At 40.1% G+C, this 144179-nt stretch overlaps 1 protein-coding gene across 1 annotated transcript; it reads right to left on the minus strand.

Annotated features, from left to right (window-relative positions):
* Positions 1–5344: 5344 nt before the first annotated feature.
* hook2 (hook microtubule-tethering protein 2) lies at positions 5345–54281 on the minus strand. The gene is made up of 22 exons (XM_061973536.2): positions 54064–54281; positions 48287–48369; positions 47999–48071; positions 47882–47932; positions 43270–43402; positions 42917–42984; positions 38433–38498; positions 38265–38345; positions 37061–37227; positions 36711–36851; positions 34427–34628; positions 34172–34282; positions 31363–31450; positions 24620–24686; positions 19287–19424; positions 18663–18750; positions 16782–16816; positions 16628–16710; positions 16430–16533; positions 16263–16370; positions 9237–9308; positions 5345–6869 (listed from the first exon to the last, which is right to left on the minus strand). The coding sequence occupies exons 1-22, from the start codon at positions 54106–54108 to the stop codon at positions 6741–6743; spliced, it is 2133 nt and encodes a 710-aa protein (XP_061829520.1). The 5' UTR covers positions 54109–54281; the 3' UTR covers positions 5345–6740.
* Between the last annotated feature and the right edge of the window lie 89898 nt (positions 54282–144179).

Consider the following 144179-nt stretch of genomic DNA (forward strand, 5'->3'; position numbering starts at 1 on the left):
AATCAGTCAAATTCAAGCCAGTCCGCAACCCACTCCTCACCAAGCTGAAAAATGACAAGGAGCGCATCAAGAAAGTAAACAACCTCATCATAGCTGCCGATAAAACCACAAACTTCTACAGAATGGACATACCAGAACATAACACCTTACTGGACAGAAGCATCACCAAATCATACAAAAAAGCACAACCCAACACTTTACAGAACATCCACCTGGAAAATAAAAGGATCGCGGCTGAACTGGACATTGAGGACAGGGTGGACGCCACAGCCAACAAGGAAGCCTTCATCACATTGAAGGACCACAAACCCAACTTCGCAAATAACCCAACATGCCGACTAATAAACCCAACTAAATCTGAAAAAGGAAAAATCAGCAAAATAATCCTGGACAGAGTCAACACAAAAATCAAGGACAATACACCACTCAACCAATGGAGAAATACAGCAGCAGTAATCAAATGGTTTATCTCCTTCGATATCGAAGAATTTTACCCTTCCATCACGCAAGACCTACTGACTCAAGCACTAGACTTCGCCTCAGACTACGACTCAATCACAGGCAACGAAAGAAACATCATCATCCACGCAAAAAACTCCATACTCATCCACAACAGTACACCATGGCAAAAAAAGAACAATTCAACATTTGACGTCACTATGGGAAGTTTTGACGGAGCAGAAACGTGTGAACTCGTTGGGAGTTTCCTCCTCTCCCAGCTTGCTAGCCTCAACCTGAACCTTGGTATTTACCGTGATGACGGACTGGCAGTGTGTCGCGCCTCGCCAAGGAGCAGCGAGAATACCAAGAAGCGCATATGCCAAATTTTCAAAGAGAACGGCCTACGGATCACGATTGAAGCCAACCAGCAAACCGTCAACTTCCTCGACGTCACTTTCAACCTGAGAAATAACAGCTACCAACCATTCACAAAATCCAACACAACACTCCAATACGTGCACCATGACAGCAACCACCACCACGAAAAGAATACCTACCGGAATTAATAAAAGGCTATCGATGCTGTCATCTAGCAAAGCTGAATTTGACCAAGCAACTCCCCCGTACCAAAAAGCCCTTGAGGAAAGCTGATACAATTTCACCCTCACCTATGAACCCACGCCAGGAAACCAACCAAAAAAGAACAGAAAACGAAACAACATCATCTGGTACAACCCCCCATACAGCAAAAACGTCTCAACTAACATTGGCCACAAATTCCTCACTCTGATTAACAAACACTTTCCCAAAGGCAACACCCTAAGAAAAGTATTCAACAAGAACAACATTAAATTGAGCTACAGCTGTATGAACAATATACGACAAATTATCTCAAACCACAACAAAACAATTGCAAATGAGCCGTCTACCCCCGGACAGAGCGACCCCAAAACCAACAAAGGCTGCAACTGCCGCAAGAAACCTGATTGCCCTCTCAACGGGGGGTGCTTACAAACATCAGTTGTTTACCAATCTAAGGTAACACGCAAGGACATTAACACATCCGACACATATGTAGGATTAACTGAGGGAGAGTTTAAAACCAGATGGAACAATCACAAGGCTTCTTTCAGGAACCAAAACCTGCGGAATACCACAGAACTCAGCAAACACATTTGGGACCTCAAAGACAATAATGTTGAATATTCAATAACATGGCAAATTCTTGCATCCAGCACACCTTACAATAGTGGTAATAAAAGATGCAACCTATGCTTGAAAGAGAAACTGTTTATTATATACCGTCCAGACCTGTCATCCCTCAACAAGCGCAGCGAAATTGTATCAGCATGCCGCCACAGACGGAAACACCTCCTAGGTAACACATGAGCCAATCACCACGCCCCTACGCCAGCCTGTACCCACCCACTCTGTACACTATATAAACCATGGTATGTGAATGCTCCCATTAAAATCTCCTGATGATTGAGGGAACCCCTCATGAAACAGGCCTGTAGAGATGAAGTAGTCTTGTGATTTTTTTTCCCACACATACATACATATATATATATATATATATATGTGTGTATATGTATATATATGTATGTATGTGTATATATATATATGTATGTGTATATATATGTATGTGTATATATATGTATATATATATATATATATGTATATATACATATATACACACATATATATATATATATATACATATATATATATATATATATATATATATACATACATATATATATATACATATATATATACACATATATATACACATATACACATATATACACATACATATACACACATATATATATACATATACACATTATATATATACATATACACATTATATATATACATATATATATATATATATATATATATATATATATATATATATATATATATATATATATATATATTTATTTATTCCTCACGCACTAATTGACTAAAAGAGTGCACTCGGACTAAAAGAGTGCGCACTTGCCGAGCGCGATGTCACGTTATAGATGGGAAAATGCATTTTTAGACAATAGGATTTGCCTGAGCGGTTAGGAGAATCCAAGAGTAACAAGCAGTAGAAAATAGATTATAAAGGACACATTTTTAAAAATAACTTGAGACAGGATGCAGTGCGTCTCCCATAATAATGTGACATCGGACTATGTTAAGGTAACGTGTGGAGTTCCCCAGGGTTCGGTTCTTGGCCCTGCACTCTTTATAAATTACATGCTGCCGCTAGGCGACATCATACGCAAATACGGTGTTAGCTTTCACTGTTATGCTGATGACACCCAACTCTACATGCCCCTAAAGCTGACCAACACACCGGATTGTAGTCAGCTGGAGGCGTGTCTGAATGTAGTTGAACAATGGATGTCCGCTAACTTTTTGCAACTCAATGCCAAGAAAACAGAAATGCTGATTATCGGTCCTACTAGACACCGACATTGATATGGCGTAGTTGGTAGAGCGGCCGTGCCAGAAACCTGAGGGTGGCAAGTTCGCTCCCCGCCTCTTGACATCCAAATCGCTGCTGTTGTGTCCTTGGGCAGGACACTTCACCCTTGTCCCCGGTGCCCGTCACACTGGTGAATGAATGATGAATGAATGATAGGTGGTTGTAGGTGCAAACTGGCAGCCTCGCTTCCGTCAGTCTACCCCATACTTGCCAACCTTGAGAGTGTTCATTTATTTACGCATATACACACACATAACACTCATCTACTCATTGTTGAGTTAAGGGTTGAATTGTCCATCCTTGTTCTATTCTCTGTCACTTTTTTTTAACCATGTTGAACACCCTCTCTGATGATGCATTGCTGTGTGGCACGCACAAAAGTGCTTTCATCAAATGCGCTAAAGTCTGGAATCTTCCATCTCTCCCTAGCATGGCCCAAAACCGGTCAATCTTTGCTTCCTGAATAAGATCTTCACTGCCAAGCACTTGGTAGTCCACTACTTCTTCCCGGAGGCTATCCAGGTCCAATCGCAGCTGCGGCTTGGAATTTACAACCGTATTTCTTCATCTTACTCGTCGTTGGCGTCGCTATGGCTGTATCTTCCTCATTCTTCTGCTTTGTCTCCTTGTTGTGTGCGCAGTTGTGCACTGCACTCTCTAAAAGCCCTAGATCAGTGGTTCTTAACCTGGGTTCGATCGAACCCTAGGGGTTCGGTGAGTCGGCCTCAGGGGTTTGGCAGAGCCTCCGCCGCGGAGGTCAAGACACGCCCGACTCATCCTTTAAATAAAAACTTCTCCCTGTCGGCGTATTATGGATACCCCCAAACAATGTTCCTTCTAATTTTCCATGTGAGCAAACGCAAAAACTCCTTGAGCATTCGGTGGAGCACATGTGAGCGACGTCAGACGTGCACAAGCACTGTGGTCACACCTGCAGCACACCTGTCCCAAACTTGACTAAATAACAATTTCAATGTTTTATTATTGTAATCAAATGACAGCAGTCATTTCCATGATATTATTTTCTAATATACCGTAAGTGTTTTGGCCCACTTATCATGAGCTGTGTACAAGTATTATATGTCTGGGTGGGGGTCCTACTTTGGAAATAATGTGTACCCCTTTCAGATATTGCATTTAGTTCCCACCAAAACATTCACATGTTGCACAATGATATGTAAACATGGGATCATGTGTACATTTCTGTAACTTTCCGTTTGTAAAATATATCTTTATTAGTATTTCTTTAATATTATAACATAATTTTGTGATTACGGTTCGGGTTTGGTGAATGCGCATATGAAACTGGTGGGGTTCGGTACCTCCAACAAGGTTAAGAACCACTGCCCTAGATGTTATTGTCACATATGCATGTACAGTAGATGGCAGGATTGTCCTGTTTAAGAGTATCACAACATTGCTGTTTACGGCAGACAAACTGCTTTACGGTAGAAGAAAACGTGACTGCTGTTGTTGTGTGTTGTTGCCCCGCTGGGAGGACGTTAATGAAACTGCCTAACAATAAACCCACATAAGAAACCGAGAACTCGCCCTCGATCATTCTACAGTTATAACGTGATTGGGCAGGCACGCTGTTTATATTGTGGGAAAGCGGACGTGAAAACAGGCTGTCGACACGTCACTCAGGTCCGCCTGAAATTTCGGGAGAAAATTTGTCCCGGGAGGTTTTCGGGAGAGGCGCTGAATTTCGGGAGTCTCCCGGAAAATCCGGGAGGGTTGGCAAGTATGCCTTATGTGGGCTCAGTATCGAAGATGTCGTTGTGGCTTGTGCAGCCCTTTGAGACACTTGTGATTTAGGGCTATATAAATAAACATTGATTGATTGATTGACTTTCCCCGGGCCGGATTTTGGACGCTGGCGGCTGTATTTGGCCTGTGGGCCGTAATTAGGGGACCACTAATCTAAACTTTAACAAACAGAATGTGTTGTTCTATTTTTGGCCAAAAAAACCAATCTGAAGTTGTCTTTATTTTTTAATTTTAATGCCATGATTTTAATAGGCCGGCCAACGTGTGCGCAGACTTCCCTCCATGCGGCCCCTGAGCTCAAATGAGTTGGACACCCCTGATGTACAGTATTACAGTATGTAACAGCTGCAGCCCAAAAAAAAGGGCAGCATAAAATAGAGAGTAGATCCAGCAGAAAATAGACATTATAAACAAAGAGAGGTGCTAACATTGAAGCGGTCGGACAAATAAAAAAACAAAACTTGAGATTTCGCGCGGGCCGGATTTTGGACGCTGGCGGGCCGCATTTAGCCCGCGGGCCGTAGCTTGGGGACCCCTGCATTAGGGGAATAACTGAACCAATACAGTGGGTCATGAAAAAGCACAAAATAAAACCAACTAGGTAGACTTAACAGGTGTGCCTGAAGAACAGCTGATAGGCAACACGTCACACGTCACAATGGTCAGGTCCAAACATGTCAGGTAAAGATTCCATCTAATATACCGAAAATATGGTCTGATTACAAGAACATTTGAAAAAGTATAGCTAATAAGGGTTCAAAATACTATGTTACCTTTTCACTTTTATTTGATGTCATTCCTTACAAAAAGTTGTGTCTATTCTTCTCTTTGCAAATGGAATTCACGCACCATATAATAAGCACAAATATGTATTAAAACATCACCATCTTGTGTTTTAAGATCCCATTTATTTGTCGTGCTCCAGTGGAAATTGTGAACGTCCTTGTGTGAAGTACAGTGTGCTATAATCTATTAGACCAATATACAGCAAAACAAAGTCAACACTGCAAACAAAACACCAACTTAATCATGACGTGAATCCAAAAAGTAAAAACTGTGCACACAAATTTCGGTCTGTATAGACTACAGCACACGTAGTCAGGGAAGGACGACAAGACACGGGATCTAATGAATATTACAGGCTTGCAGCAGCTCGTCTGTACAAAAATAGTAGTGAATAAAAGGCATCTCTTAAAACAAAACCTTTATATACACTTAAGTTCATGAGAACAGACAAACTCCATGTGAGCATTCAATAACACTTCCTCCCAGTTCTAATCAGCATTTAGTGTTTCTTCCCCTTGATCACATATTTGTGATCCGAGAGGAGGCTGTCAGTTGGTTTGGAAGTTCCTACATTCACATTTGTGTCCTCTAAAGTGGTGAGTGCATTTAGGTTCAACCCACACCGTTTCACATAGCGAGAGAAAAATAATTCGCAGTGAAATTCATTTAAAAAACTCAAATAATTGAACATGTTAAATAATATGACTGAACATATCCCATACATCCTTTCCAACCACACAGGAAGCATTTTGTGTCTCTTACGAGGCACTAAACACAGCTACTGTTAAGGGAAAGTGCTTCTTAAGAGAATAATATTATTCAAGTGAAGACTAGACTTATAGAGTCCAAAAAGGCAGTTTACATGATCTGAGGAAGCAACAACAACAACAAAAAATAATCCATGTATACAGTGTGTATCTGGAGGTATTGGGGCAACGTTCGTATATTTTAATGAGGCGTTTTGTTTCATTTTAAAGGTCCTCTAAGAACCAAATAATGTTAAAAAAAAACAACTAAACTTGTATTAAGAGTGGGTTAAAAATTAAAAGATGAAATAAAAACAGTGTACATTTCACCTTAAAAAAGGTGAGACAGCCTTTTTTCATACTCCAGTTGAAATTCGCCACAGTACCTTGTGTAGCCACTAGGGGGCATCAGCAGCTAGTGCACCCCCCAAAAAAAAGGTAGAAAAAGAGGAGTTCAAATGATGAGAAATCACCTCATTCTCTCTCTGGTTCCTTCCTCAAGCATGTGAAGGTTTTTATCTGGGGTGAGGTCGAGTCAGGCCTCTCCTGATGTTGGTCGCCAGCCTCTGCTGGGCCAGGAAGGACATAGATTGGTTGGAGGGGCTCAGCCTCTCGCCAGCCACGCGATGTTGCAAGGCCATTCCCTGAGTAAAGAAAACAACTAAATGTGACCGTGGAAAAAGTCTTTAGTTCAGGGAGGTCATAAGAAGGAGAGGATATGCTTCACATTTGTCCTTAGAAAACACAATGTAGGTCAAAATATGCTAAGCAGCTAAATATACTTCACTACAAACAAAATAGGACAACATATTTTTGTCCATTATTTTTCTCAGAGAAGGTGTTTAGGGCAATTCCACGGGGAACACCCGGAACACGTTGGGGAGACTTTGTCTACAGGCTGGCCAGGGAACACCTCGGGATGAGTTGGACAAAGTAGCCGGTGAGAGGGAAGTCTCTGCTTAGGCTGCTTCCCCCGCGACTCCACCAGCGGATATTTTTTTTATCTAAAATTTGAATTATACCAACACTAAAAAAAAAAGCCTATATATTATCTCAGGTTTTTTTGTGGACCAATTTAAAGGAGAATTGTACTAGTTTATCTCCTATCCATAAAACAACCTTTTATTCATAGCAATTAAAATCATACAATCTCCCTATTTATCTAATTGATGTACATTTGAAAGGAGAGTACCGTATTTTCCGCACTATAAGGCGTACCTAAAAACCTCCAATTTTGTCAAAAACTGACAGTGCGCCTTATAATCCGGTGCGCCTTATATATGGACCAATATCTAAGTCTAAGTCTAATATTGAGCCTCCAACAGGTAAAAGTTTCAATCAATCAATCAATCGCAACTACGGTAAGCAGCCGCCGACTTCATTTTCCCCCGTAGAAGAAGAAGCGCGCGGTGCATGCTGGGATATGACTGCGCGAGGCGTGCCGTTTCATTTCCATTTGTTTGTTTATGTAAAGACCCCAAAATGGCTCCTATTAAGAGACACGCTTACGACGCAGAGTTTAAACTTAAGACGATCAGTCACGCAGTAGAACACGGGAATAGAGAAGCGGCGACACTGACTCGATTAATGACGACTTCGACAAGACGTATTCGCCCCAACTGTTTAATTCGGACACTGAAGAAGAAGAATTCGAGGGATTCGTGGATGAGGAATAACTTCATAAAGTGAGCTTTACATGTTTATTTTGTGTGTTGTGTTACATTAACGTTTGAGCAACGTTGAGTTATTGATATATTGTTATTGCTCTGCACTATTTCAAGTGTTACTATATTGTGATTGCACTAACGTTTAATTTACCGTAACAGTATCACTGTTTTTTACGTGTTTATTGAATCAGGGAAAAGTTGCCCTCCACTTTGTGATATATATGTTGCACTACATGTTATACCTTGCTGTTGTTAAAAGATAAAACACCACGTCACTGACTTTACCTCAGGGAAAATAATAAAACAGCTGTTTATTCATTTTGGGAGTGAACACAGTTGTCAGAATGCTGGTTTGTAATCTATTAATAAAGTTTGACTGACTTATCTGACTGTTTTGTTGACATTCCCTTTAGCGCTGCTCCATCGAATGGATGCATAACGTAACCCCAGCCTCTACTGTAGCGTCTATTCTATGCGCCTTATAATGCGGTGCGCCTTATATATGAACAAAGTTTTAAAATATGCCATTCATTGAAGGTGCGCCTTATAGTGCGGAAAATACGGTAAAAGGTAACAATAGGTCATTATTAGGTGTGCTCAAAAAATCAATTTACATCCAAATCACGATTTTTATTCATTGCGATTCTAAATTGATTTATAATTTTCCAGAACAGTCGATAAAAGAAAAAAAACAAAACATTTTGGATTAAAAACAAACATTGATTTTAATATTGAGTTGTTCTTTTAATTTATTTCTATTTTTTTCAGTATTGTATCTCTAGCCTAAGTTTTGATTGGGTTGGAGTGAGGGTTGCTCCATTTTCTTTTATCAGGTTTGATTAACATCCTGTGATTTTTGTAAGTAATAATAATGAAAAAAACATTCATAAAATAAGTTTTTTAGGCCAACAGTGCACATATAAGTTGTACGTCAGCAGCCAAGAGAAGCTTTTTTAACCTGTTTTGAAAATGTTTTACTACAATTTATATACGAGAATTGTGTTGGATTCTGAATCGAATCGTAAGGTGCCCAGAGATTCTCAGCTCTATTAAAATAGTGAACTATATTATTACATTATTTCACACAACTATTGTGTTGTTTTTCAAACAATAAAAGTTAGTTGTTCTTGTTAAAAGGCATGTTTCATGTTAAAAAGTGCTGCTTTTAGAGCACAGATGAAGTTGATTTTGATGGTGATGATTTGAGATACGAGTGTTTTGAGTTAAGAGCCCAGTCGTGGAACCAATTGAGTTCACAAACTGCATATGCAGCGGGCCAACGACAACAACAAAAACTTTTAGACGGCACAGTTAGTGTTTGTGTGAAGAGCTGAGCTGACTTACCATGTTGTACCAAGCACTGATGATGAGCTTCTCTTCCTGGTCATGTCTGGATCTGCTCTTTTCATAATCATGCTGAAAATAACACACGTGAGCTGCAAGACTATTGTACATGTATCATTTACAATTAGGAATTGAAGCTAAATATTAAAAACGACCCTTAACTCTGAAGTTCAAATGAGGTCACGACATATTAGCATATTGTGCAAGTACTAGTACTCACACATTTTTTAATACTATTTGAAAAGAAACTGCTGTCAGAGACCTCACTTCATTCCAACCAACTCAATCTGCTCATGTTCCACTATTTCTTCGGCCTTCACCACACATACAGTATTCTACTAGTAAGGCCAAGCAAGATGAAAAAAACATTCCTACAAATCAGTATACTATAATGTATATACATGTACCATGGCTAATTAAGGTGGTGTTTGGATGGTCTAACTTGTGTGACTCCACCTGTAAAGTGATGCAACAAAGTTTGTGTTTTTTAGTAACTTTTACGCCCACTTTTGACTTTCTGTACATTCGAGGTTTTATTACGGCAACAGTTTGACTGTCAAATAATATTTTTGCTAATATGGGAAGAACTGCTTTAAAATGAAAACTTGTTGACTTTATATTTAAGGAGTATGATACTTGGGTGGAAAGTGTCACTTGTTGTCAAGTAATTATAATTGACTTGACACAATCAGGATTTTGGAGGCCGATCGCATATTAGGTTGCAGTATGTATATTTAAAACAACTTCTTCACAGCATATACAGTAAATTCCGGACTTAAGTAGCTACTTTTTCCCTACGCTTTGAACCCTACGGTTTATAAAACGGTGCGACTAATTTATGGAATTTTCATCGCTGACGGCCATAATGCAAATAGTTTTCATAAAACACAAACGTTAATGTTTGTGCTATGGCGCCATCTTTTGGACGAGTTTTCTCGCTGCAGTTGCTGCTGGGTGAATGGTTACAGTGTTTCCTGCTATTTAAAAGCTTTTAACCGGAAGTATAAGTGCCTTTTCATTTTCTAATCGCTCATAGCGCTTCTACTTGTACGGATTCTTCGTTCATAACTGCAAGCAACGTTTGTAAGTTTTACAATATAACTAAAACAATTGTTACTTACTACATTGCCCCATGTGTGATGTCGGTAGAGTGTTTTCATGCATATTTGTATGGGTTTCAGTTTTGTAAATTCACCAAAAAGTTATTGAGTCCGTTTAGCCCAGTCCCAAACAAATAGTGGGGCGGGCCCTCCTGGAGGGGCGCGTTCCATGGCCAGGGAGGCGTGTGTGTCCTTGGAGAACATGCTTTATTCCCGTGCCAGAATATCACAAATCGTATGTAGCACTTGGCTTCACTGTAACCACGATGGGAGAGCAGGAAAGACCGGTGTGTTTCCTTTAATGATAAGCGTATAATGTTATAACAATTTTATAGACAAATTATCTATAGTCACGGCGGAGAGTGGAGGGGCGCAAAATATTTTCTTTATTCTAGGGGGCGTAACAGCAAAGATTGAGAGCTAGCTTCTATAGCTAGTGGATCCATGACGGTACTTATTTAATTATCAACAAAAGTAAAAACCAAGGCTGACTGATTGTGGAAAAACAACCTAATTAGGATTGTTTTTGTAACCCCAAAATGCAGTAGCAATGTGATATTTTGTAATACCCCATAAAATAAAATATTTTCATATGATCAACTATATTAGAAAAAAGGGGACCAACTCAACATTTGAATATCACTATTACTGGAGGAAAAGGAATGGCTAAGCATGCGAGACACACACACACACACACACACACACACACACACACACACACACACACACACACACACACACACACACACACACACACACACACACACACACACACACACACACACACACACACACACACACACACACACACACACACACACACACACACACACACACACACACACACACACACACACACACACACACACACACACACACACACACACACACACACACACACACACACACACACACACACACACACACACACACACACACACACACACACACACACACACACACACACACACACACACACACACACACACACACACACACACACACACACACACACACACACACACACACACACACACACACACACACACACACACACACACACACACACACACACACACACACAGCTAAAGTAGGGGTGATCGATCCAGATGTAGATACTATCAATATCGTGTGTAGTATCAGTATGTAAACTATACAAGTAATTAGATTTATATTTTTCTTGTTATTAACACAAAATGTTTTTTTGCTATTTTTATTATTGTTTACAAAGTCAAGCAGTACGTATTTGGATACAGGAAGGCTTTGAGGGCAAAACTCAAATGATTAAAATGGGAGCCAATAAAAAAGAAATGTATGTAGCATTCAATACCACAAATTAATACATCATCAGATTTATATCAATGATTTCTAAACGTAACATCATAAGCTTTATAGACATGCATGATTGTGTTTAATTTAGTTACTTGCTATAAAACATTTTTAGGTCTATAATCGGGTTTGAGGCGAGAAAAATTGGATTGGATGCCAAAATGTTCATGGTGACATTCCTAGTGCTATTCCTAGTGGAACCAAGAATTACCAACCCCCTTTTGCTAACTTTTTGATTGATGAACTATTTGGCATGCCTCCGTGTACAAACACTTCATTTATTTATTTCCTGTCCCGCGGGCAGCCATTTTGTGCTCTTTCGTCAGCTGCTGAAGTTTGTTACCAATCAACCTATCCCCAGGTGCATGTTTTGGAGGTGGGAGGAAGCCGGAGTACCCAGAGGGAACCAACGCAGTCACGGGGCGAACATGCAAACTCCACACAGAAAGATCCCGAGCCCAGGATCGAATCCAGGACCTTCGTAATCACAAAGATTACTATCTATTTAGTACCGGTACAACATTTTAGGCTTAGGCCAGGCTGATTAGAAAAAGTAAGTACTAACCAAACATACTGCAAAAGAAGGGACTACTGACAAAAAATACATTTTCATGCAATTATGTTGCGATAAATAAATAAATAATAATGAATATGTGTGTGAATGTGAGTGCGAATGTTATCTGTCTATCTGTGTTGGTCCTGTGATGAGGTCCAGGGTGTACCCCGCCTTCCGCCCGAATGCAGCTGAGATGGGCTCCAGCACCCCCCGCGACCCCAAAAAAGGGACAAGCGGTAGAAAATGGATGAAAATACGGCTTCACAATTTAGTCATCATTTTTGCGCTTTAAGAAACTTCTCTATGACTCGCTCCAGACTTCTTCTGTTTGTTTGATATTGTCAAGTGGTGAAAACGTGTAATACAACTGAGTAACACTGCGGCCCATATGGACCACAGCTGAGAAACAAATATTTTGTTGGTGGCCCAACATTGGTTAAGAAACACTCCTGTAAAAGCACTTTACATTGTGTTCAAAGGGCTGGGCGATTATATGATCGTGATCGTTGATATCATTCTATCATGCGGATCAACTGATAGCATTTTTACGTCGATCAAACATGGCGGAAATGTCTGTTAGAAGACACCGCAATAGTAAACAGAAGAGAAGCAACATTGCGTGGTATTATCCTGCATGGACAATCTGCCTTTATTGACCGTGATCTTGTGTGTGTCTGTGATTTTCTGTGAATGTTTGTGCGCGCAACCTCCCGTTCCACCGTCGCAAAAATCAGGCTCGCCACGGCGTGATTAATGTTCAATCAGCGTTGTGCCTCTTCACCTTACACAGCTGGAAGTGCAGCCCAGGAAAACTAAATAAAAGAAATATGACTAACACTAGTCGCCCTTTAAGAATGGGAACCGGTGAGTGTGTTCCAACTATCGTGGGATCACACTCCTCAGTCTTCCCGGTAAGGTCTATTCTGGTGTACTGGAGAGGAGGCTACGCCGGGTAGTCAAACCTCGGATTCAGGAGGAACAGTGTGGTTTTCGTCCTGGTTGTGGAACTGTGGACCAGCTCTATATTCTCGGCTGGATCCTTGAGGGTGCATGGGAGTTTGCTCAACCAGTCAAATTTGTGGACTTGGAGAAGGCATTCGACCGTGTCCCCTGGGAAGTTGTCGGGAGTGCTAAGAGAGTATGATTGTGGCGGTCCGCTCCCTGTATGATCAGTGTCAGAGCTTGGTCCGTATTGCCGGCAGTAAGTCGGACCCGTTTCCAGTGAGGGTTGGACTCTGCCAAGACTGCCCTTTGTTACCGATTCTGTTCAGAACTTTTATGGACAGAATTTGTCAGCGCAGTCAGGGCGTTGAGGGGATCCAGTTTGGTGGCTACAGGATTAGGTCTCTGCTTTTTGCATATGATGTAATCCTGATGGCTTCTTCTGACCAGCATCTTCAGCTCTCACTGGATCGGTTCGCAGAGTGTGAAGTGACTGGAATGAGAATCAGCACCTCCAAGTCTGAGTCCATGGTTCTCGCCCGGAAAAAGGTGGAGTGCCATCTCCGGGTTGGGGTAGAGATCTTGCCCCAAGTGGAGGAGTTCAAGTACCTCGGAGTCTTGTTCACGAGTGAGGGAAGAATGGATCGAGAGATCGTCAGGCGGCGTCTTTAGTAATGCGGACGCTGTATCGATCCGTTGGGGTGAAGAAGGAGCTCAGTCAGAAGGCAAAGCTCTCCATTTACCGGTCGGGTTGATCTATGTTCCTATCCTCACCTATGGTCATGAGCTTTGGGTTATGACCGAAAGGACAAGATCATGGCTACAGGCGGCCGAAATTAGTTTCCTCCGCCGGGTGGCAGGGCTCTCCTTTGGAGATAGGGAGAGAAGATCTGTCATCCGGGAGGAACTAAAAGTAAAGCAGCTGCTCCTCCACATTAAGAGGAGCCAGATGAGGTGGTTCGGGCATCTGGTCAGGATGCCACCCGAACGCCTCCCTAGGGAGGTGTTTAGGGCACGTCCGACCGGTAGGAGGCCACAGGGAAGACCCAGGACACGTTGGGAAGACTATGTCTCTCGGCTGGCCTGAGAACGCCTCGGGATCCCCCGGGAGAAGTTGGACGAAGTGGCTGGGGAGAGGGAAGTCTGGGCTTCCCTACTTAGGTCGCTGCCCCCGCGACCTGACCTCGGATAAGCGGAAGAAGATGGTTGGATGGATGGACTAACACCTGCATAGAAGTTGAAACGCAGCATTTAGAAGGAGCTGCGACTTAACTAACACATTTCAGTCTCACCGGTTGACTTTACATTGTGGTGTGCAGTAATCCTGCCCTGAATGCGGACTCGCAGGCACTCATGTCTTTGTGATTGTATTGTGTATATATATATATATATATATGAACAAAATGACAGTTGTCAGCTGTTCGTATACATCACCTCCATCAAACATGGCGGAAATGTTTGTTTCAAGATACTGCAGTAGTACACAGTAGGGATGCAACGGTACTCTATATAATCCGGCACGATACAATCCGCCTTTAATTTTAAAAAAATTGTGATATTAATCGAGATCGGATGGTATGCAAAAAATAATCTTGATCATTTTTTTGCCATATCGCCCTTCCATAGTTAAAAATGTACAAACCTTCATTCAAATATAGACTTTTGTTGAAGCTTTATTCATACAAATTTGCCTCACTATACACATTTTTCTATTTACAAACCCTGTTCAAGAACCATTGAAGTTCGTAAATCGAGGTTCCACTGTACTTCTGTCCAAATTGTGAAGCAGGAGCATAGATGTACTGTATGTTGGGATAGAATAATACCACGTGTACATGAACAACGTTTTTTAATCTGATCATTATTCAGATTAGAATGTTCCTGTGTACATGGACCCTGAAAATATTATCTGATTATGATGTGCATTTTCATGCCTCACACCTTAAATACTTTACTTTGACATGCGCAGAACCCTACATAAACAGAAAGGTGTGTTATTTGTGTTATTGCGCCATCTTTTGGACGAATTTGCTCACTGCAGGTGCTGACTAAGCAGTGACTTCCACTGTAAACAAACATGGCTTTGTGCATTTCTGCTTGTCCGACATGATCATGGTATTTATAATTGTTTTCTTCTGTTCGCTACTTTCGTTTGACCTCTATTTTGAAATGTTCTGTGCTTTTTATGTTGCGATTATGTACAGATTGCGGTGCTTCTCCATGTTACGACGTTCTTTGTATTTGTTTGAGGCTAGCAGTTAGCACTTGGAGTAGCTGTAATGTTGTGAATAAAACAGCTCGTTGAGACGACAACGGCATCCCTTCTTTTATAGTTACATGGACACATGACACTCCAGACCATACTTTTGTTTTTGCTAGTCTGGTTTTAAAGTAACAAACTCAACAGCATATAACATTACGTCTGTACATGTTGAATGGGGGGAGACAGCAGCAAGACAATCGCTTCATTCTGAGACTATTTTAGTCCCACCTCCACCACCAAAGTATATCTGACTTCAAAGGCATGCGCAGTAGGATCATTCCAACCCAAATTTTGGAAGATTAAGGGCTAATATAAATAAACATTTATTAAATGATAAATAAATAAATGGGTTGTACTTGTATAGCGCTTTTCTACCTTCAAGGTACTCAAAGCGCTTTGACACTACTTCCACATTTACCCATTCACACACACATTCACACACTGATGGAGGGAGCTGCCATGCAAGGCGCTAACCAGCACCCATCAGGAGCAAGGGTGAAGTGTCTTGCTCAGGACACAACGGACATGACGAGGTTGGTACTAGGTGGGGATTGAACCAGGGACCCTCGGGTCGCGCACGGCCATTCTTCCACTGCGCCACGCCGTCCCTTAATTAATTGAAGATGTGTTTTCATGCGCTACAATCCGAATGATCGGGATTAAATTTTGAACCGAACCTGTGTGATCGGGTCAAAAAATTCAGAAAAACGCGTATACATGAAGCATTTTTATTCTGGTTAATCTGATTAAATCTGTGCATGTGCACATAGGTAGTGTTGTTCCTGTTGGTGTTTTATACCCCACTGTTTGTTTTGTTAAAAAAATAAGCTTCATACCTCCAGGTGCTGGATTTTTCTCTCTTTCTCTGTCAGCTGGTTCTTCAGGGCCAGAATATCAGGACTCACAGTGACTGGCTGTTGTTGAGGACCAAGTGTCTTGATCACCTACACACACACATGTTGTTAGGGTAAAGTAATGCCAGTACCTATAAAAACAGACGGACCGTATTTGCCTTCTCCACATAACGCTTGCATCGCTCCTCCATCTGCTTCATGTCCTCATCCTTCTTCCGCAAGATCTCCTGGAGCTCATCTATCTTCTTTGCCACTGAGAGCCACACACAGGTCAAAAGGGGCTCAGCCAAGTACAAACAAAACATGTTTTCTGTACTGAAGCAGTAAAACATTTTCTAGGACTCAACTGTTGCTGTCCACTCTGGGCTCCAGCTCATCAATGACTTCTCTCTTCTTCTGGAGGTCAGTGTGGGCTTCATGGAGCTTCTCCCTAAAATTCCATACATTTATCTGGAAATGTGAGTGGATGATAATATCTGCAGTAAGTCACAGAGTACTCACAAATGCTCCTCAAGCTTCTTCTTCAGTAAAGAGGACTGTATGAACAACAAAACGGAAAAAACACGGTCACCTCATTTTAAGGGAAGGCACGCACACGCATGCACGCACAAAGTAAAAGTTGTGTGTTTGAAGCTGTCAAAGACAATCAATCACAGGCCAGTTGGACAGAGGGTGGGCCGTACTTACGATGGCCTGATTTTGGCAGAGTTGTTCGGCGGGGCAGGCGGGGAGAGACAGACAGAAGAGGGGAAGGCGTTAACAGTGAATCACCACAGCAAGTACGGCTTCCATTTCTACACGCTACATGTTTCAACGTACAGCAAGCACTTAAACTCATAAAGCAATCAGTTCTCTTGTGTTTGTAGAGCATGCTTGCTGAAATGTTATCAATCATGTGTATTTTAAATCAACACAATTCAGTTAGGGTGTTAAATATTGAAAAACAAGTCAGTACTGGAAAATGTTTTTTCAACTATGTTACTTTTGTGCACTCTTATTCTGCTGCCTTTGTGCACTCTTATTCTGCTGCCTGTGTTATGTTCTGACAAAAGCATCACATAGTGCTGCTATTATTAGCATACTTTATAGGTTGAACTCATGTCAAATGTGAATAATCAACACAGAATTTGGTACACACTTCTAAAGAACTGACAAGCATGTGTCAAGTTTGAGCAAAATAGGCTGAAAAAAAGGCTGCCATCAAGCACAAGGTCTTTGCAGGGACACTTAGCAACTCTTTGCCTATCATTTGTCTTATTGTTTTTTTATGGCATCTGTATTACATTTATATAGGGTATCATACAAAACCTTTAGAGGAGTGCTAGAATGTAATTTAGTCATGTGGGGGGAAATAAGAACACCATAGGATGTCAGATTTGAAGATTCAAAAAGCAATGAATACAATGAATGAAGTTTTTAAATTTTTTTTAAATAAAAATATATATGTTTCCATTTTCCTTTTATTCTGTTATGATTTAAATTGTGAATGTATCATCACAAGGTAGGGGCGCTGACAAAAAAAAAATCAATTCACATCCAATTTTAATTGATTCAACATTTTCAAAAATCTTTAAAAAAATTAAAAATTAAAATAACCACATTCTTTTTAAAGAACACATTTTCAAGTGAAGTGATTTATATTTATATAACACTTTTTTCTAGAGACTCAAAGCACTTTACATAGTGAAACCCATTATCTACATTTAAACCAGTGTGGGAGCAGGTGGGTAAAGTGTCTTGCCCAAGGACACAACAGCAGTGACTAGGATGGCGAAAGCTGGAATCACCCTCAAGTTGCTGGCATGGCAGCTCTACCAACTGAGCCCACCACCCCAGAAAAAAAATACTTTTTTTTTAAGCCATCTTCGTCAGCAGCCAAGAGGAGCTTTATTTATCTTCATTAATTGTATTTGTTTAATATTTATTTACGTTACATTTTCGCTTACAGAAATGAGAGCCCACGTTATTTTTTGGTTTATTTATTTAGGATCAAGTATTTACCTTCCAATGATAAAACATTCCATAGTAATGAGAAATAAATGTGTATTATCTTTTAAATGGTTACTTGCATTATTATTATTATTATTATATATGATGATTACATTACATTACACTGTATAGTTTTTAGCCAAGAAAAGTTTGTCTAAACTGCAACTGGTTTTGAAAATGTTTTATAAATTTTATACGAAAATAAATTTTTTGAGAATCGGTTCAAATTGAGAATCCGAAATTGAATCGTCAGTTATTATAAGACACACATCCCCATCACACAGTCTAACATATGTAAGCAAATACTACTCCAATAAAATCAGCACTTGATCTGTTTGGTGCAAGAAGAGGGACAGGAGAGAACGGAGGAGAAACAAGCTGACCGCAACTCACATCCTCAGCTTTGCTGTCTTGGTCCTGAAGTGCTTTCTGGAGCTCCTCCACCTGAGAACGCAGCTCCGAGATCTGCTGCTGTTGTAGCCTGAAGAGACAGAACAATTGTTGTAGAGGGAGGAGAGGAGGACTGAAAGTTAAAAGTGTGGGAGGAATACAAGTAGGGGGAAGTGTTGATCCTTGTGCATCTGTGTGTTGCCAGGCCATGCGGCGCTGCGCTTTACTGAGCATGCTCACTCCACTCCTCTCCTCCTGTTAGTGAGGATGCTTCCCACACCCTGGGCCTGGTGTTGCCTGGCCGCACACACACACACACACACACACACACACACACACACACACACACACACACACACACACTCAGTCCACCCACATGTCCACATGCCCGCAGGCATGTAAACACACTCAGATGCACGCTCAGAAACAAGAGACAATCTGGCTTTCTGCTGTCTGTCCTCCGGTCCAGCCCACACAGTCCAGAGGGTGAGTTGACATTTAGGCAAATAGCACTCCTACCCTCCGTATAACACCCATCTTAATGTCAAGGAACACACAATATGGCAGCATGGAGGGAGGAGGATTTGTTTTTCCCACTATGTAGGTTGATGGCAGGCTGTCACCTACCTGTTTTGGGTTTCTAGAGCATTCTTGCTGCGCTGAGCCCCCTCGAGCTCAGCCTGCACCTCCACTACTTTCTGCCTGTAAGTTTCCTCCTGGACACACAGCATCTTGTTTTCACTCTGAAGGCGCACCATTGTCTCCCTGGATTGGACATCAGAAAGGCAGCAGAAGATGAAGAAAGCTCTACAGAATGGTCCAGATCAGTGTTTCTTAACCATAAGGCAGGGCGAAGCCCAATGTTGGGCCGCGAGCCGCCAAAATATATCTGTTTCTTATGGAAGTAGAATTGTCTCACATCAACTTATATATATATATATATATACCGTATATATATATATATATATATATATATATATATATATATATATATATATATATATATATATATATATATATACCGTATATATATATATATATATACACATATGCATATTTTAATAAAAATAAAAATACAAATGTGATATACAAATAAATCATTTCTATAAATAAACGCGTATTTGTAAATATATTTTTGAGATTTGAAAATATATTACAATTCAGAAGAAATTAATGGGTTTTAAAAAATGATTACCCAATACTGTTAACATGGTGTATAGGGATGAAATGATCAATAGTATAATGATAAACCGTGGTAAAATTCCCAACGTTTAGTAATACCGTTTAAAATTTTAATTACCGAAAAACCGTCATTTATTAACACATTTTAGGCAACGCTGCTTACTTCCTGAAAAAGGAGTCACAGCAGTGCCGGCGCATGCGCACTAACGTCGTTAGCTTGAAACATGGTGGAAAGCAACTACAGATTCGCTCCGTACTCGGACTATCGCTTCGTTTAACTTCCTTTCCCCTCGCTTTATTTCCATGGACTCTGGGCGTGCGTTCAAGAGCGCACTGCTGCTGTTACATGACGACTGGTGTGGACAATATTGGAGACAGACACATTTGTCCCGCGCTAAAAGTATAGCATGGAGGAGATGTTGGTTTAATTTTTTCAACACAGCGTCCATCAACTGCTCGGACAGAGTTAGCATGCAGCAGGTGATGTGTCGTGAACGTTGTCACAACATGTTTATAGTCTGTAGTTTGTTGGCTGGGATGTTCACTCCTTCTTTATTTACCTGTAAACTGTATCAGTGTTCAAATAACATCAATACTAGCGCAAATGTTTTGTTAGCTCTTTGAATTGAACGCAAGCTGTGAAGATTGTGTATTCGATGTGAGAGGTATCACTCCTGTTTGTTTTTCTTGGCCAAGTGCTGAAACACATGGTGTTGTTGGAGAAGAAAGCTTGTTTATTAGACTTTATCTTCATTAGCCAAACTGCTTTGTGTTTTATGTTAATATCAAAAAGTATACAACATGTTTTTTTACAAGTTGTGGCTTTGTTCATTTCACAAAGTTACTTTAAGAAACAATGTGACATAGCTCTTTGTTAATTTTTTATTGTGTATAGTTAATCCCTATATGACATATTTCTGCTCAAACTCTTAATGGATCGGTCCCAATATAGCATGTACATGTAAATGTACATAACTTAAAAAAATACTTTAGAAATATAAACATCGAGATAAAGGCATCGTGTAATGTGAAAGGGGTGACATTTTGATACTATTAATGAACATAGACAAATATTTGCCTTTAAATATATGGATTACGTTTATAGCCTTTTTAGACATAACGTTCACACTCCAACCCAACACTGTTTTACCTAACATAATGAATAATCCTGATTAATAATTATGATTTCACTATTGATAAAAAAATCATCTCAATTATTAATTTGGCCATAATCGTGCAGCCCTAAGTGTAAGACTAGATCTCATATACGATAAGCACACTATTTGTATTTATATGGACAAAAAGTGCAGTTATGTCCTATTGCCATCAGGTGCCATCTTTCAACATTCTTATATTTGCTTATCTCTTATGTCCATAAGGTGCCATCTTGCACAATTTCCACATGTATTTTTTACTTGATTATGTTATTTTGTTTCTGCCATATTACTTTGTTTATAATGCTTGTGTTGTTTTTATATGCACATTAATTTTTTTACTCGGAGCTACAAGTACAATAATGTTTCTTCTTCAAAGGAATTCATTTTGAATGCGTTGTTTGTGTTTTTTTCAATAAAACTTAGTTAAAAGATTTCAGTATAGGTACTTAATGAACAGTTTGAGCACATTAAAAAATATTGCGATAATACTGATAAGCGTGATAATTTGGTCACAAAAACCGTGATAAGAAATGTTCATACCGTGACATCCCTAATGGTGTATCAATATCCCAGTGCTTCTCAAACAATGGGATCTCAGGGGGTCTGTGAGGGGCAAGGGACTATTATTGCCTTTTTTTATTCTTGAACTATACACACGCCTCCAACTAGGTGGCAGCACTACTTGAATTCATCAAAAGGCTCAACCTGGAAATATGACCAAGTATACATACATAACCCTTCAGTTTATTGGTAATGAGGATTTAAATAAATATTGTCATTAGGATTTTAATTTAGGGAATGTGTGAACATTTTTTGTCTCCCAGTGGGGGGTGATAGAAAATAATTGCTGATCACTAATCTCTGGAGTACACAGACTTTGATCCTGTTCTTGAGTTATTAAAGGTGTTACATTCAAGTCTTTGTATTTGCGCAGAAATTCCCATGACGCAGCTGCCACGAAGATGAAGGAGCATTCTTTGTTCCAAAGAGCTTCTGTGTGAAGCTAACATTACACTGCCTTATGTTGTAAAAAGTGTGTTCTGTGGTAGGCGGGGCTTTATTTTTTCACATGAGTGTAAATGACATGTGTGGCTCCTTGTGCTAAAAATGAGATACAGATATCTTTTAGAGCAGAGGTGCCCAAACGTTTTGCCTCGGAAATGTGCCAATGGGCTGTGGGCCAAAGACATCGATTGTCTCAATACAATTTTTTTTCAACCGATATTGGAGCCTTGAGTACCGAGTACCTTGAGTACCAATACAGTATCAGCAGTAATGATTTGGTAGTGTGGAATGGTATAAAATGTGTTATCAAGGGAAATTTGTTAAACAGAGAACAAAGGTCTCAAGAACTCTAACCTATTTATTATTAACCGTCTCGAATGGACTTATGCTGTGGTCAAAATAATTAATTAAACTAAGCTCAGGACACAGTAAGTTGAATGATGCGAACACATTTGTTACTGGATACTTTCAAATACGCTTCTGCCTTGGAGACTTTGTATGTAAGTAATATGCAACTATAATTATTTGATACTTGTTTGTATCGACAACTGTGCTGTCTTAGACTGCAATATTGGTCAACTAAGGACACTTTTTACGTTTGGTTGCTAAGCTGTTGTGTAGCTGCTTGCTTGCCGTAACCATGTTTACCCTTTGTAAATGACTTACCGTATTTTCCAGACCAAAGGGCGGCGGTGTGCCTTCTAATAATATTTGTGATCTTTTTTCATACAAAAGGCGCACCGGGCGCATTAAAGGAGTTATATATATTTATTTTTTTCTAACTTGACAACACTTCCTTGTGGTCTACATAACATGTAATGGTGGTTCTTTGGTCAAAATGTTGCATAGATTATGTTTTACAGATCATCTTCAAGCCGCTTTCTGACAGTCGCTTCCGGATGCACCGTTTTATGGGCGGTCTTAAAAACGTGGCTCACCTTCAACAGCGTCTTCTCCCCGCCATCTTTGTTGTAGCGGTGTAGCGTGCAAGGACGGGAGTGGAAGAAGTGTCAAAAGATGGAGCTAACGGTTTTAATGACATTCAGACTTTACTTAAATCAATAACGGAGCAGCATCTGGTCATCCGGAAACAACAACACAAAAAATGTATCCCGTGAAAAACTGTCCGACCGGGACTCTAATAACTAAAGTTCCTTGGGTGAATAATGTGAACTCACTACACAGGTATGTTTTAGCGCTTTCATGGCAAGTTTACGGACAGATATAAGTAAGAACTTTACACTACTTTATATTAGAAATGGCAACAGCGGAGGATGAATGTCCCATAACAAAAAGATAGAGGAAAAAGAAGAAGCTTATCGACTCGGGAAAATTTTTCAGGACTTCTACAGATCCCAAATACAGATCAGCAGGTACCAGAAGGTAAGAAAAGTTGCTTTTGCATAATATTGCGAAACAAAATGTCAGATATGTCTTACCTTATACACACACCATAATAATACTCGTATGTTTAATGTGCCGACAATTATTCAAGCGGTGCGGCTTCATAGCCTACCAAAGTCGTAGTAAAACATTGATATATTTTTGAGTGCCGTGTGTAATGTTCTATATGTTCAATGAAACATTTCAAATGTTGGTGTTGTTTACTTGACATATTGCAATCATAGGGCTACACATCTACACTTATCTATTATGTTTGACTGCCATCTACTGGTCACACTTATCATTACACCATGTACCAAATCTAATAGCTTAGAGATGAGTAAGCTTAACCAAACTTATTCCGTACATTATGCGCACCGGGTTATAAGGCGCACTGTCGAGTTTTGAGGAAAAAAAGGATTTTAAGTCCGCCTTATAGTCTGTAAATATGGTAACTTAAATATGATAAACGACCAACCGTGTGTACTGATTGGAGGACATTTAGATGTTCACTGTCTATCCAGCTTTGCACAAGTAAACGTGCTGAAGGACTGCTTGTATCGGAGCTTATATCGGACATTCTATATGCAAGCCGATCGCATCCGATACTTGGATATTTGCCGATATCGCATCGGTATCCTATATCAATATTGGATCGGGACACCCCTAATTTTGAGCGTGAAACAAATAACCTAAATGTAAATAATAAAGTTCACTCCCTTCAGCGGGCTAAACAAAACAACTCGATGGGCCAAATTTGGCCCACAAGCCCCACTTTGGTCACACCTGCTTTAAGAGTTTCTTAATCATTAGAGCCGTACTTCTTATATAGTGGGATGGGCATGATAAGGTGTCAGGGGAAACATGAGAAAACACTACACAAGGTGGCATGTGGTTTGTACCGATAAAGAAATAAGTATCATGTTCTCAATATTTCAATTTATGTCCCCAAAAGGGGGGAGGGCCTGACAAAAATAATTGAAAAGCACTGGATTAGCCCAACATTTGCATTCAAAAGCCTAAACTGAAGAGTTAGGAGTAGTAAATACTGTCCCAATCATAAAAAAATATAGAGAGCACTGATATTGCCACCAGTGCGTGTTTGTGGTAGGATAAGGGACAATCTCATCAGTTACGCTAAAATAATAATAGGAGCAAGTAGGATTTATTGGAGGACTGCTATACAATAAACCCTGGAGCCCAAAGCTTATATACACAATTATTAATACGTACTTGAGCTCAGCAGGCATGATCTCTGCAGCAAGGTTCCCTGCCTCAGCCTCATTGCCACACAAGCCTCCTGTGGAGAGATTAAGGTTGAGCGGGAATATCTGTAAATGTACAACAACAACAAAAAAAGCCTCATCTCTGTATTTAATAAAAACTACTGGCAGCAGATGGCTCTCCACAACCAGACTTTACACTGTCATAACATCGGCAAATAATTTAAAATGTGCAAATATGGGGCGGTATAGCTTGGTTGGTAGAGCGGCCGTGCCAGCAACTTGAGGGTTGCAGGTTCGATCCCCGCTTCCGCCATCCTAGTCACTGCCGTTGTGTCCTTGGGCAAGACACTTTACCCACCTGCTCCCAGTCCCCACCCACACTGGTTTGAATGTAACTTAGATATTGGGTTTCACTACGTAAAAGCGCTTTGAGTCACTAGAGAAAAGCGCTATATTAAATATAATTCACTAATTCACTTCACTTCAATCGATTGAATCCAACATGATTAAGGACGTCAAACAAGTCGTTGGGACGCGGGTTCCACGATTACGAACAAAAAAAAAAAGTTAAAAAAACAATGCAAGGGAGTGGAACTTTGAGGAATGAGGATATCTAAAATAATGCTATTATGTTCTTTGTTACACGAAAACAAAAGGTTTGTGTCCTTAAAAACTGAGCTTTTGAAACACTAACCAGGGTGACAGAGTTTGCATGGACGGGTAAAAGTGATTTATCTGGCTGGTGTCATGCAAAATGTGAGTGACACATGTTGACAGTGTTAGAAATAAAACCCTTATAGTTACCGACAGCGACACTTTATTTGAAATTCATTCATCTGAGAGCAGTGCTCTCTTCCAACAAGGGATGTACTATAATAAATTGACACATAATATACTTTCTTGGCAGAAGAAACATCAAATATTGTTCTGGATTTTTAAAAGACATACTATTATTTGAGTCTTTAAATCTTTTTTTTTCTCCAATTTTAATTTGTAAAAGTTTTAGAATGTTTTTTTTAATTGAGAAAGGAAAATTGAGTGTTCACTTTGAATCATGTCAGGCGAGTTTACTTTCTGTTGAATAACTCTTTTTCTTTGTTAATAAAGTTGTTAAAAAAACAAAACCAAGAAAACACTATGTGTTATGTGTTTCAGGTACAGATTGATCACAACTTCATATCTTAGTTGCTTAGACAGTAATGTGTTTTTACAAGTTTAGGTTGTGGTAAATTGTTTCTTATTGTGAAAAGACATTATTGTGTCTTGTATTCATGTTAACATTTAGTTAGTGTGAGTCAGTCTGTGATTTTACCAAAGTGCAGTTATTAATCACAGGTTTTTCATTTAAAACGGCAATACTATCAGTCAGAAGTTTTACAGCGGTTATCATTACATCCACACATAGATATATGCGTCCTCTCCACACACCCATGCAACACTTCCTCCACCGATCACTCTCACGCAAGGTGCATTCAAGGACACAAGCAAGTCAAAACGGGCGTTCCCAGGATGGAAATACAAGTACTGCTTCAATGTCATTGATGTACAAGGCAAGAACAAACATTTGATATGTACACCATGTTCTAGAACAGTGGTGTCAAACGTTTGGCCTGCGGGCCTTAATCCGGACCATGGCCCGGAAAATGAGTTCGCCAAGTATAAAAATGAACTGCAATTTTTGAATGAAATAAACTGCTGTTCTAAATGTGTAAGCTGGATGTCGCAATAGCAATGCAAGTGTAACCCACGTCACACATGACACTGTTTAAGATGACATGTCAGCGGACTTCAAGCGCCCTCTGGATTGGCTGCTGCTACTCAAACCATCACTGGTGCAAGCAATCAGCGGCTCCTGTTGTGGCTGGCAGCAGACTAATAAAGAAACGGTAAAATGCAAAGACTTAAGTCAACATAACAATCATCTTTGAAGTTAGAGTTGGTTAATGGCACGATGTGCACACTGAAACTCCATTGTAAAATTGTTGTTTGTTCCATTTTATTTGATGCTTAAATCAAGCATGTTCACATTGGTTAAGTTTGTAGGTATGTTACCTTGATGTTGGCTATGGTGTAATATTTGAAAGATGATACATTAATTTGTTGGACAGTTTTCACCAATGCGGCGGTTTGAGGAAACGCTCGGTTGCTTTTCCAAACACGTCCTTAATGGTGAACTGCAAACATGAGAATGCTGAACAGGAAATGCTTAAAGTTTACTGGCTTTGTAAAAACCCTGAGACAAAGTCTAAGCTCAGTGTGTTATTTATGGTGTTTTTGAAACTGCACCAATTATTTCCTCAGAGGTTTCAACTAACTTAAAGTTGCCATTTGTTATTTGTAATATGTACATTTTCAGAATGTGTTCTACTTTTGGCCAAAGTAAAACAAAAAAAAAAACTATTTTGAAGTTGTCTTTATTTTCAAATTATTATGCCATGATTTTATCAGTCCGGCCCGCGTGTGAATTGATTTTCCTCCATGCGGCCCCCGAGCAAAAATGACTTTGACACCCATGTTCTAGAGCAAACGTGTTTGAGAGTAACTCTAATCCCATGAAACATCTCTCAATGGCGCACGCCAAGAATTTGAAGATTTTTCCAAAAAGTAATACGTTATTTACTTTCCCTGATAACCAATTATGAGTAAAATCATTACGAATTACTTTTTTCAAAGTACCGGTAACTAACTTTTTTAAAGTCATCTGCCTCAAAACTGTAATATGCGATATTATCTCATGTACTGTACCTACAGTAAACCTTATTCAACAACACGAGTCAAAGTTATAGACTCACGGGTGCAGACTTAATTTCAAGCAGTGGACGATGCAGGCCATATAGACAAAACGTTGTCTCCAGGGCTCTGTGTGAGTGCTGATTTTAAAGACAATGTGTGTTTGTGAGGATATAGATTTAGAAGATGTATTGCCTGACTGTTGTAACAAGTCACTTTAGGGTATAATTTACAATGCACAAGTCAGACTGTCCTCTATATGTGCACCACACACTTTGTTTTCCATCCATCACACAGACGAAGTCAGGCCAAAAGGTGCCTCCATTAGGGGTGCAACAATTCAAAAATCAATAACATTTGTCGCTGACCAGTTCATTTGTCGGTGATGTCATCGCTTGTGTTTTCCCAGTTGGAAAAAAACATGTGCGAGTCATTGTGACCGGTGACGGCAAGCTACAGGAATAGAAGAATGGCTGCGGTCGCTGCAACAACATGAATACATCAAAAGTAGGGGAGCATTTCACCCTAAAAAGGCTTGGTCTGATAACACATTTTGCTAAACGATTTATTGTTCCAACGATATTGTCAGCATTATTTTTTTACCAAATTAAGCACTAATATAATCCAGTGGCAGGCCGCGCGTTTCCCACCTAGGCCTTCAGTGATGTCCTGTGTCCAATGATTACCTCACAAAATACCATCATTGATGTCACCACATGACCATTGCTGGAGAAATACTATGCAGGAACACATTTACGCACTACCGGGCATTGAATGACCACCAAAAGTATACAAGATGGGTTATTTTCTGGCGCATTTAAAAATCAATAAACCTGCATCAGCAATTATAACATATCCTATGTGGTACTGTCGAAATTAAAATTGCAAAAAACATATTAAACGTGAAAAAATAAAGAAATAAAATATCTGAACTTACAATTTGTAGAACCCATTCGAACTTCCGGGGTTGGCCGACATCGTCTCACAAGATGTATTTTCTCTTTAAATATTCTTCTTGAAAATGGCCTTGCAAATATGTGTTGGCTTGTCTAATCATAAAAGATGCAGACGAGGCGTGTTGGCTGAGTTCTTAAAGTTTACTCCACAGCGTGCTCATCAAAAACATCCCGCTGAAATACTAAACATAATAAAAGTGCAGTTTTTTTCCCCAGTTGGAAAAGCTTAAGTCAGGTGGTTTGTTTTGTTGTCTTTTTTTATTCGATTCCTTTCCAACAAATGTGGCATACTGGCTTGTTTGTCCGTGTTGATGGGCTAATATTGCTCAGATATATTTGAATTTGCAATCATGCTTTTACATACTCTTCATTACAGTCGCAACTAGCGAGGATCTTTTTGCAAGCGGTCCGCCTCCACCCACTAAAAGTTAAAGTTAAAGTTAAAAGTACCAATGATTGTCACACACACACTAGGTGTGGCGAAATTATTCTCTGCATTTGACCCATCACCCTTGATCACCCCCTGGGAGGTGAGGGGAGCAGTGGGCAGCAGCGGTGGCTGCGCCCGGGAATCATTTTGGTGATTTAACCCCCAATTCCAATCCTTGATGCTGAGTGCCAAGCAGGGAGGTAATGGGTCCCATTTTTATAGTCTTTGGTATGACTCGGCCGGGATTTGAACTCCCAACCTACCGATCTCAGGACGGACACTCTAACCACTAGGCCACTGAGTAGACTAAGACTGTGTTTACACTGCAGGCCAAAGTGTCCCAAATCGGATTTTATTCCAGCTGACTATTTACACTGCAAGTAAAATGTCATATTTTTTTTAAATCAGACTCCAGTGTAAACAATAAAAGTCAAAAACAAAAACAAAGGAAGTTGACCGTCAGGAAGTCGCTACTACTATAAAATAAAACAAAAGTCACAACTCCTTAAAAAAATTAGTGTTAGATATATGTATTGTTGCATTTGAAACAATTGTATATGTATTGTTGCATTTGAAACAATTGTATTGTTGATAGAGGTAATTATTGTTATTATTCATTATCAGTAGTGCTATTTCTATTGGTATTTGTATTGCTCCATTTGTAGTGTAATAATGTTCATTGTCATTTCTGTATTATTAATATTTATTTCACTAACTGCTCATTTGCTGTCCTTTTTTAACCATATTATTTGTATATATCCTATTTGCTGATGTTGTTCTGTTGTTATTGTTGTTTGCTGTTTTTGTCTCTCTGTCTTGTCCCCGCGGTTTCCCCCTCCGTCTTCCTTTTTCCCCCACTTTCTGTCCCCTCCTGCTACGGCCCGGCTACATCAAATAATCAAATAATAATATAAATACATTTAATATAGTCTAATACAGATAAGGCAACAAGAGAAGTATCCCAAACTTCTCTTTTATAAAAGTAAATTTGTACAGCTGATATGGGCAAATACATCAACAATATTATTTGCCTGAGAAGCTGGACAGGACAAAAAAAGGGAAAAAAATGTGGGTTTTTTACGTGAAAATAAATTGGATCTACATTAGCTTTATTTTTCAACTCACATGTAAGCGAATGCTCCACAGCATCAATTCTGGTCCTTGAACAATTGCCATTTCTTTGGAATCAAAATATATACTCATATATTACACATAGCCTATTATTTGCACACTATTGACGAATGATGAAACTAAAATTTGGTCATATTAAATAGACGTTGCTCACAGAAACCAGATTTTGTGATGAAGTATCCACTTCCGCCGGTGACTGCGTCTTTCCCGGCGCACACGAGTGACGCAGCTCGCTCATAGCTGACGGAAAAGTCGCATTCGGGTCGCAATGCTTTTAGAATAAAGTCACATTTGAAAAGATCAGATTCCAAATCGGATTCAAAACTACCTCCGAATGTGGCCTCAATCTGATGCCAAAAGATCAGATTTGAAGTACTTTGGAGCCTTTCGACTGGCAAAAAAAATCAAGATATGTGTCACTGTGTAAATGGGGCCAAAGATTGTGGATTGAGACAAGAGGGTTCACTTGGTTAAATTATTCCTGCTATTGAATAAAGGGCACTCAGGTGCTGAGCCCTCTTGCATCCTTTTTGAAAGCGGAGACGAAGGTCTCGAAAGTTATCAAGTTAATTTCTCGGATTTCGGTCCAGGCCTCAAAGACTCAAACAACTTGTCCAAATTTGTCCAGCGGACCTTACTTTTGATAGCAGTACGTTTGGGATGCAGGAATATTTAAAGTGGAGGCATGTCAGACATGTGGAGGATGCAACCTTTGACTCTCCTGTGTAAGATAACGAGCTTGCTAACAAAAGAGTAAAAATAGCTTTAACCAATCACTTTTTCCAAACTTGGTCTATAAACCTGTGTGCTGCTTTCTAAACACATCACCACGAAACATTTTTTTTTTTTGAGGAAGCTAGATGTGGTGTTTGTTTTTATTGCTGCTTTTTTCAGTTGTTTGTTGACATAAAACATTGTCCTTTGCTTTTATTATAAATTTGCCTGTCCTTGCTTTTAAATGGACAAAGGTTGAATTTGTATTTTTGTAGCAGCCTAATAAGCAGAAAAATACTTTGTTTTCTTGTTTGTTAACACATGTCTAAACATATCTCAAGCTAAATTTAAAAGCCCAAGGGTACATTAGAGCCAGTGAAAAGTAAATTGCACGCTTCATAATCCGATTAGTCGACTAATCAATAGTTGCAGTACGAGCTTCCACCAACCGTCAGAATGGTCACTGCCAAATTAACCCCAGCTAGAAGAAAACCGTAGTTTGAGAAATTTCTTTGAATAAATTACCATAATTCATAGAGGCAAAGCCACAGATTCGGTATTCTTGTGTTTCCATTATGAGAAGTTTAATACAAACAATTTAAAGTCATGCAATTTCTAATTCAGTCTCGATAGAATCATTAAAATCTCAATCGTCTGAAGTCTACTCCAAAGCTTTACATCAAGTAAACCTCAGTTATTGACCACGCCATGACTCTGTGTTGTGATTTAGTTATTTGATTTTTAGAGATGCAGTTTTTCAATCCAATTTTGTCAGTTTTTATAACTCACCTCCTCCACTGAGACAGCTCTGTTGGACTTGTGCACATCTCAGCTCATCATTTGTCTCCCGGAGTGTCTCTCTTTCGGACATCAGACGCTGGAGAACAAAGCATAAGGCAATATATTATTTTCCGTGTGGGTGTAACGATAATATGTTAATATGAGCTCATCAGTGCAACTTTTTTTTTTAGTTAGATGCGTTTCATCTTTTTTGACTTAGAATTATCGTTACGATGTTGGATATTCATGTCAAGCAATGTCCGCGCCTGCAGTTTGGATGCCCATGTTTGCAGGGTTTTGCAGCCTGGTTATGTCGTAGCGAGGTGAATCTACTTATTTGGACACTTTGTAAAGCGCTGAGCCAGAAGGGGAGGCGCTCCCCACCTTTAGGTTTTCAGGAAACTGAAAAAAAAGGTAGGATAAAGTATCATTTTCATCTAATCTTGGCATGCGATATTAATGCTGCTAAAAGCAGTTGTGTTTTCATGCAGGTCAGAATTGATCAGAGAATTTGCAGGTATACTTAATGTTTTGACAGGGTAAAATTGTATCATGTTTACGAGGTTTATCTTCAAGAAAAAAGCGGTGCCGACTTCAAGATATATATTTAAGAAAGTGTACATTTTCAAAAGATAAATTATGATGCTTTTGGGAGAGTGTGGGGCGTGGTTTCATTTGCAATCTGGGAACGCGTCCACAGACCGACAGACTCAAAAAACGGGTTATAACTGTGACCGTCTGTAGAACAAAATTTACAATGTATATCCATACTGAGATATTACAAATAATCTCAACAAGGAAGTGTTTCAAATGTAGATTCAAATCGTCATAGGTCCCGCTTTAAATCCAGGCATTGCTACCTGTGCGCTTGTTTACAAAGCAAGTATGTCAAATGGGCATCACAAAAGCAAAAGCAGCAGCTCATGTAGATTTTTTTATTTTATTTTATTTTTTAAACGAAAATGTGAACTTTGGATTACTATGTATCAAAAACAATACAACGTGACTTGCAAACAAGTCCTAAATTCACAATTTCAAACCGAAGAGTTCACCTAATGTGTACCATAAATTAACATTTTAAATTAGGGTAGTATTAACATCACACATGTGCATTCTAGGGTTGTACCGTATATATACACCGTATTTTCCGGAGTATAAGTCGCACCGGCCGAAAATGCATAATAAAGAAGAAAAAAAACATAAGTCGCACTGTGGAGGCATGTCAGACATGTCTCTGTCGCATTTTTTGGGGAAATTTATTTGATAAAACCCAACACCAAGAATAGACATTTGAAAGGCAATTTAAAATAAATAATGAATAGTGAACAACAGGCTGAATAAGTGTACGTTATATGAGGCATAAATAACCAATGGAGAACGTGCCTGGTATGTTAACGTAACATATTATGGTAAGAGTCATTCAAATAACTATAACATATAGAACATGCTATACGTTTACCAAACAATCTGTCACTCCTAATCGCTAAATCCGATGAAATCTTATACGTCTAGTCTCTTGCGTGAATGAGCTAAATAATATTATTTGATATTTTATGGTAATGTGTTAATAATTTCACTCATAAGTCGCTCCTGAGTATAAGTCGCACACTAAACTATGAAAAAAACCGCGACTTATAGTCCGAAAAATACGGTACTGCAGTACCAATGAATTGAAAATGGTACTAGCCGGACTTTGAAAAATACAGCTATTTTTTTATCCGCATGCTGTTGTGCGGCGGTGGCGTTGCTGAGCCAAGGAGCATGTTGAGTGTGTTACCGCACACACTCACAGAGCGCACAAATAGAAACAGCAAGGAGAGGAAAACTGGCAAACAAAGGCAATTCTATTGGTTGATGAAGAGGGTGCGTGAAATGCAAAATAAAAGGAGGGGGTTTTTTTTGTGGTTTTTTTTGTCATGAAAAAATACAATCATGTGTGCTTACGGACTGCATACCTGCAGACTGCATATTGATCTATATTGATATATAATATAGGAGCCACAAATATTAATAACAGAAAGAAACAACCCTTTTGTGCGAATTAGTGTAAATGGGGGAGGGAGTTTTTTTGGGTTGGTGCACTAATTGTAAGTGTATCTTGTGTTTTTTATGTTGATTTTTAAAAAAAATAAAATAAAATAAAATTGAATTTGTTTTTTTCTTGTGTGGCTCGGTACCAATCGATCCACGGCCCGGTGGTTGGGGACCACTGGCCTAAATCAATGCAAGTGAAATGACTGAATTTTGTAACAAATTGCTACAATCTGTGTTTTACCTGCTACATGTCTACATGCTACAAGAGTATTGATTTTAGTAATTACCGTACTAATGATTGTATTTTTCTTAAAGCATAGACCAAGACTGGCAACAACAATCATAATCAAATATCAATAAACTGTTCTATTTTAACCTAATCCTAGATTATGGCAGACTATATGTAATATATACAATTATTCTTTGAGTGCATCAAGAAAAGTGTGTGTTTAATGTATTTTATTGTTTGTTGTAATATTCAAAAATTGTTCTTTGAGTGCAATAAAAACCATATGTTTAATGTATCGTAAGATTTTTTTTACTAAAATTAAGTGAAGTAAATTTTTTTTGTGGTGCCCGTAATTTTAGTATCAAAATATCGAAATACATTTTGTTACCGGTACCAAAATATTGCTGTCGGGACAACCCTAACCCATTCACAGGAATCTTAAGAACCACCACATATCATACACCAAACATTGTTCAGTGTGTATTAACTGTGCATGATCAAAACACACTACTACTTTGCATTATCCACCAGAACTGAATAGTGATCATCACTCACTTCTTTTTCTTTCAGGAGTGCATCATACTTGTCATTAAGATTCCTGTACTCAAACTGCCACTTCTCAGCTTTTACGGCCTCTAACTGGTGCTTGGTGTGAAGCTCATGTGCCTGTAAGTCAGAGGGCATAGCTACTACAGGCTGTGATGGTAAGACAATTAGTTACACAATAACCGCACACGGGCCAAACTGTGTTCAATTGCATTTGGATGTCAACACAGAAAAAAGTATGGTTCTTCACGGCCCACAACTTGCCTGTCTCTTGAAGGTGTCTAGCTGAGTGCGGACAGCGTTAGCTCTGCGCAGCTCCTCCTCCAGTTCGCAGGTGCGCTGCATGTACACTGTGTTGCGCTCCTCCAGGAGGCGCACCTGCCTGCGCAGGTCACCCAAATCTTCCAGTTTCCTTTTGTACGTCTCCACCAGAGTTTCGAGCTGGTTCACCCGGTCGGATGAGTGCCTGAGGGGGAGGAGGGGAGGCGCAAGGCCGGATAAAAGAAGCTACATCCCTCAGGATATGTGCTGCACTAAGTTATGAAGTGTGAACGTCCCGGATTGGTTCCCCATTCTACTCTGACGCAAACTAGCATCAATGTATGAAATGTCTTTTATCAACACAGATGTCGGCGTGAGGAGGTGAATGGACGTCTGTGTGTGGGCAGTGTGGGAGTTGTTTCTGTGAGTGGAAGATGATAATGGATGAACTGCAGCTTAAAGCCTTCAGATGCGTTCCCACGTATAATTGTGTTTTGATGCGTCACCACAGACGTCAAGCGACTGGCTGGTTTGAATCATCTTATTTGGTAAATAGAATATTTTAAAGTTGTAGTAGTAAGAAGGTCACTCCTCATAAAAGGACACATTCATTTAGATATTAAATACTTTTGTAGCTCTTAGAAGACCTCCCATGGAATATTATTGTAGCAAAATTATTTGCAAACATGTATCTCAATCTGTGCCATGTCGTCCAATTCACATGCGTGTGTACCGATTTGTGTGTCTGTATATCAATCCAAGTGTGTGTATTTGGAGCCGCGTACGCGTGTTTTAGATCCATGTACGCGTGTTTTAGATCCACGTACGCGTGTTTTAGATCCACGTACGTGTTTTAAGTTGTCCGTCTGTCCCTAATGAGAAAGAACGCTCGATAGGCTGTCTATTTACACGTGATTTTGCGACACTTCTGTAAGATTCACTTCCGTGTAAGATTTGAGCGTGTAATACCTGTGCGCGCGCATCAAGAAATGCGTGCGTGTATACAATATGCGTGTGCGTATCTGAGGTGTACCGAATGGTAAACCAATCACAAGCAATGTACAGCTGAGGTGTGTGTGAAAGAGAGACGCCAAGACCCGCCTTACGTCGTTCCTGATTACCGTATTTTTCGGAGTATAAGTCGCACCTGCCAAAAAAATGCATAATAAAAAAGGAAAAAAAACATATATAAGTCGCACTGGAGCCCGGCCAAACTATGAAAAAAACTGCGACTTATAGTCCGAAAAATACGGTAGTTTAAATTACATGGTGTCCTGTAATGGATTGAGACTTGGTCTGGGATTGGTAATTCCGATCTGTCTGTACAGCGATTTGAAAGTGTAAAAAGAGTTGTCTGTCTGTTACTCTCCCTTGCCTTTCCTAATACTCACCACCTTGCAGCCACTGATCATGTTATTCTGCGTCAACAACATGGACCCCGCTCCATCACTTGCTCAGAGCTGCCAAGCTTCACTTTGAGCATGACAGTCTCACAATTTAACCCTTTCTCTAGCGACACGCCACACTAGACATTTCTCACACTTATATTCCCCATTCACATAACTGATTGATTGATTGAAATAATCAATCCCAGACCAAGCCATCAATCCACTGTGCCTACATTTAACCAACCACAGAGGACACTACGCAATTTAAACCAACGCAATTTAAACCAATCAGAAACAACGTAAGGAGGGTCTTGGCATCTCTCTTTCACGCATCTCAGCTGTACAGTGTTTCCGATTGGTTTAAATTGCTTGGTGTCTTCCGTGGTTGGTTAAATGTAGGCACACCTCAGATACGCACACGCAGATTGTATTACTGAATGCGTGCGCACACGTATTACATGCTCACAAATCCGGATACGCCCTTTCAAACCTTACAAAAGTAAAAGCAAAAGTCACAAGGGGGCTGGGCGATATATCGAGTTTGTAAGATGTATCGATATATTTTTAAACAAGATATGAATTAAGAAAATATTGTAATATTGATATCATTTATTTCACGTTAAAATGACAATTAAGTCAAGGCACTTACTTGGCGCTGACCAGAACCGTACATGTGTGACAGTCCATTACATCGTCGACTGGGAATTAAAAAGTGCCTGCAAATGTATTTTTTATCTGAGTTTGATACATTTTTTACTATTTTCAATATACAGGCACACAAATCAGTACAAACACACACAGATTGAGATACACGTTTGTAAATCATTGTGCTCCAATATTACTTCCATAGCTTCCCAATTATTGACACTGACATTTTTAGGAGCCAACAGCGGTCTCACCTGAGAATGTCCATTTCGTCTTTGAGGGATTGAGCTTCTTGCGCCAAACTGGTCAGATATTCATTACGTTGCTGCAAGTCGGACACCTCGCGCTCAAGCATTTCTGCACGCACACATATGTCATCTCGGCTGTTCTCCAGTCTGGATAAGTACACAGTCGAGAAGACGGTGAAATTCCAAAAAGAGAGCGAGGTTGTTTTTTTTTTTTAATTCAAGCAAAACAGTTTTGTCTTTCTTTATGATGCCCTAAAAACTAAGAACTCAAAGACATAAAAGCCAATCAAAGTGAATCTGAGCACATTATGATCCCAAGTGCAGCAGTACGTTCCTGGATTCTGTACTGCTGTTACCTGTAATTCTCCTCCTGGAGCTGTTCCATCTGACTCTGCAGCAGCAGCAGCTTTTTGCCAGTGATGGCAGTGTTGGAGGCATCCAAGTAGTCACACCTGCTCAGCTTCTCTTTCAAGGAACGAGTCTCGTTCTGTAGAGACAACTTTTCCTCCAGAGCCACTGACAACTGGGTGGGAAAACGGAAAGGAACTTAAGAGAACGCTGGACACGACTACAAATGCTGGAAGATGCATTGGAAAGGAAGTGAGCATTATTGAGAATGCAGGCATAAGACGGGTGTTCTTGTGAAAATAACCGGAACTGTACAAGCACATGATGGAGAAAAAAAAAACACATTGTGTATAGCAGACAGGGAACACATGCTATGTTCTCATTTTACATGCTCACTCCTCAAGACTTTGTCAGCTGCTATAAAATGTTTCCAGGGTGTTGGAACGGTCTCAATAGTGAAGCTGTTAACCTTAGCCTTAGGCTCGATAACAAGGTCTCCATGATACAAGTAAATGAATATGCATGGAGCATGACTGATACTGACATTTAGAACAAAAATGAGTTAGACCAAGAAAGGGGAGTTTGACATGAGAATTGTAAGCAGTATGTTTGAAGTCAGGCTGAGCAAGAGGGGGCAGTTAGACAAGACAGTGATGCAATATATATATTTTTTAAAGGGGGCGTGGCTACTTACCTGCTGTACATCTTGTGTGAAAGCAGCACAACTCTACACTGCACTTTAAGGACAGATTGCATGCTTTAGCACAGGACCACCAACAGCAAATAGCTTTCTAAACAACACAAGTGACTAATGCCCAAAGCGTGGGCTATGTAAGTAAACAAACAGGTGGGTCGTGAGCGCTGCCAATTAGAGTTGGCTGCATCTTCATCCAAAGTCAACGTGTCAGTTTTTTTTCTTGATGTTATGCAACAGCTGACAATAAATGTAACTTGGAAAAATGTGGGTGAAGCAAAAACAAGCCGGGGTTACACAACACACAATGATAAGAAATAAAACTCAGGCACCCTGGTCAATAAGGCCCAGAACACAACAACTGCAGACACACACACTCGACTACATGCTGCAAATTTGGTTGTCATAAAGCTTGGATGTTCTGTCATCGTGACATGAGTAAAAAAAATTTACCTATACTCAGTTGATGGCCCTCTCGGACAAATGGAAGATAGGAAAACACAATTTTAGAAACTAACCTGATGTTCCAGATCACGACAGCGCTGACTAAGGTCCGCTTTCTCATCTGCCTCCTCACTTAGAAAATAATACTTCCTGGACTGCAAACACAAAGATAAAAAGTGAAGACGCAGGAGGATGGTGTCTGAAGAATCGGACAACAGCAGGAAATTAGTTCTGTGTCTCACCTGGTAGTCAAAGTCTCCGTAGGTCTCGGGGCTTCCTGGTTCAGACGAGGGATCTCTTGATAAAAGCTGAATACAAATCCGCAAAGTCACACAAAATCTTAGAATGACTTAACCATACAGCAGTTCTTCTCAAAAAGTGGGGCAGGCGCGACGCCAGGGGAACATGCTTTTTGAGCATCATGCGTCAAACCCGCTTTGAAAAAGCTGTGCACTACAAAACATGCCCGTTGTAGCAATCAATCCTGACTTTCTCATTTTGATTTAAAAGAAAAAATCTGCACAAATTGTTTATTCATTTTTAAAGTGTTTTATATATAGTGCTACTGAGTGAATGTTGCTGATAAATTTGAATTTATCATTATTTATTGAGTTTATTTAATTTTATTTTTTAGTATCAAATGGTTCAAAACGGTTAAAATATGTTTATAGTTTAAATAAAGATGTTTTGGGTTTTTTTCAGTCAAATTGATGCACTTTAAATAGTTTTATAGACTTAAAAACAATCTTAACGTTTTCTTTATTTTAAGGTGATCTATATTTCTTTTATTTAACGTTAGTAAGGATACATTGGTCTGCAGAGGCGTACTTATAACAATGTTATAGACAAATGATACTATTAAACGTCGCTGCGGTGAGTGGGGTCGTGCAAAAAGTTTTTTTCTTCTTAACAAAAAATAATTGAGAAGCAATGTCATACTGTATGATACGTCATTTGGAATACAACACATTACATAAAACAAATAGTCATTAGCAGTGTTGGGACGAACGCGTTACAAAGTAACGCGTTACTGTAACGCCGTTAGTTTCGGCGTTAACTAGTAATCTAACGCGTTATTTTTTATATTCAGTAACTCAGTTACCATTACTACATGATGCGTTACTGCGTTATTTTACGTTACTTTTTATGTAGTATCGGCTAGAAACTGAGGATCTGAGTGTGTTTTATTGCAGCGAAGCAATGACGTGCTTCTGATTCTTCCTCTGCGCTCTCTCTGTGTGTGTGTGTGTCTGGGTGTGGGGAGGGAGGGGAGGAGGGTGCGCAATACAACGTAAACCGTTGGCCAACCAAAAAGTAACCACAGAACACTATACGACTATACGGCATAGTGTTCTGTGGTTACTTTTTGGTTGGCCAAGCGGACGTGACGACAGGCTGTCCTCACTCAGATCCGCACGGACCTGGAGGGGGCGTGCCTTAAGTCCGGCTGGAAATCGGGAGAAATTTGGAGAATGGTTGTCCCGGGGAGAGGCACTGAAATTCGGGAGGGTTGGCAAGTATGACATATTCTAACTTTTTTTCTTTTGTCGAGCACAAAGAAAATAACATTTGAGTTAAATGTAAGTTGTGTCTTGGATCAAAGATCCCGTCTACTGCCCAAAACAACAATTCAAATCTGCCTGGTTAGGCTTTGTGTATGTTACGTGTGCCTTCCTTAGGTGAAGCCAGGTTTACAGCTATGTTGTTGATTGATTGATTGATTGATTGAAACTTTTATTAGTAGATTGCACAGTACAGTACATATTCTGTACAATTGACCACTAAATGGTAACACCCCAATAAGTTTTTCAACTTGTTTAAGTCGGGGTCCACTTAAATTGATTCATGATACAGATATATACTATCAAATATATACTAACATCATAATACAGTCATCACACAAGATAATCATCAGAGTATATACATTGAATTATTTGCATTATTTACAATCCGGGGTGTGGGATATGGAGGGAGAGGGGGGGTGGGGGGGGGGGGGGTTAGGTTTGGTTGGTATCAACACTTCTGTCATCAAAAATCAGCATCATCAGAGAAAAGGACATTGAAAGAGTGTAGGACTGACTTGGTAGGATATGTATAGCAAGTAGTGGACACAGAGAGAGATCAGAAAGTATAAGAAAAAGTGTCTACATTTGATTATTTACAATCCGAAGAGGTATTATGTGGAAGGGAGGGTGTTAGTTTAGGGTTGTAGTTGCCTGGAGGTGTTCTTTTAGTGCGGTTTTGAAGGAGGATAGAGATGCCCTGTATTTTACACCTGTTGGGAATGCATTCCATATTGAAGTGGCATAGAAAGAGAATGAGTTAAGACCTTTGTTAGTTCGCAATCTGGGTTTAACGTGGTTAGTGTTAGTGTTAGTTTTATTACGCTGTTTGTTACTTATGTATGTTATGTTGCAGCTATTTAAAATAGTTTAGTCAATTTGTTCTGGCCTGAAATAAATTGGCCCTTTGAAACATGTCTTTGTGTGTTGTATGTAGACCACATTGCTTAGCAGAGTTCAGTGATGCAAATGCATGTCAAGTTGATCAACAGATTGTATTATTCTCCAGTGCAATAACAGTACTGAAATGAAGGCTAAAAGGGCAATAATGGGAGCTTTAAAAAAAAAAAAAAGTAGAAGTAACTAAATAGTTACTTTTCACAGTAACGCATTACTTTTTGGTGTAAGTAACTGAGTTAGTAACTGAGTTACTTTTGAAATAAAGTAACTAGTAACTGTAACTAGTTACTGGTTTTCAGTAACTAACCCAACACTGGTCATTAGATTTTGATACGGAGTCATTGCGCTGCAGCGTAGCTCTAAACCAAACTACAACCACTATAATAAACAACATTTGATTAATATGTCTATCTTTGTAAAGAAGGATTTATGATACAGCTAAATTTATCATTTAGCTGTGCGCCTAAGGTTTTGGCCAATGTGCATGCGTTTACAAACAAACCACAAACTCAAAATAATGGTTTCTAGTAGAGATGCGCGGTTTGCGGGCACAACCGCGGAGTCCGCGGATTATCCGCGGATCGGGCTGATGAAATTTTAAAAAATAAGATTTTATCCGCGTGCGGGTCGGGTCGGGCGGATCAATTAGATTTTTTTTTTTTTTTTTTTTTTTTTTTTTTTTTTTTGCGGGTGGCAGTTAAACCAATTCGGAAATATATACACATAGTTAAATGTTGTTACCCACATACGAAAAACGAGCAGGCACCTGCTGCATATGCCACAACAGAAGAAAAAAAAAGAAAAGAGATGGACACTTTTACGGAGCGGAGAAGGGACGCCTCGCCGGTGTCCGGGACCGAGGCCCCTTCCCCCGAGAGGGCCCCACCGGGAGCCGTAGCTGAGGCGATCCGCGAGAAGGGCCCGACGCATGTCCAGGGTCACTACCGCGCCCACCGCACCGACACCCCGCCTCGTCCGCCTTCGCCGCGGCCGGCGTCACGCGCAGCAGGTAAGCAGCATACCTGCCCGCCACCCCCCGAAATTCACATTTCTATCACAATTATCATACTGTAAACATGGTAAGCTAACTTCATTAAAATTAATAGTCCTGTCAATAGCATGGAATTACAATTCAAATGTAGTTTTTTTGTAAGCCTTTCAAAAGAATTCAAAATATGAAAAATTAATGAAAATTAATTTAAGCCATCAGACACTTTGAAAAGTGGCACATCACATCTCTAATGTAATCATTTTAACTTTTCAACAGAAATAGCACTGCAAAAATATTAAGGACATACTTCTGTATTTTGGTAGTTATGCTGTCAACATTTAACAAGATTTCTTCAACTTGGACTTGAAAGCATAAATAGTATAAACACTTTTAACAGTATGTCGTGCTGTGAAATACAGCCGACAGGATTGCGCACCACACAGGAAGCAAGGCCAAAGTGCATGCAGGTGCAGGAGAAGAAAGGACTTCTTTCATTTAAGGTTTGTGATAAACCATCAAACTCATTCGTTAAAAGGACTCTATAGTAATATAAAGCGAATTTTTCTGGACATTATCATGCAAGAAAAGTTTATTTTTGGGACCGCGATCACCGCGTAATGATTTTTAAAGGTTGCATTACAAACATGTAACTGTCCCATGTGATAAGCCAGTGCGATTGGAAGTCCATGCTCAATTATTGCCTCCGTAAATAAAACTTCGGCATTTATCACATCCAAAGAATCTGTTTGGGCGACGAAAAACGTTGAAAGTTTTCCACTTGTATCGCTAGCAACGGCATTAGACTTGTGTTTTTTTGTCCCAAAGTGGTCTTTTACATCGCTAATTCCTCCGTGTCCGATCGAAAAATCTTGTCTGCACAAGGTGCAATTCGCGTAGTTTTCACCCTTTTTTTTTTAAATTAAAGAAAAAACGTATTTTTTATCACTGCACCCGTAACCCGGAATAGGTTGATGAAAACCGTACGAATTACGGGAAAACCGGAGTAGTTGGCAGGTGCCTCACTAATGCCTTGCATCGTCTATATTAGATATACCGGGCGGATAGCGGGCGGATGCAGTTCTGATCAAATGTTAGATCGGGTGGATTGCGGATGGTTGACGACTTTCTGATGCGGTTGCGGATGAAATATTTGCCTATCCGCGCATCTCTAGTTTCTAGCATTCACTTCTATATAAAGATTATCAGGGATTTTTTTTTTTTTTATCAACCAAAGAGTATCAACAGAGAGAGGATCGACACGAAGCTCACTTACCTCCTGAATGGCTGTCATGACGACATGCTGGACGGATTCCTCAAGTGTCATTATCTGCTGGATTTGCTCTGTGTTCAAGAAAAGACAACAGAGATTGATGAATGCAGCCAAAAGAACAGATTAGCTACAAATGCGATCCGGATAGGAAACCAAGAACCGCATTTAAGGTAATGTTTAAAAAGTGTGACCTGATTATTTTGAGCCTCTTTGCAAAGCATAATCTGTCAATTGTTCCTAAATCAGACAGTCGGCTTGCAAAGATCAAACGACTGTTACCAAACAGGAATCATGTGATAGGCCCTTTAGCTAATCTTGTTTTTTTTTTTCCCCAGAAGATTTTTTGTGGTGTTTACCTTGTTTCTTCTCACAGCTGACAGCGCAGCCCAATACAAGTTGCACCAGCTTGCCCAGCTCAGTGACATCCCCCATTTCACCGATGAGGGTCACATCTGGCAAATGCTCATCTGAGACCTGGTGACCCAGTATCTGTTATCGAAATGGTTAAAAGAGACATTGCCGGTAAGATGATTAGCATCAGTGAAAAACGACAGACAGTCTTAGGACAGAGCTCAGAATAATAATCTGATTTTTTTTTTTTAGAAAGCACTCCAGGAGGCCATTTTGTATAAATATTTATCTTTATAAGCTAGTGGCGCCAATTTATATAACCAGCACAAAACAAACAATCATAGCTGTAATAGCTATACATTTGGACCGCCACAAATAGATTTGGCTCTTGCTCTTTCAGGATGAGTGTTACCAACTTTATGGCTGGGTTAATGGACACCTTTACAATTTTGCAATAACGAGTCACACTGCGTAATATCGATGTTGCAATTGGGGATGTAACGATATGAAAATGTACTTTCACGGTTATCGTGTCCAAAATGATGACAATTATCACAGTATTATTGAATGTGATCAAAAAGTACTTATTCATACACTGAATGCTTTGACATTTTTTTTTAATGTTTAAAATATACAGACCGTTCGAAAACCCACTTTTTTGCATGTTTAATGTTTCTTATGGTTTATGTTTTAGTCCTAGTATTTTATCTGTTTTCGTGGCTAAGCTTTTACTGTTTTAAATATTGGTTTGTATTGTAGCACTTTCAGATATATTTAAATGAAAATTTTGTAACAAATAAAATCTATTTATTATTTCTGGCGGGTGTTGTGGCGTCCTACTTTGTCCAGCGGTCCTTGAACGCACCGTAAAAACACCGCCGTCTCATATTCCTCTGAGTATAGTACGATCGCTCTGTGCAAAGAGAGTGCAGCTTGTAGGTTTAATGTTCACAATTGATTATCTTAGTTGCTCAGAAAGCAATGTGTTTATATACAAACTCCGTTTCCATATGAGTTGGGAAATTGTGATAGATGTAAATATAAACGGAATACAATGATTTGCAAATCCTTTTCAACCATATTCAATTGAATGCACGACAAAGACAAGACATTTGATGTTCAAACTCAAACTTTTTTTTTTTTTTGCAAATAATTAACTTAGAATTTCATGGCTGCAACACGTGCCAAAGTAGTTGGGAAAGGGCATGTTCACCACTGTGCTACATGGCCTTTCCTTTTAACAACACTCAGTAAATGTTTGGGAACTGAGGAGACACATTTTTTAAGCTTCTCAGGTGGAATTATTTCCCATTCTTGCTTGATATACAGCTTAAGTTGTTCAACAGTCTGGGGGTCTCCGTTGTGGTATTTTAGGCTTCATAATGCGCCACACATTTTCAATGGGAGACAGGTCTGGACTACAGGCAGGCCAGTCTAGTACCCGCACTCTTTTACTATGAAGCCACGTTGATGTAACACATGACTTGGCATTGTCTTGCTGAAATAAGCAAGGGCGTCCATGGCAACGTTGCTTGGATGGCAACATATGTTGCTCCAAAACCTGTATGTACCTTTCAGCATTAATGGCGCCTCACAGATGTGTAAGTTACCCATGTCTTGGGCACTAATACACCCCCCATACCATCACAGATGCTGGCTTTTCAACTTTGCGCGCATAACAATCCGGATGGTTCTTTTCCTCTTTGGTCCGAAGGACACGACGTCCACAGTTTCCAAAAACAATTTGAAATGTGAACTCGTCAGACCACAGAACACTTTTCCACTTTGTATCAGTCCATTTTAGATGAGCTCAGGCCCAGCGAAGCCGACAGCGTTTCTGGGTGTTGTTGATAAACGGTTTTCGCCTTGCATAGGAGTTTTAACTTGCACTTACAGATGTAGCGACCAACTGTAGTTACTGACAGTGGGTTTCTGAAGTGTTCCTGAGCCCATGTGGTGATATCCTTTAAACACTGATGTCGCTTGTTGATGCAGTACAGCCTGAGGGATCTTAGCTACTTACGTGCAGTGATTTCTCCAGATTCTCTGAACCCTTTGATGATATTACGGACCGTAGATGGTGAAATCCCTAAATCCCTTGCAGTAGCTGGTTGAGAAAAGTTTTTCTTAAACCGTTCAACAATTTGCTCACGCATTTGTTGACAAAGTGGTGACCCTCGCCCCATCCTTGCTTGTGAATGACTGAGGATTTCATGGAATCTACTTTTATACCCAATCATGGCACCCACCTGTTTCCAATTTGCCTGTTCACCTGTGGGATGTTCCAAATAAGTGTTTGATGAGCATTCCTCAACTTTATCAGTATTTATTGCCACCTTTCCCAACGTCTTTGTCACGTGTTGCTGAAATCAAATTCTAAAATTAATGATTTGCAAAAAAAAAAAAAAGTTTATCAGTTTGAACATCAAATATGTTGTCTTTGTAGCATATTCAACTGAATATGGGTTGAAAATGATTTGCAAATCATTGTATTCCGTTTATATTTACATTTAACACAATTTCCCTACTCTTATGGAAACGGGGTTTGTAAGTTTAGATTGGGATGTGTCGTTGCTTAATGGTGAAAGACATTACTGACTCTTGTTTTCAAATGAACATTTAAGCTAGTGAGCTGGCACTAGTCAGTCTGTGAGTTTATCAAAATGCATTTATCAATCACGATCATTCTAATTTAAAATGGTAATGCTAACCTTTGGGTGTTTTACCGCAATTGTCATTGATATTTATCGTTACATACCTAGCTAGAATACGATTACACTTTCACTTGTCATTTTTCCTAATTTACAATTGCACTTTTGAGAACATTTTACCTGTCCAAAGTTGTTTATGGTGAAGATTAAAAAAAGTACATTTGTGCTTTGTAACGGATTTGAGACATTTGCAATATTTAAGTGTAGATCAAAGCATGATAAATTAATTTAGAACTTTATACATTGGAATAAAATTGATTTGGGGAATTGGCCATGATAACCAGCCCTTGCTAACTTAGAAACTTTTTTGCACAATTTAGCGAGTATTCAAACCCTATACATACTTAAAAAACAACAACAAAAAAACGCAACTCGCGACCAATCTAGCAACTTTTTTTTGTTATCGAGGACTTTAACAGACTGACATGAAAGCATGTATCACTCTTCTCAATAAGCAGCGGATGCTGCTGTGAACCCCTCGCATTTTGATAGTCTTGTTGGTAAAATAAATAAACACAATTAATAAAAAAATACAAATAAGTAGTATTTCTGAACATGTTTGTATTACTTTTCCCGTTTTTACCAACTTCTGTCTTGTCTCTCCCACATCATTATTCCTCTTACATTATTATGTACCTTATTATTTTCTTACAGCGTCATCTACAATTTCATGCGTCACATCCAATAATGCAAAATCAAACTCATTGTTTCAGGCCCAATTTCATGTACCGTATTTTTTGGACTATAAGTCGACGTTTTTTTCATAGTTTGGCCGTGGGTGCGACGTATACTCCGGAGCGACTTGTGTGTGAAATTATTAACACATTACCGTAAAATATCAAATAATATTATTTATCTCATTCGCGTGAGCGACGAAGCAAATGTCAGCCATCGTCACTCACATGTCAGCAATCGTCACTCACATGCCAACCAATAAGAATTCGGTGGGGGCGGGTCATGGCAGAAGTGCATTGTGGGTCTTGGAATGCTAACTGCTATATGCTATACGCTACTGCCGGAGATATTAAAATGGATCACATCAACACTGGCGGTAACTTATAAAAACTGAGAAGGACTGAACTAAAATGGCACCGAAAAGGAAATCATATACTGCAGATTACAAGCTGGGTGTAGTGAAATATGCACCAGAAAACGGCGATCGAGCAGCAGAAAGAATGGACGCTAGCGGTGCATACCAGGAGCGACACCGAGGAGGAAGATTTCATCGGATTTAGCGATCGGGAGTGACATTGTTTGGTAAACGTATAGCATGTTCTATATGTTATAGTTATTTGAATGACTCTTGCCATGATGTGTTGCGTTAACATACCAAGCACGTTCTCAGTTGGTTATTTATGAGTCATATAACGTACACTTATTCAGCCTGTTGTTCACTATTCTTTATTTATTTTAAATTGCCTTTCAAATGTCTATTCTTGGTGTTGGATTTATCAAATAAATTTCCCCCAAAAATGCGACTTATACTCCAGTCTGACGTATATATGTTTTTTTTCTTCTTTATTGTGCATTTTCGGCCGGTGCGACGTATACCGTATTTTTCGGAGTATAAGTCGCACCGGAGTATAAGTCGCACCTGCCGAAAATGCATAATAAAGAAGGAAAAATATATATATAAGTCGCACTGGAGCCCGGCCAAACTATGAAAAAAACTGCGACTTATAGTCCGAAAAATACGGTACTCCGGAGCGATTTATAGTCCGAAAAATACTGTATATATTCTCAAAATAAGTTTTAAATATCGCTAATCACAGAATCGTTTTGCTTGTGTCACCATTAAAGAAAAACACGCTAGCTGGGTAGTCTAGACATCCCAATACTTTTGTCCAGCCAGTGTATTACTTTTGGGAAAAACAATGCTTGTGAAAGTAAGCAAAATACCCCTTACTTCATGGTAATACTCCAGCATGCTCTTGAGAATCTTTTTCAAGTTGCTGACCTAAAAAGAGCAAAACAATGTTTTAAATAAGGCAAATATGTTATTACTAGTGTAATAAGTCCTTGCCTTCAGGCGCCAGTTATCTTCGCTCTCCTCCTTGATCCTGCCCAGCCATGTCTCATTAAACCAAGAAGGGTCTCTGTTGATGTTGAGAGCATCACAATAAATAAAACATGACAACAATATAAAACAGTTCAATAAAATTGTATTGAGGCATATTCATGTTGTTTTCCTTGTATAAGCATGGGTACAAAAACATTGATTATGAATTCACCCATAATAAACTAGTGGCTTCATATGTGCTTGTGAAGACCATGACTACATTTGGACAAATGTACATTGAGGATGCCTTACATCGTGTTTAAGACGTGTGCGATGGCCACTCCACTTGTTAGGTCTTGCTTGCAGTTGCATGATGGCGCCTGAAATGTCTGCAACTGTGAACAAGTGGCATGCAAACATTAAGACATACAGCAATAGCTTTTTATTAGGGATGTCAAACGATTCAAATATTTAATAGAGATTAATTGCACTTTGTTCATAGCTAACTCAAATAAATCACTAATAAAAAATGTTTTTTTGTCATTAATAAGTGTACCCTAAACCGATAATTTTCAGGTTTTTATTACCATGACTGGACAATTAGTTCGCTTTAATTAAATGTTTTTTTAAACGGCTCAACACAAAGTAGACAAACACGCTTTTAAGAAAATAAAAATAAAAATACCTGCAGTGCGTTGGTGTCTTACCAGATTCGTAGAATTACAGAATTTGTATTCTTGCTGTAGGAGCACTTGCAATCAGAGGGGAAGAGCTACACGCTGTTTAGATAGCAGTTTCACACATTGATAACAAAAAAGAGTGGATTATTACCATCATGCTTTGATTTTCAAAGATGTTTAGTAATGTAAAATGTGATATCTACCTGAATAAATGCTTTTGGTATTCTGTACATCACATGTTCTACAAGTTAATGGTCTTCAATGTTTTAATCTTCTCTATTTATTAATAACATGTCATTTTCAGCCTGCTAAACATTCTGTAACTACAGACTATCAACCAGAACAGGTTATAAAATAATATATATACATTTTATTTCAATCTGCCAGAAAACATTAATTTAGGTAGAAATATCACAGATTGCTTTACAAAACATCTTTGACAAAGCATGATCGTAATGTAAAATGATTTTTAGTCAGACCGGATGTGACGCGTAGTGCTTTTATTGTGAAGCAATAAGTATGTGATTGGTATGGTCTTTGGATAGGAGATTTCCATAATGTCGGCCTTTCTTCGTGCATTTCTGCTAGCTATTTTCGAGCTTGTGGCTCAACAGGAACTGAACACCATTATACAGTATTTCCCCATGCTACGGAATAGGCCGAGGGTCAAAATGGAGCCAGGACGCATGCGCGTTAAAAAAATTACCAGCGGTAAAGAAACTTGTAGTTTAGTTAACGTGTTATCCTTGTATTAATTTTGACAGCCCTACTTTTTATACATTTCAAATACACTGACCAAATATCACACCTGACAATCTGTAAGTGTACAAACCTAAACATTGGTTTAAACAACATTTGCACTAACAAAATATTGTGACTACTAAGGAAATAATAAAAGAACCGCTGCTTGTGTTTGTGTTTATTCTTTCTATATTAAAAGGTGATCATCTCAGAGGGGATTGGCATGGTCTGGTTTATTTGTTCGGGACGTGTTTAACAAGTGCGGAAAAACAACATGTGTACAATTCCACATGTCCAAAAAGAAGTAGGAAGAAGCAGAGCTTATTTAACCCTCACTCCTACGGTACTTGTGATATTTCATTCATACTATATATTTAACATGCTGACAATATTTTCTTGGCTAACATTTTGTCATTTTAAGTTTGTTCACTTCTTGTTTTTAAAAGGGACATCATTTTGTAATTGAATAGAAAATGGACAATTTAAAGCGATGGACAGCATACACAGTGGAAGAAAAAAGTGTTGCTTACATAAACTGCTGAGCAAATTAGCAAAAGGAAAAATTTGATAAAACAAAAAGTGACAGTACATAGCGTGTGCATTGTTAAAGGAAATTTAAGAAACTCATGTTACACAAAATAAAATACAAATGTAATTTGAGTGAATACAATAAGAATACATGGATACATTTGATACTGGTCAGAATTACACATACAGTGGTACCTCAACTTAAGAGTGTTTCGGGATAAGAGCTGTCTCTCGGCTAATAGTTATTATGTTTTAAGTTTGAGTCACAAGCATCCCTGCCATTATTTGGCATAACAAACGTCACATCAAGATACGTCTCACTGACGAGCATTAAGAAATTAACATAACTTTGTTTGTCCAAGCATGGCAAGGAAACAATGTGAGTGTGAAGGACAGTACTGAGAAGAGGATGATAGTCAATGAATTAAATAAATAAATAATTAAGAACATGACCGAGCGTGTAGTAGTTGAATCATTTGGAGCGTATCATTGCTAGTCTGCACCATACTGCAGCAGAACGAGTCGATAACGCCAGCCAAGGACGTTAAAATAATGGACATTTTTAAAATCTATGACAATATGGAATCAATCATCAATCAATAAATGTTTATTTATATAGCCCTAAATCACAAGTGTCTCAAAGGGCTGCACAAGCCACAACGACATCCTCGGTACAGAGCCCACATAAGGGCAAGGAAAAACTTACCCCAGTGGGACGTCGACGTGAATGACTATGAGAAACCTTGGAGAGGACCGCATATGTGGGTAACCCCCCCCCCCCCCCCTCTAGGGGAGACCGAATGCAATGGATGTCGAGTGGGTCTGACATAATAGGAAAAGCTGCTGATGGTGTTTGACCGAGAAGGCGATACCGCTGACGTCCGATCTCCAAGGTAAATGACGCACAATATTACATTATTTCATGAAACTACTATAGAAAACACTTGAATCTCCAAGTACCACCATAATGACAACATTAAAATACAGTAGCATAGTAGACCTAAGTATTCATTAAGTACCACCATAATGACAACATTAAAATATTGTAGTGTAGTAGACATAAGTATTCATTAAGTTCCACCATAATGACAACATTAAAATACAGTAGTGTAGTAGACCTAAGTATTCATTAAGTACCACCATAATGACAACATTGAAATACAGTAGTGTAGTAGATCTAAGTATTCATTAAGTACCACCATAATGACAGGCATTAAAATACAGTAGTGTAGTAGACCTACGTATTCATTAAAAACAAGCATTTTAAATATTATGGCCACTGTAACATTACACACAGTTTGAAAATTAACACTGTTTGACTATAGGAAAATGAAACGCTGTACTTTAATCCAGTGATTATTTGGGGTAACGTGAGATGCAGCTGGCGTACCTACCACAGTTAGAGAATCACTGTTCTATGGTGTTGTTTCTTATACAATATTTCTTATCGAAAAGTCATTTTAAAAAGGCATGTTAAATGTTAAAATTGTGCAGTTTTGGGGGTGGGGGTAGGGATGATGTTTGATAAGAAATGATCGAATCCTCTTATCGAACCGATTCCTTATCGATTCTCTTATGGAGTCCAGTTAGGTTGTTGTATATGGAAAAAAAACAATATTTGGTTTAACAAATCACTTCACATTCTCTACTGCTCGCTACTATAGTATTACCATATCTGAGTTATTGTGCAGAAATGTGGGGAAATAACTACAAATGTGCTCTGTGTTCATAGATATTTTATTATAAAAAGGTCAGTAAATGATGTATATATTTGTAAACGCTCTGAAGTGGGAAAGGGGTAGGATTAAATAAGCTTTACTCTTTCCTACTCCTGTAAAGTGAAATGATATGAAACTGTGATGTATTATGATGTGGTCGGATCATGTTTGGTTTAGTTATGTTCTGTTAGTTTTGGACTTCCTTAGTTGTTTTGTGCACTTCGGGGGTTTGTTTTAGTCACCATAGGCAGATTTTCACCTGCCTTGTACACGCACCTGTTGCTCATCAGAGACTCTATTTAAGCCTGGCTTTTCCGGTCACTCGTAGTGGCTTTATTGTTTGCATTTGCAACAGTTCCGTTGGCATTCTGGTTTTCGAGCTCATGATTCCTGTGCTAAAGTTACCTTAGCTTCTAGTATTCCTGTGCTAAGTAAGTTTTTGCTTTAGCTTCTCGTGCGAACGGCACACTTTCCTTTTGTTTCGTTCCCGTCTGTTGTAATGTGTATGATTTATGAGAAATAAATCATCTCATACCTGCACGCATTTGTCCGGAGCCGTCAGTTTTGCGTCCCGGGAACGAACCGCACCCCACCGTGACAAATGACTGAGCTACATGACGTCATTTCTCGTGATGTCTCACGGGGCATTTCTGGTCGAGACGAGATTCGTTCCCAGGGATTCGAATAAAGAACCAACTCTTTTTCTTTACTATAGTGGTCTCGATAACGGGTACCGGTTCTCAAAAAGGGATTAGAGTCCGAGGACTCGGTTCTTTTCTTATCGAACAACCGGGAAAACCGGGTTCGAGCATCATCCCTAGTGGGGGGAAGCTATTAAATTGATTTCTACTCATTTCAATGGCTTACGTTGATTTTAGAAAAGTATATATGAAAAATTAACTAGAAAAAAAAACATGCATCAGTCAAATAAGTACAGGCAAATATTGACATGAAGCCTCAGACAACTTCACTCATGAATGTCTCCAACACGGTGCAGCAACCCAGCAGGAAAAAGACATTGAAACAACGTTGACAACTTGTTGAATTAGGTTTTGGCGTTGAGCAATTCAAACATAACGTTGAAACAACATGCTCATTGGCGACTTTTAATCAATGTTGGGTTCTGACGTTGATTTGACCTTTGAATTTTTGTCATTTCCCAACCGAGAGGACCAAGTGGTAGAAAACGCATGAATGGATATTCTACAACACTTAGACTTAGACTTCCTTTTTATTGTCATTCAAATTTGAACTTTACAGCACAGATAAGAACAAAATTTCGTTACATAAGCTCATGGTAGTGCAGGATAAAAAAAGCAATAAGGTACATATATAAATAAATAAATATAAATAATATATAAATATATATATAAAATAAATAAATATATAAAAATATATATAAATAAATAAATAGATTACTGTACAGACAAATATATTTCACTTTTTCCACATGCGTCCACATTTATGGATGAATGTTATATTCTTTTTTATTCCAGCGAGTTAATCCATTTTGGGGGGAGTTGAGGGGATAATTTAATTATGATGCGTTCAAGAGTCTTACGGCCTGAGGGAAGAAGCTCAAACAAATTTGTTTCACACAAATACAACGTTGAAACAACATACTTTTTGACAACGTTTATTCAATGTGAAGTTGTGACGTTGATTTGACCATTGAATTTTGGTCATTTCCCAACCAATATTCTGCAACACAAATACAACGTTGAAACAACATCCTTTTTGACAACGTTTATTCCATGTTGGGTTGTGACGTTGATTTGACATTGAAATTTGGTCAATTCCCAACCAATACTCTACAACACAAATACAACGTTCAAACAATTTTTGACAACGTTTATTCAATGTCAAGTTGTGACGTTGATTTGACCATTGAATTTTAGTCATTTCCCAACCAATATTCTAAAACACAAATACAACATTGAAACAACATGCTTTTTGACAACGTTTAATCAATGTCAGGTTTTGACGTTGATTTGACATTGAAATTTGGTCATTTACAAACCAATATTCTACGACACAAATACAACGTTGAAACATGTTTTTTGACAACGTTAATTCAATGTCAGGTTGTGACGTTGATTTGACCAATCAAAAAACTCTCACCTGAACACAGACTTTATTTTTGATTAGGGACGGTGCAGGCGAGTTACAAATAAGACAGCAGGGTAAACACAACAGCTCACTTAATCAGCTAGTTAGCTCTTGTGATGGTTAGCGCTGCTAGCATAAACACGCTCAACTTTCACACCTGTTCACGAAAAGGATCATTAGGAATAAGACGTCTGTATTTTCGCGAGAAGCAAAGAAAACGCATTACGTCGCTGACATGACGTCATTGGTTTAACGCCGTGTGCTGCCACCTGTTTAGCAGCTAACCACGCTAGGTGGCTACCATCAAACTTACCCATGTTAGAAGGGAATCACACAGCTCGGCTTTGTCCAGATTCATTCTTCCTTTTTTATGTTTTTGGTTTCGCCGCTCAACCTTCGGCTTCGGCTAGAGTGAGGAGGCGATAAGGTTGCTCTCAAGACTTTCCCTAGAAAGTTAGGAGCGGACTCTGGACACTTTTCCACGTCAGTCAGGCTGCCATGGCCTCTTCTTCGCGGCTGTCTCACCTCCGGCTGGCCTCGCGAGCTTCCGTATTAAGAGCGTTTCCATAGAAACGGATTATTTTTGGGGGGGTCAGCCTGTCGAAAATAGGATACATATTACAATAACAAGACAGCACAGTTAATAATGTCATTTATGATTGAAATGTTGAGCAAAAATTCCAATATTATTATTTAGAGCTGCCCTAATTGAAGCAGACTTATAGGACAATTTTAAAGTATTTTGGGCCTGTGTGTCAAATTGCAGCGAAAGACAACATTATTTTAGTTTCCTAAACATCCTTAAAATGTGCATCTGTTCCGAAAAGTTTGACACATCATGACTTCCTAGAAGCGCCACTGGATGGCTCTAGTTGACCAACAGCCTTATAATGAAGCCTGATAGTAACCTGATGATCACAAGTGTATGGGCTCATTTTTCATTTTTTAATCAGATTAATCACAGTTTTCATGTTATATTAATCGTGATTAATCACAATACATTACTTGTTTACATAATTTCCATCAACCTAAAAAAAGACCTTAATATTTACTCACAAATGCAATTTTATCGTCAGAATGTTTAATCCAAATTATTTTAAAATATTATTACTATTAAGGTAGGTTCTGTCTGGGTTTATTTTGAAGCATTTTTTTTTAAACATTTGTTTGAGTTTTTGAAATATACAGTCCAGAAATACAATTAAATACATGTCATATATTATTTTCCCCCAAACAAGTAACCCACAAAAAGTACATATAAAAAATTAACTAGAAAAAAAACCATGCATCAGTTAAGTATAGGCAAATATTGACATGACGCCTCAGACAACTCATGAATGTCTCCAACACTGTGCAGCAGCCCAGCAGGCACATGGCATTGAAACAACGTTGAGAACGTGTTGAATTAGGTCTTAGCGTTGAGCAATTCAAACATAACGTTGAAACATGCTCCTTGGCGACGTTTAATTAATGTTGGGTTCTGACGTTGATTTGACCATTGAATTTTGGTAATTTCCCAACCGAGAGGGCCAAGCGGTAGAAAATGCATGGATGGATATTCTACAACACAAATACAACGTTGAAACAACATGTTTTTTGACAATATTTATTCAATGTCAGGTTGTGACGTTGATTTGACATTGAAATTTGGTCATTTCCCAACCAATATTGTACAACACAAATACAACGTTGAAACAACATGCCGAGTCCCTCTGCAGTTGGATCAATGACTTCCTGACGGACAGAAGACAGCACGTGCGGCTGGGGAAGATTGTCTCGGACAGTCGAACCACAAACACTGGTACACCTCAGGGCTGTGTACTTTCCCCCTGGCTCTTCTGCCTGTACACAAACTGCTGCACCTCCAGTCACCAGTCGGTAAAGCTGCTCAAGTTTGCGGATGACACTACTCTCATCGGGCTCATCTCGGATGGCGACGAGTCCGCCTACAGGAGAGAGGTGGACTGGCTGGCGTCCTGGTGCAGCCTCAACAACCTGGAGCTGAACGCCCAGAAAACAGTGGAGATGATCTTGGACTTCAGGAAAGTCAAAGCCCCACCATCCCCCCTCACCCTGATTGACTCTCCCACCCCCGTCTCCATTGTGGACTCCATCCGTTTCTTGGGCACCACCATCACCCAGGACCTCAAGTGGGAGCCGACCATCAGCTCCCTCTTCAAGAAGGCCCAGCAGAGGATGTACTTCCTGCGGCAGCTGAAAAAACTGAAGGTGCCGACCAAGATGCTGGTGCAGTTCTACTCAGCAATCATCGAGTCCATCCTCACCTCCTCCATCACCGTATGGTTCCCCGGCGCCACAGTCCGGGACAAGTATCGACTGCAGCGCATGATACGTGCTGCTGAAAGGTGATTGGCTGCAAACTCCCCCTCCTCTAGAACCTGTTCTCCTCCAGGACCAGGAGGCGTGTGGGTCGGATCACAGCTGACTCTTCTCACCCTGGACACAAACTATTCTCCCCTCTCACCTCAGGCAGGAGACTACGGTCCATCAAGACCCACACCTCCCGCCACCTTAACAGTTTTTTCCCCTCGGCCATCAGACGCATGAACAATCACAAGATCTGATAGCTCAGTTACAGCTAATGTTATTCTATTCTGTGTTATATGTATTTTATGTTGCACGATTGCGCCAAGTAAAATTCCTAGTTTGTGAACCCGTTCTCAAACAACAAAAACTCTTCTGATTCTGATTTTAACAACGTGTATTCAATGTCAGGTTCTGACGTTGATTTGGCCATTGCATTTTGGTCATTTTCCAACCAATATTCTACAACACAAATACAATATTGAAACAACATGCGTTTCAACAATGTTTATTCAATGTCAAGTTGTGACGTTGATTTGACCATTGAATTTTGGTCATTTCCCAACCAATATTATCCAACACAAATACAACGTTGAAACAACATGCTTTTTGATAACATTTATTCAATGTTGGGTTGTGATGTTGAATTGACCTTGAAATTTGATCATTTCCCAACCAATACTCTACAACACAAACATAACGTTGAAACAACATGCTTTTTGACTACATTTATTCAAAGTCAGGTTGTGACGTTAATTTGACATTGAAATTTGGTCATTTCCCAACCAATATTCTACAACACAAATGCAAGTAGAAACAACATGCTTTTTGACGACGTTTAATCAATGTCAGGTTGTGACGTTAATTTGACATTGAAATTTGGTCATTTCCCAACCAATATTCTACAACACAAACACAACGTTGAAACAACATGCTTTTTGACAACGTTTAATCAATGTTGGGTTCTAAAGTTGATTTGACCATTGAAATCTGGTCATTTCCCAACCAACATCGTGGATCCAACGTTGGGACATTAATGTCGTCTCAATTTACAAATCCAACTATTTTGCGACGTTGTTTCAAAGTCAGTTTTAAAGGGGAACATTATCACAATTTCAGAATTGTTAAAACCATTAAAAATCAGTTCCCAGTGGCTTATTATATTTTTCGAAGTTTTTTTCAAAATTTTACCCATCACGCAATATCCCTAAAAAAAGCTTCAAAGTGCCTGATTTTAACCACCCGTCACTATGTGACGTCACATAGTGAAGCCAACACAAACAAACATGGCGGAAAGAACAGCAAGCTATAGCGACATTAGCTTGGATTCAGACTCGGATTTCAGCGGCTTAAGCGATTCAACAGATTACAAATGTATTGAAACGGATGGTTGTAGTGTGGAGGCAGGTAGCGAAAACGAAATTGAAGAAGAAACTGAAGCTATTGAGCCATATCGGTTTGAACCGTATGCAAGCGAAACCGACGAAAACGACACGACAGCCAGCGACACGGGAGAAAGCGAGGACGAATTCGTCGATCGCCTTCTAACCAACGATTGGTATGTGTTTGTTTGGCATTAAAGGAAACTAACAACTATGAACTAGGCTTACAGCATATGAAATACATTTGGCAACAACATGCACTTTGAGAGTGCAGACAGCCCAATTTTCATCAATTAATATATTCTGTAGACATACCCTCATGTCAGCAGGCCAGGGAAGCTAGGGTCGATATTCTTCTCTTGATCATCTTCGGGACGGTGTGAACCAAGACATCCAGGGGGTTTAGCTCGCTCGTCTGCAGGAACAAACTGCCGCCATTGCTTGCCGTGCTACCGAGGTCCTTTGTCCCTGAATTGCTCACACACTCCGGCAGATTCAATGGGGGTCTGGCGGCAGATTTCTTTGACTTTATCGTTAGAAATGCATCTGCTTTGAGTGTCGCAGGATATCCACACATTCTTGCCATCTCTGTCATAGCAGAGCTTTCGTCGGTAAAGTGTGCGGAACAAACGTCCAATTTCTTGCCACTTTCGCATCTTTGGGCCACTGGTGCAACTTGAATCCGTCCCTGTTCGTGTTGTTACACCCTCCGACAACACACCGACGAGGCATGATGTCTCCAAGGTATGGAAAACAGTCGAAAAAACGGAAAATAACAGAGCTAATTTGACTCGGTGTTTGAGAAAATTGCTTCCCGATGCGACGTCACGTTGTGACGTTATCGCTCCGAGAGCGAATATTAGAAAGGCGTTTAATTCGCCAAAATTCACCCATTTAGAGTTCGGAAATCGGTAAAAAAAAATATATGGTCTTTTTTCTGCAACATCAAGGTATATATTGACGCTTACATAGGTCTGGTGATAATGTTCCCCTTCAAAGGACATGTTCGTATAATCAACGTTTGTCTTGTGCCTGTAGAGATTACACAAATTGAAACCCAAATGTTGAATGTTTATACACTGACTTGATCATGACCTAATAAGTATCCATGCCACCTGACAGGTAACAATTAGGTTAAGGTAAAGGAGCTCACAAAAATGTATGTTAAAAAAATAAAAAATCTAAATAAATATGTGATTAATCTGCAACTATACATTAACAATGCTATATTTTTTGTGATCATTCACATGAGTAAACTCGTTGTTTTTGACAGCCCTGGTTTGGACAAATATCTGTAATATGCAATCCTATTAAATGGAAGCCACTAATTAGACCTTCAAATAACAGAATTGGCACTGACTTCTTTTCTAACTAATTCATTAGAAATTAGAAACCCAACTTGTGGTTGGATATGTTCCACAGCTCCTCCTCAGTTCTTCATTCAGGACATGAACTATGCAGAGTGTTTAGACACGTTCTTGCAAGGCTGTGGTTATAAAAAATGTGGCCCTGTATAACTGACATGCTGTCACACACATACTCCCTCTCCTTTGCTAAAGTACGTATCGCCCTCTGGCCACCTATCTCCTTCCTTTGTCATCAAACACAAGTTGATCACCTTTTTCAGAGTGTACATTTTTTTTTAAACTTTTTTTAATCTGCTCCATAACTCCGGACCGTCTCTTTATAGCAGATTTGCCTTCTTCTTGTTTTCCTACTTGATTTCTGAACCAGAGGAATGCACATTTACTTCCAAAACACATTGTTTATAAGCTTTATGGACGTGTTTGTTTGGAAACAACTGAATCATTAAAACACTGAGGAGTTGCAGGGCCATCCAAATAAAATGTTGATTTGGGAATAAGAGAACATTAACACATTTTCTAATTTAACTGGGGTTTTAAAATCCTCTACCAGAGTACCTATTTTCAGGGGCTTTGCACCAAATACCCATACACACGACCTTGCACTAAACCAAACGTCGCCACCCCAAATACACACTCTTGGTATGTTTACACGCACTTAAAAAAAATTACTGCATTCATTTGGAAAACACTTGACTAGGATTTTGACTTTACAGTTTTTTCGAATTCCTTACACACTAAATTTTAAATTTTGACACAGTTAACAAAGTCTAAACACAGTAAGCAAAACTACTTATAGGGGCGGTATAGTTGGGTTGCAGGTTCGATCCCCGCTTCCGCCATCCTAGTCACTGCCGTTGTGTTCTTGGGAAAGACACTTTACCCACCTGCTCCCAGTGCCACCCACACTGGTTTAAAAATGTAAATTAGATATTGGGTTTCACAATGTAAAGCGCTTTGAGTCACTTGAGAAAAGCGCTATATAAATATAATTCACTTCACTTCACTTATCAAATGATAAGACAATAGTGTCTTATCATTTGAAGTCTATGTGAGTGAGATGAAAATAAAACTGCATTTTTACAAATGCTTGCTTTATTTTGATGAATGGGCATATGTTTTGACCGAAGTGTGTCATTTTGCAAATAATCTAGGAATTAAGAAAATTGAATGTTGTGTTTGGAAAAGTGTGTAAATCCTTTTGAAAAAAGACACACAGATAGTACAATTGTGTGTAAGAAAATGGAAAACACTTTAATAATTCAAATCAAAGTTGTTATGAATATTGACCTAATGAAGGTTCCAGTTACTTCACATCACAAATTCCACTTTTACATTTTTGGGGGGGGTAAAATATTGCATGTTTTTGGGTTTTTCCCATAAAAAACATAGGTACACTACGGAGGACTTCCCCCTCGAGCAGTCCCGAGATGAAACCCTGCGCAAGGCCTGGGACCAGGTGATTTACATCGACGGTCAGCTGGTGCGCCCGGGAACAGCGCGGGTATTCCCTTATTTTTCAATTATTAGAGATAGATTACACCGGGTGAGCCGTGACACTCAAACAGGAGAGGAAACCACCCAGTTGTTGGTACCGAAACGCCGCCGGGAAATGGTTTTCCAGGCGGCGCACCTCAATCCCATGGCTGGCCACATGGGGTATGATAAAACACTCAATCGGGTCATGGTCCGATTCTATTGGCCGGGCATCCGGGCAGACGCGCGCCGCTGGTGTGCTGCGTGCCCGGACTGCCAGCTGGTGAACCCGGCGGCCACCTCCAAGGCGCTCTTGCGCCCATTGCCGCTCATTGAGGTCCCCTTCGAAAGAATTGGTATGGACCTCATCGGACCATTCCACCCGAGCACACAGAGATATTGTTTTGCGCTAGTCCTGGTGGATTACGCAACGCGCTATCCCGAAGCAGTGCCACTGCGCTCCATCTCTGCCAAGAGTGTCGCGCAGGCGCTGTTTCAGGTCATCTCCCGAGTTCTATTCCCGAAAGAAGATTCTGACTGACCAGGGCACGTCCTTTATGTCATGCACGATAAAGGAACTATACGGATTATTGGGTATTAAAGCGATCCGCATCAGCGTATACCACCCCCAAACTGACGAGCTGGTGGAGCGGCTAAATAAGACGCTGAAAACCATGATCCGTAAGTTTGCACACGAGGACAAACCAAATTGGGATAAATGGCTGGATGCCCTACTGTTTGCAATGCGGGAGGTACCTCAGGCCTCCACAGGTTTTGCGCCTTTTGAGCTATGATACGGCAGGAAGCCGCGCGGGTTTTGGACGTTATTAAGGAAAGCTGGGAGGGGGGTCCAAGCTCCAGCAAAAACGAAATTCAATACGTCATGGACATGCGAGCAAAACTCCACACGGTGGGTCAAGCGAGTATTTGCTCCGTGCACAGGAATGTCAGCAACGCGTCTATAACAGGGGGACTCAGCTAAGAACATTTTCACCGGGAGAAAAAGTGCTTGTGTTACTTCCAACATCCAGCTCGAAATTACTCGCCAGGTGGCAAGGACCCTTTGATGTGGATTACGAGGTCCGACGCTCGGACCGAGGCGGGGACACTCAAATTTACCATATAAACCTATTGAAAGTTTGGAAGGAGGCGCAGCCTGTTTCCATGGTGACGGTGGTTGAGGAGGAGGAGAAGTTCGGGCCAGAGGTCCCGCGCTCTGTCCTGCCCTCCCCCCTCCTCTGTGACAATCTGCTCACATTAGCGCAGAAAGCAGATGTTGCCAAGCTGCAGCAGCGCTTTTCTGATGTGTTCTCCCCTCGGCCCGGTCTCGACCCTACAGGCACACAAACGCATAGTGGTTTGGGAGGAATTAAAATCCATGCTGGAGTTGGGGGTAAAAGAAGAATCCCACAGTGCGTGGTGCAGCCCCATCGTTCTGGTAGGGAAGAAGGATGGGTCTGTGCGGTTATGTGTGGATTACCGCAAGGTGAACGAAATATCACGTTTTGACGCTTACCCAATGCCCCGGGTCGACGAGCTCCTGGATCGGCTGGGCACTGCTTGTTTTTTCACGACATTGGATTTAACCAAGGGCTACTGGCAGATTCCCTTGTCGCCAGAGTCCCGGGAAAAAACAGCCTTTTCCACTCCGGACGGTTTGTACCAATTTGTGACACTTGTTCGGTGCGCCCGCCACGTTCCAGCGCCTCATAGGCCGGGTGCTGTGCCCGCACGCTGCATACGCGGCTGCCTACCTGGATGACGTCATCATCCAGAGTAGCGGATGGGAAGAGCACATGCGGAGAGTGGGCGCAGTGCTCGTGTCCCTGAGGCAGGTGGGGCTCACCGCCAACCCGGCGAAGTGTGCAGTTGGCCGGAGGGAAGTACAGATTTGGGGTACCACTTGGGAGGAAGGCAGGTGCGCCCGCAGGTAGACAAAACAGCGGCGATTGCAGCCTGTCCACCCACCAAGACGAAAAAAGAGGTTAGGCAGTTTTTGGGTCTGGCGGACTACTACCGTAGGTTTATTCCCCGGTTTGCGGACCTGACCAGCCCACTGACTGACCTCACTCGAAAGGGTGCTCCAGATCTGATCCAGTGGACGGAGCAGTGCCAGCAGGTGTTTGAGAAGGTAAAAACAGCCCTCTGCGAGGAGCCGGTACTGCACATACCTAACTTTGCCATCCCTTCTGTCTGCAGGCGGACGCGTCGGGCAGGGGACTGGGAGCAGTGCTGTCCCAGCGGGTGGAGGGCGTCGACCAGCCCGTACTATACATCAGCTGGAAGCTCTCGGACCGGGAGGCGAGGTACAGCACGGTGGAGAGGGAGTGCCTTGCCATCCGGTGGGCGGTCGGGGCCCTCCGGTGCTACCTGTTGGGACGCTCCTTCAGCCTCTGCTCGGACCACACACCACTCCAGTGGCTCCACCGCATGAAGGATGCCAACGTGCGGATCACCCGGTGGTATCTCGCTTTACAACCCTACAACTTCCGGGTGGACACCTTGTTTGTGAATGACTGAGCATTTCATGGAAGCTGCTTTTATACCCAATCATGGCACCCACCTGTTCCCAATTAGCCTGTTCACCTGTGGGACGTTCCAAATAAGTGTTTGATGAGCATTCCTCAACTTTCTCAGTCTTTTTTGCCACTTGTCCCAGCATTTTTGAAACATGTTGCAGGCATCAAATTCCAAATGAGCTAATATTTGCAAAAAATAACAACGTTTTCCAGTTTGAACTTTAAGTATCTTGTCTTTGCAGTCTATTTAATATAATATAAATTGAAAAGGATTTGCAAATCATTGTATATATATATATATATATATATATATATATATATATATATATATATATACAGTATATATATATTAATATATATATATATGTATATATATATTAATATATATATGTATATATATGTATATATATATATATATATATATATATATATATATATATATATATGTATATATATATATATATATATATATACAAATATATATATATATATATATATATATATATATATATATATATATATATATATATATATATATATATATATATATATATATTAATATATATATCCATCCATCCATCCATTTTCTACCGCTTATTCCCTTTTGGGGTCGCGGGGGGCGCTGGAGCCTATCTCAGCTACAATCGGGCGGAAGGCGGGGTACACCCTGGACAAGTCGCCACCTCATCGCATATAATATATATATATATATATATATATATGTTGATGGTATTAAAAGAGAAAATAATAGTAATAACATTAATAATAAATAAATAAATACATAATAAAAAAGAAACCACAGACAAATGGCTGTAGAGAGATATAACAACCAATAAGCACACAAAAGGCTCATGAACCACCCACATCCCAATCTTCTTTCAATCAAGGTTAATTTGGAGATCAATTTCTCCTACGTATGTTAGAATTGTTTTTCTACACCCTCACCTCACAACCTGGGCTGATTCCCAATCGATCGCAGTTTGATCGTGAAAATTCCATTGAGTGGGTATTGATCCCAATCAAACGCCGTGAAGCACTGCTTTACCAACTACCGCACGCTCTACAGGCCATAAAGAGTGGCCGTGTAAGAGGAAGCAAAACGTCAGGTGGAATAAAAAAGTCCGGGAGGAAGTAAGGTTGTCAACCCGGGGGGCTTGAGAAGAGAAGTTAGTCACCCTGATAGGGACGGGTCAGAGCTGACTCAGTGGCAGGAGGTGTGGTGGGGGGCTCTGGCAAGGCAAAGCTGACTATTTTTGGCCGGCTCCTCTTCCTCCACGTTAATTCCTCTTTTCAGCCCTTCTCTCTTTCCTTATTCCACAGATGTGTTTCCTTCCTGAAAGTCAAAAGGCTTTACTTCTCCTCTTTTCCAACCCCACTCTGACGCACTTGGGGGGGTCAGACACTAAGATTGAGTAACGATTTTCTTTTTTTAAGCTTGTGGGTTGACTTGTTTGGGGAAAAAAAAACATTCTATGGTTCCTTTTTTTGTGCAATATGCGTAAATCATCCGTGTAAAACTGAGAGAGAAACCTTTCATATAATGTATCACATAATATTGCTGTTGTTTACTTCCTTATTTTTTATTTTTTTCTTCTATATGAAATGCAACACGGAGAACCTTGTCTAATACTGACAACATTGGCATTTGTGTCATAATTCTGATGTTTACAGGTAAAATAGACACAGTAGTTATTTGAAGCATATTTTTAATGAGTTTCAGCGCATTTTGGAAAGCACACGTTTAGCTCTTAAAAAGCCTGGCGTACCTGCATCAGACTGGAGGCAAGTTCAAAGGGCCTGATCTACTAAGATCATAATAACGCACTTAACAGCATGTGCAAATGATAAAATTGCGTGTTGCGTGCAATCTACTAAGACTGTGTGTACAATTGATAACTGGTGTAGACCGCCTTATTAAAATTATTATTTTTCCACTAAGGAGCCACTCAGACTATGTTTACACTGCACACCAAATCGCATTTTTTAGCCCTCAAGTGACACAGGTCGTATTTCTCTTGCCAGTCTAAACGCTCCAAAGTGCTTCACATCTGATCTTTTCGCATCAGATTCAGGCCACATCATGAATTCGATTGGAATCTGACCATTTCAAATGGGACTTAAGCCTATTGATTTGGTGTGCAGTGGAAACATTGTGGCCCAAAACAGATTTTTTCAATATCTGATCTGATAGTATATTTAGAAAGTGACGTGAAAAAATGGTCTAATCCATCAAAAATTTCACGACAGTAGTTTCCCTATTTGGGGACCTTTGATATAAAATACAGTAATTAAATTCAACTATTTAAATGAATTGACTTTTTAAAGATATTTGTCTGAATGCAGTCACACATCAAAGATTCTACACAAAAATCTATTTCTTTTTATACCATTTATTAAAAAGTTTAAAAAACATATCCCGCATTACCCAGAATTGCCAATGAAAATGAATAAGCCCATTTTCAAACATGCACAATTCCCACATTTCTGCCCTTATTCCAACTGTTCCACCTTCCACACACTCCACTCACCTTGGACAATCAAACTAGAGTTTTTTTCCGTACAAATTCCCAATTTTCCCGAAATTCCAGGAATCCCCAAATACCCATTCTCAATTCAAACTGTTCTTACTTCAACATTTTTCAACCAATTTCAATAATTCTAACACCAACCCGTTCATACCATCTAGGACAATTGTGCTTGTCTCAATATTTTCAAAAATTCCCGGTTTTCCTGAAATTCCAAGATTTCCAGGAAATTCCAATTCAAATGAATGGACCTATTTATAGTTCTACAATGCCCTATATTATCAAAATGTTGCTCCATATTTAAACCAGATTCCGACCTTTTCAACCATCCACCCACACTACTTGTCCAAAACATGTTTTCCCTTTCCCAAAATTCCCAGAATTTTCTCCCCATTGACAATGGGCATTATACAATCTAATAAATATCCCACATTTCTCAACCGATTTGAACCGCTCCACCATCCACACACTCCACTCACCCTGGACATTCAGGCCAGCATGTTTTCCGGTTCCGAATATTCCCTGATTACCCGCAATAACCAGGAATTTCCCCTCATTGAAAATTAATGGGCAATATACAAACCTCTCCATATCCCTCATTTCTCAACCCATTGGAAGCGCTCCAACATCCACACACTCCACTCACCCAAGACCGGGGGTCAGCAACAAGCTCTTGAGCCGCATGCAGCTCTTTAGTTCCGCCCTAGTGGCTCCCTGGAGCATTTTCAAAAAATGATTGAAAATGGAAAAAGATGGGTGAAAAATACTAACAAACGCAACAGTTTGTTTACATGTACAATCCACTCCTTCTTTGTCTCATTTTGTCCCTCAAAAATGTTATACTGTGCATGAATGCACAATGGTGAGCTTTGTTGATGTTATTGACTTGTTGGAGTGCTAATCAGGCATATTTGGTCAATGCATGACTGCAAGTTAATCAATGCTAACATGCTATTTAGGCTAGCTGTATGTACATATTGCATCATTATGCCTCATTTGTAGATATATTTGAGCTCATTTAATTTCCTTTACTTATGTCCTCTTTCTATATAATTTAGTTTTGCATGTCTCATGACACATTAGCTGTACGTACAGTAATATTGGCTGCATTTCAGATAGTTGTTTGTATGCCATGTTGTTCCAGACCATAGCAAACATTACCTAGCTTGCCAAAGATTGTAATAAATCTATTAAAAGAAGACAGTCTGCCGTTTCCTTTAACTTGGACACAAACATTTATACCGTTGGCCATTCTAAGACAGTCATTTCCAGGAGTTATCTCACCTTCTGAGTAACCTCTGATTTACTAATGGTTTCTAATGTTGTAAAAATGTGTAGAAGAAATATTAAATTTCAACATTTCTGTCAACGAAGATTTGCATCAGCCTGCGACACATAGTCATTTTGATAGTGGGCTATTATAGCTAATATAGACACTTACATCATGTGTTGCCTTCATTATAAGACATACATTTTAAATGTGCTTTATAAATAAAGTTGATTTGATTTGATTTATATCGGCTTTTTATTTTTTGCGGCTCCGGACAGATTTGTTTTTTGTATTTTTGGTCCAATATGGCTCTTTCAACGTTTTGGGGTTGCTGACCCCTGGTCTAGACATTCAAGCATTTCAGTTCCGCTCAGGCATATCAGCGATTCTGCGGACATACGGCATTCACACAAATTCAAGTTAGATTTAATGAGCTACACCCGAAATGATTGTTGTTTTTAGCAAAAGGAGAAATACATTTGTTTTAAAAGAAAACAGATGAATTATTAGTCTTTTCAACTGGAAAACCTTGAATTCCAAACTGAGCAAGCGTTCGTTGACTTAGCCTTTGTTCCACATATTTATTGAGAGAGAGAAAAGCTTCCACATGCAAACAAAAGAAACGCTGCACCTTTAAATGAAAGAATGTCGAGGATGTGCTGCTGTGCCCAGGCATTCGGAGCTGGAATGTGTTACTGCTGGCAGCGGCTCATTTCCCCTGCATCTTTCTCAGGTGTTGCAGGGACAGAGGAAAGAACCATGGTGGGAAAAATCTCACATCTAATAACAAACCTCTGACCTCACTCACAGGTACATGCTGTTGTATGGATCTGGTCCTTATCATCCAGCCCGTCACTCCCTCTCAAACCACACTTTTACAAGTACAGGGTGTCTGCCGAGGTAATTAATAATAACCTCGTCTTAAGTCGCTGGCAACCGTTCATCTTGAAAAAGCCTACCAAGAGAAACTAGATGTCTGACTTAAAAAAACACATTGGTATGATTGTAGCGAAACAATGCCAGAGAACAGCGACATGTGGGTTCATCACAACTGGCAGAACTCCACCAAGGTTACAGAAGTCTTTGTTTCTGCAATCAGCAGCGTGCACTCTGAAAAGAATGACGCACAAGAATGAATTTTATCCTGAAACCAGACAGCTGTTTTGTAGTGTTCTTTTTGTGCCGGTGTAATGGACTGCTTAATTTTCTTTTTAGAAATACGCATTTTGGAGAAAAAAAAAATCGCGATTCTTTTTTGTAACAATTCCCCCCCCAAAAAATACAAATCAAAAATCGATTACATTTTTTTTTTTTTTTTCATCTGTCCTGTCCAGCCAAATGATGATGATCTATATCTGCTGTACAGAATTACTTTAGAAAGCAAAAGTGTTGGATACTTTTCTTGTTGCCTTATTTGTATATGACTTTATTAAATGTTTAGGTAGAATTTTATTAAACAAAACCAGTTTTATTTGAAGTAATATAGAAACTGATCAAAACAAGTTTATCATTTTTATGGAGGAATGTAGTTCATCATAGAACTGACACCCAATGTTTTTAAAAATTGTTTTTATTTTGTATCGACAATTGTTTTGAATCGAAACTCAATTTTGAATCGATTCGTGTGGTGCCTAAAGATTCACAGTATATGGCAGGAGTGTCCAGAAAGGTAATTTTCAGCTAGCAGCTTCTTTTATTGGACCTTGGGATAAGGTCAAAATAAAATCAATGAATTATTAATGAGGTGTAATAATAGCTATCTCAACCTTTGCTTTGTCACCTATAACACAAAGTTAGCCAATATATGCTAAGCTATCTGAACAAAACATGCACATTATAGACAAAATAGAGTAACACCCATTCACTCCACTGTAAGCTGACTTTTGTTAAAGTTATTTTACGAGTTAGAATGCCTAACAAAATTAAAACATATGTCTTCTTGTTAAAAAAAAAGTGCAGTTTCCCTTTAGAGTGACACACGCATTGAAGCATCGAGGAGCACGGTATCGCTCCTTGACTTTCATACGGCATGGGTACTTAGGTATTGTTGGACCCATCCCTATTACCGCCGAACCCAAGGGTGTCCAAACGTTTTGGCTTTGGGCTACAAGAACTTGGCCAGGGGTCAAATACATGTACATATCATATTAATGGATGGATGGATTAATGGATATCGTCGGCGATCACTCGAAACGAGTATGATTGTCCTCCTGTTGGTGGGACTGCCTTCAGGAGAACGCCTGTGCGTGGAATCTTTTAAAGTGGGGAGACTGGTGCACAGACAGCCACCACACTGTCCTTGGCAAAGAGAAGGCCAGGGTCCAATGGCATGGAGACCAAGACAATTGGGGGCCCATCTTTGCTGCAGCTTTCTCCCGCCTTTGTGACCGTTGTGGAGCTTTTATGCAACCATCATCAGCCTACTCCACCGTTGAGGTCTTTTACGACGAGAGAGACGCACAGACTCCAACGTCACTTCTTTGCCGTGGGGAGCTGTATCTGATGGCAAGGGAAACCCAGGACGACCGGCACCTCCTCACAGCTGCAGGAGGCTGCCGGAGCTTCGGTCTGTCGGAGGACCGCCTATGGTGCGCCTACCAGCACTTGCTTTTCTCTCAGGGTGTGCTCCCCTAGCCTTTTGTCTTCCCAGACTAACCCACAAGGCAGCGGGGCATTAATATATATACAATTATTATGATGGATATAATAGTATATTAAGAGTATGTGAAAGTTTGACTCCTACATTGTTTACTTCCGTGTATTGTAATCAATCAAAAATATCAAGCAGCTAAAATGTGCCAAACATGGATAAGTGTGGAGAGAGCATACTTGCCAACCCTACCGGATTTTCTGGGAGACTCACGAAATTCAGCGCCTCTCCCGAAAACCTCCCTGGACAAATTTTCTCCCGAAAATCTCCCGAAATTCAGGCGGACCTGAGTGACGTGTCGACAGCCTGTTTTTACGTCCGCTTTCTCACAATAAAACAGCGTGCCTGCCCAATGACGTTATTACTGTAGAATGATGGAGGGCGAGTTCTTGGTTTCTTATGTGGGTTTATTGCTAGGCAGTTTCATTAACGTCCTCCCAGCGCGGTAACAACACACAACAACAGCAGTCACGTTTTCGTCTACCGTAAAGCAGTTCGTCTGCCGTAAACAGCAATGTTGTGACACTCTTAAACAGGACAATACTGCCATCTACTGTACAAAATTATGTGACAATAACGTCTACGGCTTTTAAAGAGTGCACAACTGCGCACACAACAAGGAGACGAATCAGAATGCATCACCAGAGAGGGTGTTCAGCATGGTTAGAAAAATAGTGACAGAGAATAGAACAAGGATGGACAATTCAACCCTTAACTCAACAATGAGTAGATGAGTGTTATGCGTGTGTATATGTGTAAATAAATGAACACTGAAATTTAAGTATTTCTCTTATTTATATATATATATGTATATATATATATATATATATGTATATATATATATATATATACAAAAAAATTATAATATATATATATATATATTTATATATGTAGCTAGAATTAACTGAAAGTCAAGTATTTCTTATATATATATATATATATATATATATATATATATATATATATATGTATGTGTGTGAAAAAAAATCACAAGACTATTTCATCTCTACAGGCCTGTTTCATGAGGGGGGGTACCCTCAATCATCAGGAGATTTAAAAAAAAAAAATCTCCTGATGATTGAGGGTACCCCCCCTCATGAAACAGGCCTGTAGAGATGAAATAGTCTTGTGATTTTTTTTCCACACATACATATATTGCGCTCTACTACGGTATCGAGCACTATTTTTTGGATAACCTTATTAAGACACACATATATATATATATATATATATATATATATATATATATATATATATATATATATATATATATATATATATATACATATATATATATATATATATATATATATATATATGTATGTGTATATATATATATATATATATATATATATATATATATATATATATATATATATATATATATATATATATATATATATATATATATATATATCCATCCATCCATTTTCTACCGCTTATTCCCTTTTGGGGTCGCGGGGGGCGCTGGAGCCTATCTCAGCTACAATCGGGCGGAAGGCGGGGTACACCCTGGACAAGTCGCCACCTCATCGCAGGGCCAACACAGATAGACAGACAACATTCACACTCACATCCACACACTAGGGCCAATTTAGTGTTGCCAATCAACTTATCCCCAGGTGCATGTCTTTGGAGGTGGGAGGAAGCCGGAGTACCCGGAGGGAATATATATATGAAATACTTGTCTTGGTGAATTCTAGCTGTAAATATACTCCTCCCCTCTTAACCACGCCCCCGCCCCAACCACGCCCCCCACCTCCCGAAATCGGAGATCTCAAGGTTGGCAAGTATGGGAGAGAGTGTTTTACATTTTTCCCATCATGCACTCTAAAGGATTTTAAATGGGTGTAATTTAGATTTTTTTAATGGTGTTTGGATGTTTTTTATAATATCCACAATGTTCAGTGAGCAAGTTGTGTTATGTGTGACCATGTGAGTTGACCTTTATGTTAGTTGCATGTTTTTTTCTTTTTTTGCACCGTGACTAGGGAAGGTTGTTTGGATTGTATCATATAAGTAAATGCTGGGCAAATTATGTAAGGGTCATTGATCTGATTTACTCTCATTGACCACAAATGGCAGAAAATATGTAGCATTCAAAGAGCGCCTGGTATTTAAAGGCCTACTGAAATGCGATTTTCTTATTTAAACGGGGATAGCAGGTCCATTCTATGTGTCATACTTGTTCATTTCGCGATATTGCCATATTTTTGCTGAAAGGATTTAGTAGAGAACATCGACGGTAAAGTTTGCAACTTTTGGTCACTGATAAAAAAGCCTTGCCTGTACCGGAAGTAGCAGACGACATACGCGTGACGTCACAGGTTGTGGAGCTCCTCACATCTGCACATCTGCACATTGAATCAGCGATTCGGACCGAGAAAGCAACGATTTCCCCATTAATTTGAGCAAGGATGAAAGATTCGTGGATGAGGAAAGTGAGAGTGAAGGACTAGAGGGCAGTGGGAGCGATTCAGATAGGGAAGATGCTGCGAGAGGCGGGTGGGACCTGATATTCAGCTGGGAATGACTAAAACAGTAAATAAACACAATACATATATATACTCTATTAGCCACAACACAACCAGGCTTATATTTAATATGCCACAAATTAATCCCACATAACAAACACCTCCCCCCTCCCGTCCATATAACCCGCCAATTCAACTCAAACACCTGCACATCACACTCAATCCCACAGCCCAAAGTACCGTTCACCTCCCCAAAGTTCATACAGCACATATATTTCCCCAAAGTCCCCAAAGTTACGTCCGTGACATGCACATAGCGGCACGCACGTACGGGCAAGCGATCAAATGTTTGGAAGCCGCAGCTGCGTACTCACGATACCGCAGCTGCGGTACCGTGAGTACCGGAAAAGTCCTTTTGGTAAGAGTCTCTGTTGTCCCAGTTCTCCACAGGCCAATGGTAAAGCTTGACTGTCATCTTTCGGGAAAGTAAACAATGAAACACCGGCTGTGTTTGTGTTGCTGCAGCCGCCCGCAATACACCGCTTCCCACCTACAGCTTTCTTCTTTGCTGTCTCCATTGTTCATTGAACAAATTGCAAAAGATTCACCAACACAGATGTCCAGAATACTGTGGAATTTTGCGATGAAAACAGACGACTTAATAGCTGGCCACCATGCTGTCCCAAAATGTCCTCTACAATCCGTGACGTGACGCGCTGACGTCATCATACCGAAACGTTTTCAGCAGGATATTTGGCCGCGAAATTTAAAATTGCACTTCAGTAAGCTAACCCGGCTGTATTGGCATGTGTTGCAATGTTAAGATTTCATCATTGATATATAAACTATCAGACTGCGTGGTCGGTAGTAGTGGGTTTCAGTAGGCCTTTAAGGTAGATTCGAAAGCTGTGCGTCTTGCAGGGCATATTGAAGAGACTGGCCGGGCGCACTTGGCCCACGGGCCGTAGTATGGACACCCCTGGCCTAACCCTAACCCTTAACACAGGGGTGTCAAACTCATTTTAGATCGGGGACCACACTGGTAAAATCACGGTACGATAACTTGTTCTGTTTAAAAACAGAAAAAGCACATCCTGAAATTGTACACATCATAATGTATTTGTTTTTTTATACACTTACATGTTGCGGTTAAAAGTTTTCTATCTTTATTTGTTTATTTATTTATATTTTCTGAATAAATTATGTGATAATGTTCATCAGTCAACTCATTGGTGTTAATTTTCAATCTATTAAGATAAAAAAATGTATATCAAAATCAAATTACAGTACGTTATTTTTGTAGTTTGATCATGTTCCTCAATTGATATTGTACCAACATCATGTGGTTTATTTTGTACATAGGTAGCATCATCTACAAAGATACAAAGAATTGCTATTGCGACATCCAGTGGACACATTTAGAACAGCTGTTTCTTTCATTCAAAAACGTCAGGTTAATTTGAGCAAAGTCATCCCGCGGGCCTGATAAAACTTGTTCGCAGGACTGATCTGGCCCTCGGGCCGTACATTTGACACCCCTGCCTTAAAGCTAAATTGGGCAGAAAAAAGTAAATTTTCAAGCGTTACACCTCTGATGCAACAATTTAGCAGGATTGCTGTGTGAAAAGGGCTCGAAGTAGATTACACTGAACCTTAAATTGCGTCATCAGTGAGTTTCTTTCCTTGCACGATACGCCATCATTATTGTGTGAATGAGAGGAGAAAAGCTCCTATTTACTAATAAACATAATTTTTAGTCTATTAGCGGCACAAAATGACCCCCTCGGCCCACGGGCCAATTACATTTTAAGGTGACTCAACAGAGGCGGCAGTTAAAACCCCGTCATCGAGCCAAAGAGGAGAAGCGAGGTGAAGTTGGTTTCAAGTTGGATGTTCAACAAGACGTGCAACATCCAGCCAAGTTTGCTGAAGTTTGTCACCCGACATTGGAAGCTCAGTGCGTGCTGACTCCTATGGTTAGGGACTGTCAATCAATGGCTCATACAGGACATTTCAATCGTCAATAGCGTTTTAGTCATGTGACCTAGAAACTCCAAACCACTTTCATATTGTTTGTTCATCCGACTTCATCGTTACGTCACTTGGCTCGCACCTTGGTTTTTCTATATTTTCATTTATTATTCCTTTTTTATAGCAAATTTCAATCATCGGTAGCTTTTTAGTCATGTGACCTACAATCCCCAAACCACTTTCATATTGTTTGTTCATCATCATTATACTTGGCTCGCATGTTGGTTTTTACAGATTTTCTTTTTTTGGGGTTTTATTTAATGTTGGCAAGTTTCAACCGTCAATAGCGTTTTAGTCATGTGACCTAGAAACTCCAAACCACTTTTATATTGTTTGTTTAACATGACTACACTTTACTATACTTGACTCACGCGTTGGTTTTTCCAGATTTTTTATTTCATTTATTATTATTTTTAAAATAATTTTAGCAAATTTCAACCGTCAATAGCTTTTTAGTCATGTGATCTAGAATCCCCAAGCCCCTTTAATAATGTTTGTTCATCGTTACATCACATTTTAGTGCATTTCAGTGCACATTGGATTTGTTTTGGATCAATCTGGTCTATGTCCCTGTGTAATCTGGTCTATGTCCCTGTGTGATCTGGTTTATGTCTCCGTATGATAGACTTAGACTTCCTTTTTATTGTCATTCAAATTTGAACTTTACAGCACAGATAAGAACGAAATTTCGTTACATAAACTCATGGTAGTGCAGGATAAAAAAGCAAGAAGGTGCATATATATATAAATGTATACATATAAATATATATAACTAACATATAAATATATATATATATATATATATAAAATAAATATGTATAAATATATATATAAATAAATAAATAGATTACTGTACAGATAAATATATTGCACTTTTTCACATGCGTCCACGTTTATGGATGTAGGTTATATTGTCTTTTTTATTCCAGCGAGTTAATCCATTTTGGGGGGAGTTGAGGGGATAATTGAATTATGATTTAAATGTAACTTAGATATTGGGTTTCACAATGTAAAGTGCTTTGAGTCACTAGAGAAAAGCGCTATATAAATATAATTCACTTCACTTCACTTCATGATGAGTTCAAGAGTCTTACGGCTTGAGGGAAAAAGCTGTTACAGAACCTGGAGGTTCTGCTTCGGAGGCTGCGGAACCTCTTTCTAGAGTCCAGCAGTGAAAACAGTCCTTGGTAGGGGTGGGAGGAGTCTTTGCAGATATTCTGAGCCCTGGTCAGGCAGCGGCTTTTTGCGGTCTCCTGGATAGGAGGAAGAGGAGTCCTGATGATCTTTTCCGCCGTCCTCACCACTCTCTGCAGAGACTTCCAGTCTGAGGCATTGCAGGCTCCAGTCCAGACAGAGATGCTGTTAGGTCAGCAGGCTCTATATAGTGCCTCTGTAGAATGTGCTGAGAATGGGGGGAGGGAGCTGTGCTCTTTTCATCCGACGCAAAAAGTGCATGCGCTGCTGAGCTCTTTTTTACAAAAGCTCCGGTGTGTACGGACCAGGTTATATTGTCAGTTATCTGCACCCCCAGGAACTTGGTGCTGCTTACTATCTCCACCGCTGTGCCGTTGATGTAGAGTGGAGTGTGGCTGGACTGGTGCTTCCTGAAGTCAACGATGATCTCCTTGGTCTTGTTGACATTCAGGACGAGGTTGTTGGTTCTGCACCAGTCAACCAGATGTTTCACCTCCTCCCTGTAGTCCATGTCATTGTTGTCACGGATGAGGCCCATTACTGTCGTGTCGTCCGCATACTTCACAATGTGGTTAGTAGTGGACCTGGCGCAGCAGTCATGAGTCATCAACGTGAACAGCAGCGGACTCAGGACGAAGCCCTGGGGGGAGACGGTGCTCAGGGAGATGGCACTGGAGGTGTTGTTGCCCACTCTCACAGATTTGGGTGTGTCTGTGAGGAAGTCAAGCAGCCAGTTGCATAGGGGGATACTGAATCCAAGTGGGGCCAGTTTGCTCACCAAGTGCTGCGGGATGATGGTGTTGAATGCTGAGCTGAAGTCCAGGAACAACATCCGCACGTGTGTGTCCTTTCCTTCCAGATGTTCTAAGCTCAGGTGGAGTGCAGAGAAGATGGCGTCCTCTGTGGAGCGGTTAGGGCGATAAGCAAACTGGTATGGGTCAAATGTGGGGGGAAGTCTGGAGACAATATAGTCCTTTACCAGACTCTCGAAGCACTTCATTATGATGGGGGTGAGTGCAACGGGGCGGTAATGATTGAGGGAGGAGATTGTGGGCTTTTTTGGCACTGGAATGATTGTAGCCGTCTTAAAACATGATAGTACCACAGCCTGGGTCAGCGAGATGTTGAAGATGTCTGTGAGAACCCCAGCCAGCTGGTCTGCACATCCCTTAAGCACCTTGCCCGGAATGTCATCAGGTCCCGGTGCTTTCCGGGGGTTCACTCTCCTCAGGGTTTTACGGACATCCGCTATATCCAGGTTGAGCGGCTGCTCATCAGGGCGAGGGATGGATTTTCTCGCCGGAGTGGTGTTAAGTGCCTCAAACCTTGCAAAGTAGTTGTTAAGGTAATCTAGGAAGCTGATACTGTTGTCACAGGGACAGGGGGCAGCTTTATAGTCCGTGATGACCTGTATGCCCTGCCACATTCGTCTAGTGTTTGTAGGGTTCTCGAAGAAGTCCTGCACTTTCTGACTGTGAGCACGCTTTGCAACCTTAATGGCATGGTTCAGGTTAGCTCTGGCTGATTTTAATGCCACCATGTCACCAGACTTGAAAGCCTTGTTCCGAGCCTTCAGCATTGCACGTACCTCACTGTTCATCCAGGGTTTCTCGTTGGCCCGTGTAGGGATGTTCTTGATCACACTGACATCCTCCATGCACTTCTGAATGTATGCGGACACAGACTCTGCATACTCCTCCACACATGTGTGGTGATTTTCGGTGGCGGCTGCTTTGAACATGTCCCAGTCTGTGGTTTCGAAGCAGTCTTGTAATGCTGACATTGCTCCCTCTCTCACCTGCTTCACTGTAGCTTGCTTCCTGATCAGCAGGGGCTTGTATGCAGGAATTAGCATCACATATAGATGGTCTGAGGAGCCGAGGTGGTGGCGTGGTGCAGCGTTATACGCCTGTTTAATAGTACTATACACCAAGTCCAATCTGCTTCCACCCCTGGTTGCAAAATTCACATATTGATGGAAATGAGGGAAAACTGTTTTCATGTTAGCTTGATTAAAATCCCCTGCCATGATGAAAACTCCCTTTGGATGTGCAGTTTGCAGTTCATTGATGGAGCAGTACAAAGCATTCAAAGCTTCTTTGGTGTTAGCACTGGGGGGAATGTACACTGCTGTGAAGATCATAGCACTGAATTCCCTGGGTAAATAAAATGGCCTGCATTTTATAGTTAATAGTTCAACATCAGGAGAGCAGTGACGTGATACTATCTTCCCATTATTGCACCAGTTATTATTGACGTATATGCAAACACCACCGCCACGGGAATTTACCAGTGAGAGATTTGCTCCTGTCCGCCCGAAACATAGTTAGCCCCTTAATGCTAACTGCCTCGTCCGGAACGGATGGTTTCAGCCACATTTCTGTTAGAAATATGGCGCAACTGTCTCTCATCTCGCGTCTCGCATTTAAATCCAGCTTCAGGTAGTCCAGTTTGTTCTCCAGGGAGCGGACATTTGAAAGCAGGATGGAAGGAAGCGGCGTTCTGTGGGGATTAGCCTTTAGCTTTGTTGTTAGCCCGCTCGGCATCCCCGCTTCTGCTTCCGATCACACCGCTTACGTGTCTTCCGTTGACGGTCCCCGCTGGTACTTGACTCCGCTGGATGTAGCCGGCGAAGTATTCCCATGCTAGCGAGGAGGTCCAACGTACACGCATCTTTCAGTCCAAACCGGCCCGATCTATCCACATCCAGAATTGTCTGGCGGTCGTATGTGACCACGAAGTGTCCATGCTGTAAACCAGCCATGAAATGTAAAGAATTGTCCGGTATTTTTGCCAAATTGTTCAATTCTACCATGAGCGTCTGCAAGCCGCAGCCCGTCAAGGCGCCGCCATCTTGACTATCTGATCTGATCTGATCAGGTCTATGTCCCCGTGTAATCTGGTCTATGTCCCTGTGTAATCTGGTCTATTTCCCCGTGTAATCTGGTCTATGTCCCCGTGTAATATGGCCATGTCCCCGTGTAATCTGGTCCAAATCCCAGTGTAATCTGGTCTACGTCCCCGAGTAATCTGGTCTATGTCCCCATGTAATCTGGTCTATTTCCCCGTGTAATCTGGTCTATTTCCCCGTGTAATCTGGTCCAAATCCCTATGTAATCTGGTCCAAATCCCTGTGTAATCTGGTCTATGTCCCTGTGTGATCTGGTCTATGTCCCCGTATAATCTGTTCTATGTCCCTGTGTAATCTGGTCTATGTCCCTGTGTAATATGGTCTATTTCCCCGTGTAATCTGGTCCATGTCCCTGTGTAATCTGGTCCATGTCCCCGTGTAATCTGGTCCAAATCCCAGTGTAATCTGGTCTATGTCCCCGTGTAATCTGGTCTATGTCCCCATGTAATCTGGACTATTTCCCTGTGTAATCTGGTCCAAATCCATGTGTAATCTGGTCCAAATCCCCGCGTTATCTGGTCTATGTCCCCGTGTAATCTGGTCTATGTCCCTGTAAAATCTGGTCCATGTCCCTGTGTAATCTGGTCCATGTCCCCGTGTAATCTGGTCTACGTCCCCGTGTAATCTGGTCCATGTCCCCGGGGAATCTGGTCCAAATCCTCGCATAATCTGGTCTATGTCCCTGTGTAATCTGGTCCATGTCCCTGTGTAATATGGTTTATGTCCCTGTGTAATCTGGTCCAAATCTCAGGGTAATTTGGTCTATGTCCCTGTGTAATCTGGTCTATTTCCCCGTGTAATATGGTCTATGTCCCCGTGTAATATGGTCCAAATTCCTGTGTAATATGGTCTATGTCCCCGTATAATCTGGTCCATGTCTCTGTGTAATCTGGTCCATGTCCCTGTGTAATCCGGTCCATGTCCCCGTGTAATCTGGTCCATGTCTCCGTGTAATCTGGTCTATATCCCCGTGTAATCTGGTCCATGTCTCTGTGTAATCTTGTAATCTGGTCCATGTCCCTGTGTAATCTGGTTTTTGTCCCTGTGTAATCTGGTCTATGTCCCTGTGTAATCTAGTCTATGTCCCTGTGTAATCTGGTCCATGTCCCTGTGTAATCTGGTCCATGTCCTCGTGTAATCTGGTCCATGTCCCCGTGTAATCTGGTCCATGTCCCCGTGTCCCTCTCTGTCTGGGTTTGTGTTTCCAAGCCTCTCCCTTCACATACAACCAGGCTGCACATGGCCATCTTGAATGAGTCACAGTTTGGTAACCTGGGCCTCTTCTAAGGGACAGTCCCTCCGTGATCACCTGGAGAGTATCAGGTGCATGGCAACGTGACACTGGCCTCCATTGTCTCCAAGTTTGCAACCATAAACACCCTTGGAAGGCGATGCCAACTGATCCCACGCCCCGATCGCGATCCCGAGAAGCCAAAAAGGCGGCAGGGTTGGCAAGGTTTCTTTGCTCTTTGGTGACACTGCATGTAAAAACAGTCCTATGGTCTCACAGTATGCAAAGAGGTTCAGCACTGGGACTACTGTAGACCATGGGACTCATAATGAAATACATGTTTTTAGTTAGTTATGTGCATTACTTTTCTACATGCTAGACCAGGGTTACCCGAAGGGAGGCCTGGGGGCCAATTGCGTCCCGCAGCTCGAGTTTTGAGTTTATATGTCGAAATAAAATCGAACAAAAGACCAACGATAAACAAGTGGGGAAAAAAAGCAAAAAAGATGTCATGTGATAAGAAAAAGTGCATTTTTGGCACTGACCAAATCCAACTGTGCCTTGTCACAGTACTCTTGGTGATCACTCCAGCACTGAGAGCGGACTCAGCCAAACTACATGTCGGTAATGATGCAATTTTCAACGCCAACAAAGCAAATGACTCAGAAAACGCTCCGATGCAAGTAAATAAAGGCTCAACTTTTCCAAAAGTGTGGTAGTGTGAGGCTAATATACATCGGTTTTGCTATTGACATGCTACTGATTAGTAGGGCTGTGAATCTTTGGGCACCACACAATTCGATTCAATTCGATTCTTGGGGGTAACGATTTGATTCAGAATCGATTCTCGATTCAAAACGATTCTCGAATTAAAATCAATAAATACTTTTTATAACATTGGGTGCAAGTTCTATGATGAACTACATTCCTCCATAAAATAGATAAACAGCATTTATACATTTATACAGAAAACTGGTTGTTTTTAATTAAATTCTACCCAAACATTTAATAAAGTCAAATACAAATAAGACAACAAGAGAAGTACCCAACACTTCTCTTTTCTAAAGTACATCTGTACAGCAGATATAGATCATCTACATCAACAGTATGATCATCTACATCAACAATATGATCATCTACATCAACTATATGATCATCTACATCAACAATATGATCATCTACATCAACAATATGATCATCTACATCAACAATATGATCATCTACATCAACAATATGATCATCTACATCAACTATATGATCATCTACATCAACAATATGATCATCTACATCAACAATATGATCATCCACATCAACAATATGATCATTTACATCAACAATATGATCATCTACATCAACAATATGATCACCTACATCAACAATATGAGCATTTACATCAACAATATGATCATCTACATCAACAATATGATCATCTACATCAATAACATGATCATCTACATCAACAATATGATAATCTACATCAGCAATATGATCATCTATATCAACAATATGATCTTCTACATCAACAATATGATCATCTACATCAACCGTATGATCATCTACATCAACAATATGATCATCTGCATCCACAATATGATCATCTACACAACAATATGATCATCTACATCAACCGTATGATCATCTACATCAACAATATGATCATCTACAATCAACAATATGATCATCTATATCAACAATATGATGTGACTGAGTGGCTGAAAAGGACAGATTGACATTTTTTTTTTAAATGTTTTGAATCGATTAGGAATCGTTACAAAGACAAATCGTGACTAATCTACATATTTTTTTTGACACCCCAACTGATTAGCGCTTTTACATGGCAATTTCAAAACTTCCAAATTTGTTCATGAAAACTACATTTAAGGCCTTTCTAGGTCAATTCAGATTTTTTTTCGCCCATTTGCGACCTGAATCTAGATTTGTTCATGTCAGTGTGATCAGTGCAATTCCGCATTTTCCACATGCGACCCAGGCCTCTTTGATATGTGGAAATAAATCGGATATACGGTATATGCGATGCGCCCACTATGTGAATGCTCCCGCGTTCAGGTCGCATTCATCCGATCAGGACCTACTCAAAAAGCAATAAGCGTCATAATTATTTGCCAAAATAGACGGTTACAGAATAGATGACAACGGAGCAGAAAACAGGTGAAAATAAAATGTTTTAGGAACTCACATGAAAGTTCCACCTTTTCTGTCTCCGACGACTCACCAACAGACCCTCTTCAAGCAGACATCCAGGCACATTATCCCGTAAAACTGCCAAAGCTCAAATACTTGTCCTCTTCCTTCTTAATCTTCTATCCGCAATAATCCGCTTCAGAAAATGTTGACTTTAATTGCACAAAATCTTTGAAATTGCCACAAATGCGCCACTACGGAGAGCGACTAGCGTAGAAGCCATGTTAACGTCAGTAAACACTGCAGTGTGTGCGACTTCATGACGTCATGTGGGTCAGATTGCATTCACATTAAAAATCACATTTTTTTTGTAATGTGAACGGCCGATTAAAAGATCGAATTTGACAAAAAAAAAAATCAGAATTGGACATCCGATCCTGCAGTGTGAACATAGCCTATACACATTAAAATTAAACAGCTGATGAATAATAAGACACTTAAGGTATTAACACTTTGTAGGGCATAACTAAAAAAAAAATATATATATATATATAAATATATATATATATATATATATAAAATAATAAAACAAGATATAACACCTGGACAGCAGTTATCATCGTCAGCTCATTTTTAAAGTTGCAAACATTTTTTGATTTTATCCTAAAAAACAACTGATATTTATCAACACACACAAAAGTACCAAAAACTGGTACCGTTGAGTACCGGTATTTATTCCCAGGTATCGGGAATTGGTACCGTATTAGTTAAAAGTGTGAACAGTTCACATGTGTACTAATAGCTAATAATTGTACGCTTTGTCACCGACAAAACAAACTTGATGCAAATATGTGTCTTTAAAGGACGTAATGACATAAATTACATCAATAAGTACTTACTTACACGTGATAAGCAAAATGCCAGGTAGCAATCACCACGCTAGCTAGCGATCAGCCCGCTAGCTAGTGATCAGCACGATATTGGACACCTTTTAAGTGAATTTGAGTTTGAATTTAAATTGAGTCATAACCTGTGATTCATAATCATTTAAAAAAAATAATAATTTGACAACACTCATAATAATAAATACATTTTTATTAATTAATTTATTGCAATAATTCCATTTGTCATATTGCCCTTTTTTTTAAAAAAGAAAAGAAATATACAATAATTACAGTGAATGTCATGTATATAAAAAAGTACAGAAAAATTATTCAAAAAACAAATACAAATAATAAAAAATAAATAATTGTAGTACAAAAACAAACAAAAAACCCACTCCCATCTCTATACTTCTATGCATACATGTTGTGTTTATTGTACGTATCATTTGTATGCCTGCATTCATTTCAGCAATCAGATAATCTACCGATTAGTTTGAGTAACACCTTTTATAGCCACAGCAAGGGAAAATAGTTGACTTTTCTGCTTGCCATAATCTTCACTCTTTTTTTTAATAATGAATGCTCATTGTCAACATTAAAATTGTACTTTTAATATGTGTCAATTATTAATGAAAAAAAAAAAAAACTGTTGTCACCACTCTAAAGTGTGCCTTTGTTTGCAAACTTCTCCAGATTTCATAATTTTTTTTATTAGTAACATTGGGGCAACATAACATAATTTAGGCATTTTATATTTAGACTTAAACTTAGACTTAGACTTCCTTTTTATTGTCATTCAAATTTGAACTTTACAGCACAGATAAGAACGGAATTTCGTGACATAAGCTCATGGTAGTGCAGGATAAAAAAGCAATAAGGTGCATATATAAATAAATAAATATATATAAATAATATATAAATACATATATAAAATAAATAAATATATATAAATAATATATAAATATATATACATAATACATAAATATATATATAAAATAAATAAATATATATAAATATATATAAATAAATAAATAGATTACTGTACAGATAAATATATTGCACTTTTTCACATGCGTCCACGTTTATGGATGTATGTTATATTGTCTTTTTTATTCCAGCGAGTTAATCCATTTTGGGGGGAGTTGAGGGGATAATTTAATTATGATGCGTTCAAGAGTCTTACGGCCTCTTGAATTCATTTGTATTAAATGTGTATGCAAGAATTTGCTATTTTATTGACACTGTTTGTCTGTTTAAAAATAGATCCCTGTTATATTATATTGCAACAGTAAAACAAAATTACACACATGCAGGTCCTATGGCAATGGCTGAAAGGTTCACCACAATGTGATGTTATGAATACAACAATTAGCACTAACAACAATGTTCCAGCACATGTTCTGGAACACGTGAACAACCTCCAACTACCTGCTGCACAACAAAAGTGCATGTGCCTCCTCCACACAAGACAAGCCTCCACCCTATTTGCTTTTTTTCGGTACACTTCGCCAGAATTCCTTCCCTCTACGGAATCGATGCAGGCGTAAGAGGAATCGTGCTGGGGCCTGCAAATAACACCTCTTGTCCCTGTCAATGACTGCTCTATCAACCCCTAGATATAGCTGGAGACACTCTTCTTGACCGTTTGCTGGGCGTGAGACCAGATTCCAAGACGTTGGCAACACGTGCCAAAAAGAAAAAAGAAAAAAGAAAGACAGGCAACCACACCTTCAACCTTGCACAACTTCCCTATGCTTTAGTCTGGCCACACTCTTGGAAAACAAATCATCTTCACCCTTTCAGTCCCTCATGCCTTGCCCCTTAATCCAGGCTCTCCCCCTACGACCGCTTGGTTTCAAGCACCTTGTCAACAACAGTTCACTCAGAGTGATCAAGCACCCTGTCAACAACAGTTCACTCAGAGTGACAGTCCACCTGACTCAGCAGCGGACTTGTCCACTGCGCTCAACACGCCTGCGTTGTCTAATTGCGTTGCTGCGCAGTGAAGAGGGCAACGAGGGGGAGGTCGATGTCCGCCGTCGTCTACATCACAATGCATCAGCTTGGGCGTGCCAGGCAACAAAACACACATGAAAAAGCCTGGCACGCTCATAAATGACGACATTGTTACACGGAATTGGAGTCACATTTTCCCAGTGAAAGCCTTGAAGCCAAACTTTGTGGAATACTATTTTTAGCAATCACATGATCCGGCTCAGAAGAAAGTAAAAGCGGAACCGCTGCATAAACTTCAGAGTCGGATAAAACTGATTATACTACGACAGCCAGGCCTAACCAATCTGGCGCCCTAGGCAAGATTTTAGGTGGCGCCCCCCCACATCGACAGTGAAGTGTATATACTCACAAGAAACCGAATAGCTTTGTCTTTGACCTTTTTTTTACTTAAAGAAAGCAAATTAACAATCAGAATAGTTAACAAGATAAAAAAAAATATGAATAAATAAATGAATGCAAAAAATAAAAAACGAATATATGAAATACAATATTTTTTACATACATATTGCTTAATTAACATTAATGATGTGCACTTTAACAACTAGGCTTACAACTATACCTAATATATAAAGGGGTGGAAAAGTGACTATTACCTGCAGGGCAAACATTAGCTAACCAGAAGGCAATAACAATGGAAACAAAAAACACCTGCTTAAAAGATCTAATACAAATGTCCCTGAGGAATGTAAGGTGGGAGTACTGTAATTACCTAACGTTACATTATTATTTTCCATAACAATTTAGCCCCCTCCACAATATTAACCCGACGTTAAAACAGAACTAGCTATTTATTGATTAGCAATTGCCGAATCATGTAACATTAGCTTAATGCTAAAAAGCCAGGTTACTATCACATTCTGTAACAGACAAATAATTTCATGTAGGCTAACGTTACCTACCTGCTACCTCTGTCTTTTTCTCGTTTCTCCTCCTCTTTTCTCTTTTTTCTTCCCTGGGCACCTGACAGTTTTGGCCGTTTTGACATTTTGTGTTGATTTTTGGGGGGGGGGGGGGGGTAATGTTGTAACAAATAATATTTCTATTATATAGGCTTTACTTTGCATTTTAATTAGCGTGGGATTATTTTTTGTATTTAGAAATAATAGTACCAACTTTTTTTTTTTTTTTCTCCAATATTTGTGGCACTGGCGTGGCGCCCCCTGATGGACGGCGCCCTTAGCATTTGCCTATACGGCCTATGCCACGGGCCGGCCCTGACGACAGCCATGCAAAAAAAAACCCCCTTCCCTTTAAGACAGTGGTGACCAACCTTTTGGAGCCCAAGATCCCTGGTCTGGTCTCAGCCAAAAACCAAAGCAAGATCACCCCTGCGTCAACTATATATATATATATATATATATATATATATATATATATATATATATATATATATATATATATATATATATATATATATATATATATATATCCGTATATATATATATATATATATATATATATATATATATATATATATATATATATATATATATATATATATGGCCCTGCGATGAGGTGGCGACTTGTCCAGGGTGTACCCCGCCTTCCGCCCGATTGTAGCTGAGATAGGCTCCAGCAACCCCGCGACCCCGAAGGGAATAAGCGGTAGAAAATGGATGGATGGATATATATATATATATATATATATATATACACACACACATATATGTATATATATATATATATATATATATATATATATATATATATATATATATATATATCTAGGGACAAGCGGTAGGAAATGGATGGATATATATATATATATATATATATATATATATAGTTGAGGTTTCTGTGGTTTATCCGTTATATTTCCCAGTTCTCTGTAAGCGCTTTGAGTATCTAATAATAGAAAAGCGTGATATAAAATCGAATCCATTATTATTATTATTATTATTATTATATTTGCACAACTCTTATTTTTTTTGTGATAGAGTGATTGGAGCCCATACTTGTTTGTCACAAAAAACATTCATGAAGTTTGGTTCTTTTATGAATTTATTATGGGTCTACTGAAAATGTGACTAAATCTGCTGGGTCAAAAGTATACATACAGCAATGTTAATATTTGGTTACATGTCCCTTCGGCAAGTTTCACTGCAATAAGGCGCTTTTGGTAGCTGTCCACAAGCTTGTGGGAAGCTTCTGGTTGAATTTTTGACCACTTCTCTTGACAAAATTGGTGCAATTCAGCTAATTTTGTTGGTTTTCTGACATGGACTTGTTTCTTCAGCATTGTCCAAACGCTTTATTTGACATCACATGGACAAAGATAAGACCTTCTGGAGGAAAGTTCTGTGGTCAGATGAACCAAAAATGTTGCTGTTTGGCTACAATACCCAGCAATATGTTTGGAGGAGAAAATGTGAGGCCTTTAATCCTAGGAACACCATTCCTACCATCAAGCATGGTGGTGGTAGTATTATGCTCTGGGTCTGTTTTGCGGCCAATGGAACTGGTGCTTTACAGAGAGTAAATGGGACAATGAAAAAGGAGGATCACCTCCAAATTCTTCAGGACAACCTAAAATCATCATACAGTGTATATATAAATATCCATCCATCCATCTTCTTCCGCTTATCCGAGGTCGGGTCGTGGGGGCAGCAGCCTAAGCAGGGAAGCCCAGACTTCCCTCTCACCAGCCACTTTGTCCAGCTCTTAATATATTACATATATATATATATATATATATATATATATATATATATATATATACACACAGTATATATACTTTTTTTGGGGGTAATATATATATATATATATATATATATATATATATATATATATATATACTTTTTGGGTAATATATATATATATATATATATATATATATATATATATATATATATATATATATATATATATATATATATACATGGCGGAGATGAGTTTTCTTTAGTAATTGGCTGGCGAACAGGTCAGCGGTCAGCTCGGAGAGGCTCCAGCTCATCCGTGACCATAACCAGTATAAAACATGGATAGTTACCAAAAACATGCAGTTTTTAAATGATATGGGAGACACCTGATTAACCTCGGTGTACCGATATTGTCCAGCGCTTAAATTCTGACACGAGTTTAAACAATTTCATCCAATATCGATATATGCGGCAGCTATTTCCACAAATAATTTTTGTGTAAAATACGACAAACATGCAATGTAAGTTGTGTAGTGTAAAAGTGACAAAATGTAACATATTGTTTTAACAAGATGGTCATTAAAAAAAAAATCATCACCAATTAGAGTTGAGGACCTTTTTACATTCGAACCGATACGATAAAAATTTTATTTTACTTTTATTTGGAATAAATGGTAATTGTTGAATAGTAAAATCTCATTTTGTGATGTCATATTTAAAATAAAGCTTATTATATTAACAGTTCTTATATATTTCCCCCCATTATTTGCAAGTATTATATAGTAGACTTTTCCTGCAGTTGTATTTCCAAGACATTGGCAGTAATGTATAGGCTACGGTAGGTTACGTCGTCTATGCCAGTAAGCCTCTGCAATAAACTGGACACTCTTGGCCTCCCCCCTCTCACAAACGCCTGGATAAGGGACTTCCTAACGGACCGACCCCAGAATGTGAGACTTGGCCCGCACCTCTCATCCTCCCGCACGCTGAGCATCGGCTCCCCACAGGGCTGTGTGCTGAGCCCCCTCCTCTACTGCCTTTACACCCATGACTGCAGTCCGGCCCACAGTGACAACCTTACCGTCAAGTTTGCCGACGATACCACAGTGGTCGGGCTCATCTCCAGGGGTGACGAGGCTGCCTACAGAGAGGAGGTCCTGAAGCTGACGGCCTGGTCTTCGGAGAACAACCTCGCTCTCAACACCAGCAAGACCAGAGAGATCATCGTCGACTTCAGGAGGAGCAGCACCGACCCTGCCCCCCTCTACATCAACGGCGAGCGTGTAGAGAGGGTCCACACCTTCAGGTACCTTGGAGTCCACATCTCTAATGACTTCTCCTGGACAGTCAACACCACATCAATCATCAAGAAGGCTCAGCAGCGGCTACACTTCCTTAGAGTCCTCGGGAAGTACAACCTGAAGCCTGACCTGCTGCTGACCTTCTACCGCTCGTCCATCGAGAGCCTGCTGACCTACTGTATTACGGTATGGTACGGCAGCTGCACTGCAGCAGACAGGGAGAGGCTGCAAAGAGTGGTCAAGACGGCTCAGAAGATCATCGGCCGCCCTCTCCCCTCTCTGACGGACATCTACACCTCCCGCTGCCTCAACAGAGCCAGTGCCATCATCAAAGACAGCACCCACCCTGGCTCTGACCTGTTCCACCTGCTGCCCTCTGGGAAGCGCTACAGGTGCATTAAAACCAAAACAAACAGGCTAAAGAACAGCTTCTTCCCCAGGGCCATAACCATCCTGAACGGACTGCCCCATTGTCCCTCATAACTGCCTTCTCTTCGGTGCAATAACCCATTCCACCAACCACCCTGTTTTTGTTTTGTTTTTTCATGTATATATTCATTTCACACCATATTCATTGCACTTCTACATTTTTTAAATTTTTATATATTTGCACATTGTTTTTCTAGCATGCACACATCGCACTGTATGGAATGGCCTCAATCTCGTTACCTTGCGTAATGACAATAAAGCTGATTCTGATTCTGATTCTGAAGCTGCACTTTGTCCGTGTTATTATTATTATTGGCTTTTAACTCTAGTTTGCACTTTGTCTACATTATTACTATTATCATTGTTATCGACTCATTCTATTTTTTATTTTCCTATTTTTATGATGTTGGATCTGTGTTGTTGTTGTTGGGGACAAGTGTTGTAAATTAGCTTTGGCTACAAACACTATGATGCATACATTGGATAACTGTTTCAAATGTCTATGTTTATGTATCTGTCCCTATTTCAAATAAACCTCTATAAGCTAAATGTGCCCATGTTGTCCTATGTTGCACCCTACAAAGTTTTCATATTGAAAACATATTGTACTTATTACACACTTGCTGCTTGACTGTACCACGCATCTGAGTTGGAGCTTTCATAAAACAAATCTGGAGGTCTTGAAATCGCCATGTAAAATCGCTAATCAGTAGCACATGTATGGCAAAGTCAATGTAAATTAGCTTAAAGCGAGGGTATTATTTGAAAAGTGGAGTTCAAGCGTTTTCCATCAGGCATACTTGTTTTTGGGTTTGAAAATTGCAACATTACTTAGAGCAGGGGTTAATAATCGTTTTTGACCTCGGCATCAAACTATTCCACTACACATGGGCCCGGGACCCACTCAAATATTAACACAGAATCAATGATATTACCGGTACTCTTGATTTTAATGGTATTCAATAATTATATTTCAACTATTGAGAGTTTACAACCTTGTCCAATAATATAAAATCATGTTTTAATCACAAAGAATATTATTTAACACATAAACCTTAGCTTTAGGTCAGGCTGATTAGAAAAATAAGTACTAACCAGATATACTGCATAACAAGAGACTCATGAATAGCGGATTTAAAATAAATGTATGTCCAATTTTGTAGTGATAAAATATATAAACTAAATTAATAATCATTTAATAATTTCTTACCTAAACTGTCAATGAAATTTAACTGCAAATGAAAATACAGCTTCACCATTTTAGTTATATTTTTTGCGCTTAAGAAACTTTTCTATGACTTCTTCTGTTTATTTGACATTGTCATTACTGCCACAAGTGGTGCAAAAGTGTACTTTCATTTGCACTTTAATTTTCAGTTAAGAAATATATTCATTACTAATTTTATTTATTTTAGCAAAACATAATCATATAATTTTTCTAATCAGCCTGACCTAAGCCTTTGTTTTTGTGTTAAATAAATAGACATCATTATTGAATAAGATTAAAATGAAGAGTAAGATTTCTAATTCAGAGTCAATATTTAAATGGGACCCGGACCCCTCTGTAGTGGAAAGGTTGGGCCCCGAGGTCAAAAAGTTTAAGGGCCCCTGCTGTAAGCGAAGGAAAGGATTGGGCTGCATGGATGCTCACTTGGTGGACTCCCAACACAGTCATCACAAACTGTCCAAGCGAGACTGACACAAGCAGACAAGCACGACAGATCTCCACCTCTCAGGTGAAATCAAGTCACACACGCCTTTGACTGACAGCCTATCAGAGGAGCCAAAACAGCTGACCCCGCATGTTGTCATCATTTACCACAAAAGTTGACTTTGTTTTTGAACGTTCCTTCACCAAACCCCAGGCGGTGATTGAGTCGATCAATGTCGCGTCAAGAACCTTTTGATCACAAGATGAGCGCATCTATTGAGGAGATCAGAAGTCACGATACTGTGGGGATAATTACAGGGGGAGAAAAAAGGTCCATTATGAGGGTCTGAAAAGGGAGCTGTCATGTCGGATTACAACCGCGTTGACAGGAGGAACTCCCGTGAACTTTCAAACTCTTGTTGGGTCACACTGGAGTCCTCCCAAAAGCACAGCCATCGCACTCTGCCTTCCAGCTCACAATTCGCGTCTCCCTCCTTCATCTGGGCGACAACAATCCCGGCGCATTCCCCGATGACTCGAGGAGTTCAAAAGTGCGACGTCGACAATGTGGATGAAGTGATCTCACCCGAGACGCAAACGGACCTCGCGAGTCGAAACAGATGTGGAAAAGGCAGGAACTGAATTTCAGTCACGTTACATACATCCACACGCACTTTCACTGTACAAACATACATATACACAAACTATATACATTTACCGTACAAACATACATATACACATACTGTACATATACATTTACTGTACAAACATACATATACACAAACTATATACATTTACTGTACAAACATACATATACACATACTGTACATACACATTTACTGTACAAACATACATATACATTCACAGTACAAACATACATACACACATACTGTACATATACATTCACTGTACAAACATACATACACACATCCATGTACATATACATTCACTGCACAAACATACATACACACATAATGTACATATACATTCACTGTACAAACACACATATACTATACATATACGTTCACTGTACAAACATATATATATACAAACTGTACATATACATTTACTGTACAAACATACGGTACATATACACATACATATACATTTACTGTACAAACATACATATACACATATTGTACATACTGTATACATTCACTGTACAAACATACATATACACATACATGTACATATACATTTACTGTACAACATACATATACACATACTGTACATACTGTATACATTCACTGTACAAACATACATATACACATACTGTACATACTGTATACATTCACTGTACAAACATACATATACACATACTGTAAATATACATTCACTGTACAAACATACATATACACATACTGTATATATACAAGTACATATAATCATGTTTCATAAAACATATATTAACGTTGTTGCCCTAAAGAAACTGGGTAACACATGGCACACTGACAAGGCTTCACCTATTGTTACTATAACAATCTACAAGGTTAATACAGTTCGCTTGTCTTTCTTCCCCTCCATTTATCTGCTTTATTTTGTATTTCAAGGTATCATTACATATATGTATTGTTCTAATTGAAACAATTGTGTTGTTGATAATAGAGGTATTTATTGTTATTCAATATCAATAGTGCTATTTCTATTGGTATTTGTATTGATCCAATTGTAGTGTAATAAGGTTTACAGTCATTTCTGTGTTATTAATATTTACTTCACTAACTGCTTCTTTGATAACACTTTTACTGTCATATTTGTACATATTGTATTCGTTGTTGTTTGCGCCTAAACATTTACCAAAAATAATGGCTTTACGAAGAGCAAACAACCTAACTTGTCTTACTGTGCGTTGAAATGGTGACTGGTTAGAGCAAGGCAATGAACCCTTTGACTGACTGGGGTTCACTTTTTTTGTTTTTGCATAAAACTGCGTCGCATAATGAAAAGTGGTATTTTTAATGTGACATTGAATGTTGATGGTACAAAGCAGTGGGCTTGCACACCACAATCACAACTCAGAGAGTGCAGACCTTCACCATCTACCGAGAGGATGGCGTCTCTTAAATGGTCCAAATAGAAAGTCATTTAGCGTGTCTGTCTTCATGAAGGTGCAGAATATGCCGACTTTTAGAATGCCCACAATACTGGGAGGAGAAAATGCAAATCTTATCATTTAGCACAGCGTTTAAACATAGGGCCGGGGCCCATTTTTGGGCTGCCAACAAAACACCTGTTTCTCAGCTGTGGTACGTATGGGCCGCAGCGGTACTCAGTTGTAATACACTTTTCTACCACTTGTGGCAGTAATGACAATATCAAACAAACAGAGGAAGTCTGGAGCTGAAGTCAAAGAGAAATTTCTTATTTAAGAGACATATATATATATATATATATATATATATATATATATATATATATGTCTTAATAAGGTTATCCAAAAAATAGTGCTCGATACCGTAGTAGAGCGCAATATATGTATGTGTATGTGTGATTTTTTCCCACACATACATATATATATATATATATATATATATATATATATATATATACATATATATATCACTCAATCAATGTTTATTTATATAGCCCTAAATCACAAGTGTCTCAAAGGGCTGCACAAGCCACAACGACATCCTCGGTACAGAGCGCACATAAGGGCAAGGAAAAACTCACCCCAGTGGGACGTCGATGTGAATGACTATGAGAAACCTTGGAGAGGACCGCATATGTGGGTAACCCCCCCCCCCCCCCCCCCCCCTCTAGGGGAGACCGAATGCAATGGATGTCGAGTGGGTCTGACATAATATTGTGAGAGTCCAGTCCATAGTGGATCCAACATAATAGTAAGAGTCCAGTCCATAGTGGGGTCAGCAGGAAACCATCCCGAGCGGAGACGGGTCAGCAGCGCAGAGATGTTCCCAACCAATGCACAGGCGAGTGGTCCACCCCGGGTCTCGACTCTGGACAGCCAGCACTTCATCCATGGCCACCGAACCTGTGTGTCTCTCCCTCCACAAGGGATAGGGGGGAGCAGAGGAGAAAAAAAAAAGAAACGGCAGATCAACTGCTCTAAAAAAAGGGGGGCTATTTAAAGGCTAGAGTATACAAGTTAGTTTTAAGATGGGACTTAAATGCTTCTACTGAGGTAGCATCTCTAACTGTTACCGGGAGGGCATTCCATAGTACTGGAGCCCGAATAGAAAACGCTCTATAGCCCGCAGACTTTTTTTGGGCTCTGGGAATCACTAATAAGCCGGAGTTCTTTGAACGCAGTTTTCTTGCCAGGACATATGGCACAATACAATTGGCAAGATAGGATGGAGCTAGACCGTGTAGTATTTTATACGGAAGTAGTAAAACCTTAAAGTCACATCTTAAGTGCACAGGAAGCCAGTGCAGGTGAGCCAGTATAGGCGTAATATGATCAAACTTTCTTGTTCTTGTCAAAAGTCCAGCAGCCGCATTTTGTACCAACTGTAATCTTTTAATGCTAGACATAGCATATACATATATATATACATACACAAACGTATAAATATATATATATATATATATATATATATATATATATATATATATATATATATATATATATATATATATATATATATATATATATATATATATATATATATATATACCGTATTTTTCGGAGTATAAGTCGCTCTGGAGTATAAGCCGCACCGGCCGAAAATGCATAATAAAGAAGGAAAAAAACATATATAAGTCGCACTGGAGTATAAGTCGCATTTTTTGGGGAAATTTATTAGAAAAAACCCAACACCAAGAATAAACATTTGAAAGGCAATTTAAAATAAATAAAGAATAGTGAACAACAGGCCGAATAAGTGTAAGTTATATGACGCATAAATAACCAACTGAGAACGTGCCTGGTATGTTAACGTAACATATTATGGTAAGAGTCATTCAAATAACTATAACATATAGAACATGCTATTCGTTTACCAAACAATCTGTCACTCCTAATCGCTAAATCCGTCTAGTCTCTTACGTGAATGAGCTAAATAATATTATTCGATATTTTACGGTAATGTGTTAATAATTTCACACATAAGTCGCTCCTGAGTATAAGTCGCACCCCCCGCCAAACTATGAAAAAAACTGCGACTTATAGTTTGAAAAATGCGGTATATATATATATATATATATATATATATATATATATATATATATATATATATATATATATATATATATATATATATATATATATATATATATATATTATTATTATTATTATTTTTTTTTTTTAAATCGAGTTATAATTAGACATTTTTATTGTATTTATTTTTAGAATTAAAAAAAAATATATTTTAGCATTGTAATTATTGAATATGATTACAATCAAGAGTAACATTACTAATTTAGTGGTAATATTTGAGTGGGCCCCAGGGTCCTCTGTAGTGGAAAAGTTGGGCTGCGCAGTCAAAAGGTTAAGGAGCCCTAATTTAAAGCACTATCTGAATCATAGGGCAAGTGCCCCCTATAGGGGACGACAAAAAACATCTGCTTCTGCTGCTGTGGTACGTATGGGCTGCTGCGGTACTCAGTTGTAATACACATTTACACCACTTGTGGCAGTAATGCTAATACCAAACAAGCAGAAGAAGTCTGTAACTTTTATCCTGCTCTACCATGAGCTAATGCAACGAAATGTTGTTCTTATCTGTACTGCAAAGTTCAAATTTGAATGACAATCAAAGGAAGTCAAAGTCTAAGTCTAACTGAAGTCATAGGGAAGTTACTTAGGTGCAAAAATTATGACTAAACCCACACAGCAGAAGACTCCTATGCGGATCCGCCTTCAAGTCGCCCAACCCGCGTTACTGTCACATTCGAGGATCCGCTCCGCCTCTGAAAATTGTACGGTCAGACAGCGGATCCTGAGCGGACCCGTGTCTGATTCGCGTACGCGGACGCGCAAACTAAACCGGCGCGCCCCGCCTAGAGTATAGGCTCCGCCTACATGGATACTGAGCCGACCAATGTCTGACCCGCGGACGTGGACACGCCTACTGGTGTGTACGCGCATGAGCCAAGATCGATAATTTCTGGATTTTCTTGGCTGGAACACGAACGTAAGTATAGATTTATTGATTTATTGCTAGATTCACAGTAAAGATCGGCCTTTGTGTTTCCATCATCATTTATGTATGATTATAATGACGTTGTTTGATATTAGGACTAGGAGTAAAACTTTATATTCTGTAAAAAAAGGCAATTTTATTTAAAATGGAATAGCAATTTCGGCAGAATATGTTACGGTAGTTAAGTACAGTTTCTTTGCTGTGTATTTTTCTTGATGCGACGCTCGGAGCTGGTAAGTGACGTTGTTAAACTGTTGTAAAAACCGGACTTTTATATGCTAAATGCTGCCGCTAGCATTAAGCTAATCCACATGGGTTATCTTAATGCTAGCGGCAGTTATTACGATGTTTCCTGGTCTCGTGAGTTTGCGCACGGGCCAAAAACTCTGTGTCTGTGTGGACATCTTGTGTGCCGCTGTGGTAGAGTGTGTATTATGGTTGTTAAATTGTTGTAAAAACCGGACTTTTACATGCTAAATGCTGCCGCTAGCATTAAGTTAATCCACATGGGTTAGCTTAATGCAAGCGGCAGTTATTACGGTGTTTCCTGGTCTAGTGAGTTTGCGCACGGGCCAAAAACTCTGTGTCTGTGTGGACATCTTGTGTGCCGCTGTGGTATTAATATGAGTGTGTATTATTTCTTTCTTTATTCTTTAGTGGAGAGAGATCCTGTTTACTGTGGACTAGTGTGACGCCCTGTTTTTGTTTCCATTCAAAAAAAGGTATGTCTGTTATGAGTTTTTTGGCATAGTTAATTGTAGAAAAAAATATAAAATGAGTTGATGTGAGTGGGAAAAATGAGGTATATTGCTGCACATATTAAGGATCGTTTTTCTTAATATATATTTTTGTTATTTGCTGATGTATATATTTTATATACTGTTTTTTATTTAATTAATTTATTAGAGACTATTTTATGCTTTATTTACTTTTTTAAAATTATTATTATTATTTTCATTATTATTATTTCCACATGTAAGCATAAATAAATTGAGTTGAGTGAGCACTGATGACGCTGGGAGCTGTGGAGAGAGATCTTGTTTACTGTGGACTGCGTGTGACGCCCTGTTTTTGTTTCCATTCAAAAAAAGAAAAGGTGAATAAATCCTCCACGACTCAACTCCTGTGTGTGCATCACTATAAAAGACACAATGCAGAACAGTGACTGTTACATATATAATGTATAATGTAACGTGTCTATCTGCAATCTTTATAATTAAAATGAATGAATTAGAAATTATTTTAATCACTGTTTACATCAGTTCAGACAACTAATGTATTTTGCGCCTGTTCATAATTTCTTATGCGAATGTATGGAACTTGGTCCCATCTTCTATTTTGTGTGTTTTGCAGCATCATTTACTGCCTGGATTTTTGCCTACAACTGCTCCTGCTGCGTTCGCTTAATCAAGTAAGATACTTTCTGGTTTGTTAAAATGTAATGTTGCTTACACATTTTTCTAGCAGCTCTTGGCCTATTCAGGGGGCCGAATCAAGAAGTGCACCCACAATTTAACGTTGCCCTATATCTTGTCTAGTTTGTAGCAATGAAACAGACAACACCACCATTTAACAATGTATTTATTTAGATATAAAATTAGAACCAATGATCAATGATAAACTTTACTGTATTTTCTTGTCTTTTAGCGCAAACATGAATAGAAAGACTGTGCCTGTCTCTTTATCAACCTTAAGATGAAGGACACGTGTAGACGTTCAAAAAAGGCTTCATCATTGTGGTATGCAAATTCATAAATTTCTTGTTTAAAAATAACGTCATAGTTGCTTCTCTTTCTGCTTGGAAAAACCTATTCTGTCTATGTTCTGACCAGGTCTCTTGTAAGAGAGAGACCTGATACATCATCATCAATAATAATAATATTCTGTTCAGCTCTACAGCTAATTTGAAACTCATGTTAATTTTAACATATTCAATTTTATACAACTACAAAGACGCATTAAAAATAATGCAACAATATCGAAACGGCTGCAACACCTCAGACCTGCAATCTGAGGCAGAAAATGAGGTTGAGCTACCAGAAAAAGGGAACAGGTAGCCAGTGTAAGTGTGTACTGTCTTGTTTTTGTCATGTTTCTACAGTAATAGGAAGGAGCCTGGATCCAGCCTGGCCTACAGGCCAACATGGCGAGGGCGAAGTGAAGTGAAGTGAATTATATTTATATAGCGCTTTTCTCTAGTGACTCAAAGCGCTTTACATAGTGAAACCCAATATCTAAGTTACATTTAAACCAGTGTGGGTGGCACTGGGAGCAGGTGGGTAAAGTGTCTTGCCCAAGGACACAACAGCAGTGACTAGGATGGCGGAAGCGGGGATCGAACCTGCAACCCTCAAGTTGCTGGCACGGCCGCTCCACCAACCGAGCTATACCGCCCCAAGAAGAATGACCGACAACATTTCCTGCTCTGGTGAGCAATAACTGACAAATACCAGATGGTCATTCTGTGCCACAGATTTTGGAAAAAATTCAAATTCACAACCAATCACATATTTTCTTCAAACTTTGTCAATAACTTTTGTCATTAACTAAGGTCAATAGCTAATGTCAGGATTATGAGTAATGAGGATAAACACTGAAACATGATACATTTTATACTGCTGTTTGTCAACGGTGGCTGAGGTCCAGATCCTTAGCCTGCTGGAAACTATTAAACACACCCAAGACCAGCTGATGGCGAAGGTCAACTTCTTAACCAGCAGGTTGACCATGGATATTGGCCAGAAGTTGAAATGCCGGCCAATATCCAGTTTCCACTGGAACAGTTGGAGGCAGTGGAGGCATTTTTGAATGAACCAAATCAAATGGCCCAGCTCAACAAAGAGTGGTGAGGTTTCTTACTTAATATGAATGGTGCCATTAGGTTTATTGATTGTCCATGATTATGCAAATATTCTATTGAATCAGCCCTGACAACCAGGTCTGTCCTGAACCGCCTTTTCCCAGTGGTAAGATTATGTCAGTGAGCCACAATCTGCCTGGTTTGACATCGTGTGTAAAGGTAGCATAGGTCCATGAGCCAAGAGAACAGGTTCTGTTTTTTTTTACATTTCTGGACGCTTTCAACAGGAACAAAAACATTCTAAATGCAACTTAAGCTTAAAAATGTTTATCTGTTTGTTTAAAGAGATGTCTTTGCCTTTTAGATTTCTTCTTTGGCCACCATTGGAGGCCAGGATGTGAAGCGGGTGACCTGGAACATCCTGGGCAGGATGTTCACAGATGACGTTTCAGATCAGATCAATTGGAAGGGTGTCAACAACAAAAAGGCCTTTAGCAGAATGGCAACAAAGACCTTGCTTTTCAGTAAGTATATAATTCAATGTAATATTACATACGTTCAAAGTCAATAGTGGGGGCAGCCTTAAAAATCGTAGCAACCATCATACCTGTGCTGCTCCCAAACTTATTCTCTTGGTCAGATTAACGTAACGCTTCAACTGATGTTTGTCGACTTCCTTTATTGCGTTTCTTCGCATTCATTATTATTTTTTAAAGAAAGAAACAGCCTACATGGCAGCTTTGTGTGATTAGAGTAACCATTGCTACATTTTCTTGTTACATTTCACCTGTTTGCTCTTTAAATACCACTTTTAATGTTTTTTATTTTTTTCAATCGTATTTTTAAAATGTGCCGTGGGGCTGTTAAAAAATGACCTATGGGCCGCAAATGGCCCCCGGGCCGTACTTTGGACACCCCTGGCCTACACGAATACAAACATAGAATGATAGTACAAATATAATAAGACAACAATGTCAACTTCCTAAAGTTGGGTTATGGATATTTATTTATGCCCCCCACCGCCGTCATTCAACAGAATCAAACAAACATGACAAAACCACACAGATTTATCCACATACAGTACTCTGATCAAGGAACCAAAAAATGATATTGTTTGAACATTTTGGATTGTTTCTTTTTCAAATGTAATCTCCTTAATACCTAGAGCCAGATGAGGTGGTTCGGGCATCTGGTCAGGATGCCACCCGAACGCCTCCCTAGGGAGGTGTTTCGGGCACGTCCGACCGGTAGGAGGCCACGGGGAAGACCCACGACACGTTGGGAAGACTATCTCTCCCAGCTGGCCTTAAGTGGCGAAGCTGTATTTTCATTTGCACTTTAATTTTTTTTTGACAGTTTATTTAAAAAACCTATATATATATATATATATATATATATATATATATATATATATATATATATATATATATATATATATATATATATATAAATATATATATATATATAAAATCAAATATTTATTATAAAATTAAGTTAGAATTGTAAATTTTCATTGTATTTATTTCTTTATTTAATTATTTGAATTGTATTTATTTTAGTACTGTAAGTTACAATCAAAAGTAAGATTACTAATTCAGTGTTAATATTTAAGTGGGCCCTGGACTTTTCTGTAGTGGAAAAGTTGGGCACCGAGGCCAAAAAGGTTAAGAAACCCTCATTTAAAGCACTTTCTTACAATAGGGCAAGCGCCCCCTAGAGGGGCTGCCAAAAAACATCTGTTTCTCAGCTGTGGTAATTATGGGCCACAGCCGTGCTCAGTTGTACTACACTTCTACACCACTTGTGGCAGACATGACAATTTTAAACAAACAGAAGAAATCTGGAGCTAAAGGCATAGAGAAGTTTCTTAAACGCAAAAATGATGACTAAAGTGGTAAAGCTGTATTTTCATTTGCACTTTAGTTTTATTGACAGTTTAGTTAAAAAGTAATTTTAGTAAAACATAATCATATGTAAATTAATAAACTTTTCTAATCAGCTTCGCTTAAGCCTTAGTTTGTGTTAAATAAATGGATGTAATTATTGAGTATGACTAAAATCAAGAGTAAGATTTGTAATTCAGAGTAAAGAATTGATTGGGGCCCTCTGTTGTAGAAAAGTTGGGCCCCGAGGTCAAAAAGTGTAAGAACCCCTGATTTAGCACGTGCAATATGATTTCGAAACTGTTTGACGGCCATTGTTTTGAGTCTATATTTAGCATGTCTGGAATGTTCGAGCCAACTGGCACAGTTACGCACAAACGGCTGTGAGATAAGAGGTCGTCGCGCGGCAAAGACAGATGATTGAGAGTCTATGTGCGTGTCATTATATTTGGACTGACAGAAATAAAAATATTAGACATATATCGTCCATGCATCCATCCATCCATTTTCTACCGCTTGGTGGGTGGTGGAGCCTATCCCAACTGAATTCGGGCGGAATGGGGGTTGGGGGAGTGGGGTACACCCTGGACAAGTCGCAACAAATTTAAATTGATTAGTTTTTCTTTGAAGGGTGTTAGTTTTTTCTACATATGAGTTATATTACAATAATATATCTCCTATATGAAAAAAATTCTTGCAATATGCATTTTCTTGTGTCGGTATCTTTCCTTGAAGCGTGTTGAAAATAGGTTCTGTCATCTCGATCAGTGGTCCCCAACCTTTTTGTAACTGCGGACCGGTCAACGCTTGAAAATCTGTCCCACGGACAATTATGTGTGCTTACAGACTGTATCCCTGCAGACTGCATTGATCTATATTGATATATAATGTAGGAACCAGAAATATTAATAACAGAAAGAAACAACCCTTTTGTGTGAATGAATGCGAATGAGTGTAAATGGGGGAGGGAGGTGTTTTGGGTTGGTGCACTAATTGTAAGTGTATCTTATGTTTTTTATGTTGATTTAATTAAAAAAATATATATATATTTTTTAATTTATTTATTTATTTTTTATTTCTTGTGCGGCCCGGTACCAATCGAGCCACGGACCGGTACCGGGCCGCGGGCCGGTGGTTGGGGACCACTGATCTAGATCATGCTTCGGTATTACCCAGAAAAGGTTATACAAATTAAATGTAATTGCTGCATGTCAACATAAAACTATTAGGCAAACATGTCTAACCTGCTTATATCTATTTGGGATCCCCATAAATAACGAACATGTGACATCAAACCATGGAGTGAGTGCAGAGATATTTATAAAATAATCTTGTCTTCCTTCATCCACCCTATGACGTTTCCTGACAAATCTCGTCGGTGGATATCTCCATATATGGTAAGGTTCTACCCAGAGAACTTAGCGCGGGTCTGCCATTGTAGTTTGACGCTGTAGTCAATAAGCTCCTTCTTTATCCTCTTGTTATGGGGCAGACTGGCTCGTACATGCACATGCATCCTCCGCTGTTGCCATTTCTAATACAAAGTAGAGTACAGTTCGTACTTCTATATGTTAGTAGATTTGCTATGGAAGCTACAACAAAGATGGTGAAACCGTTAAAAACTGTGTGTAATGTTACAGTGGCCAAAATATGAAATATACTTGTTAAATAAAACCTCTGCCTTGTTTTAATGAATACTTAGTTCTACTATGCTACTGTATTTTAATGTTGTCATTATGGTGGTACTTAATGAATGCTTAGGTCTACTACACTACTGTATTTTAATGTTGTCATTATGGTGGTACTTAATGAATGCTTAGATCTACTACACTACTGTATTTTCATTGTTGTCATTATCGTGTTACTTAATGAATACTTAGGTCTACTACACTACTGTATTTTAATGATGTCATTATGGTGGTACTTAATGAATACTTAGGTCTACTACACTACAGTATTTTAATGTTGTCATTATGGTGGTACTTAATGAATACTTAGGTCTACTACACTACTGTATTTTAATGTTGTCATTATGGGGGTATTTAATTAATACTTAGGTCTACTACACTACTGTATTTTAATGTTGTCATTATGGGGTTACTTAATTAATACTTAGATCTACTACACTACTGTATTTTAATGTTGTCATTGTCGTGGTACTTAATGAATACTTAGGTCTGCTACACTACTGTATTTTAATGTTGTCATTATGGGGGTATTTAATTAATACTTAGGTCTACTACACTACTGTATTTTAATGTTGTCATTATGGTGGTACTTAATGAATACTTAGGTCTACTACGCTACTGTATTTTAATGTTGTCATTATGGTGGTACTTAATGAATACTTAGGTTTACTACACTACTGTATTTTAATGTTGTCATTATGGTGGTACTTAATGAATACTGAGGTTTACTACACTACTGTATTTTAATGTTGTCATTATGGGGGTATTTAATTTAATACTTAGGTCTACTACACTACTGTATCTTAATGTTGTCATTATGGTGGTACTTAATGAATACTTAGGTCTACTACGCTACTGTATTTTAATGTTGTAAATTGTGGTGGTACTTAATGAATACTTAGGTCTACCACACTACTGTATTTTAATGTTGTCATTATGGGGGTATTTAATTAATACTTAGGTCTACTACACTACTGTATTTTAATGTTGCCATTATGGTGGTACTTAATGAATACTTAGGTCTACTACACTACTGTATTTTAATGTTGTCATTATGGTGGTACTTAATGAATACTTAGGTCTACCACACTACTGTATTTTAATGTTGTCATTATGGTGGTACTTAATGAATACTGAGGTCTACTACATTACTGTATTTCAATGTTGTTATTGTGGTGCTAATCAGAGAGTGTTTTATGAGGTACAACTTGTTGAAAAAAGTTTGAGAAAACAATAAAGTACAAGGAAGTGTTTTAAATGCAGACAAAAAATCATAATATGACCCCTTTGAATGACTTTGGCAGGCGGTTAATGTGACTTGAACTTGTACAAATTACCGCTAGGTCCGGTTGGGAATCAGAACAAAGAGTTATCTGTTCCTCCAATCTGCTAATTCACATACTTAAAGAGTTTGGGGGAGCAGCCCCCCACAGAGAGACGGATGAAACAAGCTCACATGAACCCAGGCTGTGACCCAGCAGCCTGTCAAGAAGATGAACGCCCAAGACACCAAAGAGAGCGCGAGAGAGAGAGAGAGAGAGAGAGAGAGAGAGAGAGAGAGAGAGAGAGAGAGAGAGAGAGAGAGAGAGAGAGAGAGAGAGAGAGAGAGAGAGAGAGAGAGAAACAGCACTCTATTTCCCGTAAAACGAGGAAGGGGAGGGGGATTTTGGGAAGTTGGTGACTCATCACTTTTCTGTTCTTGTGCCCCCTCCTTTGGCATTGCACTGCAAACTTGAATATTAGTTATGTGCGATACCACTGATTTTCTTTCCAAGCCGATACAAAGTAAAATTCAGGTTGGCATTGGTGATACCGATCCGATACTTTGTGCAAATATATATATATATATATATATATATATATATATATATATATATATATATATATATATATACATAACACAACAAAATACACAACTGCTAAAAGTTGTGTATTTTCAAATAATAACATATGTAATAAATAACAGTAAACATGTCAAAAAAAGAGCAAAACATCTGAATATAATGAGAAAAAGTGGACATTTTTCAACTCATAACTACAAATAATATACTTAGTGACCTATAATACAAAGTTTTGTCTTTACATATATATTTCTTTAGCATTTTTTTTAATGAAAGATATCAAAATGGCCACCCTATACTTAACTTTTCAGTATGCGGCTCTTGGTGGAAAAAGTTTAGACACCCCTGATCTAAAATGTTAGATGCTCTCAAAATAAAAATACAATTAAAATATTAACAAAGTTTAGCTAGTAATTAAAAATAAAATAATACTAACTTATGAAATATTTAGAAAAATAATAAACATAAACATTATTATTTTCATTCAGGCAGAATTTTTGACACACTAGTTTATGCAGTTACACAATCGTATTATTATTATTTTTTTTAAATTATATTCTTACATGGGGAAAAAAATAACAGTAAAAATGTAGTAAAAAATAGAATGTAATGAGATAAAAAGCTGAAATATTCTTACTAATAACTAATGATGATATACTTCACAATATAAACCTCACAACTAGGGATGTCCGATAATGGCTTTTTGCCGATATCTGATATTCCGATATTGTCCAACTCTTAATTACCGATACCGATATCAACCAATACCGATATCAACCGATATAAACAGTCGTGGAATTAACACATTATTATGCCTAATTTGGACAACCAGGTATGGTGAAGATAAGGTACTTAAAACAATAAATAAAAAAATAAAATAAGACAAATAAATTAAAAACATTTTCTTGAATAAAAAAGCTCCTCTCTGAGCTGCCACCTTAACGTGGTAGAGGATTCTTGTTGCCCCCCGGCTCAGAGCCTGCACGTTGGAGTTCAACCCAGTGGACGAGAGGGTAGCTTCCCTCCGCCTTCGGGTGAGGGAACGGGTCCTGACTGTGGTTTGCGCTTACGCGCCAAACCACAGCTCAGAGTACCCACCCTTTTTGGATTCACTCGAGGGAGTACTTGAGAGTGCTCCCCCGGGTGATTCCCTCGTTCTACTGGGGGACTTCAATGCTCATGTTGGCAGCGACAGTGAAACCTGGAGAGGCGTGATTGGGAAGAATGGCTGCCCGGATCTGAACCCGAGCGGTGTTTTGTTATTGGACTTTTGTGCCCGTCACAGATTGTCCATAACGAACACCATGTTCAAACATAAGGGTGTCCATATGTGCACTTGGCACCAGGACACCCTAGGCCACAGTTCCATGATCGACTTTGTAGTTGTGTCATCGGATTTGCGGCCTCATGTTTTGGACACTCGGGTGAAGAGAGGGGCGGAGCTTTCTACCGATCACCACCTGGTGGTGAGTTGGCTGCAATGGTGGGGGAGGATGCCGGACAGACCTGGCAGGCCCAAACGCATTGTGAGGGTTTGCTGGGAACGTCTGGCAGAGTCTCCTGTCAGAGAGAGTTTCAATTCCCACCTCCGGAAGAACTTTGAACATGTCACGAGGGAGGTGCTGGACATTGAGTCCGAATGGACCATGTTCCGCGCCTCTATTGTCGAGGCGGCAGAATTGGAGCTGTGGCCGCAAGGTAGTTGGTGCTTGTCGTGGCGGTAATCCTAGAACCCGTTGGTGGACACCGGCGGTGAGGGATGCCGTCAAGCTGAAGAAGGAGTCCTATCGGGTTCTTTTGGCTCATAGGACTCCTGAGGCAGTGGACAGGTACCGACAGGCCAAGCGGTGTGCGGCTTCAGCGGTCGCAGAGGCAAAAACTCGGACATGGGAGGAGTTCGGTGAGGCCATGGAAAACGACTTCCGGACGGCTTCGAAGCAATTCTGGACCACCATCCGCCCCCTCAGGAAGGGGAAGCAGTGCACTATCAACAAGGATGGTGTTCTGCTGACCTCGACTGCGGATGTTGTGGATCGGTGGAGGGAATACTTCGATGACCTCCTCAATCTCACCAACACGTCTTCCTATGAGGAAGCAGTGCCTGGGGTGTCTGTGGTGGGCTCTCCTATTTCTGGGGCTGAGGTTGCTGAGGTAGTTAAAAAGCTCCTCGGTGGCAAGGCCCCGGGGGTAGTTGAGATCCGCCCGGAGTTCCTTAAGGCTCTGGATGCTGTGGGGCTGTCTTGGTTGACAAGACTCTGCAGCATCGCGTGGACATCGGGGGTGGTGCCACTGGATTGGCAGACCGGGTGGTGGTTCCTCTCTTTAAGAAGGGGAACCGGAGGGTGTGTTCTAACTATCGTGGGATCACACTCCTCAGCCTTCCCGGTAAGGTCTATTCAGGTGTACTGGAGAGGAGGCTATGCCGGATAGTTGAACCTCGGATTCAGGAGGAACAGTGTGGTTTTCGTCCTGGTCGTGGAACTGTGGACCAGCTCTATACTCTCGTCAGGGTCCTTGAGGGTGCATGGGAGTTTGCCCAACCAGTCTACATGTGCTTTGTGGACTTGGAGAAGGCATTCGACCGTGTCCCTCGGGAAGTCCTGTGGGGAGTGCTCAGAGAGTATGGGGTATCGGATTGTCTGATTGTGGCAGTCCGCTCCCAGTGCCAGAGCTTGGTCCGCATTGCCGGTAGTAAGTCAGACACGTTTCCAGTGAGGGTTGGACTCTGCCAAGGCTGCCCTTTGTCACCGATTCTGTTCATAACTTTTATGGACAGAATTTCTAGGCGTAGTCAAGGCGTTGAGGGGATTCGGTTTGGTGGCTGCAGGATTAGGTCTCTGCTTTTTGCAGATGATGTGGTCCTGATGGCTTCATCTGGCCAGGATCTTCAGCTCTCACTGGATCGGTTCGCAGCTGAGTGTGAAGCGACTGGGATGAGAATCAGCACCTCCAAGTCCGAGTCCATGGTTCTCGCCCGGAAAAGGGTGGAGTGCCATCTCCGGGTTGGGGAGGAGATCTTGCCCCAAGTGGAGGAGTTCAAGGGAAGAGTGGATCGTGAGATCAACAGGCGGATCGGTGCGGCATCTTCAGTAATGCGGACGCTGTATCGATCCGTTGTGGTGAAGAAGGAGCTGAGCCGGAAGGCAAAGCTCTCAATTTACCGGTCGATCTACGTTCCCATCCTCACCTATGGTCATGAGCTTTGGGTTATGACCGAAGGACAAGATCACGGGTACAAGCGGCCGAAATGAGTTTCCTCCGCCGGGTGGCGGGGCTCTCCCTTAGAGATAGGGTGAGAAGCTCTGCCATCCGGGAGGAGCTCAAAGTAAAGCCGCTGCTCGAGAGGAGCCAGATGAGGTGGTTCGGGCATCTGGTCAGGATGCCACCCGAACGCCTCCCTAGGGAGGTGTTTAGGGCACGTCCGACCGGTAGGAGGCCGCGGGGAAGACCCAGGACACGTTGGGAAGACTATGTCTCCTGGCTGGCCTGGGAACGCCTCTGGGTCCCACAGGAAGAGCTGGACGAAGTGGCTGGGGAGAGGGAAGTCTGGGCTTCCCTGCTTAGGCTGCTGCCCCCGCGACCCGACCTCGGATAAGCGGAAGAAGATGGATGGATGGATGGATGAATAAAAAAGAAAGTAAAGCAATATAAAAACAGTTACATAGAAACTAGTAATTAATGAAAATTAATAAAATTAACTGTTAAAGGTTAGTACTATTAGAGGACCAGCAGCACGCACAGTCATGTGTGCTTACGGACTGTATCCCTTGCAGACTGTATTGATATATATTGATATATAATGTAGGAACCAGAATATTAATAACAGAAAGCAACAAACCCTTTTGTGTGAATGAGTGTGAATTACTAATGGGGGAGGGAGGTTTGTTGGGTTGGTGTACTAACTGTAAGTGTATCTTGTGTTTTTTATGTTGATTTAATAAAAACAAACAAAAAAAACCCATACCGATCATTTACGATATTACATTTTAACGCATTTATCGGTCGATATTATCGGACATCTTTAGTCACAACATCTGTTTTTAAGAATTTGAAAAAAAAAAAATATATATATATATATCAATATGAGGCGTCACGGTGGCAGAGGGGTTAGTGCATCTGCCTCACAATACGAAGGTCCTGAGTAGTCTTGGGTTCAATCCCGGGCTCGGGATCTTTCTGTGTGGAGTTTGCATGTTCTCCCCGTGACTGCGTGGGTTCCCTCCGGGTACTCCGGCTTCCTCCCACTTCCAAAGACATGCACCTGGGGATAGGTTGATTGGCAACACTAAATCGGCCTTAGTGTGTGAATGTGAGTGTGAATGTTGTCTGTCTATCTGTGTTGGCCCTGCGATGAGGTGGCGACTTGTCCAGGGTGTACCCCGCCTTCCGCCCGATTGTAGCTGAGATAGGCTCCAGCGCCCCCCGCGACCCCAAAAGGGAATAAGTGGTAGAAAATGGATGGATGGATATATCAATATGGCCCTCCATACTTTGATTTTTCATTATGCGGCCCTTGGTGGAAAACGTTTGGACACCCCTGAACTAAAGTGTCAAAAGTATCAAAACTTTGATTTGAGGATGGATATTTCAGCATAAAGATCTGGTATGGATTTTTCAGTATGAATCCACACATCACTACTTCAATGGGCCCCGCTCCAGTCTGGAGAGGGGCCGTCACGCCGTAGTTACCGAGCGGCGCAGCCTGAGTGGCAGCTGTCCGCGTGGCTGCCGACCAGCCTGGGCGGCGTGCTGCTCGGCTCTGAAACAACAACAAGTCAAGACTTAAAGAAAGTGTGCCTGCTTCTGATGTGTCTGCAGGTGCAAGTGATGCTGAGTCATCAACTCAGATGCTGACAGAGGCTCGGAATAAACAATCTTTTACGAAAAAGGCTGAAAGATCACCCCAGCTCTCATGTGTGACCGCTCATTCTTCCGTGAAGACCTTTTGTTCCGCCAGCACCATTTTGTGGCCGGGGACTTTCCCCTGCGGACCCCGGCACACCGCGCAATAAAACCCTCCAGCGCTCTGCAAGGGGCCATTTAGTTCTCTTGCTAATGACAGACTCTTCAAAGAGGGATGATGTCACCAGCTGCAACACAGGGGTCCCGCTTCTTGCCGCTGTTTAACCACAGCGACCTCACATGATTAAGGGGGCACGGGGGCCCCGTTCTGAAGGCTCTTGTGCACACCATGCTGCCACTGGTGACTCAGGGGTGAGTAATCAAAACAGTTGTAGAAGATGGCTCCTTTGGCACAAACGGCTGTTGGCGTCTAAATGTCACGGAACACTTGGCAGGGAGAAGATGCGGGAGATGCTCGGTCCGTCTGTCCTTTCACACGTTGTTAGGAACTCCAATTCCTTCTGTTTGCAATAACACGGTGCGAAGAAGTATATATATATATATATATGTATATATACACATTAGTGCTGTCCCGATACCAATATTTCAGTACCGGTACCGGTACCAAAATGTATTTTGATACCTTTCCAAATAAGGGGGACCACAAAAAATGGCATTATTGACTTTATTTTAACCAAAAATCTTAGGGTTTCTTATTGCAAGTTTGTCCTTAAATAAAATAGTGAACATACTAGACAACTTGTCTTTTAGTAGTAAGTAAACAAACAAAGGCTCCTAATTAAAATGTGTGCTGACATATGCAGTAACATATTGTGTCATTTATCATTCTGTTATTTTGTCAACGTTATTTAGTTGACAAAATACAGTATTTAGATAGCGGTTAGCTATTGTATCCTCCTACGGTGTGTAGTGAAGCATGTTAAGCTATTGTTCGTCCTGCAGGGATAATGCTACTTGCAAGAAACGTACTTTATTTGTCGCCATGGAGGCGAGGATTAGTCATTTAGAAGTAGCTAAAACACTGCCGACTGCGGATGGACGTTCGCCGCTAGCTATCTAGTTATGTCTTAAAGCACCTCTTCCTGAGGGTGTTTCAGTGTTATAACTTCACCTTTATCTTTAGTTTTTAGGCCTCTGCTCGTAAAACCAGCAATGTCATGACGTGACGACGTGGCGTGCCCGGGAACCGGTACTTTTCAAACAGAGTATAGTGCCGTTTTTGATTCTGTACTGTACCAGTTCCGGTATACCGTACAACCCTAATATATATATATATATATATATATATATATATATATATATATATATATATATATATATATATATATATATATATATATATATCAGTGACGTGCGGTGAGGTTCATGGCTGGTGAGGCACTGACTTCATCACAGTCACATTTACAAAACATATGAACCCTAAAGAGTATCTTATTCACCATTTGATTGGCAGCAGTTAACGGGTTATGTTTAAAAGCTCATACCAGCATTCTTCCCTGCTTGGCACTCAGCATCAAGGGTTGGTATCGGGGGTTAAATCACCAAAAATGATTCCCGGGCGCGGCGCCACTGCAGCCCACTGCTCCCCTCACCTCCCAGAGGGTGAGCAAGGGGATGGGTCAAATGCAGAGGACAAATTTCACCACACATAGTGTGTGTGACAATCATTGGTACTTTAACTTAACTTTAACTTTACACATACAAACTGTGGCACACAAAAAATTACATTTAATTAAAAAAAAACGTTATTATGGTCTTACCTTTACTTATAAAGGAAGTACATGCGCAGCTCCTTTTGAACAAAAGCATCGATAACTTGTTTATAGAAGTCTTCCTTATCTTTCTTCAGTTTTAAAAGTCTCTCTGTCTCGATGGAGATCTTCCTTTAACCATTACCTCCTGCTTCGATTGAAAGTCCAGTTTAGAAAACGGTTTTATTTTAGATATGTAATCCTCCATGTTAATAGTCAGGGCAAGAGGAAAAAATAAACGATCGCTGCTAACTGTTGCTGCTTGTTGTCACTTCTTCTGCAGCCGAGTAGAAATGCTCCCTGGGATCACTACCGCCCTCTACCACCAGGAGGCGGGATTACTGCGAGCCTCACCCAGTGCGTCTTTTGCAGCCGTTTTATGATTGCTCAGCACAAGGAATACGTTATACACATACAGTTGTTGACAAAATACACTGTACATTATATACCTCAGCTAACTAAACTATGGAAATGTATAATATAATTCATATAGCAATACGGTCTCACTGCACAGCAGGCCAGCAGTTAGCCGAGTCATTGCGCAATCCATGGTGAGGCTCAACTCAGTGACATGCCTCAACTGGCTGCTGACTCACGGCAAGTCTCTTCTCAGTATTTGAACCCATCCATCCATCCATTTTCTACCGCTTATTCCCTTCGGGGTCGCGGGAGCGCTGGAGCCTATCTCAGCTACAATCGGGCGGAAGGCGGGGTACACCCTGGACAAGTCGCCACCTCATCGCAGGGCCAACACAGATAGACGGACAACATTCACACTCACATTCACACACTAGGGCCAATTTAGTGTTGCCAATCAACCTATCCCCAGGTGCATGTTTTTGGAAGTGGGAGGAAGCCGGAGTACCCGGTGGGAACCCACGCAGTCACAAACTGGTGAAGTTAAATGGAAAATAACTTTATAGTATAATCACTGGATACATATAACAATTTAATTTTTTTTTTTTCTTTTTAAATTTTTTTTTTTCCATGATGGCACGTGAGGCCCGGCCTCACCTGCCTCCCCTGACTGCACGTCACTGATATATATATATATATATATATATATATATATATATATATATATATATATATGTGACAGACTCTGGCTGTTGTCCGGGTTCGCAGGACCACCAAGGAAGGACATTGTCGTGTGCAGGGTTGACTTCTTTATTTTGCAATATGACAAAGTCTATTCGGGTTGCTTTTCAGCTCCGCCTCCTCCTGCTTGCTCTGCCGTTCGCTCCTCAGCGTCACAGTGTCGTCGTCTCCCTTGCGCTCGTTGTCGCTCTCGCTCAGCGTCAGCTTCCCTCTGGCTCCTTCTCTTCTCTCCGCCTCTCTCGCTCTTCAGCCTTCCGCGTCGTCTTCGTCTCGCTCTCTGCATCCACCTCTCGTTGCGTCTCTCTTCTCTCTGCGACTCTCTCCCTAAAATTTACGTCTCCCGCCCTTTTATCCGGTGCGAGAGGATAATTATATTGTCCGCAGCTGCGCGATCCACGCACCTTGTAGTGATTGTGGCGTCGCTCCCGGCGGGCCCCGCCTCGCTGCTCGATCGTCGTCCACGCCTCCTTGCCGCCATCTTGGAGCGGGCTCCGGGTTGCTCTGCCTAGCAGCTGAACCGCCTGCCACGCCTCCTCGCCGCCATCTCGGAGTCGGCGAGTAGCACACCTCGCTGTCGGTCTGCCGGCCCCGCCTCCCCACAATATATATAAATAAATAAATGATAAATAGCGCTTTTCTACCTTCAAGGTACTCAAAGCGCTTTGACAGTATTTCCACATTCACCCATTCACACACACATTCACACACTGATGGCGGGAGCTGCCATGCAAGGCGCTAACCAGCAGCCATAAGGAGCAAGGGTGAAGTGTCTTGCCCAAGGACACAACGGACGTGACTAGGATGGTAGAAGGTGGGGATTGAACCCCAGTAACCAGCAACACTCGGATTGCTGGCACGGCCACTCTACCAACTTCGCCACGCCGTCCCTACAGTATATACACACACACACACACATATATACAGTATATACAGTCAAACCTGTCCATAGTGGCCACTCAAGGGAAACAAAGAAAGTGACCGCTAAAGACAGGTGGCCATTGTACGCAGGTTGGCCGCCATGTTGACCTTTAAACATACATGTACGCAGTAACGAGCTACATGTAGCTAAGCTACGTAGCTTAACCACATTTCCCAGTAGCTTGGCGGTGGCTTAGCTACTTTTTGAATGAGTCGCTTTTCCTGTAGCTTAGCTACGTTTAGAGCCATGTAGCGAAGTAGCTTACATCGAGGCTACAAAGAGAGAAAATGGAGTGCAAATCCAGGCCCCACCCAAAAAAAATATTGGGATAATACAAAGAACTGGATGACAGAACATCCATGATGATTGGTTGGTGTTCCTATGATGAGTCACAATTGGCTAAGGTTAGGGTGAAACTTTACAGACTGGCTAATCAGATAAGGCGGGTCATTGAAACTAGGAAGAAAAATCATAACACGCACTCATGTCACATGACGACGAGGGAGTCGGAGACAGAGGGACGCTTCAAGCTGACCACTCAAAAAAAAGAACCATAGTCGAAAATGTCAGAGGAATTCTCTCCCACAGATTAGATGTTTCCTTTAGTGATAAAGACGACGTGCAGGAAACCCACAATAATGCGTGTCCTTGGCCATATTTAGACAATTGTTTTCCCGATAGAGAAAAAAATGCCTTAGTTTTTAGTTTTTGACTTTGTAAACCACAATCATAACTGCTCTCTTCATCTAAGACACAAATGTAGGAACACACATTAAGGTGAGTTCATGAAAAGTTTTACTGCACATAACCATTACCAACTGTTCCCAAACAACACACACGTTTTTTTGTCAAGATATAGATAGATTATGTTTATTTACTGTAGGTAGAGAACATGAATAACATTAACATTAACACCGCAAATCCCGCTAAAGAAATTATATTTCACAGAGCGTGGTATGGCAAATTGTGATATTGGTGGCCGCTATACGGAGTCAAATAGAATGGATTTTGGGATGCAAAATGAGTGGCCACACCATTAAGCAGGTATAGACAAGGTACATAATGCTACTTTTTTACTGCGGGGGAGATTTTTGTGGCCACTATGGGCAAGTGCCAGGTTTGACTGTACATGGATGAGGTTTTGCCTGAGGGAAGACTGTGTGAAGAACGACGTTCCCTCCATGTGAAGACCTGGTACGTTGAATAGACTCTGCTTTAGACCAGTTGACCTGTCGCTTCTCTTTTTTGGTCCCCTCTCCTGCATGTAGAGATTACCAGGGATAATCCCTGGAGAAGTAGCAGTCTAGAAGACGCGCTAGCTGTTCTAAGTCGTGACCTGCAGCATGGAGGAAGACCTGTTACAACCCTCTGCTAGGCTCCCAATGGACTGGACTTTAACCTTTTTTATCTGTGGCCCCTTACCAAGGTTTAACCTTTTTCCCAAATGGGGTTTTTGGACATTTTCCTTGCCCGGGTGTGGGTTCAGATCAGGGGATATTTGGTTGTGGTTTATGCAGCCCTTCGAGGCACTGGTGATTAAGGGCTATACAAACAAACTCTGACTGTGTGAATGTTGTCTGTTGATGAGGTGAGGTCTTGTCCAGGGTGTACCCCGCCTTCTTCCCAAATGCAGCTGGGCTAGGCTCCAACCAACCCCGCGACCTTGAAAGAGACAAGCGGTAGAAAATGGATGGATGGATGATTGACGAGCAAGAGAAGAGTGGATCATGAGATCGTCAGGTGGATTGGTACGGAGCCTGTATCGACCCGTCGATCTAGGTTCCTATCCTGAACTTTGGCCATGGGCTTTGGGTTATGATCCAAAGGACAAGATCGCAGGTACAAGCGGCCGAAATTACTTTCCTCTGTCGGGTGCTCCCCCATAGAGTGAGGAGCCAGATGACGTGGTCCAGGCATCTGCTCAGGATGCCCCTCGGCCGCCTCCCTGGGTAAGAGGGGCCACATTAGAGTCTGACAAATATCACATCTGACTTGAAATCTAAACAGTCAGATGGAAAAAATGGGATATAGTCATAGAGATGATCTGCTCATAGATGCAAGTCAGTTCTGGACAAATGAACCAATCCCACTCCTTAAAGCTTCAGTCACACACAGGATTCTCACAGGAATGAGGCAAAACCTCATCAAGGCTCTCTGTGATTTTTGAAAAACAAAATCCACTACATCTCAGCGTTGGCTTGTGGTTTCCTTTCCAACGACTACCTTGTTAGCTGACTCACTGGCTGAAGTCGTACATTTCCACTTCCACTCATTCTAACTAAAGCTCCACAGCAGCAAAAAACAAGAGTTGGGGAAGGGGCGGAAAAGGGAGGAAGAGACGCGGATCTGGAAGCGATTAGAAGCTGGCTGATTCAGAGGAAGGGAAGGATAGTGTGACACATGACTGTCATTATGGATCTAATGTCCACGTGTGTGCACTTGGCAGAGGGGAAGATGAAGTCATTCTATCTTGTTTTCGTGAACCCAGCTGACAGTGGCACTTCAAATACATCTGCAGAGGATATGGAACCTGAACGCACCACATAGTTTCTCGGATGTGAAATAATGAGACTGTATTAAGTGGGAAAAAGCAATTTCAGACGAAATCACCTGTGAATGCGACAATGTTGACGCTGAACTGAAATGCTAAAGGTTAGCATGCTAGCCTAATCGCGTCATGTAACAAAAGAATAAGACCCTCAGGAGTAGCCTTTTTTACATATATGTACTCAGTGGCCTAGTGGTTAGAGTGTCCACCCTGAGATCGGTATGTTGTGAGTTCAAACCCCGGCCGAGTCATACCAAAGACTATAAAAATGGGACCCATTACCTCCCTGCTTGGCACTCAGCATCAAGGGTTGGAATTGGAGTTAAATCATCAAACATGATTCCTGGGCGCGGCCACCGCTGCTGCTCACTGCTCCCCTCACGTCCCAGGGGGTGATCAAGGGTGATGGGTCAAATGCAGAGAATACATTTCGCTACACCGAGTGTGTGTGTGACAATCATTGGTACTTTAACTTTAATATATATATATATATATATATATATATATATATATATATATATATATATATATATATACAAATACATATATACATTCATATACATACATATATATATACATACAAATACATATATACATTCATATACATATACACATATACATATATACATATACATGTACATACATACAGTATATATATATATATATATATATATATATATATATATATATATATATATATATATATATATATATATATGTATATGTATACAGTATATATATATATATATATATATATACTGTATATATCCATCCATCCATCCATTTTCTACCGCTTATTCCCTTCGGGGTCGCGGGGGGCGCTGGAGCCTATCTCAGCTGGAAGGCGGTGTACACCCTGGACAAGTCGCCACCTCATCGCAGTACTGTATATATATATATATATATATATGTATATATATATATATATATATATATATATATATATATATATATATATATATATATATATATATATATATATATATATATGTATGTGTGGGAAAAAAAATCACAAGACTATTTCATCTCTACAGGCCTGTTTCATGAGGGGGGGTTCCCTCAATCATCAGGAGATTTTAATGGGAGCATTCACATACCATGGATTATATAGGGCACAGAGTGGGTGGGTACAAGCTGGTGTAGGGGCGTGGTGATTGGCTCATGTGTTACCTAGGAGGTGTTTCCGTCTGTGGCGGCATGCTGTTACAATTTCGCTGCGCTTGTTGAGGGATGACAGGTCTGGACGGTAAATAATAAACAGTTTTTCTCTCAAGCATAGGTTGCATCTTTTATTACCACTATTGTAAGGTGTGCTGGATGCAAGCATTTGCCATGTTATTGAATATTCAACATTATTGTCTTTGAGGTCCCAAATGTGTTTGCTGAGTTCTGTGGTATTCCGCAGGTTTTGGTTCCTGAAAGAAGCCTTGTGATTGTTCCATCTGGTTTTGAACTCTCCCTCAGTTAATCCTACATATGTGTCGGATGTGTTAATGTCCTTGCGTGTTACCTTAGATTGGTAGACAACTGATGTTTGTAAGCACCCCCCGTTGAGAGGGCAATCAGGTTTCTTTCGACAGTTGCAACTTTTGTTGGTTTTGGAGTCGCTCTGTCCGGGGGCCGACGGCTCATTTGCAATTGTTTTGTTGTGGTTTGAGATGATTTGTCGTATATTGTTCATACAGCTGTAGATCAATTTAATGTTGTTCTTGTTGAATACTTTTCTTAGGGTGTTGTCTTTGGGAAAAATCTCCTGATGATTGAGGGAACCCCCCCTCATGAAACAGGCCTGTAGAGATGAAATAGTCTTGTGATTTTTTTTCCCACACATACATATATTGCGCTCTACTACGGTATCGAGCACTATTTTTTGGATAACCTTATTAAGACATATACTCCGCTCCAAATTGACATTTGTTGAGCACTGTACGACGATCAGAAATGGAAAAATTCAACATTGACTACTCCACGAAGAACATTCCCATACCCGCGCAGAATGACTACAAGCTAAGGCTCATAGAAAAGACGGAACACTTCCTAAGAAGGATGCGGTGGAAAGCACATTTTTTCCTCCACCCTGAAACAAAAGGAACGCAAAAGAAAACTTACGGATTCAAATCTACCAAGAACCCACCCACAGTTGAGGAACTAAAGGATTTTGAGAACGACATGCTCAAAATGATACAATCAGTCAAATTCAAGCCAATCTGCAACCCACTCCTCACCAAGCTGAAAAATGACAAGGAGCGCATCAAGAAAGTAAACAACCTCATCATAGCTGCCGATAAAACCACAAACTTCTACAGAATGGACATACCAGAACATCACACCTTACTGGACAGAAGCATCACCAAATCATACAAAAAAGCACAACCCAACACCTTACAGAACATCCACCTGGAAAATAAAAGGATCGCGGCTGAACTGGACATTGAGGACAGGGTGGACGCCACAGCCAACAAGGAAGCCTTCATCACATTGAAGGACCACAAACCCAACTTCGCAAATAACCCAACATGCCGACTAATAAACCCAACTAAATCTGAAATAGGAAAAATCAGCAAAATAATCCTGGACAGAGTCAACACAAAAATCAAGGACAAAACACCACTCAACCAATGGAGAAATACAGCAGCAGTAATCAAATGGTTCAACAACATCCAAGACAAACAACAGCACAACTTTATCTCCTTTGATATTGAAGAATTTTACCCTTCCATCACGCAAGACCTACTGACTCAAGCACTAGACTTCGCCTCAGACTACGACTCAATCACAGGCAACGAAAGAAACATCATCATCCACGCAAAAAACTCCATTCTCATCCACAACAGTACACCATGGCAAAAAAAGAACAATGCAACATTTGACGTCACTATGGGAAGTTTTGACGGAGCAGAAACGTGTGAACTCGTTGGGAGTTTCCTCCTCTCCCAGCTCGCCAGCCTCAATCTGAACCTTGGTATTTACCGTGATGACGGACTGGCAGTGTGTCGCACCTCGCCAAGGAGCAGCGAGAATAACAAGAAGCGCATATGCCAAATTTTCAAAGAGAACGGCCTACGGATCACGATTGAAGCCAACAAGCAAACCGTCAACTTCCTTGACGTCACTTTCAACCTGAGAAATAACAGCTACCAACCATTCACGAAACCCAACACAACACTCCAATACGTGCACCATGACAGCAACCACCCACCCACCACCACGAAAAGAATACCTACCGGAATTAATAAAAGGCTATCGATGCTGTCATCTAGCAAAGCTGAATTTGACCAAGCAACCCCCCCGTACCAAAAAGCCCTTGATGAAAGCGGATACAATTTCACCCTCACCTATGAACCCACGCCAGGAAACCAACCGAAAAAGAACAGAAAACAAAACGACATCATCTGGTACAACCCCCCATACAGCAAAAACGTCTCAACCAACATTGGACACAAAATCCTCAATCTGATTGACAAACACTTTCCCAAAGACAACACCCTAAGAAAAGTATTCAACAAGAACAACATTAAATTGAGCTACAGCTGTATGAACAATATACGACAAATCATCTCAAACCACAACAAAACAATTGCAAATGAGCCGTCGGCCCCCGGACAGAGCGACTCCAAAACCAACAAAGGTTGCAACTGTCGAAAGAAACCTGATTGCCCTCTCAACGGGGGGTGCTTACAAACATCAGTTGTCTACCAATCTAAGGTAACACGCAAGGACATTAACACATCCGACACATATGTAGGATTAACTGAGGGAGAGTTCAAAACCAGATGGAACAATCACAAGGCTTCTTTCAGGAACCAAAACCTGCGGAATACCACAGAACTCAGCAAACACATTTGGGACCTCAAAGACAATAATGTTGAATATTCAATAACATGGCAAATTCTTGCATCCAGCACACCTTACAATAGTGGTAATAAAAGATGCAACCTATGCTTGAAAGAAAAACTGTTTATTATTTACCGTCCAGACCTGTCATCCCTCAACAAGCGCAGCGAAATTGTAACAGCATGCCGCCACAGACGGAAACACCTCCTAGGTAACACATGAGCCAATCACCACGCCCCTACACCAGCCTGTACCCACCCACTCTGTGCCCTATATAATCCATGGTATGTGAATGCTCCCATTAAAATCTCCTGATGATTGAGGGAACCCCCCCTCATGAAACAGGCCTGTAGAGATGAAATAGTCTTGTGATTTTTTTCCCCACACATACATATATTGCGCTCTACTACGGTATCGAGCACTATTTTTTGGATAACCTTATTAAGACATATATATATATATATATATATATATATATATATATATATATATATATATATATATATATATATATATATATATATATATAGTTAGACCCTTAGGGGCAGCCATGCAAAATGAGCTGCAAAAACTAGCCAAGACTCATTCTTTGAGTGTAAGAGTTACATAATTTAACCCTTTCTCACGCGTATATTTCTCTTTTAAACAACCCTCTCAGTTGTTTAAAATGGGTATAGTAGATAGCAAGTTCGGTATAAAGTATAATTGGCCGCCCCTCATCACTTGTACTTGGGGCGGTATAGCTCGGTTGGTAGAGCGGCCGTGCCAGCAACTTGAGGGTTGCAGGTTTGATCCCCACATCTGCCATCCTAGTTACTGCCGTTGTGTCCTTGGGCAAGACACTTTACCCACCTGCTCCCAGTACCACCCACACTGGTTTAAATGTAACTTAGATATTGGGTTTCACTATGTAAAGCGCTTTGAGTCACTAGAGAAAAGCGCTATATAATTCACTTCACTTATCTTTGCACCGTGTAAAAATAGTTTTACGTGCGGTCATGAAAAATAGTGTGATTAATTTTGATTCATTTATGATAACATGATAACTTTTTTACATACATACATATATATATATATATATATATATATATATATATATATATATATATATATATATATATATATATATATGTCTTAATAAGGTTATCCAAAAAATAGTGCTCGATACCGTAGTAGAGCGCAATATATGTATGTGTGGGAAAAAAATCACAAGACTATTTCATCTCTACAGGCCTGTTTCATGAGGGGGTTCCCTCAATCATCAGGAGATTTTAATGGGAGCATTCACATACCATGGTTTATATAGGGCACAGAGTGGGTGGGTACAGGCTGGCGTAGGGGCGTGGTGATTGGCTCATGTGTTACCTAGGAGGTGTTTCCGTCTGTGGCGGCATGCTGTTACAATTTCGCTGCGCTTGTTGAGGGATGACAGGTCTGGACGGTAAATAATAAACAGTTTCTCTTTCAAGCATAGGTTGCATCTTTTATTACCACTATTGTAAGGTGTGCTGGATGCAAGAATTTGCCATGTTATTGAATATTCAACATTATTGTCTTTGAGGTCCCAAATGTGTTTGCTGAGTTCTGTGGTATTCCGCAGGTTTTGGTTCCTGAAAGAAGCCTTGTGATTGTTCCATCTGGTTTTGAACTCTCCCTCGGTTAATCCTACATATGTGTCGGATGTGTTAATGTCCTTGCGTGTTACCTTAGATTGGTAGACAACTGATGTTTGTAAGCACCCCCCGTTGAGAGGGCAATCAGGTTTCTTTCGGCAGTTACAGCCTTTGTTGGTTTTGGAGTCGCTCTGTCCGGGGGCCGACGGCTCATTTGCGAATGTTTTGTTGTGGTTTGAGATAATTTGTCGTATATTGTTCATACAGCTGTAGCTCAATTTAATGTTGTTCTTGTTGAATACTTTTCTTAGGGTGTTGTCTTTGGGAAAGTGTTTGTCAATCAGATTGAGGAATTTGTGTCCAATGTTAGTTGAGACGTTTTTGCTGTATGGGGGGTTGTACCAGATGATGTCGTTTCGTTTTCTGTTCTTTTTTGGTTGGTTTCCTGGCGTGGGTTCACAATTTCACCCTCACCTATGAACTCACGCCAGGAAACCAACCAAAAAAGAACAGAAAACGAAACGACATCATCTGGTACAACCCCCCATACAGCAAAAACGTCTCAACTAACATTGGACACAAATTCCTCAATCTGATTGACAAACACTTTCCCAAAGTCAACACCCTAAGAAAAGTATTCAACAAGAACAACATTAAATTGAGCTACAGCTGTATGAACAATATACGACAAATTATCTCAAACCACAACAAAACAATTGCAAATGAGCCGTCGGCCCCCGGACAGAGCGACTCCAAAACCAACAAAGGCTGTAACTGCCGAAAGAAACCTGATTGCCCTCTCAACGGGGGGTGCTTACAAACATCAGTTGTCTACCAATCTAAGGTAACACGCAAGGACATTAACACATCCGACACATATGTAGGATTAACCGAGGGAGAGTTCAAAACCAGATGGAACAATCACAAGGCTTCTTTCAGGAACCAAAACCTGCGGAATACCACAGAACCCAGCAAACACATTTGGGACCTCAAAGACAATAATGTTGAATATTCAATAACATGGCAAATTCTTGCATCCAGCACACCTTACAATAGTGGTAATAAAAGATGCAACCTATGCTTGAAAGAGAAACTGTTTATTATTTACCGTCCAGACCTGTCATCCCTCAACAAGCGCAGCGAAATTGTAACAGCATGCCGCCACAGACGGAAACACCTCCTAGGTAACACATGAGCCAATCACCACGCCCCTACGCCAGCCTGTACCCACCCACTCTGTGCCCTATATAAACCATGGTATGTGAATGCTCCCATTAAAATCTCCTGATGATTGAGGGAACCCCCTCATGAAACAGGCCTGTAGAGATGAAATAGTCTTGTGATTTTTTTCCCACACATACATATATATATATATATATATACATATACATGTATATATACATACATACATATACTTAGACCCTTAGGGGTAGCCATGCAAAATGAGCTGCAAAAACTAGCCAAGACTCATGCTTTGAGTGTGAGTTACGCAATTTAACCCTTTCTCACACGTACATTTCCCCATTCACTACTCTATATATTTTTTTAATTAATAAACTTTTTCCCGTGACGTGATCAATTGACAGAAAGAACCAATCCCACACACACACACATATATATATATATATATATATATATATATACATATATAAATATATATATATATATATACATATATAAATATATATATATACATATATATTTATTTATATATGTATACATATATATATATATATATATATATATATATATATATATATATATATATATATATATATATATATATATATATATATATATATATATATATATATATTATATATATATATATATATATATATATATATATGAGCTGTCAAGTGATTATTTTTTTGTAGTATACATATTTTTAATCGGATTAATCACACTCTTGACCTGTGATTAATCATGATTAATGGCTTAATCATGACTAATCACAGGTTATCATTTGTTTGCATATTTCAAATTTGCTTAAGAAAATACCCCAGTATTTGAACACAAATGCAATATCTTTTTGTCAGAATGTAATCCGGGCACATTTTTAAACGTTTCACTTAACTGCAAGTCATTCATTTGCTTAAAACTTGGTGATGGTAAGAACAGTAAGAATTAAGTGCACCTTTGTAAAAAAGTATTTGCAATAATATAGCAAACAAGGTACAGATCAAAAACACACACATACACATCTTTGCATAAAGCAGTATTTACATCTACATTTACTTTTCATTTAACAAAGAAAAAGACACCTTATAGAATGATATTTGCATCCTTTAGAATAGTTTGTATTTGACACCCTCTCATTTTTTTAAATGGGTGCAGTAGATAGCAAGTTATGTATAAAGTGAAATTGGCCGCCTCTCATCACTCATCTTTGCACCGTGTAAAAATATTTGCCGGCTTCCAGTTTTACGTCGGGTCATAACAAATAATGTGATTCATTTTGATTCATTTTCTACCGCTTGTCCCTTTCGGGGTCACGGAGCGTGCTGGAGCCTATCTCAGCTGCATTCGGGCGGAAGGCGGTGTACACCCTGGACAAGTCGCCACCTGCAGGGCCAACACAGATAGACAGACAACATTCACACTCACATTCACACACAAGGGACCATTTTAGTGTTGCCAATCAGCCTATCCCCAGGTGCATGTCTTTGGAGGTGGGAGGAAGCCAGAGTACCCGGAGGGAACCTACGCAGTCACGGGGAGAACATGCAAACTCCACACAGAAAGATCCCGAGCCCAGGATTGAACCCATGACCTTCATATTGTATACTTATATACACACTTGACATATTACGGTTGTCTGTTCAACATATTCCCGCTTGAAGCCAAACCACCGACAGACGATGGACCCCCTGCTGTTTTTCTTGGGAATGAATTATTCCTTCATTTGTTACCAGATTGGCACCTTCTCTCTCTCGTATTACCACTCGCACCTCTCCGCTAGCATCACAGCTAACGTTACCCACGCTGCTACCTCTCTGCTCCGCGAGAGCGTGTGACGTTGCACACGCGACAGTATGTGACGTATGTAACAAGGTGCGCTTGTTGTATGTCTCTGTGAGAAGGAGAGACAAGAAAGAGAAAGAAACGCCTGTAGTGTAATACCCGCAGCTAAAAGCAACTGCATGAGAACGTATACTCGAATATCACGATATAGTCATTTTCTATATCGCACAGAGACAAACCCGCGATATATCTAGTATATTGATATATCGCCCAGCCCTACTATGGTGTGTGTATAAGGACCGCAAAATGGCACCCATTAGCAGACATTTTATCTGGCATTTTGTTTCACAATATTATGCAAAACCAGCTTTTCTTACCTTCTGGTACCTGCTGATGTGTATTTGAGATCTTCATAAGTCCTGAAAATTTGCGCAAGTCCGCCATGGTAGTCTGTGCCGACACCGTAGTCGATAAGCTTCTTCTTTTTCACTATCTTCTTGTTATGGGACATTCATCCTCCGCTGTTGCCATTTATTTATTTATTTTTTTGTCCTGTCCAGCCTCTCAGGCATATCATATAGTTGATGTAGATGCCCATATCGGCTGTTCAGATTTACTTTACAAAAGAGAAGTGTAGGATACTTCTCTTGTTGCCTTATTTGTATTTGACTTTATTAAATGTATTTATATTATCGTTTGGTGCAGCCGGGCCGGAGCAGGAGGGGATAGAAAGAGAAAAAAGGGAAGACAGAGGGGGAATTTGTGGGGATTAGACAGAGAGACAAAAACAACAACAGCTAACACAACAATAACAACAACAACAACAACAACAATAGAGCAACGTTAGCGAATACGATATATACAAATACGATGGTAAAAGTGATAGCAAAGAAGCAGTTAGTGAAATAAATAAAAATACAGAAATGACAATTAGCATTATTACACTACAAATGGAGCAATACAAATACCAATGGAAATAGCGCTATTGATAATGTCACGACGCGGACTCGAACCCCTGTTTCTCCTACAACTCAGTGTCACAATTCCTCCTCTGCTGCAGCGACAAGACTGCAGGCAATCACGCATCAGCGCACCTGGACCTGACGAGAGGGAGCTTCAAGAGGTAGTCACCTGAAATGGTTTTCACTTCACATGTGGGCTTGAAGCTCATGGAGAGAATGCCAAGGGTGTGCAAAACAGTAATCAGAGCAAAGGGTGGCTATTTTGAAGAAACTAGAATATAAAACATGTTTTCAGTTATTTCACCTTTTTTTCATAGGTACATAACTCCACGTGTTTCATAGTTTTGATGCCTTCGGTGACAATCTACAATGTAAATAGTCATGGAAATAAAGAAAACGCATTAAATGAGATGGTGTGTCCAATCTTTTGGCCTGTACTGTATATATACTGTATATAAATATATATATATATATATATATATATATATATATATATATATATATATATATATATATGCTTGGTGGAGATCTGTGCTCTCTGAAAATGTTCCTTGTTTAATATTGAGTCAAGTATTTTGGTGTGATATATAATCATTGGAAAGATTGCCAGACGTGCACCTGCGGCTTGTTTTTCGTGCAATCCTGTAAACAGAGCGACACGCCAACACGTCCTTGGCAAAGCTTTTATCCCGATACAGCATATTGATATGAATGTTTTTAGTGACGGGGCCATGATGTTCGCTGACTAAGACCACCTGATGTTAGTCCACAAAGTGACAGATTCGATGTTCGTCTGTCGTAAGAACTATGAACATCCAGCTCTCCGCATCCACGCACAAACTAAATCAGTACAAGAAACTGTAAACAAGAAACGGTTTCTTCTCTATATGTCCAAATGTAAATTGACCAACCTTCTTCCTACTCACCCCTCTCTAACCTCGCGCTTCCTTTTGTCGTGTCATTTAACGCTTCCCTTTCATCTGCGGAGGTCTGATGGCTTCACCCTGGAGGTCTGACACCTGTGTGGTCCTGTGGGTCGACAAGAGGAGCACAGACTGGGTCAGAGGACACGTTATGCACAAGAACATGGAGGGAGGGAGGGAGGGAGGGAGGGAGGAAGGGGGGTTCAGCTGGGGTGACTAACATGTCAGCTTTTTAAACCCCTCTGAGTTTTAGGACAGGTTAAGACAGATTTATCTCTCTGAGTTTAACAGAAAACAGACGCGGCTAGAAAAGCCATGCTGAGTTTTATTAGAATACATTTTTTTTTATTGCGGTTAGTACATATACAAACCCCGTTTCCATATGAGTTGGGAAATTGTGTTAGATGTAAATATAAACGGAATACAATGATTTGCAAATCCTTTTTAACCCATATTAAGTTGAATATGCTACAAAGACAACATATTTGATGTTCAAACTCATAAACTTAATTTTTTTTTTGCAAATAACAATTAACTTAGAATTTCATGGCTGCAACACGTGCCAAAGTAGTTGGGAAAGGGCATGTTCACCACTGTGTTACATGGCCTTTCCTTTTAACAACACTCAGTAAACGTTTGGGAACTGAGGAGACACATTTTTTAAGCTTCTCAGGTGGAATTCTTTCCCATTCTTGCTTGATGTACAGCTTAAGTTGTTCAACAGTCCGGGGGTCTCCGTTGTGGTATTTTAGGCTTCATAATGCGCCACACATTTTCAATGGGAGACAGGTCTGGACTACAGGCAGGCCAGTCTAGTACCCGCACTCTTTTACTATGAAGCCACGTTGATGTAACACATGGCTTGACATTGTCTTGCTGAAATAAGCAGGGGCGTCCATGGTAACGTTGCTTGGATGGCAACATATGTTGCTCCAAAACCTGTATGTACCTTTCAGCATTAATGGCGCCTTCACAGATGTGTAAGTTACCCATGTCTTGGGCACTAATACACCCCCATACCATCAAAGATGCTGGCTTTTCAACCTTGCGCCTATAACAATCCAGATGGTTATTTTCCTCTTTGGTCCGGAGTACACGACGTCCATAGTTTCCAAAAACAATTTGAAATGTGGACTCGTCAGACCACAGAACACTTTTCCACTTTGTATCAGTCCATCTTAGATGAGCTCAGGCCCAGCGAAGCTGACGGCGTTTCTGGATGTTGTTGATCGGTTTTCGCCTTTCACCTGCTTTTTAGGTCTGAAACAGTGTGCACGGTGCAATGCAGTTGTTATGTCATCGTCTTGTAATGACCACACAGATCCATCACTGTGTTTCTATTCATCACGATTACACTCAGCTGTGCAGTCTGACACTAACTCTTATTAGCGTGCACGACTCAGACGGACTTTTGAGGAGCAATATTGTTTGTTACAAACTTCTGTGTGGTGTTGCTTCCTTATTTGTCATTATTCACTTCTGATCCGACAGTAGTTGTGTTGTTGTTGTTTTTTCAAGTTAATGTGACAGCGCGCGTGTGCCATAACAACAATATTCAAATAGATTTTTTTTTTTAAATTACCGATAGCCATATTATTTTTCCAGAATGTTTTTTATGAACCAGTACGAAAAAATACCAGTACTCAGTATACATCCTTATATATATACATTTGTTTTTAACTAGTAAAGTTTTGTAAACACCCCGCTACCTCGGTTTTTGTACGCCGAATGAATCGGTTTTCAACAAAAATGTTTGCCAAAGGTTGGCCTTGATTTTCATCAAAACACACTGCCGTTTAAAAATGTTGGTCACTCACAAGTTTTTTGAACTGAACGTGCTGGGCACCGGTTGAAAAGCTCAAATGATTAAAAAAGAGAGGACCTAAAATGGAACCTTGAGGAACATCACTAGTGTAACTAAAGAAGTTGAACAAATGATGACAAAGAGAGGACCTAAGATGGAACCTTGAGGAACACCATTAGTCTAACTAAAGAAGTTGAACAAATGATGACAAAGTGAGGACCTAAGATGGAACCTTGAGGAACACCACTAGTCTAACTAAAGAAATTGAACAAATGATGACAAAGTGAGGACCTAAGATGGAACCTTGAGGAACACCATTAGTCTAACTAAAGAAGTTGAACAGATGATGACAAACCCGCACTCCTTTACTATGAAGCCACACTGTTGTAACACGTGGCTAGGCATTGTCTAGCTGAAATAAGCAGGGGCATCCATGATAATGTTGCTCCAAAACCTGTATGTACCTTTCAACATTAATGGTGCCTTCACAGATGTGTAAGTTACCCATGCCTTGGGCACTAATACACCCCCATACCATCACAGATGCTGGCTTTTCAACTTTGCGCCTAGAACAATCCAGATGGTTCTTTTCCTCTTTGGTCCGGAGTACACAATGTCCACAGTTTCCAAAAACAATTTGAAATGTGGACTCGTCAGACCACAGAACACTTTTACACTTTGCATCGGTCCATCTTAGATGAGCTCGGGCCCAGTGAAGCCAGCGGCGTTTCTGGGTGTTGTTGATAAATGGCTTTGGCTTTGCATAGTAGAGTTTTAACTTGCACTTGCAGATGTAGCGACAAACTGTAGTTACTGACAGTGGTTTTTCTGAAGTGTTCCTGAGCCCATGTGGTGATAACCTTTACACACTGATGTCGCTTTTTGGTGCAGTACCGCCTGAAGGATCGACGGTCTGTAATATCATCGCTTACGTGCAGTGATTTCTCCAGATTCTCTGAACCTTTTGATTATATTACGGACCGTAGGTGGTGAAATCCCTAAATTCCTTGCAATAGCTTGTTGAGAAATGTTGTTCTTAAACAATTTGCTCACGCAGTTGTTCACAAAGTGGTGACCCTCGCCCCATCCTTGTCTGTGAATGACCGAGCATTTCATGGAAGCTGTTTTGATTCCCAATCATGGCACCCACCTGTTCCCAATTAGCCTGTTCACCTGTGGGATGTTCCAAATAAGTGTTTGATGAGCATTCCTCAACTTTCTCAGTCTTTTTGCCACGTGTGCCAGCTTTTTTGAAACATGTTGTAGGCATCAAATCCCAAATGAGCTAATATTTGCACAAAATAACAAAGTTTTCCAGTTGGAACATTAAATATCTTGTCTTTGCAGTCTATTCAATTGAATATAAGTTGATAAGGATTTGCAAATCATTGTATTCTGTTTTAATTTAACATTTACACAACGTGTCAACTTCACCGGTTTTGAGTTTTGTACATTATTAATACTGTTAATTGTATATCAAACACAATTTTTAGGAAGTGCTATGCAGAGAAGGGACACATTGACAAATTAAAGATGAAAAATATGAAGTTTGTTCCGTCTCTTATCATGGGCGAGCACCTCCAAATATAGATGTGGAAGAGGCTTAATTTAAAAAGTCAACACTTCTGTATTATTAGTCTTGGTCAAAGCAGCCCTAAAAAGGTGTTTAATGATCACTTTGGCACGAGGGGCGTGGAACATCATCAGTGTGTGCTAAAGGTCATGTGTCGATTGTAAACGTGTGAGGGGAGAGGAAAAAAAAACCCTGCTTTTACTTTGTCGATCTTGTCAGGTCACGGCTTCCTCTGTGGTCTGTGGGAGTGTTGCGCAAGAACGGCATTAACGCGAACCTTACATCTGATGACTCGACTCGGGAAAATGCTGTCAAAGGCAACAACTTTGGAAAGAGCCGTCACAACACATGGCGTCACGTGAACGTTGGCCAATAAATGGACTATGTGAGCCTCATTTGTCAGGGGAGCTCATCCTGACTGACATGTCAAGCTGCCGTTGGTGGTTTTTGTGCAGATGTTCATGCGGGGAAGTGGGACTCTGACTGAGAGAAAAAAGTCTTCTCAGTGTTCCACCGTCATCTGATTAGTGTTCGTCCCAATCAATTAAAAACATCCTGGTTGAAGTTTCGCAATAGCGAGGAACCGTCGATCAATTGTTAGGCGGCGCCTCGGTTTCATGTAAACAGGACCAATTTTATTTGAACCAGAACATTTATTCTTGTTTGCACACCAGTCAGCTCCTTGGTGCAGAAAGCCATTTGTACAAAAAGCACTGAATAGTAATGGAGTTTCCCTGTTAATGTTAAAAGGCATTTTAGCGTCATCAGTGCACAGTTAGGATGTAACAATTATCGTTTATTAGTATATAGTGTAGGTTTGTACGGTATACCGGTATTAGGGTAGTACCGCGCATATTTGCCAGCCTTGAGACCTCCAATTTCGGGAGGTGGGGGTTGGGGGGCGTGGTCGGGGGTGGGGCGGGGGGGTGGTTGGGAGCGTGGTTAAGAGGGGAGGAGTTTATTTACAGCTTGAATTCACCAAGTCAAGTAATATACATATATATATATATACTTGACTTTCAGTGAATTCTAGCTATATATATATATATATATTTATTTGATTATATGTATATATAAATAAAAGAAATACTTGAATTTCAGTGTTCATTTATTTACACATATACACACACATAACACTCATCTACTCATTGTTGAGTTAAGGGATGAATTGTCCATCCTTGTTCTATTCTCTGTCACTATTTTTCTAACCATGCTGAACACCCTCTCTGATGATGCATTGCTGTGTGGCACGCACAAAAGTGCTTTCATCAAATGCACTAGAGTCTGGAATCTTCCATCTCTACCGAGCATGGCCCAAAACCGGTCAATCTTTGCATCCTGAGGAAGATCTTCACTACCAAGCACTTGGTAGTCCACTACTTCTTCCCGGAGGCTATCCAGGTCCAATCGCAGCTGCGGCTTGGAACTTACAAGCGTATTTCTTCATCTTACTCGTCGTTGGCGTCGCCATGGCTGTATCTTCCTTGTTCTTCTGCTTCGTCTCCTTGTTGTGTGCGCAGTTGTGCACTGCACTCTCTAAAAGCCCTAGATGTTATTGTCACATATGCATGTACAGTAGATGGCAGCATTGTCCTGTTTAAGAGTGTCACAACATTGCTGTTTACGGCAGACGAACTGCTTTACGGTAGACGAAAACGTGACTGCTGTTGTTGTGTGTTGTTACCGCGCTGGGAGGACGTTAATGAAACTGCCTAACAATAAACCCACATAAGAAACCAAGATTTCGCCCTCGATCATTCTACAGTTATAACGTGATTGGGCAGGCACGCTGTTTATATTGTGGGAAAGCGGACGTGAAAACAGGCTGTCGACACGTCACTCAGGTCTGCCTGAATTTCGGGAGATTTCCGGGAGAAAATTTGTCCCGGGAGGTTTTCGGAAGAGGCGCTGAATTTCGGGAGTCTCCCGTAAAATCTGGGAGGGTTGGCAAGTATGGTAACCAATCATGTCACTGTTATTTAAGCCTGTCTTTTTCTGTTGGTTGGCCTGGCGTCATTATCCTTGTCACTCATGCGTTGATTCCATGCCATTGTTCCATGATCATTTCCATGCTTGTTCCAAGTAAGTTTTTGTTTATACATGTCACGTTTAGCAGTTCTTTTGTTTCATGTCCTAAGTCTACGTTAAGTGTAAGTTTTTGTTTCATAGTCAAGTTTGTACCTCCGCCTTGTGCGCACCTTTAGTTTGTTCTTTTTGTTATAGTAAAAATAAATATGTCCTTACCTTCACGCCATGTCCGCTCCAACTTTTATTGCATCTCGGAAAAACAAACCCGCCATAGTCCATGTACTGACAGAATGTCGCCAGCACAAAAAAGTTTTTCCGCAAAAAAGTTGGACGAGGGAGCGTGGGAAGTCCTACGCGCCATGGAGGCGGAAACACTGCGCTTTCCCCCCAGAAATATTGTGTAGAAAACATATTTTTTACACACAAAATGTTCAATGTTTTTAAAAAAAAAAGTGTAATATTTCATGTGAAGTAATTGGAGCGTTGAACAGGTCAAATTTTCATAACGACAATGTTTTGATTCATTATTATTTTTTGAGGAATGACAGTTAAAAAAAAATCCCACTAACATTCTCTGGGATCCAAAATGGTAAAAGTGTTGAAAATAAGTCATGTATTTATATTTTAATTTTTTTTAATTTTCAACCCTTAAATCACGAGCTTAACTTCATGTCTATTTGTCGATTATAAGTTGTTGTTGTTTTTGTTATTTTTATGGCAAACACACAGAATGTGCAATATGTTCCTAAAAAATATTGTGTGTAATATTTCAATTGAAATAATTGGAGCCTTGAATAGGTCAATTATTCATTACATTGATTTGATTCATTATCATTTGTAAGCAATGACAGTTTAAAAAAAATCCCCCTAAAATTCTCAGGGATCCAAAAGGGTCCCATTTATAAAAGTGTTAAAAAAAAGTCATACAATATTTAAATTTTTTTCTTTAAATGCTTAAATAAATCTATCTGTTGATTTATTTATTTTTGTCTGTTTATTTTATGCCCTTTTTGTCATAGAAAACGTGATTTTTTTAATAGGAAACACACAACATGTGCAATATTCTCCTTAAAGGGGAACATTATCACAATTTCAGAAGGGTTAAAACCATTAAAAATCAGTTCCCAGTGGCTTATTTTATTTTTCGAAGTTTTTTTCAAAATTTTACCCATCACGCAATATCCCTAAAAAAAGCTTCAAAGTGCCTGATTTTAACCATCGTTATATACACCCGTCCATTTTCCTGTGACGTCACACAGTGATGCCAATACAAACAAACATGGCGCATAGAACAGCAAGGTATAGCGACATTAGCTCGGATTCAGACTCAGATTTCAGCGGCTTAAGGGACGGCGTGGCGAAGTTGGTAGAGTGGCCGTGCCAGCAATCGGAGTGTTGCTGGTTACTGGGGTTCAATCCCCACCTTCTACCATCCTAGTCACGTCCGTTGTGTCCTTGGGCAAGACACTTCACCCCTTGCTCCTGATGGCTGCTGGTTAGCGCCTTGCATGGCAGCTCCTGCCATCAGTGTGTGTGAATGTGTGTGTGAATGGGTGAATGTGGAAATACTGTCAAAGCGCTTTGAGTACCTTGAAGGTAGAAAAGCGCTATACAAGTATAACCCATTTATCATTTAAGCGATTCAACAGATTACGCATGTATTGAAACGGATGGTTGTAGTGTGGAGGCACGTAGCGAAAACGAAATTGAAGAAGAAACTGAAGCTATTGAGCCATATCGGTTTGAACCGTATGCAAGCGAAACCGACGAAAACGACACGACAGCCAGCGACACGGGAGAAAGCGAGGACGAATTCGGTGATCGCCTTCTAACCAACGATTGGTATGTGTTTGTTTGGCATTAAAGGAAACTAACAACTATGAACTAGGTTTACAGCATATGAAATACATTTGGCAACAACATGCACTTTGAGAGTGCAGACAGCCCAGTTTTCATCAATTAATATATTCTGTAGACATACCCTCACCCGCTTTCTTTTCCTGAAAGCTGATCTGTCCAGTCCAGTTGGAAATGCATCTGCTTTGAGTGTCGCAGGATATCCACACATTCTTGCCATCTCTGTCGTAGCATAGCTTTCGTCGGTAAAGTGTGCGGAACAAACGTCCAATTTCTTGCCACTTTCGCATCTTTGGGCCACTGGTGCAACTTGAATCCGTCCCTGTTCGTGTTGTTACACCCTCCGACAACACACCGACGAGGCATGATGTCTCCAAGGTACGGAAAACAGTCGAAAAAACGGAAAATAACAGAGCTGATTTGACTCGGTGTTTGTAATGTGCTTGAGAAAATGGCGGATTGCTTCCCGATGTGACATCACGTTGTGACGTCATCGCTCCGAGAGCGAATAATAGAAAGGTGTTTAATTTGCCAAAATTCACCCATTTAGAGTTCGGAAATCGGTTAAAAAAATATATGGTCTTTTTTCTGCAACGTCAAGGTATATATTGACGCTTACATAGGTCTGGTGATAATGTTCCCCTTTAAAAATATTGTGTGTAATATTTCATGTGAAGTAATTGGAGCCTTGAATAGGTCAATAAATCATAACAACATTGATTTGTATTCATTATTATTTTTAAGCAATGACAGTCTAAAAAAAAATCCCACTAAAATTCTCAGGAATCCAAAAGTGTTAAAAATCTTTGATGTTTTTTTAAATAATTTCCCATGCTTGAATCTCGAAATTAACTTCAGATGTATCTGTTGATTTATTTATTTATCTTTGTTTATTTTATAACCTTCTTTGCCATAGAAAACACACAAAATGTTTAATATAAAAAAAAAAAGTGGAATAATTCATATGAATTAATTGGAGCCTTGAATAGGTCAATAATTCGATATAGCTCGGTTGGTAGAGCGGCCGTGCCAGCAACTTGAGGGTTGCAGGTTCGATCCCCGCTTCCGCCATCCCAGTCACTGCTGATGTGTCCTTGGGCAAGACACTTTACCCACCTGCTCCCAGTGCCACCCACGCTGGTTTAAATGTAACTTAGATATTGGGTTTTACTATGTAAAGCGCTTTGAGTCACTAGAGAAAAACGCTATATAAATATAATTCACTTCACTTCATAACAACATTGTTTTTGATTCGTTATTATTTTTTTGAGGAATGACAGTTTAAAATTCTCAGAGATCCAAAAGGGTCCCATTCATAAAAGTGTTGAAAAAAATAGGTCACACAATACATATATATATATTTTAAACCGAAATGTCTGGCGTCAAGCGGTGAGACGGGGTATCGCAGAGGCTGATTTGAGGAGAGGCCAGCTCGCAGAGGAGAAGAGAGACAGGAGGAAACGTACTGCAAATACCATCGTACAGCAGGAGCGGGATGAAGTCTCTACACATGTTTGCACTAAGTGCAACAGGGACTGTCACTCAAGAATTGGCTTGTACAGCCATGCTAGGCGTTGTCAACAAACATGAATGTACCGTATCAAAAAAACATCAAGTTAAAATGTGAAAATTATAATTAAATATGTGCGTTGTATAATTACAACACTCATTAAAACTGAAAAGATATTACTAATAATTGACTAAAACAGGATGACAAAACTATTTAAATAAAAAAACTATTAATAATAATTAAAGTACCATTAGAAAATTTAAAAAAATTTAAATACATTACGGTAAATAAAAAAATAAACATCAAATCGAAATAAGTGTCTGACACAAGAGCGTAAATTAGCATGGTCATCTGTGACTAAGCTGCCAAAAAATATATTTTTTTTATTTATTTTTTTAAATTTTACTTTAAACACTTAAATATTGAGATTAAGTCCAAATCTATGTGTTGATATTTTGTTTATTTATTTATTTTTGTTTGTTTATTTTGTGCCCTTTTTGTCATAGAAAACTTGTGCAATTTTTCCCATGAAAAATCTTGTGTGTAATATTTAATGTGAAGTAATTGGAGCCATGAATATGTCAATAAATCATAACACCATTGTTTTGATTCATTATTATTTTCAAGCAATGTCAGTTTGTGTTGTTAGAGTCAATATTGCAACTTTTTATCATTTCATCTCACCTGTATTTTCAGAATGTGTTCAAAAAGTATCTGTGGGCTGCAAATGGCCTCCGGGCCACACTTTGGACACCCCTGGTCTACCTCGGGACCAGCTCGGACCCTGAACAGGATAAACATGGAGGTGTGTGACCTAGCAAAATATTACAAAATATGAAAATGAGAGAGTATTTCTTGCCTGGCATAGTCATGACCTTGCATCGAAGTTGGTTTGCAGTTCCCATGTTTGATGGTCAAGTGCCAGGAAAGCTTTCACTGCAAATGAAAACCAAAGCGAGTGCTTTAAACTAATATGGTGGAAACTGTAATGACAACACGTTGGAGGCTCACTTGGCCAGGACCAGCATGCTTTGCTGTGAAGTCTGAGTCCAGAACTCACTTAACAGTTGTGCTGAACAGGGAGTTGACAGCTCATTGGCTAGCACTGCTCCACTCCACTGTTTAGTTCAGTTTCAGTTTCAGTTTATGTGGAAAATGCATATGATACAATGTAATGCATCACATGTTTCCACTTGTTTCATTACAGCATGTCCGAAAAGGAGTAGGAAGAAGCAGAGCTTATTTAATCCTACCCCTTTTCATACCATAGCAATTTTATCCAATTTCCTTGTTCTCTGTAACAGAACAGTGAATTAAATAAATAATAAACAATGAATATACCATAGTAAGTAAATAAATATTAAATACATAAATAATCTATAATAAAGGGTTCAAGATGTTCAACATAATTCTTGTTCTGTGTACTTTGTGAACACTTGTAGTTTGAACCGTCTCTTAAACTGAATCTTATTGGTTTGATTTCTTTGGTTAATCCATTCCATCATTTAATCCCACATACTGATATACTAAAGGTTTTAAGTAATGTAAGAGCATACAAATGTTTTAAATTAGATTTTCCTCTAAGTTTATATTCCTCCTTTTTTGTTGAGAAGAATTGTTGTACATTCTTGGGTAGCGGGTTATAGTTTGCTTTATACATCATTTTAGCTGTTTGCAAATGCACCAAATCGTCAAATTTCAGTATTTGTGATTTAACAAATAAAGGGTTTGTATGTTCTCTGTATCCAACATTATGTATTATTCTAATTGATCTTTTTTGTAACACAATTAGTGAATGAGGCGCACATTTGTAATGGTTTCCCCATATTTCTACCCAATAATTCAGATATGTAACACGAGCATATTTGCCAACCCTCCCGATTTTTCCGGGAGACTCCCGAATTTCAGTGCCCCTCCCGAAAATCTCCCGGGGCAACCATTCTCCCGAATTTCTCCCGATTTTCACCCGGACAACAATATTAAGGGCGTGCCGTGATGGCACTGCCTTTAGCGTCCTCTACAAACGGTCGACGCGTCCGCTTTTACACCATACAAACAGCGTGCCGGCCCAGTCACATGTTGTATGCGGCTTCTGCACACACACGAAAGTGACTGCAAGACATACTTGATCCACAGCCATACAGGTCACACTGAGGGTGGCCGTATAAACAACTTTAACACTGTTACAAATATGCGCCACACTGTGAACCCACACCAAACAAGAATGACAAACACATTTCGGGAGAACATCTGCACCGTAACACAACATAACACAACAGAACAAATATCCAGAATCCCTTGCATCCCTAACTCATCCGGGCTACAATATACACCCCGCTACCACCCAACCCCGCCCCCCCAACCCCGCCCATCTCAACCCCGCCCCCCACACCTCAACCCCCCACCCCCCAATCTCCCGAATTCAAAGGTCTCAAGGTTGGCAAATATGAACACCAGTGAGCAGTAGAGAATATGAAGTGATTTTTGGTCTAGAACATGTTTTGCTTTATTCATTATTGACATGTTTCTTGCTACTTTATGTTGTTCATTTTTTACATGAGATTTCCAAATCATTTTATCATCTATTATTACACCCAAAAATGTGTTTTCTTGTACCCTTTCAATATTTACTCCGTCTATTTGTATTTGTGTTTGACTTTCTCTTCTACTGTTATCAAATAACATTATTTTACTCTTACTGAGATTCAAAGATAGTCTGTTTTTGGCAAACCATCTTTTTAATTTGTTAGTTTCTTCTGTAATTATTTGTATTAGCTTCTGTGTGTTCTCTCCTGAACAAAATGCAGTTGTATCATCTGCAAATAATACTAACTTTAAGTCCTTTGTAACTTTGCAAATGTCATTTATATGGAGATTGAACAATTTTGGCGCAAGTATTGATCCCTGAGGTACGCCACAAAAAACATTCAGCTCTGTAGAAGTGTGTTCTCCTATCTTCACATATTGCTTCATGCTGCCTAAGTAGCTTCTTACCCAGTTCAAGACCAACCCTCTGACTCCACTGTGGTGCTCCGTTTTGACCAGCTATTGAGTTTTAGCCCAAACTTACGAGCTGCCTCTCAGCTAATTGTCATGCTTTAAGTTCTTAGCCAAGTTGTCAGCGTTGTTGGAAAAATGTCACAATAAGAGGGGCTTCATGTCCTAAGCTGGCGTACGCTCAAAAACTAGGCGATCATTTTGCCACCTGTTACTGTCACAATGACCACTTTTACACTGCACACCAAATCTGATTATTTTGCCCTCAAGTGACACGGATCAGATTTTTCTTGCCAGTCTAAACGCTCCAAAGTGCTTCAAGTTGGCTCTTTTGGCATCAGATTGAGGCCACATCAGGAGGTAGTGCTGAATCCCATTGGAATCTGATCTTTTCAAATGTGACTTCGGTCTAAACGGCAATGCGACCTGAATGTGATTTTTGAATGCGTGCGCGGGGAAAGTGGATACTTCATCTCAACATCCGATAGCGATTGACGCGCCAGTTGTCAGCTAGCATTTAAACCGGCAGTTGTCAGCTAGCTATTAGCGCTCCAATTTGTCAGCTAGCAATGAGTGCGGTAGTTGTCAGTTAGCGTTTAATGCGCCAGTTGACAGCTGGCATTTAGCCCCTGAGTTGCTGAATAGCGATTACTGTGTCAGTTGTCAGCTAGCGATTAGCACAATAGTTTTTAACTCCTGATTAGCATGCCAGATGCCAGCTAGCAATTAGCACAGCATTTGTCTGCTAGCTATTAACGCGGCAGTTGTCAGCCAGCGATTTACGCGCTAGTTCTCAGCTAGCGATTAATGCAAATGTATTTCAACGCGCCAGTTTTTCAGCTAACAATTTAGCGTGCCAGTTTTCAACTGGCGATAAGTGCGGCGGTTGTCAGCTAGTGATTAACGCGCTAATTGTCAGCAAGTGATTACTGTCAGTTGTCAATAAGTGCGACAGTTGCCAGCTAGTGATTAGCATATTTGTCTGCTAGCGTTTAACGCGCCAGTTGTCAGCTACCGACTAATGCAAAGTTGTCAACTAGCATTCAACGCACCAGTTTTCCGCTAGCGATTACCGAGCCAGTTATCAGCTTGCGATTAGTGTGCCAATTGTCAGCGAGCGATTACTCCCTCTGTTGTTAACAAGTGTGGCCGTTGTCAGCTAGCGATGATCACGGCAGTTTTCAACAAGTGATTAACATGCCAGGTGCCAGCTAGCGATTAGCACACCGGTTGTCTGCTAGCAATTAAGGCAAAGGTGTCAGTTTGCGTTTAAAGCATCAGTTGTCAGCTAGCGAGTATCGTGTCAATCGCCAGCTAGCGATTACTATGCCATTTGTCAGCGAGCTATAGGGGCGGCAGTTGTCAGCGAGCAATTAACACATACGTTTTCAATTAGCGATTAGCGCACCAGTTGCCAGCTAGCGCTTAGCCCGTCGGTTGTCAGCTGGAGATTAAAGTGCCAGTCGTCAGCTAGCGTTAATTCTGACAGTTGTCAGCTAGCAATGAGTGCGTCAGTTGTCAGTTAGCGTTTAATGCGCCTGTTGACAGCTGGCATTTAGCCCCTGAGTTGCTGAATAGCGATTACTGTGTCAGTTGTCCGCTAGCGATTAGCACAATAGTTTTTAACTCCTGATTAGCATGCCAGATGCCAGCTAGCAATTAGTACAGCATTTGTCTGCTAGCTATTAACGCGGCAGTTGTCAGCCAGCGATTTACACGCTAGTTCTCAGGTAGCGATTAATGCAAAGTTGGCAGCCAGCGTTCAACGCGCCAGTTTTTCAGCTAACAATTTAGCGTGCCAGTTTTCAACTGGCGATAAGTGCGCCGGTTGTCAGCTAGTGATTAGCGCGCTAATTGTCAGCAAGTGATTACTGTCAGTTGTCAATAAGTGCGCCAGTTGCCAACTAGTGATTAGCACATTTGTCTGCGAGCGTTTAACGCGCCAGTTGTCAGCTAGCGATTAATGCAACGTTGTCAACTAGCATTCAACGCACCAGTTTTCAGCGAGCGATTAGTGCGCCAATTGTCAGCGAGCGATTACTCCCTCAGTTGTTAACAAGTGTGGCAGTTGTCAGCTAGCGATGATCACACCAGTTTTCAACGAGCGATTAACATGCCAGGTGCCAACTAGCGATTAGCACACCGGTTGTCTGCTAACGATTAAGGCAAAGGTGTCAGCTTGCGTTTAAAGCATCAGTTGTCAGCTAGCGAGTAGCGTGTCAATTAGGGTGACCAGGTGTCCGGATTTAGGCCGGACAGTCCGGATTTTTAATGCCCTGTCCGGCGTCCGGCGCAGCATCAAGCCGGACACGTATTTGTCCTCCTTTTTGAGGCACTAGGCTTGAAGAGCGGAGTTTTTTCATCTTTGCTGGGCTGCAGCGCGATAGCCAATCAAAGAACGTAAAAAATGCCCCCAACGCAGTAACGTATCAAATGATTGGCTAAGAGCTGTGTCGGATACAAATCTGCTTATCATTGGTTAAAAAAGTAAACAAGGGTCCATGTGCTGCTGCGGCATAACATTGACAGAAAGTTAGCATGATGCCAAAACGCAAGACCTCGTTTAATTCTGAATGGATAAAAGAGCACGAATTTATAACGAAAAGCAGTCGAGACTCATTCCATGGCTTCTGCACACTTTGTCGATGTGATGTCGACGTAAGTAGTCAGGGGAAAGCTGCAATTGAACGGCATGCGGGTACGGATGAACATAAAAGTAATAAACGTGCGGAAGGTACCTCTTCAATGAGGACATTTTTTCATGAAGTTTTGTCGCCCCTGGATGACAAGATAACCGCTGCAGAGCTGTGCAAGGTGTACCATGCTGTAAAGCAGTGGTTCTCAAATGGTACCCTGGGGGTATGTAATGTAATGTAAGTTCATAAACTGAACATCAAATCAAGTAGGCTATTCCATTCATTACCATAAACCCAGAGTTTCCCCCATGCCATGATGGTTTGACCCTCACTAAAATGTCTGTCAAAAAGAACTGTGAAAAGAAATGCAACAATGCAATATTCAGTGTTGACAGCTAGATTTTTTGTAGACATGTTCCATAAATATTGATGTTAAAGATTTCTTTTTTTGTGAAGAAATGTTTAGAATTAAGTTCCTGAATCCAGATGGATCTCTATTACAATCCCCAAAGAGGGCACTTTAAGTTGATGATTACTTCTATGTGTAGAAATCTTTATTTATAATTGAATCACTTGTTTATTTTTCAACAAGTTTTTAGTTATTTTATATATTTTTTTCCAAATAGTTCAAGAAAGACCACTACAAATGAGCAATATTTTGCACTGTTATACAATTTAATAAATCAGAAACTGATGACATAGTGCTGTATTTTACTTCTTTATCTATTTTTTTCAACCAAAAATGCTTTGCTCTGATTAGGGGGCACTTGAATTAAAAAAATGTTCACAGGGGGTACATCACTGAAAAAAGGTTGAGAACCACTGCTGTAAAGCATCACCAGTCCTACAGAAGTTTAGACTGCGGCATGAAAGTGGACCGGGAGATTTTCAGTGACTATCCCACAGCTAAAGGGATGGCCTGTGGCCGAACAAAAGCCAAGACATTGTGCGAGAACGTCATCGCTCACTATTCGGTACAGGAACATACCGACTACATAAAAGAAAACAACCTACCCTTCTCCGTGGCAACCGACGCCTCAAATAAAGGAACAAACAAGTGTTTTCCCATTGTGGTAAGGTATTTTCACTTTGATGAAGGCATCCAACATGTCCTGTTGGATTTTTATAGTGACAGCAACGAAACGTCAGAAGTCATAACAAACCAGCTGCTGGCAAAACTTGAGATGTCTGGCTTAGAGGTGAAAAACATGTCTGCATATGCAGCAGACAATGCCAGTGTCAATTGTGGCAAACATAACAGTGTATCAGAAGCTGAAACTGAGCCAAAAAGATGTGCTCCCTGCAAACTGTTTGGCCCATATTCTGCATAAGGCAACCAGATATGCAGCAAGCAGCCTTGATGTTGATGTGGAAAACATTTTGTGGCATTTTTTTTAAATTATATATGTTAACTACATTTAAGTCCACACATGTTATGCTTTGTGGCACTCTGCACTTGAAAAGATTCAACTCAGTGGTCACTTTTTGAACACCACAATGTATTGAATAAATACAAATACTGTTAACAAACACTTGACTTTAATATTTTTTCCTATTCAGCCACACAAACATCACCTTTAAACCACTCAAAATTGTACTATAAATAAGAGCATACCAGAGTCCTATGTACACCATAGTAATTTATTGATATGCCGCATAATGTCCTCCTTTTTGGTGTCATGGAAATGGTCACCCTAGTGTCAATCGCCAGCTATCGATTACTATGCCATTTGTCAGCGAGCCATAGGGGCGGCAGTTGTGAGCGAGCAATTAGCACACACGTTTTCAATTAGCGATTAGCGCACCAGTTGCCAGCTAGCGCTTAGCGCGTCGGTTGTCAGCTGGAGATTAAAGTGCCAGTCGTCAGCTAGCGTTAATTCTGACAGTTGTCAGCTAGCAATGAGTTGTCAGCTAGCGGTTCAGGTGACAGCTAGTGATTCATGCGCTAATTGCCAGCTAGCGGTCAGTGCGCTAATTGCCAGCTAGCTATTAGCGACACTATACTGTATGTTATCAATATCTTAGTATTGCACAATAACAAAGTATCCGCTTAATTTAAAACCCAATTTGATACAATATCTATAAATAGGGGGCTCTATAAATAGGTGTTTCAAATCATCACAGGTCCCCTTCAAGGGGTGTAGTATTTTACAGCTGCAAGCTCCACGTCACCTTTCTGTGCGTCATTGACCAGGCTAATCAGCGCAATGGCCGCCTTCCTTTTCAGAGAAGAATGGGAATTTTTTAACTGCAGGATTGGGCTGGTTGCCAAAACCAGTCGTTGCTGGTTGTTTGAACACAGAGTTGTGTTCACCACCCGGGGGAGAAGATCTTAGACATTGCTGACTGTAATCTGATAAGATGGTGGGAAAGAATCTCATATTTGACATTCCACACGGGATTCATCTTACGTTCTGATGAAAACTAATAAAGATTTAACTTCACAACTTTATAACTTCACAATTTTGACTATCATTCGCAATTCTATGTAAGACAAGAACATGTTTTTCTTTTTTTAATGCATTCTAACTAATCAATAAACACTAGCAAAAGTCAGCTAAAAATGGAGGTCATTGGATTTGCTCAAATCCGCCTATAGAGCACACAAAAAACATCCCAAAATCATTTATATACAACATATAGTGTATGTAACAGCGACATTCATAACAACATGTCATATTTACCAGTGGGCAAGCTTTCCCACCTAGGCCTTCAGTGATGTCCTACTTTAGGGGCGTCCAAACTACGGCCCGCCAGTGTCAATAAAGCATTGCACTGCCGAGTGCTTTCAAATTCAGGCAGTTTCTGAATGCCAGAAGTTTACTTCAACCTTCTGGTCAATGTGAGTGATCACTGACCGTTGTATGTACTTCAGTCATGGTGCATAAAATAAAAAATTAAAAAAAAAAAAAAAATATATATATATACATAAAATTCAACCCACATGGTCGCACATAACTCAATCTGCTTTGTGGTTGATATGAAAAATGTCCAAACGCCAAAAATGTTTCTAAATTACACCCATTTGAATCCATTAGTGCACGATGGGAAAAATGTAAAAATCTCTCCACAATTATCCATGTTTGTTAAAGTTAAAGTACCAATGATTGTCACACACACACTAGGTGTGGCGAAATTTGTCCTCTGCATTTGACCCATCACCCTTGTTCACCCCCTGGGAGGTGAGGGTAGCAGTGGGTAGCAGTGGGCAGCAGCGTTGCCGCGTCCGGGAATCATTTTTGGTGATATAACCCCCAATTCCAACCCTTGATGCTGAGTGCCAAAGCAGGAAGGTAAGGGGTCCAATTTTTATAGTCTTTGGCAGGCCCGGCCTTAACCAATCTGGCGCCCTAGGCAAGATTTTAGGTGGCGCCCCCCCACATCGGCAGTGAAGTGTATATACTCACAAGAAACGGAATAGCTTTGTCTTTGACCTTTTTTTTTACTTAAAGAAAGCAAATTAACAATCAGAATAGTTAACAAGATAAAAAAAAATATGAATAAATAAATGAATGCAAAAAATAAGAAATGAATATATGAAATACAATATTTTTACATACATATTGCTTAATTAACATTAATGATGTGCACTTTAACAACTAGGCTTACAACTATACCTAATATATAAAGGGGTGGAAAAGTGACTATTACCTGCAGGGCAAACATTAGCTAACCAGAAGGCAATAACAATGTAAACAAAAGACACCTGCTTAAAAGATCTAATACAAATGTCCCTGAGGAATGTAAGGTGGGAGTACTGTAATTACCTAACGTTACATTATTATTTTTCATAACAATTTAGCCCCCTCCACAATATTAACCCAACGTTAAAACAGAACTAGCTATTTATTGATTAGCAATTGCCGAATCATGTAACATTAGCTTAATGCTAAAAAGCCAGGTTACTATCACATTCCGTAACAGACAAATAATTTCATGTAGGCTAACGTTACCTACCTGCTACCTCTGTCTTTTTCTCGTTTCTCCTCCTCTTCTTTTCTCTTTTTTCTTCCCTGGGGACCTGACAGTTTTGGCCGTTTTGACATCTTGTGTTGATTTTTTGATGTGGTGACGTCCAAAAAGAGTCATGATTCGGGAAGGGATGGGGCGCACCGTAAAGCCTATTATATAGGCTTTACTTTGCATTTTAATTAACGTGGGATTATTTTTTGTATTTAGAAATAATAGTACCAACTTTTTTTTTTTTTCTCCAACATTTGTGGCACTGGCGTGGCGCCCCCTGATGGACGGCGCCCTTAGCATTTGCCTATACGGCCTATGCCACGCGCCGGCCCTGGTCTTTGGTATGACTCGGTCAGGGTTTGAACTCACAACCTACCGATCTCAGGGCGGACACTCTAACCACTAGGCCAATGAGTAGGTGCATTTTAGCTGCTTGATATTTCTCATGGATTACAAAACTTTAAGAAGGTCGTCACGGAAATAAACAATGTCGGAGTCCAACTTTCACATCCTCTTAATATTCCTTTATATATATGATGACATGGCACCCCAAACCATCACTGATGGTGGAAACTTTACACTAGACTTCAGGCAACGTGGATCCTGTGCCTCTCCTGTCTTCCTCCAGACTCTGGGACCTCGATTTCCAAAGGAAATGCAAAATTTGCATGGTTGGGTGATGGTTTGGGGTGCCATGTCATCTGCTGGTGTCGGTCCACTCTGTTTCCTGAGATCCAGGGTCAACGCAGCCGTCTACCAGCAAGTTTTAGAGCACTTCATGCTTCCTGCTGCTGACCTGCTCTATGGAGATGGAGATTTCAAGTTCCAACAGGACTTGGCGCCTGCACACAG

The sequence above is a fragment of the Nerophis lumbriciformis genome, linkage group LG22 (assembly GCF_033978685.3).
Source record: "Nerophis lumbriciformis linkage group LG22, RoL_Nlum_v2.1, whole genome shotgun sequence".
Classification (NCBI taxonomy): domain Eukaryota; kingdom Metazoa; phylum Chordata; class Actinopteri; order Syngnathiformes; family Syngnathidae; genus Nerophis; species Nerophis lumbriciformis.

Excerpts from the sequence above, each read along its gene's own strand:
- hook2 (XM_061973536.2), bottom strand. The coding sequence starts at position 54,108 with ATGAATCTGGACAAAGCCGAGCTGTGTGATTCCCTTCTAACATGG. Across the intron at positions 38,499-42,916 it reads TCATGACAGCCATTCAGGAG|CTTTTATCAAGAGATCCCTC; the intron begins GTAAGTGAGCTT and ends ATTTGTATTCAG. Across the intron at positions 18,751-19,286 it reads GCTCTAGAAACCCAAAACAG|GCTACAACAGCAGCAGATCT; the intron begins GTAGGTGACAGC and ends CTGTCTCTTCAG.